The following is a 127,322-nucleotide window of genomic DNA, read 5'->3' as shown; positions in this document are numbered from 1 at the left end:
ACCCAGTGTTTTCTGCTGCCTGCAGCGAGAAACTATAGCAAAATTAGGCCATTTGTATTGGTATTCAGGCAAATAAATTAGTTACGTATGTTCTCTCTAATCTAATTGTGCAATGACTAATTCAGTTAGATACTGTATATGGATTCACAAAGAGTTGCCAATGAAACACAGCAGAACAGCTACCCTGTCTCTCCTAAAATTTCTCCAGTCTTCCCCCAACCCCTACATCTCAACTGTATTTGGACCCTGATTGTGCAGAACCACACGCAAACTCCACCTTACCCCCTAAGAAGAAATCACATTAATTGAACAGGATGGCTCAGAGCAGAGAGTTAATCCCGGGTACAGACTTTGCAGCCTCAAGTCCACAGACTTGAGGGGCTCTTGTCCCACCAAGGCTTCCATGAATATAAGAAATAAAAGCAAAAGTAAAAGCTGTGACGTATAAAATGTTGACTGTGGAAAATTTATCCCATTTAGTGCTTGGTAGTGAAAACATCTTGATGATGGCTATCACAGAAAATGGTCTGAAAAAATGACTGTTTTCTCTGAATCCTACATCAAGAGCAGTAAAACGATCATCAGAAGTTATCTCTTTTAACTATATATTATCACTGTAGGCTGTGGCACAGTGTGTAGGCAGCTGTCTCACTGTAGGAAGAACTACCAAGGCTGAGGTATAATTGAACAGTTGACAAGCAATTTCTAGGATTGTATCTGGGGATTGTATGCCCAGAAGAGAAGCATCTCTGGCTTTGTCGTTTAAAAATAACCCAAGTGAGCTGTACCAGAGGAAAGCATCACTGGTCCCATCACCGTAATCTGTTTCCTACATGGCCACAGTGGTTTATAAAAGGTAATCACGATGCAAACAAGCTCATGGGAAAAAAAAGATTTAAAAAATGTCATAGCATGTGAAGATGTATTGCTATGAACTTTCATGCAGCCGGTGGATGCCCCAAGCCCGGGGCATCATGTTTCTGCTGCCACAGGGGATGACATTTTGAGTCAAGAGAGAACTTGGTGTTGAACACCAGCATGGGTGTCAGGATGGATTTGCAGGGGTTTCTCCGCTGATCTGCACACCTGGCTGCTGGGAGCCGGGTTGGAGACTGCCAGTTTGTTGTTGGGAGGCCATGGGAGAGATGCCTGGCAGCAACTCGGTCAGTCCCCTTGTTAGTAAAACTGGGCATTGAACACAGGGGGAAGACACAATGCAGCTCCTTGTATCGTATTTAAAGAGTGTCATTAGAAATAGGGAGGGTTGGTAACCGAAACATATGCAAGGGCAGAATTATTAGGCTAAAACTCATTAGCAACGTGGATTGCTCTTAATGACTCTCTTGATTTTTCTCTAACAAAATAAGAAACAGACAAAAATTAGCACAGTATACAATTATTTAGTGCCGCCTCCTGGCATTTTCTTCCCATCCTTTCCGTGAGTGCTGTAAACAAAACCAGCTTGATGAAAAGGGTTCCCACCGCAGAGCCAGGCTAATGTTTCCCAGTGCTGGCCATCTTCTCTGAAAGGGGCCACTGTGTCCCACAAGCTCTTTCAGCCATCGCAGAAGAAAGGGCTGCTTGGTGCAGTTCATTTCCCTCTCCCGGGCCGACCAGCCTCCTCTTCCTCCTCTCCTCCCCTGGGTCACGGCACGAGGATTCTGGTGCCAAGCCGCAGAGCCGTGGCGGAAGAAGCATCTCCTGAGCTGCCTTCTCTCCCTCAGCAAGTCCGCCAGCCACACAAAAGGCTATTGAACTGGGAAGGCTTCTGCATTCGGGCGGCATGGGGTTTTGTTTATTGGCCTGTCACCCACAACAATAGGGAAAAGGGTTTTTCCTGTGATTTTTTTTTTCCCCCCCCTTTTTCTTTTTTTCTCTAAAAGGATGTCATCAACCGTGATGCATGCCCTGGTAGGGGCATCAGGATGGTAGCACTTTCTAGATGCAGTGAGGGGAGAGAATAGGGGAATGAGCCCTTCTGGTTCGGGTACAAGCAGCAGGAAAGGAGCATAAGCCGCCTTTTTTTTTAACCACCTTATATTTGCACACTTGTGTTAAGGCATTTCTGTGGACATCTACAGAAGTCAAAAGCTGGATTTTGAAACTGCAGGGGAAGAAGATGGGATTCCTCAGGAATTACCTGGAGTTAGATGCACGTGTTCCCGTGCTCGTCTTCCTTGGTGTAGTGCATTTACACTCTCCATCATTAAAACTTATTTAATAGTCCATGCTGTTAAGGATTGTTAAAGGATGGCCCATACATTCCTGTTATTAGCTGCATGCTCTGTGTCTCTGGCTCCTCTGGATGCAGGAGCCTGCTCCCCTGGGCAGCAGGGAACAGAGTTTGGCCAGCAATCCTGCACCCTCATTTTCCAGCCGTGATGCTGCTCTATTTGGGGAGGTTGTCACCTTCTCTGCTTCCTTCTTTTCCTTCTTGACACGGATCTGCTCCCAAAAAAAACCCCACCATCACTTCGGTCTGCACTCGGATACTACCGGAGCTCCTCTGCTCACATTGTGGAGCTCAGTTTCTGACTGCTGCTTCCCATGTTCAGTATTTCAGCGTGGTTTCTTCAGAAGACCTTACCAGCTTTGCAAGCTGTTAGCTTACCATTTTAAGTGAGGTTTTGCCCAGCCCCACCAAGGTAATTCCCCATCTCAAGCACAGCAGGCCTTTCACTGATGACAGGTGTGGCCACTGAAGGTATCATCTCCTCCAGCAGCTATCAAACATTCTCTGAAACAAGCAAGGGGTCAACACTTGACATTTTTAAGTAATTTACTGGACTGGGGCCATGGTGCTTAGCAGGACCAAAGCAGCTTTCCTCCTCTGCCGGCAGGGAGATAGAGACCTCTCCTGCCTTTCTGCCCAAGGAGCACCAAAAAGAAAACCCTGTGTGTCAGATTTACAGTGTAGCGGGGGGAAGACAGTGAGAACAGGGAACTTTATTCCTTCTCTGATCTTTCTGAGAAATACTGACCTTGTTATTACTGATAAAAAATTAATTAGGGAGTAAGCTTTAGACAAAAGCTTTTGTCTAAAAAGAAAAGTAATTTTAACTTTTTTTGCTTCCTTATAGCATAGTTTTCCCCCCTCCTGCTCTTTTTAGGAGGATAAATACCCATTGCTGTGTATTTACTCAAGATCTCACTACAAGCCCTCCTTCAAGAAAATGCTGAATTATCTGCTTAACTTTCTGCTCATGAGCTGCTCCCGGGCTTAAATGCTGTTTCCTTTGTGCTTAAAGCCTAGTATGTGCTTAACCCCACTGAACTGGGCCAGGCTTCAGACCATGCTGGGCTGAGTGCCACATGCTTCATTTTCGTACTGGAATTAAATGCTGGGTGTGTGTTGGTGTGGGTCTTTGCAGGGTAACTGGGGCACTGGATGTAGAACAGCCGGGATGGTGCAGGAGTACGTGCAAAACGGGGTGTTTGCTGTCATAGCTGATTCCCATTCCTGACAAAATAAGCTAAACCTGACAGAGCAGGGCGGTCCCCCAAGTTGTGTCGCATCCCACTGCTGAGAGGGTTGACATGGCCGTTCCTTCTGCTGAGGAAAGAAACACAACGTCCTCTTAACTTTCCACAAAACCCAAGTGAAAGCAAAATCCCTGATTTTGTGTGCAAGTTACCAGCCCTCCATGCCTTCGCTCCAACGTTATTCCTGGTGTGTAACAAATGCATCCCTTCTGCTGCGTCACAGCATGCTCCTGAGCGCAGCTCTGTGGCAGAGAGGGGCAGTGGACCTGAAGACTTCAGCTAGCTGCCGAGTGGCTGCAGGAGCCTTTTTTTGGTCCCCCCACTCCCTCGCTGCATCCTCTCCCTTCCCGCCAGCTGGTGTGTCGGTGGGGGCTGCCCCTGGTCCAGTGAGTGCCGGGGTGAACCCAGCTCTGGAGCATTTCCCTGAAAAAAATACAGCAGCCTCGGGCTGCAGCGGGGCTCCTCATCTTGCTGTTGGACGTTACCGCAGTTCGGGCATCAAATTAGCTGGTCGGGTCGGGGTTGCAGGTCCGTGCTGGACTCCGTGGGTGGAAGAGCTGCATGTCACGCTGCAGGATGACGTGGGAGGTGTTTATGATGTTTCAGGCAGTTCTCACCCTCCTCCCCCTTTCGTCTGTGCCGCCGCTGCCCACATGCGCTCATGGGAAGAAGGAGACTGGCAGGAAGCTTGAGATGGCGACAGCTCCCTGCCTGCTGGTGTCCAAGGGCTGTGGCCTCGAAGGCCACCTCTGAGACACCAACATGTCTCCATCCCCACCAGTGTGAAAATGGAAAGAAAGGGTCTGGTGGCAGCAGCATGGCTCTTGGTGGCCTCCAGGCAGTCGGTGAGAGGTGATATTTCCATGCGATGGCAAGGACTTCTTCAGGACATTGCTTTTTAACTGGTTTCTTGGCATCCTTTTGAGGAGTGATGCACTTGGTCACCACAGAGCAAGCCCAGAAGCAGAAGAACGGCCAGAGGAATGGTAGGGAAAAAATGCAAGATGGCTTTCTTCTGTGTTTTGGGTCTGTTTGAGCCTTTAATAGCACTGATGGCCACTGGTGTGGAGCATAGTGGGGAATGTTGGGCCATGGAGCTCCCTCTTGAGCAGGAGGCTGGGGAACCAGATCAATGAATCTCCTGGAAATGCCCTGAGCCTCAGTGAGCATTTGCTACTGGTGGCTTTCACGGCTCTGAAGCATGTTGGACACAGGCTTCATCACAACCAGCTTCATCTCATGGTTTTGTCCAATTGAATTGTGGTACCTGGTATAGAGAAAAACCGATGGATTTGGGCTTCACTGCAAAGTATATAGGCATTCCTTCTTTGAGTCAAATCTTTTACTTTAAAAAATATGGGGTTTTTTTCTTTCTTTCTGGGTCACTGCCTGCTGAACTGAAATTAGGGCTGATTAGTCTCTTGGGTTTGGTTTTTTTTTAACGTACTAAGAAAGCCCTTTTACTAGTAGTATTGGGCCACAGGGAGCTGCTAAAGCATCACACATTCCTGGGTGTGGACCCTCCGGCAAAGCGAGATCAGCAGTCCCAGCATCGTCAGTGGGAATTTAATTGCAGAGACATTTTGGAGCCCTTGTTCCTGATATGTATCCCAGCGGTGCATCCCAAATAAACTGATTGCTGCATCCAGAAACATCTCTCCCTTTTCTTTTTTTTACTTCTTTCTCCCTGCCCCCATCTTTCCAGACAGGACAGTGACTGGTTTTGATTTGTGGGGCAACTCGGTAGCCCCCCTTGAGTGAGTAGATCTTCACCCATTCTGCCACGACTGAGTTGGTCTCTTCTGCTTACAGGGCGGTGTTGAGCTTTTAGACTTTATTGCAGGTCTGAGACTCTCATGTTTCTCCTTTTCTTCTTCTTTGCCAGCCCTTTGCTTGGCTCCTGGGATTTTCCAGGCAAGTGCTTGGGTGGTACACCTGGCACACAGGAACAGTGGGAAATACTCCAGAGGCTGAGATTTTTGGTACTACATCCGAGGCATGTGTTTTACACAGGATGTGTCGGGTGGCTTGTGTGTTGAAAAGCTCGGCTCTGGCTGTTTGTGTGTGGAGAAGCAAGGACAGGGGGTCCCGTCGGGTCGTCTTCTTGCCACTTTGCAAGAAACAGCTAGTGAGGGATGGGACATATCTTCTTCAGGCCTTCCCAAGGATAAATACCTAGATAGATGCTGCTGCAAGTCTTGTGTTTGGGATGGGACAGAAGGTGTAACGTGACTGGTCTCTAAGAAGTCCATGTTTTGTGAAGCTTAGTCTGTTTTCCCCCATTGTGCAAATGTAATTTCAATACAAATAGTATCCTTTGCTCTTACGTTGAACTCTTCTTGAGGTTATCAGATGAGGTATTCTTGTTCACAGCAGTTGACTTGTGTTGCTCATGGGATCACGTGCTTCATTGCTTTTGCCCTGGAGACTTGTGTTTTTGCAACAAATCTATAGGGTTGTGTCCATCAAGGTGTATCTTTACATAAAATAGTTTTGTAAATCAGTTTATGGGACTTCCCGTGGAATTCCATATAGGGGATGAAAGTTACGAAAGAAAGGGAAGGATCTCCTATCTTGGTGTCATGCAAACCTTCCAGAAATGGTTGGAGGAGTTGTGCAAACTCCGTTCCCTGTTTTTAAGGTTTCTACCCAGCTCTGAACTTAAATCTCCTGAGTTTAGAGAACTTATATGTATTGTTAGTAAATGCTCCCTTGGTTTATGTTATTCCTGTCTTCCAGTAGTCATTTATAAACTATCATCTGGCTTTTTTCCTTACAGGGTCGTGATTATTGTTCAGAAGAGGAGGATGTCACATAGTGCCAATTCTGCCACTTGCACCAGGAATACTACTGTGTAAATAGATTACAACCCAGTTGAGACATTTTGGAAGTCTTCTAGAGAGAACAGCACTACATAACAGAAGAAGATCATTTCCGCATTATATGCTCCATTCAGTTACAGTGTTTCTTAATGAACAGATGAGGAATATTGCTAAGAACTCATAAGGAACTGTTTTTGTTGCTGCTAGTTAAAACTTGTTGCAACTTCTCACTTTTTTTCTGTGTCCAGATACGCAGCAAATCCTTAAAGTTAATCCAAAAGACGTTGTTGATTTTATTGAGGCTTCTGGCCTGTTTTCTATCAGATGAGGTAGTGTTATACAAAGCTTCCATAAGTGAACATTCAAACATCTAAGAAACACCCTTAAGCTGTCTGTCAGTCTGCGTTCAGGCCGGAGTGCTTATTAATGCTGGTGATTTCAAGCTTTGGAGATGGGATGTTTTTGCCATGGCAGGCCTTGTTTCTCTGCTGAGAAGAAGCTGAGAAACTATTATCCATTAAAAGCATGTTATCACTGAAATACTGGAAGTGATGCAGGAGCAGGAATTTGTATTTTAAGAGGAAAAAGTTTCATTTAATAGGTATCTTAATCAAGGACTAAGCTTGCAGTATTGGCTTTGCTGAGCACGAATGGGAGTGTGATCACAATCATTTTGAATCTCTTTTTTTCTAAGAAAATAAACATTTTACTGTTTTTATGTATTCTTGTCTTTTACCATTCCTACAACACAATGTTTTCAGAGTCCAGGGACAAGGCTCGTTGGTGAGTCTGTAGAGCTAATCTCTTGGAGCAGCTTTGTGCCAACTGGGGGTATCTGTTGCATGTCCTGTAGAGTTTATTTTTCCATATTAAATGGAGAGGATGTTACCTTCTCAAAAGCAGATGTAATATTTTTAACAAATGCTGTCATGAGTTTAAAAAAAAAAAAAAAAACCTTAAGGAAAAAAAAAATACACCATTTGTATTTATTATTTTAAAGGAGATTGTTACCTGTGCTGATACTTGTTCCTGCTTTGACACCATATGAGGGCCAGGTTTGCACTGCATCCCATAGAGAAACTTTGTCAGGACATGGGTTTCTGTACTATATTCATTTCATTGCTCTGACGTGTGTGATGTATGTGGAATAGACTATGAGATTGCATTAATAGCATCTTCTGCTGAGTGGGGCACTCAGCCCAAAGCCCTTTAACGTTGGCCATTTTTCACTGGACCTTCTGAAAATCAAATCCCTTTAAAGGGTTTCAAGTCCCTCAAAAATCACCTGTGACTTCTGAAAATCTCTAATATATTAAGGAATTTCTTAACTAAAGAGATTTCTTCCAATGTTCTCCTCAAGGAGGGTTGGACAGTCCACGCCAGAAGATTTTGTTCCCTAGCAGTGCTGTGCCACACCTAGAATATGTCACAAAAAAAGCAACTTCCTCATGCTCCCTTCCCTGCACTGGGTTTTCTTTCAGCATTTGTGTGGTGGATGGGGCAGTGGGGTAGGGAGGACCCATCAGGGTGAGACCCTGTTACCGTTGTTGTGAGTTACCCGGTTGGACTTATTCATGCAGGACTGGATGGGAGCACCGCCAGCAAGAGCAGTTTCCAAGCACCACTTGTGAGGCTGCAGCATCAAGCTGTCTTCTTAAGGTAGAAACTGTTTCTGAACGCTGCAAACTCAGTCCCCTGGTCCCCTGTCAACCTCAGTTCAAGTCGAGTGGTTGCTGTATCACAGGATTGGGACAACGCGAGTGCTACCTAGCTGCAATAGCTTGCCATATAAAAACTCAGTGACAAAGTCCTTTCTGGCAAGTTTCACTACGTGCATCTTTATCCTGTTGATGGTCAAAAATTGCCAGCAAATTCTGATTTTCCTAAATCCTTGCTGCATTTTGGCAGCTGCTTTGAACACGCGGCTGCCCTGAGCATCCCAGCCTCCCTGGAGATGAGGTTTCACTGCCTTACTCCCATCACATCATCCTTCTTAGGGCTGTTGGCATCTCTTAGTGCTACAGAGCCATTTGATCTGTTATGACTTCTTCAAGGCAATAGCTGTTCTCTTGCGTATGATTTTTTTCTGTAATTTTTACCAGCTCTCGAGCAGGTAGCCATGCTAAGGAGAGACAAGAGACTGTGCATTTCAATTATTTAAACACTTTACTAATTAAAGAGTCCTGGGGCTTGATCCCACAAATCTTTCTCTCAAAAGCACTTTATAAAGCTTCGACAAGTAGTACAACAGTGATGGCATTGGGTCCACCCTTTTGAAACATGGTTCATTCTCTCGATAATGAACATTTCATGTATAAAGTTCCCCATACAAACCCTGTGTTACAGACACATCGTGGTCTTTCAGTACACCAGCCTGCTTTTACATGGAGTTTCCTTCAGCCACCTGTTAGTTTTAGTATTTTTTTTTTCTTTTTTCCTTGCTGGTGATGATGGCACCAGAGCCATGGGCTTTGGTGGAAGCTTTGTGGGAGAGGAAAAGCAATTCTCATCTTCATCTGTGTGCGTAATGTGACCAGCAGCAAGTGCTTTAGTCTTCTGTATAAATTACAACCTCACCGATGGGCCTTTAGATGACAGTATTTGTCACTGAATTGTCATTGAATGCCCGGGTAGACTGTCCTGCTGCTGGTTGTGGAGGCATGAGGATGGGCAGGAGGTTTGGAGGATGTCAGTAACTGGTTTTGGAGTTGACGTGCTCCAGGACTGCCCCAGGCTCCTGGTGGGCTTGGGGCGAGGGTGCCTATTCACATCCAGTCAGCAAATCGTTGGCCACGGCACGTCTTGCAACCGTCACGCTGCACCAGGCAGAACCCAGGAGCTTCTTGCTGGTTTTCAGCTGACTGAGATTCTTGGGCAGGCTGGAGACTTGCTCGTAAGCTGTTTGGGATATGGAAAAGCAAAGATCAGCACTGGGTACTTATTAAAGGAGACATGCTTACAGAAACAAAACTTAAACAGAACAGAAACCTTTTTCTAATCTTCAATGTCTGAAATGGTTTCTAAGATGGTTTCTAAGATGGTTTCTAAGCACTTCAGGCTTTGGGTTGGTGTCCTTCTCTCTGTGCCTAAGCCACTAAGAGCTGTCTGCTTTGCTTGTTGAACCATCTCCTCGAGCCTTGAGCAGCAACTTGCTGCAAAACCATGTCCAGAGTAAGTGCAGGGGCCTGCTTGCAGCTATATAACATAGGGGAAAGGGACGGGAACAACCGAACCTCCATGTAAGAAATTGCACATGCCACAAGCAGACCCATGAGGTTGCTCAGATGAACGTTGCTTTTTAACCTACTTTATTTCTTCCACCTTTGCAAAATCCTAGCAAATTTTGTTGAAAGTCTAAATATACGTGGTGGCTGGGGATCTATAATAATATAAGCAGATTACTGTAGCTTAAAATGCATCTCTCTTTGAAGGCCATACCTCCACATTACTTTATTTTGCTCAAATATATTCAGTGGAGTGGAAAAGAGGACAGTGAGAAGGAAAACTGTTTATATCTGATCTGCTCTGCTTACTTGTAAATGGGTTTTTCAAGGCTTCTTTTAGAAGAAATACCAAGAAAATTATTTGCGGACAAACTTCTTTAGGAGGCTGACGCACTATTTAATAAGCTCTGAGTCATATTCTGAGATCTTGGAGAAAATTGTGGTGAAAGGGTTTTGCAATCAGCCATTCTTCCCTTGATGTTCTTTTCCCTTCCTTTAAAGCCCATCAAGCTGTGATGGTTTTCCTCCTCGGAGCCTGCCCCAAGTGTTAGCCCCAGGCAACAGTGAGGAGGGGAACGGGAACCAGAAGAGTTGCCCATCCCCAGATCCAGCCTTGCACCATGGCCGGTGCATACCAAAGCCTCCTGAATACCCAACCCAAGGGGCACGTGTCCCTCCAAGGGCTGCCTGGATGGATGTTCCATCCCAGGCAGGCAAGAAGCCAGCGTGCCAGAGCTGCATCATCGCTGTCCTTCACCTAACGAGCGGGTCTTCCTGGGGGCTGCTGAGATTGAACATCGATGCTCTTGGGGCAATTTGGCACAGTTTGATGCAGTGCTTGTAGGGTGGGTTTGACCGGGAGAGTGACAGCTGGGGTAAAAAAAAAGCTGTTTATTGACTGTCTATCTGACACTAATTTTTGTCTCCCTCACTAGTAACCAGGGATAGGGACACATTTTTTGCATTCAGTCTAGTTTTGTGAGGTTTTGGCAATGTCTCCTTCAGTTACTGTCTGTCTCCATATTGTATGTATTGCAACGCATATGCTTTGACCTAAAAAGATGATGCCTTTATTTTGTTTTAATTATTGCGAGTTTCTCTTCACCTGTGCCCCCTCCCAAACCCTTCCACCCTCCATACAGCATCCAGCTCACCAAGGGGGCAGGTCCGCTCGTGGCAGGCAGGAGGAGGCTTTACCCTCCTACCTGAAGCGGTTGTGTGTGTTAGGATGCTTTTCTAATGTGCTCGAGTTGCGACCGCTCTGGTCCAAGAAGGAGCCAGCTATTCTGCGTGCTGCTCTGGATTTACTCTGTTTTGAAGGTTGGTGTTTGGTATCTGGCTTTTTCAGGGGCGAGGTGAAATCCTGCTCTTGGATACCCACACCAGCCGTTGATGCCAAGGCATTGTATTGCCTCAACATCATCACCCTGTAACTAAGAGCAGCATTTCATCCAAAGTGTGTCTCGAGTCACAGCACCTAAATTAGGCTAAAGAAACCCGAAACCATATTAGTACTTTTTTCACCTGTGAAGGCTGTGGATCATTTCACATCATTCAGATGCTGGCACTTGTACTTTTTTCCCTCGGGAGCCCTGGCAGGAGATGTTCTGGGCCAGGTTTCTGCATGCAAAATGAGGGATCAGGAGTGGTTTCTCTCCAGCGCCAGGACTTTGAGGAAATCATTGAAGGACTTGAGCAAAGCCTCAGCCCATCCTGTTTGGGGAAGAATAGGCAATGCTCCCTTGCAGGAGCAAGGTTTGCATGGTTGGATGGACTTGCTGAGCTACTGCAGGATTTTCCATGATGTCCACATAAATTAAGCTCTGTAGGAAACACTATAGAGTGTAGACTGACAAACTCTGGGCTTCTCTAAAATTTTGCAGAGATTCCCATGAATTGGGCGGGGTGTTAGAAGCTCGCTGGGCTTCAGCTGGTGTGGCTGGTGATTTTTAGGACATTGTCTTGGACTCACTGGGCATGTTCAGCAAATGCCCTTGCCTCTGATTATTCCTCCAAATCACTATTAGACTTTTTAAAAACATACCTGGACTAACTGGAGCAGGAGCCACTTTGACACACACACACACACACACACCATGAAAGACTCGTGCCTGCAAGTGGTTTATTTGCCTGGTGCTGTTGGGAGGCACATAGACGTTATGGTATCACAGGGGATGAGCAGCCTGGAAACTCTACAGGCAGACGGAAAGGATGGACATGCAGACATATATAACAGAGAAACCAATCTGCAGACCTTGACCAGAACGGCCTTGAAGAGGATCATCAAAGCAGCCGGTTAATTATCTGACTACTAATACTGCTGTTTCCTGGCTGTCATGAACCTTTCTCTGATAGTGGACTTCAGCACCAAAGCTATACCATCCAAAACTTAACATTAATTTCTTCCTTTGCCTTCAGTCAGAGGTGTTTGGTTGCTTGTTTTTTTTATTAAGTCTCCCTGCAGGGACCTAGAAGATCCAGCTTTGCATTGTCCCTTGCCATGAGTCTTTTGTGACCATGGACGGGCCACACAGAACCCAGGTTGACTTCCTGCACCTACCCATGCCTTTGTGCACAGCAGGAGTAGCAGTGCTTTCCAAATCCTGGCCGCACAAGTGAAATCTTCAGCCCACGACCACCCTCATCATGTCATCCCCATGCGCACTTGGGCGGGCTCTGGCCTCTGCAGCTCGTGGAGTTGTGCATGGTGCTGCCACAAGACACAGGGGTGTAAGAGAAAGGAGGCAGCAATCGGCAATGTTGTGTAATTCTTTTGCAGCGTGCTTTTTAATTGCTGTAAGAGAGCCCAGCTGATGACTGGCACTGCCCACAAAGCACAACACTTACTTTAAAATCTGAATTATGAGACAAGAGTGAATGGGTAGATGAAGCACCAGAGAGACATGTTTAAGCTCCAGAGACATTGCTGTTGTCATATGAAAATTAGACTGAAGACAAATACTCAGTTCTCAACTATTTCAGTTTTGTCAAGTCTATAGAACAATAATTACCTGTCACTTCGATTTTGGAGTTAGCGATGACTCAACGCCGGATTGGCTTGGCTGACATGCCAGACTTTCAGGATAGGAGAGGCTTCCAGCTGGGTAATGTCTGCATCCGCCCAGGAACAAATTTAATATGAGCTTTAAAAAAAAAAGGGGTTGATTTCCAGCTGCTGTTGGCATTTCTGTGCCACCAACAGCTTTTATTAGCATTGCTGCTTCACAGGTAACAGCCCATGATGTCATGTAGTCTTCACATCCAACATGCACATTTTATACTCATGTTTTACAATGTATCTTGCCAAATTGGCCATTTCCCCTTTTTTTTTCTAAACTAAGAGCAAATTTGAGCTCTGATGGCCCCTTGGGTGCCTTCACATCCCCAGCGTGGAGGTAACCTCCTTCACCTCCATGTCACATCAGCCTGTGAGGAGCAGCAGTGGAGCGCATCACCCATTCTCTGCCACCCGCTGTCACCAGTGAAAAGCACCAGGCTCTACAGAGCCACATACCCAGCATAATCAGCTCTGTAAGCTTAAATTTTCTAACACAAAAAACATTAAACAACATTTTCCAAAGCCGACACCATTCTATAAAACTGGGTGAATGCAGGCGTGTGTCCAGCAAGCCCCTCCTGTGGCAAGCAGGATGGAGGCAGCAGGGCTTTTGGCCCCTGCTCTGGGTCCTGCTGCCACTGAGAAACTCTCCTTTATTGAGCTGAAATGTTTCCCTGTGTAGTTTCATTCTGGAGATTTTTTGAGGAAGCGGAGACAAGGAATGCAGGGATAGTTTTGGAGAAGCACGTTATTTGCTTTACTATTGGGGAGGAAACCTTGACATCAAACAGCGAAAAAGCTGGTGAAAGAAAAAAATTCATATGAAAGTTATTGTGCTGTTGCGGATATACTGTTTGGCAAAGGGAAACAAATCCCAGCTCAGGGGACCTGTGAAATGTGAACGTTGGTAGAATTCCAAAGAGTTCATGTCTTTGACATCCAGGTGAATGCTCTCTTTGAGCTTGAAGACAGCACAGTCATCACCATCATCATCTTCTTTGTCATCATCATCAACATGTTTGGGACTGTGAACCTGCTTTATAAATGCCAACTATAACACCATCCTCGCAGACACTTAGTCCCTGCGCCCATGGCAGCATCTCAGCAGTGTCATGAACACCAACAGAACAGTTTAGGGGAAAAGTGTCATTTTTTCTTAAAGGTTTGCCCACATTACTGCAGCTGACACTATTTGAGTGCAGCAGTTTTGTGTGGCAGCAGGGCCAGGATGGTGCGGAGGACCCCGCTGATGACTTCTGTCCTAATTACTGAGAAGCTGGTTGAATGCAGCAGCCAGCCCTGGGGCAGGGTGAGCTCCGGGCTTGAGTCTGTACCTTTATCCAACAGTTCCTGCCTACCGCTGGTTTATCCACCGGCTGTCATGCAGCAAAAGGAGAAGCAAGTAATTTCTTCCCTCTCAGAACGACTCACTTCCTCCCTGCTGCTCTGCCATGATGGTTTCTGTTTAAAGCAGGAGACCTGAGCTTTTATTTCAAGCTTTGTTAATAGTGGTAGCCTCGCCTTAATGGGTCGGTTAGCAGGGGGCATCGCCCTGAGTGGGTGTTTTAGCCCAGCGAGCGGTGCAGGGCTGGAGTGTGGCACCCTGCACACCCAGAGCTGGAGCAATGACCACCCTCCATTGCCTCAGACTTTCTCCCTGTGCCCCCCAAGCCTTCAAGGTGTGAGTTGAACAGAAAATGTGTTCCCACTGTATAGAAATACATATATATAAAATTTTGAGACAAAAAGTTCTTGAGTGCGATTGCTGCGAGAAACTAGAAAGCTACGTGTGGGAACTGAGTGATATTCTCGGGTTTTTGGCATTCTACTTTTGTGTCTATTAATAATCCCCCGGAGTGAGTCATATGGAGATGCATTTATTCACTGAGTTGGAGAGAGCTGCTACCCAAAATAGCAGCTATGTAATTTTTTATGATGCTGTAATGCCAGTGTGGTGAAGACTGACATCATTTAACAGCGATGCTCTCTGCCTGGCAATCAGATAACCCGTGTCAAGCCCAAAAATAAATGTGGAAAGCCATGTGCTTGGTTACGTAAAACAGCCATGAGCGCCGGCCTGTGTTGGAAATGCCTTTTGCCCTTTCCTGCATATCTTTTTCCCTTTTTTTTTTTTTTTTTCCCCCCTTACACCTTTCTAAGCCTTCTTTGCCAATTTTCTTGAATTGGAGTGTGAGGAGCATTGGGCCAGAGGAAGGACAGCTTTTGCTGTGGAGGGGAGGAACACGCACATCTCCAACGATCGACTTTTACTCTATTACCACCCTGCCGCCCACAAGGAGAAGAGAGAATCCTAAAATGCATCAAATTCAGTACGACCAGCTCTGAATTGCTCATCATTCCGTCTCACCCACCTTGCCACTCCACTGGCTCTGTGTGTCCCTGCACAAACCTCTGAGCACCCCCCCTCGGGTGGGGCTCATGCCCCAAACCCAGCGACCACTTCCCAGCCTGGTGCTCACAGCCCGAAGTGCTGCGAAGGTGGTGGCAGCAGCTGGCGAAGGGCACGAAGACAGAGAAATGCTCGGGTAGGGCTTCGGGTTTTTTTAAGAATGAAACTGGCTTTCTGTATTTCTTCCCATTCTCTGCCCTGCACTGCTGCCATCAGGTCTGTCCCGGTGTCGCAGCCGGAGGGGCGCCTCGGCCGGCCCGGGGTGGTCCCGCTGCTTCCCGAAAGAACGCGCAGTGCCACCGAGTCCTGCACCTGCTTTTTTTTGCACAGTTTTGGCTTAAATACCTCTGCAATCGGGCCAGCCCTGGTGTCACAGTGCCATCGCACTGTGCCCTCCACCAAAGGATTAATAAAGCTGAATTCGCTTGCACTGGGGTTTAACAGCTTGGGTGAAGTTTCCCAGGCAAACAGTGTTTTATAGGGACCATTGCAGCTGGAAATATTTATTAACGGTACCTTTTTATGTAGCACTTGGGAAGAAAATGGGACTTCTGCCACCAGCAGCTTTGAGCTGACGTGAATGATGGGATGAGCAGCAGCTGAGGCTGAATTTCTGTCAGAGCCACTGAAGCCCTCCAGCTTTGAGTGACTAACTAGAAAGTGGAGATGTGACAATTGAGTAACAGCCCATCAATACAACTACTGGCATAAAGTAACTCTTAAAGATAATTTTAATAAGGAGGTGTGATGTACTGGTGCCGCTATGCCTCCCTTACCCTTCACGCATCTGTGCAATGAGTGTCCCTGGGGAGCAGGAGTACTGGGAACATATTCAGACCTGGAAAGAAACTAAATATGCCTGATTTTTCATCATAAAAGAAATATAAAGAGGGGCAGGGATGGGGATGCACCCTAGCTGTTAATTTTGCATAATATTTTTGCTTTTTCAGAGGCCATTTGCGATGGGCGACTCCTTGTTATTCCAAACAGTATCTGGGCGTTGCAGCTGGCAGGGTGATGAGCATGGAAAGATAAAACCAGAGCCTCTAAGGACTGCGGGAGGGTATCACTAATAGAAAATACTGATTCCTCTAAGAGAGGGTTTTTTTTTTCTTTGTTTTTTTTTTTTTTTTCCATGAAATTAATACAGATTGCTCAGGGTTTGCTGCAAGATCTCACCAGTTACCCCAGTAGAGACAACTTTGCTGCTGTTCATAGTTCTGCTCCAACCTCCTGTCTACCATCTGTGAGGCCCCAGCAGCAGGGAGGGCAACTCCCGCACCAAGTCTCAGGCTCTGGTTTCTCATGGTGAGCGTGGTGCCTGCTGGAGGGGACCAGTGTTTTGCAGAATTGATGCTCCTGTTAAGCAACCACAACCCTCTGCCCACATGGGCAGCACCATGGATGACCCACAGCCACAGGCTGGGTGCAGGATGCTTGCAGAGGACGATGCTTGCAACACCTCTGCCTGCTTTTTTTTTGGGTGTTAGTTCAATGATTCTTAACGGGCAGGTGGGGAAGAACATGAGAAAGCCAAGGAGGTAGGGATGGGGCAGCCCTGCAGGAAAGGCAGAGCAGACAGGAGGCCACAAAGATTCTGAAGAAAGGTGGGAAAATGCAAAGGGACACAGCCACAAACGGCTGCTCCATCACCCTGGAGATGTCAGTCCTGAAAGGTTTGGTCTAAACCCCTCTGCCCCGTCCCCTGCTTAGCCCTCACCTGTGGTCATCTGCTCCAAGAAGACAGACACCACAGAGAAGCACAACACATCTCAGTGTATTTGTCTGCTTGTACCAGCGCTCCCTGTTCCTCTTTCCGTCTGCAACCCTTCGCATGTTTCCCTGGGGTAATCTTTTTTATTATCTCTCTCTTTTCTGCAAAAACACAGGTTTGTGCTGGACTCCTGAGAACAGTTCTGGTTGCCCATCTCTGAGTCACGTTGCCGTGCACCCTCTGACCTGCTTGTCTGCCCAGCCCCAGTGAAACATGGAGCCCGCAGGTATGGCGGCGGCTGCCAGGGCAACTGCGGGGTCAATAGACAGTAGACATCTATTGGAGGAACAGTGTTATATACTCCACAGAGCAAAATGCTTTTTCGGTATCCCAGCTTCAAGACCCTCCCAGGGACAAGGAAGGCAGAAGGTACCTTTGCTCCAAAGTGTTCCAGTCCCTGAAGTCCTGATTGTCCTGCAACAGTAGGTTGAAGAGATTTAGCACTTCATGGGCAAGGCTGGTAATGGCTTCTACTTAATGAATATCATAAACACTGCTGAACACTTGAATAAGGAGTTAAATTTAAGGCTCCTGCATATTTTATTTTCTTAATCCAGAGTCCCATGGAGGAAAAGCTCATAGGAGCAGAGGTGTCAGAGAACAGCTGATAATAGATGAAGGATGATGACATGTTTCCTCTGAGACTTAGCTCATCAGGCCTAAGAGACAGCTGTTTGTTTGGGGGTTTTTTCGATTCTAATGAAAATGAACAGTAGACTTCTGAAAATGAACTTTTGAGGATCTGTATTCTCACTGCAGGAATGGATTTTAAAAAATAAAAATAAATGCCCAAGTCATAATATAATAGAGGTTGAAATCGTCCAATTAGATGAGGTTGCCGAGAGCCTTTCCAGTCCGCTTTCAGTTTTATACTGCAAAGCTGTTCTTCTGGTACACATCTCTGAGGCTGGCCACCCTCACAGGGAACAGTTACCCCTTATTTCAGAAGTTCCTCCATTGCAACGTGTCTGTTGCTTTCCCCCGGGGCTGTGCACCTCTGCCCCCTCGGGCAGTGCGGCTGCTCACCCACTGCGCCCCTGCCTGCACGGGCTCCTGCAAAGCTGCGGCCCTGCCCTGCGGCACCCGGCAGGCGGCTGCCTCCTCCCAGGCGCCGGACTCCCCGCGGTGCCCACCGGGACTCTCCTGCCCCCGGGCAGCAGCGCTGCCTGCCCGGGCACCGGCCGCGTCCCCGGGCTGGCGGCGGGGAACGCGCGGCGCCCGCCCGGCCCCGCGGCTGCTCAGAGACAGGGGGCGGGACCGGCGCCACCGCCGACGGCCCCGCTAAAAATCAAGGCGAACCGAGCCGGCAGCGCCGCTCACAAAGTGTCAGTCTAGCACAGCTCGACCAGAATATTTACATTTTATTAAATCTTTACAATCAGCAATTATAATCAAGTACACAATTATGTACACGGATTATATACATTTTAGCCCAGACTTTTACATCACAGTACATAGTTTGCCCTTAGAAATATTGTATACACTTACCACCGGACAGTAAACCCCAACAACAGTGTTACAGCACCCGTTATTAGACATCTTTCATACGAAAATATACGGCTGTAAATTGGGCTGGCTAGAAAAAAATAATCTTATAAAATCTGAACATACAATATTTCATTCACAGAATGGTTTTTTTCCCCTATATTCTGACCGATGCCTTTTGCATAAGATGTCCCATTTTCAACCTCTCAACATACACTTACTCATGCCTACCGCTATGCTTTCGGGTACGCTGGCAGGAGGAGGAGAACCAAAGCTGGGCTCATTTTGAAACTTCATTAAGAAACAACAAATGTAAACAATTAAGAAGATTCCTCTAAGATCAAATGAGAAATTAACTGGCTGATCTGAATTACAATGGCATGGAATAAGTGCTAGATCCAGCTGTGATTCCTGAATTCTTCAGTGTTCAACACCGTACAAATAAATGTATAACACTATATAAAGAAAGAGGCGATCACTGATTAGTGATGTACAAGCAATATTCCACACGGAGGGAGCAGACTAGAAGTTTTGGAAGAACACTTACTCCCCTCTCCAAAAGGTTTTGTTTTTTTGATGAATACATTCTTTTTGCTTTTTAAGATGACAGTGACAGAAAACTGAATTATTTCCAGAATGACATGAAAAGGTTAAACAAAAGCCTATTTCCTCATAAAGAAACTAAATGAAAGTGAAAATAAACTGACTAAACCTGCCCCCCCCCCCCGCCCCCCAGTTTAGTCCTCTTTCCCAAAAGGTGAACCTTACCTGATTCAGTTCTGTAAACAAGGCTATGGCTCTCATGATGGTTTCAAAGGTAAAGTAGAACAAATTGAAACAAACAAACAAAACAAACAACTCAAAAGGAAGGAGGCAACAGTTATCTGAGGTAGGCCACCGCCAAAATGATGCTTCAAATCCATATGGAGTTCTGGGATCACTCGAAATCCCTTAAAAGGAGAGCTAATGTCTGCTGCTTCAGCAATCGATGTGGAAAAAGCAGTTAAATAAAAATGAGCTGTCATGGCAAGGAAAGTTAATATTTTAATAAAATTTTACATCTACACCTGATTTTTCTGCAAGTAAATGAACAGAAAACCTTTAGTTGCTGTACTGACAGTCTTAACATAATGACCAGAGGGCCTCTATAGCTATAAAAATAATCCTGTTTCCACCAAAAGAGCTAACAAGATGATGTAGTCCATGTTGAAGAGCACAGGAATAAAAATGCTCCTTTTGTGGCACTAAGCACTGACAGATGAAAGGAATTATCAGAGGGAAAACTTTCGACCTGCACCGGATGGTTTTGATCCTGCAGCTGACTGCACTTGGCCATGTCGCTTCGAGCCCGGGCGCTACCAGGGGAGCGCAGCATCTCTCGGGTGCGGGCTGGGCTCCAGGTAATGAAGGACACTTACAAGGCTCCCATGATCAAACGCCTTACATGAAGAAACTCACGTAACAAAAAACATAAAATATAAAAAAACCCTCTCAGCTGAAAAAACGCAGCTGCTTCAAGCCCTACTCATTCAGCCAAATCTCCATACAGTTATTTGTGCAAAGGAATTATAACTACATTTAAAAGCTGATCTGTTTACAAGGACACTTATTCACTATTCTGCTACCGCTTCAGTTCCTCCTCGAAATCACCTCCTACCCTAGTGATTTGAAGTTATCATTCAGTTTATGGATAATATTCTGATTGACTGTCATGCTCTCAAAAGGTGCCTGTGCATTTTGATACTCTTGAAAGCAAGTGTCAGTAAGTATACATGTACACAACATTTGCCTGGGATTGCTCCATTCATACTGTACAGGAGTATACATAAATAAATACAGTATGGCTGTACTAATTAACAGTTGCATATTCAGCACACATAATTTCACCAGCTAAATGAAAGGTGCAATTCCGATTGGGGCTTTTTTTTTTTTTCCTCCTTCTTCTTTCCATCGTAAAGACAAATATAAACCTTCACTTTTAGCCTGGTGCAGCATATAGGCAGTGTTAATTTACTCTTTAATATAAAACAATTCTTTGAACCACAATTCACTAAAAGCAGTTTATATAAATCAAGTTAATTAGTTTTTGGCAGTTTCTTTGGACACAGTCAAAACATCTCTCAGTTGCTTAAACATCCCCCTTCTTACTTAAATTACATTTTTTCATAATAGGGATAACAAACTGGGACTCCCACTTACCTGTACCAAACTCCTGAAGCCCACAGTAACATACCAGTCATCCTCGCAGTTCACGCCACTGTACTTTGAACTACAGACCCAACAGCCAAAATTGTTGCACTTCACTACTGGCACTGGCCTCACTGCCTTACGTATCGCACGTATAGAAGTCGCGTATAAAAAGAATGACAACAAAGTCAAGCTGTTAGAAGTCAAACTCTTAGAAAAAAGGAAGGTTTTTGTTATAGCTGATCTAGTTCTGTTTAGTGTCCTTTCAGAGAACATTGCCAGTCTAAATTCCGTATCTCAGGGCAGATCGAGTTTTTCAACCTGGAGGGCCAAAAGAAGTAACTGTAACTCGGCACCTGCCTTGTCCGCTTCACCTCAAGCTCAAGCGGAGCGGTCACACACACTGCGAACCTTTACCTGGTGGACCTCAAGGCTGCCTCGGTTTCCCTGACGGAACCTGCTTACCAAGCACACATTGCCTTTGGTTTACACAGTTTCTCTAGTTGAAAGCGGAGCAGAAGGGAAAGCTCGCACGTCACCATGGTCGTTCTTCACCGTAACAGATGGAAGGAGTGATGAGCAACGCTACTATGTCTCAGAATGATATGTCAGGACAAAAACCAAATTGCTGCTAGCTGTGTCTTAAAGCCACAACAACTGGTAAGAATTTCACCTGCTGCTATCAATGAAGGCTTTCAACCCGGCAGAGCTGAGTGAAACCGCCCCTTCCCTCCAGAACAGTGGCTGACCTACTGCCTTTGAGAGTTCTCGTCGATAGCCGTCATGCGGTATGTTAACCCCACTACGTTCAACTTCTGCTTTCCAGACACCGAGGGAGGCTGACCTCTCAGAGCCTGGAACGCAGAAGTCGGGCTTGTTCCCTGAATGAGCCTCCTGGGTTACAGCACCATGCAGTGGAGCCAGACAAACGCTTCAATTGCACGTTCCCATTTTTAAACAGGAAAAATTAAAACAATACAAAGAGTGCGTGCTGGATTTCTACGGTGTTTTCCAGGTGAAACCTGGCTGCTCATCACAATACTGAATATGTTTTCTAGGTCTCAGATATCAGGGCCTCACTTCTACCCAAAGAGTTCTCCGTTTGTTTACTAACAAATAAGTTATTATTACAAGTCATAGCTCATCTTTTTCCATCATTTCAAATGCTTCTATATCTTCATTCCAGTCTGCTAATATGGATTCCATAGGTTGGACTTTATTATCCCAGTTAATTCTGGAATTTGACTCTGTCTCGGTCTTTTGTTCCTGAGGCTGGTTATCCCCTTGTGTGCACGCCGGCTCTGGAGCACTAGCCTCCTCAGTTCCAGGGACATAGGAATCCTGATTTGAAATGGAAACGCTGTCACTGTCTGCGTGAGCAGGAGACAAAGAATCGGGGTCAGTTACATCAGAGCTTTCTCCTTCCTCGGGCTCTTCACTGACCGCACCAACATCCTGAGATGCTGAAGTAGCTTCTTCCGAATTCTGTTTATGTGAATCGTTTTCAGATAATTTCTGGTCCATATTCTCCATTTCCAAGTCTTTGAGAGGGGAGAGAAAAAATGTTTTTAAAAAACCCCAAACTAGGAAGGCAGCATTTTATTATGTATTTCAAAAGCAAGGTCCACTTCCCTTGGCCTTATTTCCTCAAGGAAGTGCAGACTTGCCACTTATACGAAAATTTAATGTTAAGGAACATATTTTACAGATGGAGGGAAGGGAAGACATTTAAACACATTTTAAATGAGGGCAAATAATACAGTGAGACTAGTTTTGGTTTCTTCAAACTCAAATAGTGCCTTCTGGGTCAGTGCTAGTTATCGTCCTTCAGTCTTAAGCAAATACCCACTGCATGCACCGAACTTTAATACTTGATTTTAAAGCACTCCTGGATCCACCAGGATGCCACTTCTAAGCAAGCGGGGGACAGAGTTTCGTAAGTTTACTGAACTGTGAATTAAGCGGAGTCAAAGCCAAAACCTCCCTCATCACATCCCCACTCAAAGCAACTAACATACTTATCTCAAGTAGCGATTTGGCTTTTAACTTTACAAGCGCTGTTCGATTTAACCAAGCAGATGCCTTTGGCGTTTGATGTTAATACCTAGTATACAGGACACCGATATTTCAAGACTTCTAGGGAGTTTAACTGCATACACCATCTTTAACATGGGATACTTACTGCTATCAATAATGTAGTTTGGAATCATTTTACCTTTAAAGATTGTTGCTGGGATTCCAAACGGAAGCACGAGGAGGGGGGGGAAGAAGCAGATACACATTACAAATTCTCAAATGTTTTTTTGTATTTAGTACTTTGTTAGAGCAGCTTAACCATAAACAGGAGGAATCTGTAAGCAGCTACGAAGAAACAACACTTGGCACATCACCTTTGCAAATGTGCAGAAAATAAATGCTGTCACTGGTTTGCTGAGATACTTGTTCTTACAGGCTCTGCTTGGACAAAGCAGTGCTACGAGGAAGGCTTACACAAAAGGAAAACCTAGCCATATGCAAACATTGTAATTGGGAGTGTACTAGCTTGCAATTTTCCTGTATTATACAAGAAACACTGCAAAACACCCGAGGGCAGCAGCCTTATTTCGCATGATAACCACTTCTCCTCAGATAAGCAAAACAGTTGTAACAGTTGTGTCTTTCCTTTTGGGTACCAAGAACGTCACTGGGGAGCTTGGTAAGAGAGAGGCATTTACAATGTGGGGCACTGAAAACACTTATGCTATTCCTGACACCACTTCAAAGCAGATTATGACAAAAAGGGTTCAAAAGGAATCCAAAAGGCTGTATTTCCTCAGTAGTCAAACTGACATTTAACTTATGAACAGCATTTCTGGATGTTAATGTTAACTTGGGGGTGGGGGGAGCAGATAATGGCACATCTCAGATAATGGATTTCTTATGAAAAGAACTAATACCAATGTCAAACAGAAAACCAGAGCTACCAAATAATGTGTTTGCCTTTGGGTAGCAACAGAAATCACTACTGTACATTTCACATTGTGCCACGGCACAGACGGAAGCTGAATTTGTATAAATAACCCCTAACCTTACCTCTGTCTTTGGCTTTATCGGAAAGGAGCACCTCCACAGCCTCATACTCCCGGATTGCATCCAGTATAATGTTTCCTTCCTTGTTGAAGAGGAAGAGCATGGGAATTGTGATATCATCTGTATTCTTTCCATCACCAGCCATTTGGAAGAGAGGAGCTGTGTCACTACTGCTTCCCTCATTGTCATCTAGCCAGATGCACACAAAAGGAAAAGCAAGCAAACCTCCCGTTAGATAAACAGACTACAACTCTGAACTTCGCAGACTTTTTGAGCAGCTTTCTACTGCCCAGTCAGTTAAGAGGATACAGGCAGAAAATATAAGTTGGTTGCAAAAAGCAAAAACCCAGCACGCGTACTTGTTTTCCTTAACATTTTTCATTCGTATCTCGAGTCTTCCTCAGCAGTCAGTAGATAGCACTACTGCAACACTCAGTGATCCTTCAAGTCACAACTTTTAATCTGCAAAACCAGTGACAATCACCCATCCCAATTTGCTGAGTTACACTTTCTGCATAGAACCAGAAAAAAACAAAATGTTTCTTCATCTTCTGAAAGCATAATTTCAGCGTTGGATTACTGTCATCTCAGAGTTTTAACAGCTTCTTGTCAGCTCTCCAGCATCTTCAAATCTGTAAAATGCAGGTTACATCTACACAAATTTAAGATTTTAAGAACTTAAAATTTTATTTACCAATAACAATGCCTCCTATTGCTCCAGCTTTTTGAATGTTTCGTGCCTTTTCAGCAAACATACACTGGCCTCTTTGCATCAGAGCAATTTTCTCTTTCACTGCCTCAGGATTAGTGATCTCTGAGCATCCATTATATGGCTTAATGGTTGCAACAAATCCTCTCGTCTGTTTGGAAAAGCAAAAAACAAAAGAAAGAATTAGAGCACTAGGTTCAAGTTTGCAAAAGATTCCCAGGCATTTTCATTTCTTCAGTTAACGTAATTAGTTTAGTGTTGCCTTCTGTCAGTGCAGGCAATCTTTTCCCTGAAGCTCGAGTTCTAAGAAGAAAATAATGGCTGAGTGAAAACCTAGTTCTCACATTCAGTGTATTTTGTCTATACCTGTGAACTGTTGTTTCTAGAAAATTTTCTTCTGTAAACTGCTACTCTGGAACTCCTCTTTGGGGCTGCATCTTGCCCAATGGAAGCCATTGGGTTTTCCTACTGCTTCCAATGGGGACCAGTGCCCCTGTGATATTTTCTTCTTCCATTTAGATACAAACTTTTATAAAAGTTTGCATAAGAACAGCTTACTCTAACTCTAAAAGGGCTTCTGCAAATTCACAGCTGACATGGTAGGAAAATCCTCCCTTAAAGTAACATATCTTAAGATACACACTGCAGATTATATAAATTTGTTTCAAAAATCATACTATGTATGCATTTTAAATCCTGACTGATGACTCAGGAGCAGAGCACAGGCCACAGACCGATAAGCCACTCATCTGAAAGACTGTCACTGCTGTCATTCTGTCATGGCTGGGTCCTGTCATTTTAACCACTGTAACTAGCCGATCACCCTCTAGCTGGCCATCCCGAAATAGTACCAGTACTGTAAAATTTAGGCTTATGCAATAAGAAAAGTAACAGAAACCTAGGAACAGATCACATACACATCTTGCATACCCCTGCTTTGTGTTTGGATAAGTCCATCCCAAATTGTGCTGGTCCAGCAGTCAAGACCACCCTGCCAAAGAACGGATGGGAAACAATTTGAACAGCACGAGGAGGTAGCTGTTGCTCTTTCTGCTGCTGACTGGAGAGTTCAATCATCTCCTGCATGAACCGTAAGCCATCTTCAGCATCAAGTGAACTTGCTGCCTGAGTGGTAAAGAAACAATAAACAGTTATTTCTTCAAAGTTTGAGAAAATTGAAAAAAACTGAAGTTACATTTGCTTGGACCACTGCTACAAAGATTTTAAAATACAGAGTGGATGTTCACTGGCACTCATTCGTCATTTCAAATTAGGAAGTTAACATTTTAATGCCTCCACCACCAAGAAGACTGAAGAATACAAACACACAGCCCTCCTAACAAATGGAAATATCTCACACTGAAAAGCTAGTATTCTCAGATAAGATGCTGTTGGCTACATCACTTTGACACGAACAGCCTCCATTTAATTTAATGGAGTTAAAAGTGTTGCTGAGACAAAATATTAACAAGCAGCCTGCTAAATAGTTGCGCATCCAGCTCACGTGCCTCCTTCCACAGTCTAGCTGTCCCTCCTGAACGTCTAAGTGTCAAATATCATTGCTAGTAGGATTTTACTGAAAGTTTTCAAAAAAAAACTACTGTCAGGTCTTACCTGCACTGCATGCTGTACTAACTGTACTCTTCCATCTTTCAGATGAATCAAACTGACCCCCATCTTCTTCAGTATCTCCAAGTGTTCTGGATTACTGGCCATGAAATCTCTGGCTCTCAATGGTGGTTTCGGTCCACTTCCCAAACTCTCTTCTCTGCCAAAAGATATTAAGAGATCAAAGCTTTAAAACCCAGATTATTCTTGAAACGTAACTCTCACATTATTCCTACCACCACAAGATTAGAATTCTTTGGAATGAAGTTGAGTACAAGCTTCACTATAATGCAACTTCTCAGTCAAACAATCTTTTTTAAAAGTTGTCAATATTATCAATTTTGTAGTGCAAAAAGGCACACACGATGTTGTTAACAAAACTACCATGTGCTATCTCTCTTTTCTAAATAGTCTCCATTATAGAAAGACTGACTAAACCCATTTTTCCTCATACAGTTGCTACTCAGTTTTCCTCATGAAGTACAAATATCAAAGAGGTGGTCAGAAGGATAAATGTCCTCAGCTTTAACAGACTGTCCTAAATTCTTCAAAATAGGTGAAGTTATGTATGGTAGAATGATTTGCTTACTATAAAGAGTTGCAGAACTGTTCAAGAGACTACAGAAATTAATTTTACAAATCAGCAAGACATACTTCTTGTAATACCAGGGCTACAATTCCCACTTGGAGTATGTGGCTCATTAAGCTCCTTTTGCTTTGAAAGACTCGCTAATTCCTGCTGGAAATGAACTAAGCGTTGCTGACTATGCCAAAGAAAACATAACTGATTTTTCCCGTAGCTAGGCTATCCATTCCAACAGGACTACAAACTCAAGCAGAGCAAGCTCCAGTACACCTTGTATTTCTCCTTCCAGGCATAACAGACCCTATTCCATTCACTTCTACACTAACAAAAGACAGAAAATATTCATCTTACACTCTTGAAATACCCCTAGGACAGCTCTTATCCACCACATTTTTCAAAGGCTCACGAATACTTTGAGCAAACATAGGGTCATTTGGGAAGAGGATCTGGGTGTTCGGACAGGTCCAGTCAAAGTTGCTGTCATCCAGCTCTGTGTATTCTGTAGTCTGAAATGAAAGATACAGATCACCTGTTAAAAATGCAGGCTACATTATTATACGAAGAAAATAGCCCTACCCTTAAATAATCTGCGTACTCAGGCCATACAGCAGCTGAGTGCAATAAATGTCCTACAACCACACAGATTCCAGGAATGAAGAATACATCACTCTTCTGTGCAACACCTTGTAATAACAAAGGGTAACCAGTGCACTACAATCCTTTCGAGGGATAAATAAATACACCACCAGTTCTATCTTGTTGTAAGATATCATTGTATCTTAACAAACTTTATCCACAGTTTCTATACATTTTTTTGCAGAAACAGCTAATCCTCTACTGGCAAACAGTATTTCTCAAGCCCACTCATGACATAGCTAGTGCCCCTGTGCTGGACAACTAAAGGAAGTAGTTATGATTTCATTTGATATTGCCTTTATGCTGCTGGACCAGCTGTAGGTCTTAGGTCATTCTTGCTTTTTATTACTAAGAATGTCACATCTGTTCATACAAACAAAAGATTTTCCTTCTCAGGAGCCGTACAGACTTGGAAGTCTCAATGGGCAAGGCTGAATCTATATATAATTCAAACAATCGCTATTTTCAGAAAAGATGACAGAGTTAACATTTGCAGAAATCACTGCTTGGTAACATGTGAAACCACATGGAACACGTACAGTGATTTGGAGCCATATTTAGCCTGTTCTTAGTTTTGCAAATAGCTGGTTGGGTAACTGGCAAGTTAATGTTCTCACCTATAAAAATTACTGTAGTATTTATCTACTTGCAAAAAAAACCCCAACCTGTTTGCAACATATTAGCTAATTACAAATCAAGTATTTAAGGTTCCCTAAAAAACAAGGCCTAAAAGACTATCAGTTTACTGGAATGAACACTTTAAAGTACCTATGCTCTCATAGTGACGAACAGTAGTCACACTACTTAAGAAATAAGGTCTTGCAAACACTATTGCAAGCATGAGCGCAGTAGGATGTGACCTTTCCTGTTTATGAGAATAAATACAAACAGGACATTGGGCCGATACTACCATCTCACAGACATTTTGGCTCACTAGCACTGTGTTTATATTAAAAATAATTGACACATTCCAATTTTTCCCCATCACAAATTCCATAAAAGAGTAACACACTCTTCTTCAGAGCCTTTTAGCCATTTAACGTATTTTGTTAACACCATTTTCAACCGATCTTTCTTACTTTATTATACACGTTAGCAGCTTTGACTTAGAGAGCTTAAGAAAACAGTATCTGAAATTTACTCTATCCTCTTTATTAGCCTTTTATAAACATTTGTGGTTCTCCGGAGAAGTACATAGGTTAGGCCAGCACCCCCCACAGTATTAGCTGTGGGAATCCTGTCTGTCTCAACTTCTCACATTTGGAATGGAAGTTACATAAAATCTCCCTTCAGACCCTTCAGAGAACTTCTCACATAGTTTAAAAAGTAATCTCTGTTTCCAAAACTCAAAGACAAAAGATGATAAACACTCAAGTAAAGAACGTTTCAGAGAGGGTGCAGGATCTCCACCATCAAGGAACATGAAAAACCAACCCCATGATCCACTAAATGTATTACAAATGTTAGATATAAAAAGTAATTAAATTTTTTTCACTGTCTAATGCAAGAGTCCATAAAATGGTGCTTTCTACTCAATTATAAGATTTCTCTGGGACACATGGCTTGACACACAACATGAGCATTTTCCTCTGATCCAGGCATTATTGTAAAAGGTAATTTACATCCCTGATGCCCGAGACACCTCTCTCTCCACTTTCTCATGTATTTCTTTTACTTGACAGTGGTATTATTGCCTTAAAGATAAATTATGTCACATTATTGAGCATAAAAACAAACAGAAAAAAAAAGACAACTATTTGTGATGCTGCATGGCACAGTCGTATTGGCACAGGTTATTTCAGAAGGTTAATTTATAAACTCTTAAGTGTTCTCACATTTACACAATAGATGCCTATTGCATGGACTAAATCAATTAAATATACCAAAAGCTATAGCTGTATCTTGTCAGACTAACTTTGTAGCAGTCTCAAAAAACCTTTCAAAATTTGCCAAGGTTTCACGTAGTAAATTAAACAACACAAAGTTAAGCACGTTGTTGCAAATGTTTTAGAAAAAATAATAGAAAATAAAGATGAAGATAAAAAGTGTGTTATTTTCAAATTTATACAGAGATGGGGAATAATTTTCTTTTTAAATACTGTTATCGTCCGCAGCTTTTTTCTCAAGATTCAGTGGTGCAGAATTCAGTCATGGAAATATTATTTACACTCATGTGACTGGCACTGTTTGTATGATGAAACAGTTTGTATGAAACGAAGCATTATAACTAGTGTACTTCTTCAAACTAGGATTTTGCCTGATTTTTCTTTCTTTTCCTCTCATAAAAGAAAGGAACGGCTTCAAACCACCATTAAATCTGATTTAGATCTGAGCAGTTACTTACGCTATTTTTTTTAGAGATGGTTTGGTTTGTAGTGGAAAGCCAAAGTGGTAATAGATGAGCTTCTGTAGTGAAGATGTAATCTTCAATGTCAAAAATCATGTCTTCCTTATCAGCAAACAGCAGGTAAAGATATTTAAACATCTCAGCCAGAAAGAAAGAGTCCATTCTGTGGAAGGAAGTGGATGTTGTTTAGGAAGATTTCCTTTTTTCTAGAACTTCCATAAAACAAATACTCATACTGCTCCTTCTCTGAAGACTTCATGACTTTTACTGTTGAACTTAATTCCGTTAGCATTCCTTCCATTTGGAAGAAACTATGTTTGGAGGGAAATGATTCAGCATATGTTCAGTACAAAACAGCATTATAGAAAAAAATAAACCTCTCTATTAACTTCTAAGTAGAAGTGTATTTTGTTTGAAAGTAATTAATCTATTGCTCTGAGACAAGTGATTTATTATTAAACTAAAAATATTCTTACCTAGCAAACCAAAACTATTGCAATAGTTGATAGACCATGACAAACAGGTAATTTAAGACTTGGTTATCAAACTGAAAACAGACAGCTACTCAAAAGTCAATTAATTCAAGTATATAAACATGGTAATTAGGCTTTTTTTCCTATCACCTTTTTATGGAAAAAAATAATTGCAAGAACTTTTACCTGTCTTCATGACTTCCTGTACGAACATCCTTCATTGCAGCAAACCCACAAGGTACTCTTGCATACTTGTTCAAGTTTTCAATGAGTGTTTTTCCTACTTCTAGATAGTAAGGGTCCCCAGTAGCCTATAAAATAAAACCAAACAAAACCCAAAACCAAACATATAGGTACACTTAGACTTACTGTATAATTAACAGCTTTCATTTTCCTAATGCTAACTTATTGATTCCATACCTTCTCAGACATCAGTATAATTTATTAATAGTGCTAAACAGTCATAAGATAGACTTCTGAGATACTACTGCATTACCTTTTATGGATGTACAGATAAGCACGTGGAAATACAGAAACACAAGACGTTCAGGCACTGCTCTTCTCTGCAAGGTACAAATGGCTTTTGCTCTTAGTCTCTAAGATCTCTTTATCAGAACTCAACAACACCTAAATATCTTTAAAAATATGGGCCTTTGTCACTTAATAGTTTTCTTTCTAATTCTGGGCACGTAAAACAAAATTCCTAGAACAATTTTTGATAACCAGTTCTTTCACCTTATTTACATACAGAACTGGCTCCAGTAGATAAAAATAAGCTGGAGATAAGCTACTCATTCTAGATTGAAATAAAACATCAACAAAATCCTAGGTGCTAGACCAAGTGACCAAAAGTCAGAGGAATGAAACTGATCTTACCTTATACAAGAAATAAGTGCTTTCAGCAAATTCAGGCCTTAAAGGATGCTGAGCCCAGTGAACTCTAAAGTCTGTTGTGAATGCCTGAGGACAAAAAAGACAAAAATAAATGCAAGAATGAAAATCAAATACAAGTTTATTTTGAATCCTATGTTAACTCTACTACAACAGCTGAAGGACACACAACAGTGGAAGACTGAAGGCCCAATATCAATCTCAGGAGGCTACAAGAACCTCTATCCAATTAGTACTTTTGAGGCCAAAACCTAAACCAGTACTCCAGTCCGCTTAGTATGAGTGAGATTTAAGCTTGTGTTAGTGCAAGAGCCCGGACACCACTCAGCCTCTTGACAAGTGTTCAGCAAGTGGAGTTCTGGCAAGAGGTGCCAGATGAGAACTTGTGCTCCAGACCCAGGAGGCAGTACGCAGCCTCCAGGGGCTCTGGTCAGCCCAAGCACACAACTGCCGCTGCAATCCAGCCAAAGCAGCCTGTTGGAGGGCCGCTACATAGAGACCACCCGAGCTTTCACAAACACCATTTTTGCAAACATACCTACCACCTGACGCTTCCAGTGCATTAAACTGTCATTTCAGGTTGACAGGTGGTAAGCAGCTGTTTCTAACATATGAAATATCACAGACTAAAAGCCAGTTATCTACAAATTTCCTACTCTGTGTATTCACTCTTAATATGCACTGGCAAAAGCCACTTCTGTCATGGCTTACATTCACTACTAGTTCATACTAGGGTTTAAAGTATGTCTTTGCTAAAGGGGATGGCATATTGGCTTAAATGCAACTAATTGATCTTTCAAAGTTTCCTTCATAAGTACAAAGCACTGACAAAACAACCCAAAAAAACCCTGAAGGAGCCAAATCATTTAACTTTAAAAGCACTCAAAAATATCATTCCATATCCACATTAGGTGAATGCAATGTAAATTAAAATGTTCTCTAACAGAAATAAACTTACAGCAAAGTCAAAATTAAAACTGGAGTCGGAAGCTTTCCCTTATATTCTGGGTCATCACAGAATAAAAAAACCCCATACTTCAGCAGGTAAACAAGCTCTTCTGTGCAGCATTAACTTGCTCAAAGACTGCACTTGCTATATATACAGGTAAGTTTGTGTACCTACTTCAAGGACATTATGCAAAATTTCAGAACATTATCTCAGAACAATTCAGTCTTTAGTTTCCCCTTTTGGGTTAAAAAGATGACTGTGATTACAGCATTAATGCGATTACATACTAAGCAGCTACTACTACATGTGCTTATACAAGTTTTGCACACTGCAATGAGTCAAGGTCAATTTTGAAAGGCTGAAATATAAAATCTAAGCAATTATTAATAGCAGCACCTTCCTATTTTTGTGTTAATTACAGCCTAATTGAAGGAAAAATATTTCATATCCAAAACACAGTTGTCATACATACAGAACTGCAAATCACGTAAGAATGCTGTGGAAATGAGCCTTTGGTTTTATTTACAGATATACCTAGTATTTTTTCAAACATGTACCTGAGACTGCTCAAACTGAGGTAAGACTCAGTTTACATGGTCAAAAAATTACTACCTTACCTCTGGAAGAAAGTTATGCTTTTTTATAACCTGATACAGCATCTCATGAGTTTCAATAGCAGGTCTAATATCTCCCTTCAACACCTAAAATTAAATAATAAAATTAACATTAATTCACCATGCATAGGAATAGTATTTAAAGCTAGGCACACTCACTGTGTTCATGTAAAGCTACAGACCAATTTCTACACTTCCAGAAGATGAATATTGTAAATATCAACCCCTTTCAGTGTAAGCCATAGATATTCCACAAGAGGTTTTTACGCAAATTAGTGAGCTTATTAAGACGACTGCCTACGTAGAAAAAAGATCTCTATCACTGACAGAGAACGGTTGTGCAATTGCGGTTTAGTTTATCTTAAAGACGTAAATGGCACACAAATTACAAACTGGTCACTAGACTACGCACATGAACTTGCATCATAGCATTGAAGTGACAGGACAATTAAGTACAGAAATCCTCATTCAGCATTTCTGCAAATCAAATTACTAAGCTTAACTTGTGAATTATACATTCAGTCTAATCGTTTACTTAATATTAAAATCATCTGCACATAGGTTTTAAACGTTACCTGCAATCCAGGGAAGAAAGCTAGCAAAGAATCCATCCAGGTTCTAGCATTTAGCATTGGTTTATGAATATGAACATCAAGAAGCAGAGGTGGTTGGCTAATGTATCTCATTATGGCATCGTAGTGCTGACAAACATCAGAAAAATCATGAGTTTATATTATCAATACATTTTACGAAACAGATCTAGATCACCAGACTACAGCATTTCATTTGAACGGAAGAACCAGCACTACACTCCCAATCATTATTACATTTGGCAATGCACAGTAGTTTCTAGTTTTGCAAACTAAGAAGTGTAGTAAATACTGAAAAGCTCCACAGTATTACACATGCAATAATACACACCACATTTTCCAAGTAATACACATACACAAAAGTGTACTTGTCAGCTATGTAATAAACAAGTAACTATCACAGTTAAGGCACATTTGTTTTGGCTGAGTCTTTACGGACACGTTAAACAAAGCTGAAATTGCTTTCTCCGAACAACAGAATCCTAAAGCAAATGCATCTCAGGAGAAGGGGAAAAGGGAGTATAAAAAAAAACCCAACAAAGCAGTTGGAAAGGAGAAGAACTTTAAAACCCACTATCTCTCTTGTTAACTTGCTGACTTCCAATCCTATACTGCCCAAGATAACTGCCCTTCTTGTTTTCTGAAGCACAGAAGGTACAATCACAAGCACAGGAGTCAAATCAACAGGAAACAGCTAATAGACATAACTGAGACAATACAATATAATTATGTTGGCTGCAGGTTAGCAATATGAAATAATCATTACACTTAAAGTGTTGCAACAGGCCTTTAGCTACTGCATTATTCCAATTTTAATATTGCTTATTATATAAAATTATGCTATATGATATAAAATCATTTTATAATATAAAATATTTTCATTGGCTATTGTTATTTTCAAAATAAATAAAACTTTTATGAAAGAATAATGATGGTGACAAAGCTGCTTAATAACCTCATGAATTTAGTAATCTAAGTGTGTTTTTCAGCTTGTAAGTATACTTAGATGTACACTGGGCCTTAGGATCTGCAAGTGCAACGCAAGATCCAGACTTTGATTTTCAGATCTTTTTTGTTGCTCCAGGACAGAAAGAAATTGTACCATGGCTTGTAATGAGAGGCCCTTACACTGTTTTATAGAAACATTTGGAGTATTACATGCTTCAAGGCGATCTTGAAATACAGCTTCTCCCGTACTAGAAACGGAAAAAGATCCAAAGATTCTGATTTTCATCGGATGGGATTAAAACAGCTGCTCAGGTGACAGTTCACTCAAGATTAGCAAAAACTCGTAGTAAAATGAGCTGGCACTAGGCACATCAGAAGTCACAGAAATTCCACTGAAGATCTCTTCATAGGCTTCTGAGGCTAACAGCTGGCTGACAATACCATTAGTCTCAAATTCGTCTTCCAGAAGGTACAAACCTGAGCAAGGTGTTAACTTACCGTGTTAAATCTTTCCAGGAAGCTGTCATCTCCCAACAAGACATAGGCTTTTAATAAATATTCATAATATGAATCTATTCCTGCTCCAACTCCACTATCTAGAAACAGCAGAAAATGAAAAGGTGGTTTTACTTTAAGTAGCTATATGGATATTTTCCCATGGTTTCATTTTAATTTTAAAGGCTCTTTCAGGAGAGGGAAAAGCCTCCTATCACTAGAATTAAGGCACTGATGGATGCAGACACACAATACTGTATGTCTATGATAAAGGCTTTGCAGTATCAGTGCACATAATAATATGAACAGACATGCATTGAAGGCAATTGTTTCACTTTGCTCATATGAAAATATTTCTACTGGCCGCCATAAACAACCACGGTCCTACTTATATTTTTCTTATGTATTTATTTATAGTAGAATCTCTGAAAATTTATCCCAAGGCATTCCCCTCTCAGTGTTAAAGTGGGCCAGAGAACACTTTCTTTGCAACGAATAAAACTAGTTTCTCTACCAAACACACTTTCAGAGCAAACCCAGGCTTCGTTGTAGCAGTTTCCTCCTGCACTGAAATTATGTAACTCCATTTGCTTATCCCATTAATATTTCTAAAAAGTCAAATAACTGTGGTTGGGGGTGGGGGGCGCGGGGCAGGGCAGGGGCACATCAAGATTCTTTTTCTTGCCCAAAACCACTTCCAGTTACTGATCCCGAGTCAGAACACCACACACCTTTGCGGACCCAGTCTCCGGTATGAATATTAATAGTAACACCCACTAAATTGCTGCTGCGCTGTCTCTTTTCCCAAATAAAATCAAGTGCTTTCCGTGCATATTCCTGCAACAACAAAAAATACTTATTAAAGTAAACTAGAGAAACACAGATACTAAGGACTGTTATTCTTCAGTCTATTGAAATCAAGATGTTAGGAAGTAACAGGATGTTTCATATCTAACAATTATAAAACTCAGTATTACAACACTGAAATAGTACGATATTCAGTCCACATTTTAATAGTTATTCCAATGCTGATTAGAAAGAATAGTGCTTGACTACACAACTATTTGCCAATATACTGTATGGTCTTGGCAAGTCAAATGTCCTTCTGCAGGGGTTTCCTACTCCAAAACTGCATTCTGATCCACCTACCCAAAAAACTATGCAAGCATTATCCCTTAGCTACTCTTCAGTATATTTGTCTTGTTTACTTCCATATTACTGTAACTACGTTCAAACAAAACTATTCCCTGTGGTTTGTTTTGTTTGGGGTTTTTTTAAAAAAAAAAAAAAAAAAAATTAACGCTTAGAAAAAAGCCCACAAACACAACAAATCTGAATACACGCGAACTTTTTGTGCAGAACAGCTAAGATATGCACACATTTCACGAACTCAAAATTGTTTTTCCAAAATTACAGAAATGTAGCAGAACAGTAACGAATACTTAATCCAAAAAATAAGATATCATGGAAAGCAAACCTCAAATATAGATGTTCCTGTGAATCGGCTTAAAGCTGCAAACTCAAGGATCAAGGTACCTGCACAAGCCGTACAGGTATCCGTTTCTGTTCCTGTTCGTGCTTCTGGATGTCTTACACCAAATTTTAAGTTAACCTAGAGAAAAATAAAGATTATCAACTATATTTTTATGCTTTTTCTAAAGGCAACAAAGAAAGATCACGCTGCCCCCTTCAGTTTTGCTCTGCTTTACCACATACTGTCAACTAAAACATACACATAAAGTTATCCAGAAGTACCCAAAATACTCAACCCTTCAAAACAAGGACCAGCCCAAATACCTATTACCTGGTTCATTGGAATTTGGATAAAAGAATACCGCCCTGAAAATCTAGCAATGTATTTACCAGCAAACGAGGAACTCTGAACACAAGTGCTCACGGAAATTAAGCTTTGTAAATATCTTGCTACTCCTGGCTCCAGAGAATACCTGCTAGATGGACCTGCTTTTGTTGTGGGCACAACATAACTTTCTGCAGAGGGCCCTCTCAACAGAAGTTTGTCAAACCCTGAGCAGTGTGAATTAAACATTTTCACTAGAAAAATGCTGATTTACTGAGCCTAAATTTTTAATTTATGGGGAAGTTTCAAATCAAAGCTACATCTCACAAACTCAATAGATGATACGCATGGGAAGTAGTTTTCTGTCATGCAAAGGTATGCACCATGCTTTGTTTGAATACAATGAAAGTTTTTACAGTGACTATTTTTAGATTACAGCTACCTTTGCCTTCTTAAAAATGAGGATGTAGACCATGAAGATTAATCAGTTTATGCTAAATGCACAAGCAAGCGCTTGCAAGTTGCTCTTTGACTGTTTTAGTGAGAAATATGTACCAAAACAAAAACTACTCTCCTCAGCTACTTGGTGGCGCCTATAGTGGCAGGGAGAAAAAAAAAAAAAAGAAAAAAAAAAAGGCACCAGACAGTGATTAGACAAGATTTCTGCTGTTATTATTTACTCACAACAATGTATATTAGGATTTTTAGAGCTGGAAATGCAGGTATTCAGAAAGCCTAAAACTGTATTTTAAAATACTAGGTAGCATGTATGACAAATGAGCAATTTATCAGCTTTTGATTTTCTGTACACTTAATAGACAAGTGATTTTATAAACAGATACAAAAACAAAACAACCAAAATTTTGCTTACGGAAGTAATCCTGAATTGCAGAAACCAGAGAACTTACTCTTGGATACGGGAGACCACTAGTGGTGTTAAAAGCAGGTAAAAGCTTGTAGCCTAGTTCCTTTGCCATGTGCAGAAGTTCACCATTGTACCACTGCATATATTCACCTTTTTCTTTCAGCATAATTGCCACTGAATGCCCACCTAGGAGACCTCTAAACACAAGAAAAATTATCCACATCTCAAAAGGTATATTCATCTGAACAGTAATGCAAAAATGTCTACAATTTAGATGACTATGTACATAACTGTGCTATATTCACACTGCCCTAATTTTCAGAAATGCTGAGCAGATGCAACTCCCAATTATAATCAAGGTTAACTGCCAGTATTTTGGAAGTAATTCTTATTGTTTAGGACTCAGACGTAAACTGTAAAGGAACCATTAATTCATCAATATAGTTGGTCAAGAATAACAACCAACACCTCTAAAACTGCATGTAACAGCTTGAAACTAACCTGCTCTGATGCTGCATTTAGCAGCAAGTTGGACCACAGACACCCAGAGGTCCCTTCCAACTTGAGATAATCTAAGTATCAAAATGTTCTACCCATTAAATTGGTGAGACTGTTTCCATTACAAAAAACCACTGCTACCTCAGCACGTGCAATTTTTTTTAATCAAGAAAAAAAGCTATGCCTGCAGCAGTTACATGGGGGTCAACTTGATTCAGTGTCACTGCATCAATTCCTGCCTAGCATTTTAAAACCTTTCTTAGGGCAAGTGTCAAGCTACACTAACTGACAAAGGCACAACTGTTTTAGACGAGGTGAAATAGCACAGAAACATATGCCTTAAGGACATTCAGCTAAAAAACACATTTTAAGAGTTTTGAAAACATAGAAGTTACTCACCCAAGGACTCTTATATTGGTTTCAAAGACAGATACAACTATGTCGTTATCTAAATTAACATCCTTTATTACTTTTTTTACAGCCTCTTCAAACTCTTTGGTTTTATTTAACACCTGGAATACAAATGTAACCAGGTGTTTAGGTTCCAACATAGCTAGTACAGTCACACTCAGGTGCAGAAGAACAAGTGCAATGAATTAAAAAGGAGAACATTTAACATGTCTTAGATTGATATTCTGGTCCTGCAGGGGCATACTCTGATACAGCGCAGTTAGACACTAGTATTATTGTTTTTCTCATGAGATCCACAAAAGAGAATAAAAGCTGTGTGCAAACAATAAAATCACCAAGAATGTACTTAAACTATTACCAAGTATTTATTTGTTTGTTCCTTCCCCTACTCCCTTACCATAACTGTAGTGCAATAGGACTCAGTAGGCTGCAGGTTGTGCTGGCAAAGTGAGCAAAGACTGGCCTGCTCCAATTCCTCCAATTTCCCAGAAGCCTCCTAACCACGGACTCAGGAGCCACATCCTAAGTTTGGTGAATCATCCTAGCAGTCTTCCTCCTCCCAACTGTTTTTTCCCCTGTGCCTGAAGACAGCTCAGGCATTTCCTACAGATTTTCTTTCAGACCGACTTTCCTTTAGTTCAATTGACCTTTAAGAATCTTTGTGACTTATCCAATTTGTTATCATAAGTGCATTTAAATTCCACAAGTGTTAATCCTGATCTAAGACAAGAAAACAATAAATAACCACAATAATCCATCTGAGTGTCCGGTAGAGACTGGGATTTCCAGGCTCCACCTTTTCAACATTGAGGACCTGATTACAAAAGAGCCAATGGTCATCTCGCCACACATCATAAAAAGGGAACGGCTGTCAGAGAAAGAGCACTCTCTGATCCACACACCAAATCTGTGCGGTAAGAGTTTTCAAAACCTTTTAGATTTACCTGTAGATGTGTATGGCCAAAAATTCCTGATTTCGAAACTCTATCTTATGATAACAAAACATGTCAAAGGGATTGAAATCTAATGAAAAGTAGTTTATTAATGATTGGAATCTTTTAATAAGAGATGGAACGTAAGTTTGGGAACATTTCCTGGCAACTATGTCACGGGTTGCATTTTTTTAAACATATATTTAAGTGCATGCAAATTCATTGATGAAACACGTACATACAATTTAAAAACATAAATAATTCAGTAGGTATTAAGAGGTTTTCACCTATAAGTCAGCACGTTGCTTTAGACTATAAGGGGAAGCAAACTCACATACTTTTTTGTTAAGTTACAGCCCAAGAAAAGCAAGATAAGAAAGCATCAGTGAAATGTGAAGGAACCGTTCAAGTTTTCTTTTTGCACCAAACTCCAACCACCACCATTGCAGCACCTGGAAGTTCTCACAAGCAACTGCCACTTCAAACAGATAGCCAGAGATCAAAGGTGAAGAAAAATCAGAATTTTTAATGTATAATTTAAAAAAATGGAAATCTAAAAATAAGTCTAAGCATCAGAAGACAATCTTTCTGTTTTATCAGAGTTTATTAATGGATTAAACTTACCACAAGAGTGTCCAAGGTATCAATCAAGGTCAGTGAAAATCTATGAAACAAAATTTAAAACAGATTTACTAGAGACCTGTATGTGTAGAAAATAAATCATTTTTAATTGTAACCAATACTGTGGAAGAAACTAAAACTGCTAAAAAATCAGTTGTATACAATATGTTTAATATCAAAACACCCTACTAAGTTTCCTCTTCTTGTTAGCAACCAGAATAGGAACTGACTGAAACAAGCTATGATTATAAAGATAACTTTATTTACTGCAAAGCTTTCAAGCTTCTTGTAAGCATATTGTTTATTTCTAGTCTCCAATCAAATCTACTAAGAAACCCAGGAGAATGGTTCAAAGTCTTTTTCCATCCTCTTTTTTTCTTTCTTTTTCAAAAAACAGAGAACATTGCATTAAATGCAATAATAAAAAGAAGAAAAGGAAGATCAAAAGTCATTTGAAGCTAAATTTGTCCTACCAGAAACTGTTCCAATTACCTGCTTCAGAAGAGCTGCAATTTCTGACAATCAAATTCAGCATTAAAATTAGTGGTGAAAGACTAAAGAAAACACTGTTATTTTGTTACGAAACTCCCAAGTCAGATATAATGGAACAGGAAAAGGTACAATAAAGGGCAGTAAGGGGTGGCTTAAGGTACGTAGCAGCTTCTGTACTAGGAACAAGTGAACAGAGCAGTGCTCTTCAGCCTGCAAAAGCAAAAGCTTAAGCATCCTTACATGAAGATTTTAGAACTTCACATGGCATGAAGAAAGTAAATCAGAACCTGCTATTCTCTGTTTCTTACAGTACGTTTCACGCGGTGCACTCCAGCGCTAGCAAGTGGCAGGCTTAAAATAAAGAACTATTTATTCCGCAAGAAGAGAACATCAAGTCAGATCCTGTTTGAAACAGGAATATCACAATAAGGCTTGTCCTGTTCACATTCTTCTCTAGGCCCGTTCTAGTGTATACCGAGCTGAGTGGACCTTTAGCCTGCCTCAATAAAATTGTTCTTATGTTAAGAAACACATCCCATGCATAGACCAGAATTCACAGAATATGATGGCATTAAAATGGAAAACTTTGAAAACAGCTATAACTGCCTATTGAAGAACAAGCATCAGAAATGTAAACAAGTGCCCAGTGTTTGAGATCCTGTAGATAACACACAACTATGCATGGAGTGCAATTAAAATTCTAATTAAGTGGTCACGTATTATCATTTTCTTTAATTTGTGAAGATACGAGAGCATTCAGTGATTGTCATTCTACAAGAGAAAGAGATTAACTAGTGGCTATGCACAACTGTATAAGAACTACACAACCTTTTCTGTACAAAACCGGAGGAGATTATGCATTGCACAGCTATAGAGGAGGCCGGTGTACACATAACACTTCTTAGTCCTCTAGGAAACCAGAACTGACCTAGCTGTCTCACCCTGTCATTTTCTGATTACAAAGGCTTGTAGAGAACATGACTGATGAGCCAGCTGGCAAGAAAAATGATTATGTAAGAAATGTGATAAATAATAATATAGCTAATTATTAGGAACAGAAAAAAGCATGTACACAGATAAATAATAAATAAATACACTATTCAATGCAGCTAAGGGGCTGAAAGGCATTTTTACTCAAATGATAGCATGTTACTACGTAAAACAAGGTCATTAAAAAGAATGCATGTCCAGGATTAAAAATACATTTTCTTGACACTTCTTTCTCATCAGTCGCATCTCTCAATACCTCCAAGGCAGCAGGCTTATACAGGAATCTCTAGACTAAGGAACTTTTGTACATAACAAAAATAACCAAAAATACATGCTCAGTATCATAGAGCAAATTAGAAGTAGTATTTAAGACAAAGACTTCAGCTTTGATTAACTCTATTCTGCTGAGGGACACTAAGCAGTGACACCAATAAAAAAAAAAAGCATCAGGTACTTGTTATTAAGTATTTGCTCTAAAAACATATACTGCACACATACAGAAAACAAAGGAATCAATTACAAACACATTTAGAGTAATTTAACATGGAGAAAACCAGTCCTTAAATCTACATTTTGCTGGCCAAAGAATCAGTACTTTGTATTATAAGCTATCTTAAAAGAAAAAATAGGAAGAATTTCCATGTCTGAAATACTATTTTGTACTTTGGCAGTATAGTCCTCAGGCTACCACACACATGATAATCATTTGACTAATTATGTTTTCAGAGAGCTTTCTGTTAAAGAAAAAAAGCATTTTAGATATCAGTCATAAGGCCCGCATAATGGATACCAGTTTGGTGTTCTGCGCAGCTGATAATTAACACTTACAACCTCTTCTAAGCAGGCAAATTTACTAATACCATGAACGTCAGCTCACTTTTGGAAGGCTTTCCTATGGAAAATCCTTGGAGAACAATTAAAAGGAACTCCTATCTTTGGATCTCGCTCACTGATCAATTCTTTTTCTGGTTAAGGTACAATTTCACATCAGTTAATATCATGGGAGGAAATAATAAAAGTAAGCATTTCTCACAAATATAAGTTTCTGGACATGTCAACTGAACAAACAAGTTTTATGGGCTGCAAATTGTACTTAGATTCCTAGATGTTTACATGAGATAGTAACCATTTCAATGTCACTAACTTTCCCAAGGCATCATCCACATCCCCTCGACTTGGTTCCTGACCCCGTACTCGTCCACGACAAGTTAAAGGCATGAGTTCATCGGCTGGATACGCATGCTCCTGTAGGGAAACAAAACAAGGGAATCAGTTACAACTGTTACAGCCATTTCAACACTTCAGACCTGCTAAAAGGAAGCAAAATTACGCTGTACTTCAGAAAAACTGCATGACAATCTCTGAGGTGGGAAGGGACCTCTAAAGGTTACCTTGTCCAAACCCTCTAGTCAAGCAGGGTCACCTAGACCCAGTTGCCCAGTACTGTCCAGACAACTTTTGAGTATCTCCAAGGAAGGAGACTCCACAACCACTTTGGGCAACCTGTGCCATTACTCAGTCACCTTCACAGTAAAAGCGTGTTCCCTGATGTTCAGGGGGTACTTCCCGTGTTCTAGTTTGTGCCCTTTGCCTCTGGTCCTGTCACTGGGCACCACAGAAAAGCTTGGCTCTGTCTTCTTTACAGCCTTCTTTCAGCCATTTATATACATTCATAAGAAGCCCCTGAGCCTTCTCTTCTCCAGGCTGAACAGCCCCAGTTCTCTCAGCCTTTCCCCATAGTAAAGATGCTCCAGTCTCTTCATCATCTTTACAGCCCTTCATTGGCCTCTGTTCAGTACGTCTGTGTCTCTCTCGTACTGGGGAGGCCAGAACTGAACACAGTACTCCAGGTGTGACCTCACAAGTGCTGAGTAGAAGGGAAGGATCACCTCCCTCAAACTGCTTGCAATGTGTTGCCTAATGCAGCCCAGGATACCATCAGCGACCTTTGCTGCAAGGGCACATTGCTGGCTCATGGTCAACTTGGTGTCCATCAGAACCCTCAGCTCCTTTTCTTCTGAGCTCATTTCCAGCTGGATGGCTGGAAATGATTAAACTCTGAACAGAGCAACAGGACCTCTTTCTCTCTAACCTCCCAGCAAAGTCTGAAACTACTAACGGCACATAAAAAACCCCCTCAAACCATCAACTGACTTGAATAGTTAATTGTGTGCTTTCTGCAACAAGGTGCACATGACACTTCCTACAATGTTTCTTAGGCAGAAGTTACCACCTCAAAGATGAGTTTAAAACCTAAAACTAATACGAGAATTATCAACTGGCTGGTATTTCATGGAAAAATTAGTGGGAACTGCACTTTAAAGTCACTTTGGAAACATTTCCAAATGAACATAAGTGACTCAGGGTCACAATCACTGCCAGATAAGAGAACTCACTCAGATGGTAAAATAATACAGTGGTATATCACTACACAAGGTATAACAAGCTTTTTTTGTGAATGTTATCTTTTATCAAGACTGAGCCTTTTACAAATACAACTTTTTTCTTTCTTTCCCCCTGCCCCCCCCAAAAGATATTGCTAGAGTCTTTTTGGAAAAGCAACAGTTACTTTCTGCCTAAGTCAAGCACACTGAAAAAAATGCCTGCTCCTATGCGCTCCCAAGTCAACGCAAGATTTGTAGATTTGAACTACCACCAAAATAGGATATCAAATGGAATAGACACAAATAAGAAATTCATCATTGTGCAATAGCAAAGGCTAACTGAAAAATTTTCAGAGTGGCCACTGACATTAATAAACATGAATCTTAAATCTATCTAATTTCAATAAACATGCATGAAATTGCCTCTCCATTACAAGCCAAATACAAGTGATTCAGGGCAAAGCTTCTCTCTTTTGACTTCATCAGGAAATCAGTTGCTGTACTGTACTCTTCAATTTTACTTTTAGTGGAGAACTAACATGTGGCAGGATAAAAAAGTTAATTACTGCACTGCAACTGCAAGTAAACACATTCGAAGTCTTTCTAAATATATGGTACAAAAATAATCTATATTCAAACATGAAAGACTGGAAAAGGAGGAACATTATTCTATAAATAAACAGCTCTTACAGCAACTTCTTTTGAAACTGATGGTTTGTTTCCCTGTCTAGCACCCTCCCAAGTGTTTTTGGTCTTTGCACAACACTGTCCTCCTCAAGTTCAACTACAAAAGCCAGAATCTAGATCATTTTAATACAGCTCAGATGTTTCTGACTATCTGTGCGAAGTACTCAGAAAAACAGATTAAAGTAATACATGACAAAAGCAACGTCAAAACTAAGATCTCCGGCTTAAAATACGGAAAAAAAAGGTGATAAATATTCTGGAGAAAATGGACTTTGTGTCTTATAAAATCGTAAGGAACTAGAGCATTTTGAAAAATAAAAGTTCACTTATTGTCTGTCTAGAGCAGGAAAGGCTACTGGGTCAAGTGATTTCCTAACTTGTAACTTCTCCCCTTTCAAGTAACCTCAAAGGAAGGTAGCAAGATCCATTAAACATGGCACAAATGTTACAAAAAACATATTTCTGGAAAATACTATACAAATGGATGTGGTGGTTTGGCCCTGGCCAGATGCCCACCAAAGCCACTCTATCACTCCCCCTCCTCAACTGGACAGGGGAAAGGAAAAAAAAAACCACAACAGGCGGCTTGTGGGGTCGAGATAAGGACAGGGAGATCACTCAACATTTACCATCACAGGCAAAACAGACTCAACTACAGGAAAATGCAATTTATTACCAATTAACTCAGAGAGGAGTAATAGGAAATAAAACCAAATCTTAAAACACCTTCCCCCCACCCCTCCCTTCTTTCCCAGGCTTAACTCTGATCCCGATTTCTCTCCCTCCTCCTCCCCAGTGGTGCAGGGAGGGAACAGTGAATGGGGGTTGTGGTCAGTTCATCACAGTGTTGTTCCTGCTGCTCCTTCCTCCTCAGGGAAGGACTCCTCACACGATTCCCCTGCTCCAATGTGGGGTCCCCCTCATGGGAGAAAGTCCTCCATGACTTCTCCAGCGTGAGTCTTCCCACGGGTTCAGTTCTTCATGAACTGCTCCAGCATGGGTCTCCCTCACAAGTGCAGTCCTTCAGGAACCGACTGCTCCAGTGTGGGTCCCCCTCACGGGGTCACTAGCAGCAAACCTGCTCCAGCTTGGGCTTCTCTCTCTCCACGGGCCACAGGTCCTGCCAGGAGCCTGCTCCGGTGCAGACTTCCCACGGGTTCACAGCTTCCTTCAGGTATCCACCTACTCCGGTGTGGGGGCCCTCCACGGGGTGTAGGCAGTCATCTGCTCCACCGCCCATGGGCTGCAGGGGGACAGCCTGCCTCACCATGGTCTTCACCACAGGCTGCAGGGGAACCGCTACTTCGATGCCTGGAGCATCTCCTCCCCTCCTTCTTCACTCACCTTGGTGTCTGCAGGATGTTTCTCTCACATATTCTCACTCCTCTCACTCGCTGCAATTACTGCTGCGCAACAATTTTTTCACTCTCTTAAATACGTTATCACAGAGGCGAAAAACACTGTCGCTGATTGGCTCGGCCTTGGCCAGCGGCAGGTCCGTCTTAAAGCCGGCTGGCATTGGCTATATCTGACACAGGGGAAACTTCTAGCAACTTCGTACAGAAGCCACCCCTGTAACCCCCCCCATCAAAACCTTGCCATGCAGACCCATTACAATGGAGCTCTGGAATTTCTACACATTCTGACCTAATTGATGATCATATCGCCTAATGTCAGGACTGTAAATTCAGGGCAACGCACTATGGGAATAATGAATAAAGATGCATTGCTACTAGTGCTGTAAACCAAGAATTACCTTCTGGCCTGAAGCGACTGGCACTTTCACATATTCTTTCTCAGTCAAGAAGAAAAAGATCCTGATTATTACAAATATTGATGAAGGACTGACAAAAAACAGCAGCTTTTTATTCAAAGCTCCTGTTAACAAATGAAAAAAAAAAGAGACAAGGGAGTTCCCCCCTTGCATGCAAACATGAATTTTCAGTCTTTTAAACACGTAACTCTAAAATGCTTATTAATAGAAACAGAAAATCAAAACTCTTCAGCTGGCTGTTTCAAAAGTGGCTTCAAAAATACTTCCTAATCTTTTCCTCAACTTAAAACAAATAAGTCATGTTCTCTGTTTGTTTAGTGCTCCAGCATACGTGGCAAGTAAGTATCCTTTTGGCTTCAGAGTTTCCAGGACAGCTTAAGTCATTCTTCTCTTTCATCCAGAATTTTCTTGCTTCAGATGTAGCAAGACACCTACCAGTTTCCAATTTATCACACAATGAACAGTAGAAGCACAGATCCTTTTTACTGGCGTAGAACATTTTAACCTATTTTGCCAAATACATAGCAGTTTTTACTTCAGAATGACATGGGAAACCCAAGCCAAGCGTTTTTCATAGAACCGGTCCCAGGTAACTAGTTACAAATTACCACCAAAAAGCCTGATGTTTATTAAACTGCTACGGTGTCAAAAGCAAGAGCTGATGTTAAAAATGATACTCACTTTGAAAATACTCTTGCTTGCCTTTCTATTGATTCTAGATTTCTGTTACTCTCATGTACTGTATAAACTTAGTCCACTGTATGGACTAGATGATCTTTAAGGTCCCTTCCAACCCAAACCATTCTATGCAAGTTGTAACTCACAGCTTTTAAGCTAGTAGTACATATTAAAGCGTTAAACCATAATGCAGAAGCTGGGACATGTGGCAAGATATTGTCAAGAGACAACGGTTTGTCCTGCAGGAACTGGTGCAACTTAAAAGAGAGGGGTTTCTGCAACAGCCACGAAGAATGTACAACAAGACTGTTACATGAAGTCACTAAGAATGTACCTTTTATATTTATCTTACACTTACAGTTTCTCCTCAGAAGTGTATTACTTATAGTATATTTGAAAGTAATTATTACTTGAGGAAAGTCAGTCCACTCTAATTCTTTACTCATAAAGCTAACATATTTCAAAGCTCATTACAGTGCAGAATGGCTCACATATCTCAAACATGAAGATGCCTGCACAGAAAATCACAAGTCATACTAAAAGAAGCCATAGCGAGCGTGGCTCACTGTCATATGACACTCACACAACTCAGAAGAGGCTATAATGTGTAGCTACGACACCAGATCCCCTTCTTGTTCTGCAAACAGTGTTTGCTTGTAAAAGAGCTACCAAACTGCATCTAACATGTCCTACCACAGAAGAAATGTCATATGTAATTTTTACCTACAAAATAAGTAAGATCAATTTGTATTCGCCAGAATCTGACTAGACAGCCCTTCTCGAGCTTCCTTTTCCTAGTATTTTTAGGAGTTTGGCATTTCAAACCAAATACTTTACCAAAGATGAAAGCTGTTCATAGCTCGATGTGAGATAAACTGGTTTGAGAAAGATCAGGCAGAGATTAACAGAGTCATTGCTAGCAATTCATAGCTACCATTCTGAAAGCAATCATAACCCTCCCCACATCTTTCTCCCTGAAAGTAACATTTGTTCATTTCTTTTTAAAGGCTATACAGGTGCTCTTACTTATTTTAGCTTTGTTTTCATCCCTACCTCCCTACTATTTCTCTAGAATGTTGTGTACTGTAGGTTGCCTTTTCTCCCAGCTCAGCAAAAACAACTCCGGAAAAATTAAACAAACAAGTGTTTTACTTACCATATAATTGCTATATGCATGATCAAACATTTCAAGCACTTGGTTTCTAAAAAGAAAAAAGAAAAAGCATTAGTGGTCTGCCTCACAATGGCCTTTAACACACCATCTTAGAACAGCAAGATGTATTATACTAGTATCTGAATATCACTAACAGGTCCTGTACTAACATACTCTACTCAAGTAAAGGAAATACAGAATAATCTTTCCTGATTTGTCTACTTTCATTCATTGCAGAACAGAAAGACTATTTCTTCACCAAACTATTAACTATTCACCAAATTAACTATTAAGACCTCTTTCAACCTCCTGTGCTTCACCTTAATTAGCTGTAGATGTCACCAACACCTTAAAGCTAGAGACAGGACACATTCCATGCTCAGCAAAAAACGACAATTAGAATTATGTTCTGCTTATAATCATCAATACTAAAACAAATCGACACAGCAGAAATGCCTGTCCATGATTCAGAAAAGGACCATAAGTTATGAGGTAACTCTCTTCTTTGCATTACAAGACTCGGCAAGCAAATACTAAAGAAAAGCTTTGTAGATACATTTATTTTATATGTTTGAAAAGCAGTCAAGGTGAGAAATGCTACTATATAAAAAAGCACTGGATTTTTTGAACCAGCACTACTTCCAGTCATTTCTAACTGTTTTACTGAGGAGCCCTGCAAGGCAAAAGTGCATGCTCATTTCTAAGCTACCATCAACATAAATCACAATCTCTGCTGATAAGACTGATAAGAGAGAAAGAACATCACAATTATATTCTAAATATCTGATTTAGTTCAATGACTTGGAAATCCACGAAGTAGTTTTAACTCATCAAATGCATTAAGTCATCAAAAGAGCAGAAGACAATGCTTTTTTCAGGTACTTCACAGACTACATCCAGTCTGCAGTTCTGGGATCCACTGCAGCAGACAAAACCCCAGGGGTTGGCCCACTATTTGCCATGTCCAGATGAACTAAGCATACAATCCTGTTCAGTGATGCAGCATACAGAAAGCTTCTTAAAACTCTTCCCTATATGCAACCTACATTTACAGGGCATTTTCTCTAAGAATTTTTGTGACTGACATGATCTTCTCATTAAAGACACAGATTACCTGCTGTTATTCAGAAATTACCTGCCTCGATGCCCCCAAATACAAACCACAGCAAGACACTAGTTGTGTATGCCTGGGGCATCAGATGATACAGCGAGTGCAAGTTATGAATACAAAAATATTAAAGCCAATTGGTGAATGAAATTTAAACTCCTTATGTAGTCATATGAAAAAAACATACAAAACACTATCCACACAAAGTACCCTGAGAACCCAAGACGGAAAACCCCAGTAACGGTAAACATCATCAGAGTTAAATATCAACTTACATCTCACAATTAATAACCATGAGAGTATCCAGAGTGTTTCCCCAGCAGACTTTTTCCATCATTATTCTGTGCAATTGACCAGTAGATGGGAAGAGGATGATGATGATGAAACCGCACCCATAATATACTAAGATCATGATTTGCTTGATTACATATTTGTCTAAAAAAATCCTACTCCACGCAGTGCAATACATTGCCACCCATACTTTAATCTTTGTCTTTCAACTAAAAACTATACTAAAAGAGAATCAGCTTCATACATGTACAGGCATGGGAGACCGAAGTAGTTTACCTTATATACAGGAACTAGGCAAGAACACATGTACACATGTACCTTTTTTATGACTCCCAAAGTCACACGCTCCAGAGCCATAGCCGTAATTAGACCAACTGGCTACGGATTCAGATTTACCTTTGAACACTTTTATCCATAATTACATGCAACCACTGGCTGCAGTCTTCAAGACTGGGTTTCCCAAGTGTATGGCAGAAGGGCTTGGCCCCGCATGCAGCATAGGCGATAGAGGGCTGCCTGCCGCACACGGCCGTGGCACTCTGACCCGAAATACCAGCCTGGCTCTGTCATACACACCTCAAACGTTGATGGGAGACTGACACCACGCATCTCGTAGAGTCTTCGGGGGGGGGGCGCGGGGGGTGGAAGAGAGGGACAGGAGAGCTTCCCGGAGCTCTGCCGGCCGATGGGCACACCCGCACCCGTCAAGACCAACCCAGGCCCCGGGGGTAGCGCAGATCCCCCTGCCCCAGCACGGCAAGGGCCCGGTAAGCGGCAAAGGGACGCAAGCGCACCGCAAGGCCACTGCGGACGGTGGGCTCGGCCCAGGCCCCGCCGGCCTCCGCGCCTGCCGCATAGGGTTCCGGCGGGTCCGAGGGCGAACCGGCACCACCGTCGTTCCTACCCCAACTCCCGGCCCGGCCCGCCGCGGCGGCGCTCACCCCAATCGGCGCTTCTCCTCCTTGCTCATGGCCCCGGCGCCCGGGGCGGCCGCCAACACGGAGGAGGCGGAGAGCAGGCCAAGGGCCAGGAGCTTCCACGGCCTCCTCCAGCGGGGCCCCCGGTCGCCGCCGCCGCCGCCCCCTTGGCAGCCCGCAGCTCCGCTCATGGCCGCGGCCGCCTGCCCGCTGCCGCTAGGCCCGGCTCCGGCCCATCTCGCCCGCTGCCCGCCCCTCGCGGCGCGGCGGCCGCGGCTCCCAGCGCCGACGCGCAGGCGGAAGGGACCGGCCCTCCGCTTTCCTGTGGCGTAGCCAAGGAAACCACCTCGCTCCGCCACTTCCGGGTCCTCCCGCACGCGCCGCCCCGCCGGGCCAATAGGAACGGGACAGGAACGTCGCGAGGCGGGAGAGCGCGCAGGCCACGTGACGGCAGCAGCACGCCGGGCTAGAGGGCGACGTGGACAAAAGGAGGGGCAGGAAGGGCGGGGGAAGAGCGGCGCGCAGGCGCAGTGCCGCCGGACTACAACTTCCGGCAGGCACCGTGGGCTCGGCCGGGCGTTCGCCTGCCGGGATCTGTAGTTCGCGTCCCTGAGGCGAGGGGCCGCGGCCCGCCGCTGCCGGGGGAGGGCTCCAGCAGCGAAGCGAGCCCGGCAGGCAGCCCTGGGCTGGGGCGGGCGCAGGGCGACGCCTTCAGGCACCCTCCGGCAGCCGCTCGAAGTGCGTTTTATTTTTAGTACAGAACCTCCCGATTAAATTATCGCACGCGCAGGCAAAACCAACCTCCCGGCGACAGAAGGGAAGAGCTGCTTTTATTTTCATGACAAGCGTTTTTACACCGTTGTAAGCCAGAGACAATGTGTTTCACGTCCTGCCTGCCCACGCGGTCACCCCCACCGGCCCCAACCGCGGGAACAGCCCCGGCCCGCGCCCGCTGGGCACCGCAGCGCCCTGAACCCTCAACCCGCAGGCGGTGAACGGTGATTCACGGCTGTTCCTACTTCGCCAGCAAAATAACTCATTCCAATACGTGTAGGAAATTCCAGGAAAGCCATAAAAATTACTGAATGAGTGAATTAATTGTAATTTTTCATCGGTGGTCCAATGTAGCCGTGCAGATTGCTGACCTCTACCCAAGTCTGGTTAAAGACAAGAAAAATGCTACTCTCCATCCATTTGCAGGTATCTGAACACGTCCACAAAGGCAAAAAAACAGTTCCCTGGCCATGAGGGACTTCAATTTAAATTGCAGAACAAGGCGATGTACAGGCTAAATCTTCCCGTTCTTTCCCATCTTACTTGCGAAAAACAAATATGCTGAACATCCATATTCAATAACTCGGTTCCTTAATATTACAGGAAAATATTACCCAGATCTAAGCCTGCTATAGAAATAACTAAAAAATTACTATGATGGGAATGTTTATGCTAAATACTTTCTGTACACATGTATCTAATCCATGTTGGCCGTAAACAGCTTTTGCAGGAGACCGCAGCCTTTTTTGCAGAAAGTCACTGTCTTGCTAGTCCTCCTTCATACAAACCACTGTATTTAAAAAATGACATGTCTGCTAATTTTAGCATGGCTGAAAGAGACTGCTGCTGCTTAACTGTAAAGCACATGTTATAAATTTGAAGTCACTTAACGTTCCGTACCAATTAGAAATAGCTAATGATTTGTAAAAACAAAGTAGCTGACAATGAAATAACTAATGATTTGTTAAGAAAATGGCTGACAGTGGTTTGTGTGTTTGCAAATTAGTATTTTTGTATGAAATATAAGGGGGAAATGAGTAAAAGTACTTTTGCAAGGAAAACATCTGTGACCTTAATTTTTCTAGACCACAGTATGGCTTCTGGAATAAATAGGAGTTGCATGTATTTTACAATGGTGACGTTGCAGCTGGTCCAGTTACTCAACAACATTCCTTACTTATGCAGTAATATTTGCCTGTTCCTCTAGTGTCAATTCTCTGTTAGTATTATAGTATACTTTGATAGCATTAAATAATAGACTTAGCACAGTTTGTTGAAGTTAAATGCTAAGAAGTATTATGCTCTCGGGACTTTGTTATTTCTTCCCATGTCTTTATGGGCGTAAATCCTGCAGTCCTGACTGTATTTATCATTAATTTTTGCTGTCCTGTACTGTATTATATTTATTCAGAAACAGTCTGAAACACAAGGGTGAATTTTTAAGGTGCCTTAAACTGACCTCTACTGAGGTCTTGAACTCTAAAGCCCAATTTATTAAAATACTGGTTTTCATTTCCAAGCTTTTCTGTGCACAGTCTGTAAACTCTGCATGCAAATAATGCATATAAGCAACTTTGTGCATAAATCATGCACAAAGGATGCACATAGGATGAAAAGTAACAGGTCTCGTTTTAATAGATGCTTTTGAAATGTGATTCTGCAATCCAAAATCTAAGCACATGTGAATAACCTTTGCTTTTTGCTTCAGTTAACACCTGTATTAGAAATTTTATACAATGATTATGATTATTCACAATTGCAATTTATTACATAATTTCCGCACCTAAAAGGCCTACAGAACTGGGTAACTCGGTAAGAATGGGGATAGCAGGACTGTCGATAGTCTCTATTAGATAGCTGTAAGTGAATATATTTTATGGTGGGAAGTAAAACAGAAAGATGCTGCCTGGTTATAGTTATTGTAAACATTCTCATCTTTCCCTTCCATAAAACAAAACAAAATAAAATAGCCGTAAAGTGCTCTGGAAGGCTAAATAACCCAGAAGTGCAGAGTGGGACTGAGAAACCTGCTCCCATATTTTCCCCATTTTAAATATAGCAATAAGAGAAAAAAAAAAAATCAGAACATTTGCTTGTCTTTAATATTTGTCAAAACTGTGAAGTAATTAAGGAATCAGTTTGCAGAGTTTGCATAAGGTGTGGCTTTTGAGTAACCGACTAAATTAACTATTTGGTTCTGTTTAACTACTAAAAGTTTTCTTTATTTCCTGTAAACTGCATGCAAATACTAAAAGCATCCTCGAATAGCAATGTATGTACCAACCACCTAAGAATCATAGCAGTATTTGTCAAATCCATGCATTTAAAAAGTCATGAGCTATTCCCCTGCTAAAACACCTAAGAACAGTTAAGTTGTTAAGCTAACTTTATAGTTGGGAGTGAGTTGCTATTGAAGCACTCAGTGGTCACATTTTCAGACTTTTTCTATAACCATAAAAGGTAGAAAATTTTAAGTCAAAGATGACATTCCCCAGCAGTAACCTGGTTTTAAACAGTGAGGGCTTTAACCAAAAAGAAACTTCATCACCCATCACCTAGGAAGGCATCTGTGCTAGAACTGCCAGAACTGGTAATACCACAACAAAGCCCATTTCCTCTAGCCCGAACCCAAGTAAGTATTCACAACTAAACAGGGATTACTGGAGTAAATAAATCCTGCAGGGCTGGGCTGAAAAATGCTTCTTACTCTTCAGAGCTTTGCTGTGCATAACTATCTTCTATGTTTTCTTCTGTGAAAGTATCTTTTACTTCTGTGCTTTTTATTTCTGCGTGTGAAGATGATTCATCTTCCGGCTTCCCTTCACTCTCACCAGCCTCTCTCTCTCCTGTGACATCTACGGCACTAGCCTCACCTGGCTCTGGCACCAAACAAACTGGCATGTCTAGCAGTCCTGTTTTGGGGTTTTCTGTATCCAAAATGAGCACTTGTGTTGTGTCTGCATTTTCAGTAGGATTATGAAAAAAGCTCTCAGTCCCTACCTCCACCGGGATGGCATGGCTATTCCCTGCTCCTCCTTCCTCCCCATCTAACCTTTTGCCTTCAGACACATTTTCAGTGTGTTCCTCTGCCTGCAACCTATCACTTTTGCAGCTTCCCACACCTGTGTACCAAATGCTTTGCTTGATCTCCACCTCTGCCTTTGCCTCCTGAGGCGTATCTGAGCTTTCCACCAGCCATTCTGCCTGTGCCATATTGCGGAGCCCCTCGGACACATTCTCTAAATTCGTACCATCTGTCCCCAAACTAGATGAAGATGGTCGGTCCTCCTTGAACTCTGTGCCTTCTGCTGCATCTTTATTCATCACCGTCTGGCTCACTTGAATTTCTGCTGCAGCCGTTTTGCTCAACTCGTTGTTCCCGTCATTGTGCTCCTGCAATTTTAACATCTCACCTTCACAAATCTCCTTTATGTTCTCAGCTGGAGTACCTGCTGGTATCTCAACCGTTACCATCAGCAAACTCCTTATCTCATTCACATCATCAGGTGATTTACAACTCTTTTCTTCTGACTTGCTTTCTTTTTCAGGATTATCCCCAAACCCTTCCTTCCCTGTGTTTTCATCCTGGGAGGTAACCCTTGTCTCAGCACTCGCTCCCTGGTCATTGCTTTCTTTTTCACTATCCTCTTCAAACCCTGTTCCTACCGTATTTTCACTCTGAGGTATTTCTTCTGTAATTTCTTTTTCTACCTTGATTTTCTTTTCAGCATTCCCTAAAATATCTGCTTCTACTACATTATCATGTGGGGAAGTCAGCTTTATCTCAGCAACTTCTTCCTGTGCTTTGCTCTCTTTTTCAGTGCCACCAACAAATGCAGCATCCGTTGACGTTTGACTCTCAGAGGTTACCTTTTCCTCCACTGCCCCTTCAGGTACCTTAAGTTCTTTTTCAGGGCTGGCTCCAAAATCTTTCACTGCACTTTCAGTCCCAGGAGCTACTTTTTCCTCCACAGCTTCTTGAGTCTTAAGCTCTTTTTCAGTGTTCACTACACACTCTGCTGTCACCATGCCTTCACTCTCTGAAGAACTTTTTTCATCCGTAACACCTTGTTTTGTAAGGGTAGCTGAAAGTGACTCCTGTTTTTCACCAATGTCTCTAATGACCACTTCTTCACTTTCACTTGCCTGATCACCAGCCATATTAACAGAAGTGACTGCCTCTTTGTCTGATGACTTTCTATCATCGGCATCCTTCTCCCAAGAAATTTTTTCTGTCACAATGAGCGTTTCATCACTTTGAGTTTCAGTGTCTGATGTCTCGGCTCGGGCGGAGGCAGGCTTCTTTGCAGGAGTGGTTTGTGCTGATCCTGAAGGGGTCTTGAGGTCCGTTAAGCTGGACACACTTTCACAGGGCAAATTCAAGTTATCTTCAAAGAGGTTGTGCTTCTTCATAATGGCAGCTTCTTTTATCACTAAATAAAACAGAAAGATCAAACTGTTTTGGAAAGACTGACAGAGGTGCCTTGAAGAAGGTGCGCTGTTTTTGCGAGTTTCTAATGTCACACATTTTGATATTACAGACAACAGTAATTTTCACTTTCAACTTGCTTTTTCCGTTTACATTTCTTGGGGGTGGGGGGTGTTTATCTGTTCTGAATAATGGAACGTCAATATTGATCTACCAATTGCTGTAATAGAAAACTACCAGAGGACCCACAATGCACAAAGGTAATGTTTCAATGCAGAAGTATTTACACTGAATATATGAATAAAAGTGTTCTTGTTACATTAATTAGTATACTGATATTTTTGAACAGGAGTGCTAAGGAGGAACTATTAAAATTTACTGTGCTATATAGACGCTTGTCTTTGATCTAGGTTCTAGACATACAGACAGATCCAGAGAGATACAAGTATTTTATACATCTGTATATGCTATTAAAAACAGTTTAGTTTTCTGACACAAAAGCAGAGAGATGTGCAGGGAGTACTGCACTGGCATCAGTGATGTACTGGAAACTGCATCCAGTGGTACATTTCATTTGGGGAAATTAATTTTTGCTGCCATTAGATATCACCAAATCTTTGCAAATAAGAGCGTATTTCACTCCTTGGCCCAGGGAATCAAGATAAAATGAAGTTGGCATAATTACATTTTGTTAGAAATAGGCTTGTGCCAAGCTTTCACTTTGAGTTTCCCAGGTTTAGTAAAGCTGACCCATAATTCAGGCTTTAGTGCTTGCCGCTCATCTTTAGGGAGCTAAATGAAAATACTGTAGCATTGTACACACCAGTCTTCAGGAAAGTGGGACCTGGGTCTGAAACAGCCAAGTTAGGGGTCTGGGAGCTCTGAAGCAAGATCTCACCAGCCAACAGCCGAAATGTTATTACTGTTACCTCAAAAATGTTCTCACCTTTCAGGGTTTCTTCAAGCAATGTCTGATATAAAATCTCTTCATACACATTCTCTACTTGGATCACACTAGTGTAGTCAGCAAAAATGAACTGCTCGTATTTCTGCAGCTCCTGTGCAGACAGAGAAGAAAGAAACAAATAAATAAAAATGAGAGATTCTGAGAGTCCTACTTCAACAGAGCAGGTCTTGCAATGCTCCTTGCTGACTCTTGAGGTCAACTGTTTCAACTATGACTAAATGAACTATGTATGTTCACAATTTATTATGCACTTATCAAACAGTATTCTTGCACTACAGTTCCATTTAAAAGCGCTATAGATCACTGTTGTCTGCACAATTCTGGAATAAATAGCTGGTGAGCAAATGCCGCACTCACTGTTTGTCCAAGGAGGCAAATCCACAGTGAGCACGGGAAATACAGGGTTTGGTTTTGTTTTCCTAATAGGTGTGTAACATTTTTAGCTTACTCATTTATACGCAATAGGCTGTCTAGACAATAATGGAGTCATTATCACTAAACAGCTGCTTGTTGGTCTATAAAAAATAAATAAAGTGACCTCTGCCCACTTCTAGAAGAGGCGACCACATACAAACATCAGGAAGTTTCCAAGTAAAAGGTCAAGACTTTACTGGGCATGTCAGTTGTGCCCCACATTTGCTTCTAGAGCTGGCTGCTCATTTCTGCAGAGGCACAAATGCAAAAGGCTTGTGGGAAATTAAACAGAAAGGGCTTGTGGGAAGTTTGCACCACCACTGCTTCCTCCGTCCTGTATGAGAGAGACATGATGTGGGCCTTCCCCATCTCCACATATATTCAAGGTGATGAAATGCTTGCCCCTGTGCATAGACACCATGTCTTGAAGGCACTGCTGACACTCTGCAAGAGATTATTATTCTGGGGGTAGTAAAGAAAGTAGAGTGACATACAGAAGAGGGTGATTTTCAATATATTTTTGAAAGTTGTATGTTTTAATAATCAAAGATTCGCAAGCATAACTTGGTAAAACACTTGATTTTAAACTTGTTTTTGAAACTGAAACAAGCTGGAGAGCATCAGCAAGAGCAGCATGCTGTGGGTGAGAGCTTACAGCCTCCGGGAACATCAAGGGAAACAAAAGTGCAGAGAGGCAGGGATGGCTTAGGGCAGTCATCTTTCAGCAGGTAGAGTGAAACGCAAGAGGATATGCATGGGCTTCAAGAAGGGTACAGACTATTTATTTTGAGCCAAGGTGAACAGCATTCCAGTTGGTCCCTGATGTAGGCACACTGATAGCACCTCCTTGAAACTCTGGTAGCCGCATTTGTGGAGTACTAACCTACCCGTACGATTAAGGGCAACGGAGATCGTCTCTGTATGTATGTTTCCTGATTGTCGATGCAATCACTTCCATTTAAGATCACTGAAAGCAAGCACATGGCCTGTCTGCTTGCTGCTCCTGCTGCCCAGGCAGGCATTTGGCTTTGAAGGAGGTCATCAGCAGAGGCTGTGTACAGTCACAGCCGTGCCTCAGAGTGCTGCTGGAAAGTGCCCTGGCCCACGGGCTGAATTTCAGCCTGCAGTAGGGCTGCTGAATGCAAAGACAAGCCATAACCTACAATTATAACTGTCAAGAAGAGTCCAGTTTGAGGGGACTTCAGATCTCTAGGGAAGAAATGAAACAGGGATGGGCAAAGGCCTGCAACTATCTTTGAGAAGGCAAGCTGTATATACAGTTTCCCTGTTTCCTGAAATCGTCCTTATGTTCCACATCTACCCAATCCACGAACTGGCAAATCTAAGCATCATTTGGCTGAGCAGGCAGCCAATCCGCACAACTCTCTGAGAGAAAACAGCTTTACAGAGTTGAGGATTTACTGCCGAAGTGTTAATCCTTCCATGCCTTTTATTACTGTTTTTTTTTTTTTTAATCACAGAAACCTACTGGTTTGCACGTTGAAGCCAGTGTCTTTTGCATTGTGGGCAAAGTAATCTGTACCAGCGCTTCTTGAAATATCTTCTTCCGGATAGTGCTGCTGTCATAATCATATTGCTGTCAAAACAGACAAAAAGAGAAACAAACCCAAATGTGTTTGGGGTTATTAATCACTCATAGGAGGAACTGATTCTTGTTGTCCTGTAACTGGTGATGGGTGAATCCCAAAGGATACCACATCACGGGTGCACTCAGGGGTTTGAACTCCCATGCAGGTTATTCCAGCTTTTATAAAACTATGCTAAAATCTGGTTTTCTGGGATCTCCCTTCCTTCAATTTTATAGTTAGGCTAGAAACAGCCCCCTAATTGCTCTCTCCAGGTATTTCAGCATTGCCTCTTCCAAGACTAATGAATTCTAGGGGCAGCTAATAAAAAATTATTTACCCAGATCCATAGCATCATATCCAGCTGATTTAATTGCAGCTAAAGGAACTGCACATGTAAATACTTTTACAGGTGTCTGCTCAGAACTAGGTTTTACCCCCAAAATGAGCAGCTTTGCTAAGTGCCACGAAGTCTGTATTTCCAGCTGGATGGTAAGAGGTATCTTCTTTCAAATACTGAGATAAATTCACATAAAATACATTCTCAGTTTCTGAAAAGGCAGAACCCAAGGTCTTCCTGTGCAAATGCTGCTATATTACATTTACCTTCAGTACTCTCAGCTTGACTTTTTCAATGGTTGTTGCAACTTTCGCTGAGTCTGCCTGGTGACTTGGAGAGAACAACTGCTCAAAAGTATAAACTGCATTTTCCATCAGCTAAAAACAGTAATTGAAAAAATCTGTTAAAGACCAGTAACACAAAATTCCTACATACATAAAGAAGCATGATAAATGTAACTGTTAACTTAAATTGTGGTTTTGAGAAGGTGAAATGGAGAAAGAGGCGTACAATCAGTAAATATTTCAAGTACTTTAAATTATTGTGGAAGGAGAAAAAAAGCCGTGTTTAGTTTAGATTACAACACTCAGTTTTGGAATGGAAAACTAAGAAGAACATTACCTAATGCAAGAGAATAAGAAATTGAAAAAACCTCAACTTCTATCCTGAGTTTACAGGCAGGTCAATATTAGGAAGTCTGCTAAAGTACCTAAACAGTTACAGCAGCAAACTTACTCAGAACAGATTAATTTATATTGTCCAAAAATCTTCTTCTGTATTTCAGCTCTCTGAAGGCTAACGTGCCCAGAAATGTTGCAAAAAATAAAGAAAACTAAGCTTTGGTATCATTATTGTACTATCATAGCTTTCTTGTATAGCTTTAATCTCATGTCACCATCCAAAATGATGGTGACAAAAAGTAGAATTGATAATCTACATAAAAAGGTCACAGACAAAACTCATTATCCCTAATAAGAAGACTCCCATTGACTCCTACCAGATTCTAATGGTCTTATTCATTAATACTGCAGATAATTTTTTTAAAAGAGTAATTCATCAGTAGCTTTCCTTATAATACAAATAATTATCAGCAAAAATCACACAGTGCAGTAATTTCTCACAGAATCATATTAGGCTGGCATTTGCTATATTTTCAGGTTATCCAGAGATCCATTAAAAATATTAAACCCCCTACTCTGAAAAGATATTTCAGAAAAACAGTTCCGCAAGCAGTAATTATGCCTACTTAATGAGGTTTCTGCCTTTTTTAGCTAAGTGTTTCCATTCCGATTTTAATATATTCTTATGAAGAAGTACAGGGACATCCACAGGGAGGCTGTCCACAGGGCCTAGTCCTTCTTTGCATCACATGGGACCATCCCAGCCATATACTATAGAGGACTTCCTGTAGTTTGTAAATGAATATGTACATACTTATAGATAAGCCATGCTTTTAATTCCTCCTTGGCTAGTAATATTTTCATGAATGAAAATATGCAGTGACAAAAGTTGAAGGCCGATTTTTATAACTGACTTTGCAGATAACATAGGATAAACAGAAATGGAGAAGATGGAGGTTTACTCAATTTGTGCGTGCATCACAAGGCTGTATAGTAAATGCTCATGCACTGCAAGACCTTGGATACAAGAAAAAGACAGGATCAGCGTGGAGTTAAATCTGAGGCTAACAAAAAGATGAACTACTCAATTTTTATTTCAATTTTTATTTAAAGCAAATCATAAATTGGCATAGTTCTGGTCAAGTCACTAAAGCTGCTTTATTCATGCCAGTTGAGCACTTGGCCACTAGAGGATGCCAAGCACCCAAGCCAAGGAATTCTGCTCCAGCCTCCACCCGAGTTAAGAGTTAAACCAAATGCTTTCTTTATGTTAAGACTACTCAAGTATAAACATGTCTGACCTTACTTATTAATAAAATAAATGCCCATGGACACAAAGTGAAGCTACTTACTATTTTTATGAGAGAAATACTAGTCTTTTAAAGAGAGAGAAGCAGTAACAGCATTTTTTAGAACAACTTGTGCTTTAAGTTAACTTATTTACTGTAAATTTTGACTCATGTTCTGTTCAGAAAAAAGCACCACTTGGTTTGTACGGGATCTGTTCTCTCTCTACTTCTTTGTCTTGACTCATGGTCTTCACTTACTGGAAGACTTTTATTTGGCAGCATTTTGGAATGGTATCCCCTGAAAGACCCAGATACGAAATCAGAATTTTATTTCTGAATAATTCCTTGGCTGCTGGTCATGGCTGTTTAGGAAAACCCTATCCCAGCACTGTGCTAGAGACTCACTTTCCATATTCATAACTCCCACTCCGTAGAACTGGACCAGCTCCATTTCACAAGATTACCGACTAGATTATTTAGTTTCTCAGCTACAGATTACAGTCACAGGATCCAACATAGAGCTACAAGGCCAAATCTGCCTTGTGATCTCGCAATCAAAAGAAGTTTACTGGCCAGCTCTTAACAGATTTCTGGCCAGGCATCCAGAAGAAATAAAAGCAAAGCAAAATTATAGCCTATACCAATACACACTAGAAGGGAAAAAGAGGTGGAGTTAATTTTTCATTTGAAATGTTGTAGTCACTTCAAGCATTCCCATGAGAAGTAAAGTTGGTTAAAGCACCTACATACAGCTACATCCTGAGACATCATCTGTGTCCAAGTAATTGCCAGTTTCTAATATAAATTGCCTTACTTTATATTAATGAGAAAATAAACTACCAACAAGGAGACATTCCATTTTGGTAAGACCCCTCCCAAAAAATCAACTCTCGAGAATGGAAATCAGGTAGATTTTAGCCACCCCATTGGTTACAAGCAAAGTTTTCTCAGGTGCTGAGACACTGAGAATTCAGAACATGAAAATTCAGGAGAAGAGATGATCCATCCAAAGATTTGTGTGCCTTGCTAAGACTCAAACACAAGCAACCTCACAAACATAAATGTCAAACAGCTTCTAGCTGTGATTTTATAAGGTTTTGTTATCTGTAATTTGATTGAGAGATATTCTGGGACTCTTGCACAGCTGTTTATCAAGATTACTTTGAAGCAGATTAGAAGGACAAACCTAACCTGTTCTCCCAGAAGGAAAAACTGGATCTTACAGTACCTCTTGCATGAAGTTCTGTGTCCTCTGAATCACAAAATCAATGTGATAGACCTTGAAGCGACTCTTGAGGTCTTGAAGGAGCTCTTGGAGGAGGTTCACTTTCAGATAGCAGGGCTCCATTTTCACAGAGTTGAATGGTAAGTTTGTAAGCTGATCCACATTCTGCATTCCAGTGGAGGAAGAACAGGTTTAAAGAGAAAGCAACCAGAAGCAATTTTTTAATAGAGAATGTTACAGTGGCCCTAAGACAAATTCTGGTATCTACACTCTAGTTGCACAAATACCGTAAGACTTTCTAAATGACAAAACTGAGCACTAACATACTACAACCTGGGAAAGCAAATAGTGCTGTGAGCCAAGTTCTAGCTAGAAGGTCCTTGTGCTAATGTAAAAGGCTCCAAATACATTTTTGTCTTACCTCCTTTAGCTTTGTGATATCATTGGTCTTCTGGAAGTCCTGGATGATTTCATTAACTTCTTTATCAAAAAGTGAGCGGACTTCAGTGAATCCAGAACTCACTGGACCCATGAGCTCCTCTAATATGGATGTGAGAAATGGCTGGATATTTTCTGCGCAGCATTTCTGGGCAGGCTCAGAAACAGTGGCTGGAGTGTCAGACAATACAACGGTTGCATTTAGGCTACTAAGAGATATAGTGAAAAAAGTAATCGGAACTGATTTACTTTACATGAATTAAACTACTCCATATTTTTGCCTGGAGTCGCACCTCTGCAAAGATTATGAAGGTGATGAAGGAGAGTTTATAGCTTTATGAGTGACAATGAAACATCTTTTCCCATGCCCCACCTAACCAAATGCTAGCAGCTTGGGGGCAATGTTAGAGCAGAGGAAAGGACAGCTCTAAGTATTGATACGTACTGGGAGGTTTGCACAGAGCATGGCCACGGTGACTCTATAAGGAGGCTCCGAACTTGGTACACTACAGTTCACTGAAAGCATCTTAGTCTGGTATGTGAGAATATCAATAGAACATCCTGAGTTTTATCAAAACAGTTCCTAAATTATCAGCTATTTATTTATTTGCTAGCTTAAGCAACATCATCTAATGTTTTGCCTGTTTTTTACACTCATTTTTATATTCATAGCAAAATTACAGTTACTTCACATTAGTTTAAAATCACCTAAGAAGACCTTTGGTTTAAGTATTCTTTGGTAGCCTATGAATTTGTCACATTTGTCACAGAACCTGCTTTTGTGGCACATTCCTAGACATCCGGTCAAAACCACTACACTTTTAATTATGCTCATGTGACCTATATCTTCATTACAGGAGGCTGTCCACATGAAAATGAAAGCAGAATTAGCAACTCTAATCAGGATACTCAAAACCTGTCAGGTCTAGCTCCAACTTGAGAAGACCCGGTATTTTCACAAACACAGCAGCCAAAGGTATCAGTTCCCATTAAAGGCAGCAGAGGCTCAAAGCATTTGTTTTCTGAAATCAGTGTCTCCAGTTAGATTTTTTAAAATGTACAAGGATTTCAAAACAATGATATCTGGCAATTGGAGCAACACAATGGGAAACATTAAAAAATTGTTTCAAAACACAGCTGTACCTCCACTAACCTTTGATTTTTCCAGCTAAGAAGTTCTTGGAGTTCAGAATCTGATCCATGTCTGAACGAATGGTTCCTTCAAGAGTTTTTGCAAAATCTCTGCATTCTTCTTTCAAGGTACTTAATCCTTCTGACACCTGCTGCTGGACTAAGCCATAAGTTTCTTCTACGATCTAAATCCAAATTAAATTGAGAAGTGTAGATCAGAATCAGCACAAACAGACATCTGCTATGAGAAACAACTACACTGCAAATATCAGTACTTACACCAAACCAGGCTCGCTTCCTGTCATTCCTCTTTCCTTTCATTTTTGGCAGCATCATCGTCTGAAGGTTAGGCAGGAGTTCCTCCATCACAAGGTTGCTCAGGATCTATATGGTCAGAAGATTAAAATTACAAGTTCACACACTGTTCTTCATCTGAAAACTGAGCACTTGCATCGCAGAATAATGTACAAACACAGGCAACCTCAAACATACAATGGCTTAGCTACCCCAGGCTGCCAGGAGGATGGGATTTAAAATTTTAGGTATGCCTGAAGGAAGCATTTCATCTGAAGCATTTTTCACTGAAAGACTTTGAGAGGCCATACAACAATTGACAACAGATGAACTAAGATGCTGAACTAAGATGTTCATTAAAATTTACTGCATGCTATTATGAAACTGGCACATGCAAATCAATGGAACTAAAATGATTGATATCAACTGAGCAACCAGATCAAAAACATTTTAAAAGTTGGTTTGCTGACTGCTGCTTCCCCAAACTGACCTTGTTCTGGGACACTCACACTCTCCCAGAGGACATATCACTGAGGATAAATTGTTCTAGAGAGTCATCAGACAAAGGATGCTTTTAATAGGAAGATAATTGGCCAAACCAAGAAATATGTGACTGTACCAATGTGGATCTCTAGCACTCTTTCAGGTGACCAACTTCACAAGAAAAGAAGGAAATCCCAGGAAAAACAGGATGTAGGACAGAAATGTGGGTAATCTGTGAATCAAATAATTCTACTCTATCTGATTTTTTTTTCAAAAAAATGTAACATGATCCAATATTCATTACCTCCAGCCTAATTCTGAGGCAAAAAGGATAAAATAAATAGCTGTTGGAGTTTGTGAAAAACTTTTCAAGCAATTACTTTTGTCAGTAAAAGACAGCTATATTGGTCTAAACCCAGTAAAACTTTCACACTGTAGAATTCATATACGTTGAAGTCTCCTCCCAACACTCCAGATTCTTGAACAAAAAATACATAATGTATAACCTAAGAAGATAATCTGTAACAAAGGTGCACCACAGCAGAAAGGTAGTGGGAAGAAAAGTGTCAAAGGGACTTCTACACATCAAGCATTCATGACAGAATGTAGGAAACTGAGGAAAAGGTCTCATTGCCCCAGTTTTTATTATTTCTGTAAGTATATTGTTGGTCTATCATTGCTGTATATTTCTAAATTGACACAGTACTTTTCTCCCTCAAGAACATTTTCACTTTGAAACAGAGTTCAGTGGTCACAGAAGAGATGCATTACCCCCTCTGATCCCAGCATCTAACTGGTACTTCAGTCTTGCAGATGGTTCCAATTAGAAAGAAAAGACATCAGACTGGGAATACAGATGATATCAGTTTGGGGGAGTGGTCAGTATGCTGGCAAGCAAAGCTGCTATTCAGAGGGACCTAGATGGGCTGAACAAATGGGTGGACAAAAAACTCATGAAGTTCAGTGAAAGCAAATGCATGGTCCAACATCTGGGGTGGAACAATCCCACGCACCAGTATAAGCTGGCAAGAACTGTCTGGAAAGCAGTTTTGCAGAAAAGGACTTGGGCATCCTGGTGGACAAGAAATTCAGCATTGGTCTGCAAGGTGTCCTCACAGCAAAGGGCAACAGCAGGTCGAGGGAGAAGAATGTTCCCCTTTATTCAGTGCCTGTCAGACTGCAACTGGAGCAGTGTCCAGTTTTGGGCTGCAAAGTCTCACAAAGTATGTAGTCCTCTTTCCTCCCCAGTGGGACTCGAACAGAGGTTTTGCTAACTGATGCAGTTTTGAACCCTGCTCTTTTCCTTGCTTCGATAACAGCCCAGCACCGTCCTCATTCAAGGATCACTGCCCTGATGCACCCAGCTGCTGGCTGAGCCAATACAGAATGCAAAAAACACGATTCAACTTTACATTTTCATCATGCCAGTGCTTTTTCATTTGTGCCATTTCATTTGTGCCAGTGCTTCCTGACATTCAACCTCACGTATTACAGCTGCCTGAGTGCGTTTAAGGCATGCACCACAAACATGATAGGGAAATGGCAGGAATTTAGACAGTAAAAGTAAGAAAGGGCTCTGACTGCATGCCACATAGTGTAAAACAGAGTACTTCCTGGGCATAGGCCAGCCCCTACAGAAATATAACATACAATACCCTACTTTTTAATATAACTCTAAAATACCTGTAATGTGCAATACCCTATTATTTTTGTTTCATATAACTTAAGTATCACTCAAATTCAGCTACACTGACTCAAATACCTGTCAAAACCAGTTGGCTAATTCAGGTCCTAAACTAATGAGTCACTTAAAAAAGTGACAAATAACCCAAACTGAAGCACCACAAAACAAATAATAAATGTGACAATGGATCAAACATATCCTGAAGAATCTGAGCTCTCTGGAAACATTTTTAGGAATGCTGGATTGGCTTTATGTTTCTACACTGAAAGGTACACTGCAGGCATTTGGGGTTTTTTAATCCCTTATTCAGCTATCCTTGATTTACCAGTATGTTATTTCTACTACATGTATATTCAAGTAGTACTGATCAAGGGAGTTACGCTAGTATAAAACTGGTGCGTTGTAGTGCTCTCACTATGTGGCTGTATTTTAGCTCCTAACAAGCATTGTCAAAAATTTCTTGGTTTTAATCCTGTATTTCAGCACTTAACTTACAGAAATACCATCTACAATTGAATTTAGCCTCTGTTAGTAATGAAATCTTAAAAATTAAAAAGAAAACAAAACCATGAAAAGGAACTTTTATGACACAAAAAAATTTAGTAGGTCTTCAGCTAAGTGACTGAGTACTTGTTAATATTACAACCATGTTGCAGTACCTAGGCAGAACTGCGTGAGCTAATGCTGTGGAGACTCTGTCATTGCAAATGAATGTCAGGGAATATATTTATTGGCATTCTGCAGAGATTTTCAAACAACAAATTGTAGCTTGCTTGTTCCAAACCATTCACTTAGCTTGGATGTTTGCCTAAAATAATTATTATACTTGGTCAAAGCAGGCATAATAACACACTATACTTACAGAATGAATTATTACTAAGAAGATAATAGCGTAACTAGTCTGGATGTCTTCTGATTACAGTTCTCTTGAGGTATATGGGTTATGAGTAAGTAGTTGGCAAGCAACAGGAAAAACAAAACATAAAGTGAAACTAGCACCATAGGACCCAGACCCTGAGCTTAGCACCTTATTTCTGAAGAACTGAAGTACACAAATTGTTGGTGTTTAAGTGTGACTGTTACTATGCAAGACACAGATGTCTGGCACAATAAGTAGGTCTACTAGTTTATCGGCTCAGAACTAAAAGCTTCATTCCCAAAGAACGGGGAAAAGCAAAATGAAGAGATTCTTCAAAATTTATGTTTAGCTGCTATTCTGTTCATCGTAAGCCTGATCTCCTATGATGGCATCTGGAGGCATTAGAAGACAATAAACAGGAAACTCTTTTGTTTAGTAACAAAGGTAACAGGAACAGAAGAAAAAATATCTCTTACCTGCAAAATAGCTGTCATGAAAGACAGAAAAACAGAGCACAGCCCAGCGCAACTGACAGCGAGTATCTGCTGCATACAAACTGTGGGTTCTGAGTTTGGTGTGTATTGCTTTTGGTCTCACTGATTTAACAAAACTATAAACAGTGGCAAATGTGGTAGCAAGATGTTAGCAAGTGCCTTGTTTTAGACACAGCGTTTATTCACCAGTTGACCCCATGGCATAAAATTAAAGTAGATGTATCAGGTTTTTGTGGAAATGTGGCCATCCCTACATTCCAGCACAACACAACTTTAGTTCACAGCACATTTTCTTTCACTTTCTAGCAAAAAACTCGAAATGGATTTTATTATAAAAGAATTATCACTTAACATATCAGTAAGAAGTATCTTGAAATCTTGGGTATTTCTACCAACTAGATTTTCTTTTTAAAAATGCCATTTTTTTCCCAAGAGGCTTTACAGCCTTCGCTATCCTCAGAGCTGCCATATCCAAAGCCAAAAAAAAAAAAATCATGATGATATTCTTTTACCTCTTTTTCATTGCCAGTTATCATTTCCCATGTCCCATAGTGGCCTTTCTCCTGCCGGAAGAATTGAATGGCTTCTAAGAACGCCTCAACTTCATACGTGGTCTGCTTGAGAAAATCTAAAGAGAACAAAAAAGGATTTACCCATAAATAACCTTTAAAAAACAACCATCCTTTTTTGATCCATTTTCCTGTTCCACGTGCATCTAGCTGTAATATTTTTAAATCAATTACTAAACCTGAAGACCTTGGCCTTTCATTAAGATTTAGAAGCATGATGTTGAACTATAACATTGCATAGATGAGCTATCACAAGCCATCCCATCTAAGCAGATAAGTTAAACCAACACCAGCAAATGTTAATACAGAGCACATGATAAGTTTTACAGCAGCAAGCCTTGTCTGTGGTAGACTTTGATAAGGCAGTCACTAACATATGAAAGCTCATCCCTTGCCTTTATATCTATGAGCAGTGTAAGATGGTATGTGGGAAGACTTTGACAGAACGTACCACAGCCAAGAGTTGGGAGATTCTGCTTCTTTAATTTAAGATAAGAATTAGGAATTTAAGATAATGATAGTCATCTGATTGTGGCATGTTGCACACCCTTGATACATTGCTAAACCCTGAGTTAACACTTCCCAATAATCTCTTATTTCCTTTGTTTTATTAAGGAACTGATTATCAAGATGATTTTTCATGGACATACAATAAAACAGACCTGGACAAAGCAAGCACCATGCTCATACCAATTAAGCACAAAAACTTCTGACAAAATCATGCTGCTTTCCCTAAATATTTCAGGAATGTTTAACCACAGCTCTGGAGTATCTGGTTATCATCCACAGCTACTGCTGCTATATGGTAGCTCTTCCCAAGAACAACGTGGTAGCCTGGGGACACTGTTGTACAAATGAGACCACAGCACAAAAAAACCTGAGAAGTGGCTGAGCTAGTTTGCTCTTAGAAACTCCAGACAACCAGTCGTGCAACAGAAATTACATTTGCTCCTTCCAAGCCACTGAAGGCTTTCAAGAGAGTTGCAGCCAACACTTTCCTTCACATGAGAGCGCACAAAAGCACAGCTAATTAAGACTGCAACAGCAGTTACACAGCAGAACTAGTTTGTCATGATTTGGTGAGAAACAGTCCCTTCTGCCTCAGAACGTGGAAAAGGTCCTTAGAGCACTCAGGCTGCTTAACAAACCTGAGTAAGAAAAACCACCACTGAAATACTTCAGGAATTCAAGTGCTGTGTCTTTGCTATGAAACAGAGCTTCAGGATTATTGTTAGAATTATTCGTAAGGCAAAAACAAAGCCACAATGGTTTATTGTCCCCTCTTCAAGGTTATCCACTTGCAGCCTTGATCAGCTGAAGTCCTGCTGTGCAGGTATTAGGGAAGAAGGGAGGGAAGAAGAAAGTTAATTCTCTCAAAGGTAAGTATGCTGCTTTAAAAGATACTGATATGTATAAACAATTGTTATGTGAAGAGTCTGAGAATAAGTTCTCAAGCCTTGCCTGTCAAGCAAAACACTTTTGACTTGTTCATGAAACTTTTAAAGAGAGAAGCTTAATAGGAGGCTTGCATACATGCCAAGGGCAATACATGGATTATACAAGTTATGGTAAACACGAAGGATTAACACTACAGTAATGCCTGAAATGTCTCCTCCATGCGCTTTACACAAAAATGAAAGCTACAGAAGCCTACAATTAATTTAATCAATGCCTCACTATGACTGCTGCTTGAAAACAGCACTGTATAGATTTTATCTATTGGTGGGCAATGAGGTTTCAGATCTGCTAAGAGCCCAAATGTCAGAATTTGCCCTTTCAGAGTTTCCCCTAAGCATAATAATTACTTCATGAAGGTATATTATACATACTGAGGTGCACCGAACTCTCTCTCGGTGCCACTCTATAGATACCATCCCTATTTTGCAGATATTTGGAGGTCCAGAGAGATCACACAATTTCTTCAAGCTGCTACCTCTATGATTTACAGCATTTTTAATAGCAAGCCACAAACCAGGATGCTAAACTATCAGTAAAAGAGTTTAAGTCAGGCTGTTCACTGCCAAGAGAACATCATCTGACAGCAGCTTTAATGAAAGAATGGAATATTCCACCTGAGAAACTGGTGGTGTTGCACCTGAAAGCTTTTGTCCTCCCAAAATTAAACTCTGAGTATTTTGATGAGAAGAGGGCTGGGCTTGGCTGGAGGAAGGGAAAACTACAGTTCCTGCAGCCATCTGATCATGACTCACGTGTTTTCTTTCTTCGCAGCTGTGCTCCCTCCTAACCAAAAGGGACAACAGACCATCCAAAGGGCTTGATCTTGGACCTGCTGAGATGATGATGATGCACCAGTGCTGACAAGAGTCTGCCCTCTAAGATCATCAAGTTTTAACTCCAAGATCAAGGGACTATTTTCTCTCTGTTCTGATTGGCCCCAACCCCATAGAGAAGTGGGAAGAAGGTGCTAAAAATCCAGAAGTGATTCATTTGAATAGTTCATGGGAAAAGTATCAAGCTGTAAGTACCATAAAATCCCAATCACACATTCTTTCCTATGCCAGTAAACACAGGAGAAAAACACAATTATAGCAGTCTTACTACAAACCCAGCTCAAAGTAGAAAGGAAGCTTTATCCTTCAAGGCTACTACAATTGCTTAATTTAAGCAATTTCATTCTCACTTCCCATAGGAGGAAAAGATTGCATCAGCAATAAGGCACTGAACAACTAGATCCATCCAGTGTTGGGCTGTGCAGAAGCTGTTGGTGAGGCATACAAGACAGAGGCACATTCATGGGATATAGCTCAAGAAAAGGGAATTGTGCCCAAGCTGAAAGGAGCTGTGGTGCACATCCTCCAAGATTTCAGCAGGGAAGAGCCAGGGCTTCTGTAAATCAGATCTAGCAGTTTATGAAAAGGCTAGAGAACTGCAACTGGCTTGGCAACCAGCACCGTTATGCCAGAGCAAAGCAAGAAAAACAATGAATAAGCTGTTGGGGTAGCCCTGTTTGCGTGCAAGAGCGAGGATGGTGCGTGGGAGATGGAAGCAGATGCTGCAGCTGCAAACAGGGCAGGTGGTAAACCCCAGTGGTATCAGGAACTATTGTTCATCAGCAGAAAGGACAACGTGTGCTTCACTCTCCTGAACGCCCTCACAGGGGCTTCCCCTTCAACAAAACTGGATGGCACCTACCTATAATGAGTGATGCATCTGTCCCTGCTGTTTGTAGAAAGTAGTATGTTAGGGGAGCTTGGTGGTGTGGTGGTTGTAGGTCATCCTTATCCAACTCCCATACAAAGCCATAAAGTTTACTGAATGTCCTCCAGCAAAAGGCCAGTGAGGCATTACAGGTACCCAGACTGAGGCTATGTGCTTAATCCAAACAGGTCTGCACTTGGAAAATTACCCAAGCAGCTTCTCCAGCTGCTAATGAATATAATATCATCTTATTTGTGGAGAGCAAAACAAAATTCTGTTTGTTCTGTTTAATTTTAAAATAAGAAAACCCACCTAGAGACTCTATCTTTACATATCCAAGTGTGGAGCCTAATTTTAATGACAGATATTGCTAACCACAGATTCCTTTTATAAACGTAACAGAATAACTGCTCTAAAGCTCCTTTTTAAAAGATGGAAGGACATCTGGAAACACCATTACTTTATAAATCTCCCCAAATTTGCACATCTCATAAAGGCACGGCTGAGTTTGTTCAGTACTGCAGCAAGCTGCCTGGAGGAATGAGCTTCCTTGCAGCATATAAACAGCCTAAATCCCTCTTTTAAAAAAAAAAATATGTCAAATCCTAACTCATCAAAATGATACACAGAGGACCAGGCTACTTGACACCCACCGAGTGCACTTACACCTGGTGCATAATGTTAACTTAGAGGTTCCTGTTCCTAATTCCAGCTGTATCCAATGTTGCAGCTGCTGTGGGACTTGCAGTCTCCCAACAAGGTGCTCCAGGCTATGAGCTGTTGCTCCTTCTCTGTCACTTGGCAGATGGATGTTTGGTCATACAGGCGAGAAATGAGGAAATCTTCAGTCCCAAGTTCCTACGTGCTCTCCCACCCACGGCAGGACAGCTGCACCTTTGAAGATGGACACGTTGCTAGCACACGGTTTAAAAGCCCCTCAGGAGAGGTTATCTGAACAATTTTTCTGACTCACTAACACTTCTTCTCAAGACAGCAGTGGAATTTAATTGCCCTGGTGAATTTGGTCTTGTCCGTAGCCATAGATTGACCAGTCTTACGTCAGTCAAAACACTGAAGACCTCCATGCAAAAACTTCTATAAATACGTCTCATTACAAGAAAGGATGAGTGCCGAAGACCTCACTGCCTCTAGCTAAAATGGTGGTTTTTCAGCAAATCCAGACAATATGAAATCTGTATTCAAACATTCCAGTTCAAATTTTGTATCTGTATGTACTGCAGACTGCTGCATTGGGTCTCTTGCTGTGCTTTGTAGCAGAAAGCTCAAAACCAGTTGATGTTTAATTGCTTATGTGTTGTTTTTTCTTAGTTACAATCAAAGGAAGATGCCTCTTCAACATTACATATCCTAACCTGCCATGCTAGCTGTTAAAAAGTATTTCAATATCCACTTTAAACTCTGTGCTCCTCTGAACAATAATTGTCATTAATGAAGCTATTCAAACTCATTATTGCAGCATGAAAGAGGCTAAAATGGTCATCAGACAACAGGAACGCCAGTAGGCATTTGAAGACAGACAACGTATCATTGAAGCCCTTAACAAATGCAATGGCAACAAGTCGAGTCTTCGTATAACTAGCAGCAAGCTCATTTCTGTATCACTTGTGCAACCGCATGGAAAAGTCTGTGTTTGGGAAGAACAGGGAAATGTTTCTCCAGCTCCCAATGGGACTTCAGTCAGATGCGATAACCAGACAGCAAGAATTTTCCACCTCCCAGAACTGATGGGGTGGTTTGCTCTACTGAGACACCAGTGGTTCACAGTTCCCTTCTGCGTCTTGGCTAATTCTGCAAAATGAGACTCGCTGATTTTTGGATGCAGCAGCAGCATTAGCATGTTAAACTGTTCAGAGAGCCAAGGAACTGCAGTCAGGATGTTTTATGAAGTGTAAAGACTGAGTATGTCATTCTTCAAAACAAACTGAGTGCCTCTATTGCAATCCAGTATATGTCCTTCTCTCATATGGGTTTTTCTTACAATAAATTTATTACTTTTATTGTTAATAATAGTGAAGGGGTATATTGACTGTGGACGAAGTGCTTTACCAAAGCAAGCTAAACCACTGAGAGTAATCTAAGCTTTTTGGCTGACATTTCACAAAAGGCTGAGGCCCAAAGACATAGATGAACAAGTGTTAAAACAGAATCCAGAAGTCTGAGCTCACAGAGCACAAGTTTTAATTAAAGAAATGCTGATTCTGATATAACGCCCATCATGTGACTACCAAAACTTGGAATTAATCCACCCCAGCTTCATCTGTTTCCTGCAGCACTCACATCTACATATATGTTCCTGGAGAGTTGCCTACAGTTTGGTGAAATATTCTGCATTGAGTGAATATTATTTTCCATATGGTCCCTGTATTCTTCCTGCAGGTAACTATAATTGATGATATTAAAGCAATCTGGCATCCAATGATGGCTGTATTTATACGAGATGATCATGTAAAGGCCCATAGGTAGGAAGACAGCCTTGCCTGGCTCCTGCTTACCATCCTCAATAACTGCAGCTTTGGTCAAATGTCTCTTCCTAACCAAAGTCGCTAACAACCTGATATACTTTTTAGTTCCCTCCTACAAGACAGCAGGGCCCATGAATACCTCCTCAAATCTTCAGAAACCACAGACTTTGATTAAAGAGTGGGGAAGGTGGAAGGACAGTCACTGGAAGGAAACAAAGTTGATCGAGGAGTCGAGTTAGGTGGCCTTTCACTGATGAGGGGAATCTCACTTACTATAATTTTTGGATTATGATAAATTAGTAGAAACTGCATTTAATTTTATATGATCTCACAGTAATATATCCTTGCTTCCTCATCTATTTGCAGGAAAGATGGCTGAGGTGAAGGCAGTGCCAAAACATTGTAGTTTTTTCTTCTGATCACCTTACATAGCATTTTCCTAGGACAAGTAAAGTCTCTGTACAGGTATCAGTGAAGGGTCTTCCTTCTTGTGATGCTACAAATAGACTGTAGGAGGTGGATAAAGCTGAAAAATATTTGGAATTTTAAGTGTCTTATCTTTGGTTTTAGCAGTCTCAAAAGACGGTGCTTCCACCACCTACTGTTTCCACTGGATACTGCTACCCTCAACAGAATAGATTTCATGCTAAGAAATGCAAATTACATTTTTCCCAATTTTCTTATCCTTCCAAGTCATCCCCCTCTCACTTTAGCATCTCTTTCTTTCAAGTATACTTAGATTGTTGTTTTTTCCTTTGCTTTCCATTATACATGTTCTTTAATTTAAAAAAAAAAATCAATTTCTAAAAGCTGGTAAAAAAGAAAATACACAACCCCAAAGCAGAGGGAGGCTGCTGAAAGAAAAGCCTGTCATTTTAAAAAAACTGTAGTGCCTTAACCAGCTAAATACATAGGACATTTCCATCTCCTGATATGGCACTTCAAAGAAAGCTATTGCACGCTGCTAGCCACCAAAGGATTTCAGGTGAAGGCAGCTGGAGAACACCAGGGAATAAGACATGTTCCTGCAGTTAAGAAGTCATTCTGCCAACCTCCCAACACCACAATTAGAGGGTGCCTATCAAATAAAAATAAATAAGCATGACTATTTCCCTTTCTAAGAGTGATCTTTGTAGCACAGCTTTCCTGCAATAGCATATTTTTCCTAGCATTTCTGGTAATACTTGCCTCGGATTTATTCGCTGCGGGGAGGGACTGCGGTGATTATTTTCTGTTGCTCATACAGTTTCTGTTTAATGATGAGCAACTTTATACTGTGGGGTGTATGAGTAATATCATCACACAGAGGATTATGGACAGGACACAGAGAATGGCTAAGAGAGGGCAAGACCATCTGATCATCATGTTATCATATGGCAAAAAGTGACCACCTGATTTGCGAGCACATTTTAAGAGCTATTGCTTGTAAGATATTACAGAGAGTTGGTAAGAAAGGCCATGGCCATCAGCTCCAAAAAATAAGGTTCTCACAACTTCTATGTGCAAAAACTAAGCAAATGGTCCCAGCCCAAAGGGGATGGCAGGCAAGAAAATGAGAGTAAATCCATCTGCTTGAACCTAGGGAGATGAGGAGAGCTCAGCAACGGGACCTCAGGACAAGATAGTTTGCCTAGGGCTTGTAACACCGCTACAGCACTTCTGGAAATGATCCTCTGAATAAAAGGACACACCATTTACTTTTACAAAATGGATTCCTGTTACATTATTATCCAAACTGAGTACAAAGTGAAGTATAATGTCCTGGGTCTTAGAAGCAGCAGCCTCACAGCTCTGATGTTTTCCTGAGAGCAATGTACTATCATATTATTCATAGATCATGCGGTATGAAGCTGCTAACCACTAACAGAAGCTAGATGAGGTCATTTCCAAACAGGATACAACCCTGCAATAGTACGCTGTATTTATAGCAAATAAAGTTTTGCAGCACAAGTTCCCTCCATGACCGTCAAACCAACACTCAGCGGGTTTAACTATTTGTTTTGCAGCACGCAATGCCTGTATTAAAACTGTTCAAAGCAGCACGAGACAGATTAGAAGGAACTTCCCTCTGATGGGACCAGAAGCTTTACATTTCATAGCCTAAAACATGAGCGACCTGTATAATCACACACAAAGAATCATAGTATCATTTATCTCTGACAACTTCCAAGCACTTTCCAAACCAGCTACTGTATTTCTGGTGCCAGTGAGCATTTTTCTGCTGCTGAACTTTGAAGCTAGAGCCTGAATACAACCTTACACCTGCACAAATTAGTATCCTCATGGCTCCTAAAATAGGCTCGGGTGGTAGGCACAAGACAGTGGCTCTTCTGCACCATCCCACGCTTGGTAATACATAAGAAAAGGAGAATAAGCGCAAAGCGTGGAGGTGAGAAAGGTAGGAAGACTGTAATCGCAATTAGGATTTTAGCACATTAATCACCTCGGTGTTTCAGAATGACTGTAACTCCTACAGACCAAAAAACCTAACTACAGTATAGGCAAGCAGCCTTACTGGAAAAGCAAAAGCCATGCTAACTGAAAGAACTGATGTTGTAGAGCAAAAAACATCCCAGAAAGAGGAAAAAGTATCTTATTTTAAGCAAAATATTCTAAACTAAAAAAAAATTTCTAAACATGTCCTAAAACATTTCATGAGTTTCATAGCACCTCACAAGCCTCATCAAAGATATTTATAGCAAAATAGTTTTGACTGTTATGATAGCGTTAATATTTGTATGGAAATCGACACATCAGTTTTGAAAAGTCCATTTGGTCCTCAGATATCCATCTGGTGAAAGACCAGCCACGGTCTCAGCCACTCATGTGGATCACAGGAAATCTGATCTTATTAACCATAAAGTGATTTAATTAACCAAAGTGCAGCAACTGTAGTGAGAGAAGCCAAGCCACAAGTCTCAAGTTTGAGTCAGACAGGCAAAAGGCCTGTTAAAAAAAGCAATTTCCTCCTCAGTTCTACTTTAATTGGTCCTTCTGCACATCACCTGAAAAAAGGCAACAAGAAAATCCTTCTCTTCAGCTGCCTTCTCTGGAGAAGAAAAGCCACCCTGTTTGCAACATGAAGACTCAGAAATCTTTCCAAAGTCCTATTTGGACTTCTGACAGCTGCTTTGCTCTGTATATGGAGATATGTATCCTTCAGCTTAATATTTTAATGTCAACTTCTCAACATTTATCAATGCTTCAGTAATTATTCTGAATTACAGTCCAAGAGTTGGTAAGTCCTACAGATACTATATATATGTAACATATAAAAGCTAGAAATAATTATGAGAAAAACACCTGCCAGCTAAACTTAAGAATTGAAAAAGGAAATGTAGACACAGCTAATGGCAACCTTAAAAGCCAGAGATAGAGAAAAAAACATCTGGAGCCATCCTAGTTGTCCTGATGTATCCGAGCTATAACAGAATTCCCTGCATGACCTTAAAAGTAGATTTTGAATTTCTCACTTGCCTAATGTATTTCTTTATTGTACTTCTTTAATGTCTTTATTTTTTTGTTGTTATTTATGGTGAAATTGGAGATGACAGGATATGGTTCTGAAAGTCCCTTAGCTTCCCGTGTCATGAGAGTGATTATCAAGATAAGGATGTGAAATCAAACCAGATGAAAGAAAATAAAATCATGAAGCGAAACTCCGCATCTCCCAGAATTAGGTAGTTGTATTTTCCTTCTCATCATGCACACTTCCCTCTATCCTAGCACCAAGTGGCTGGGCTTCTTCACTTTTAACAGCAAATACTAAGTGAAACACAATATCTGATAACCTCATATAGAAATGAGAAGACCTCCTAAAATAACAAAAAAATAAATAAGCATTCAGAAGAAACTTCAGTCTTATTTTCAGGGTGTACAAACATATAGGATTAAAAACTGGAGAATGGGAAATACTAGAGCACTATGACTATTTTAAGCATTTCCCTTATTATTGCCATCCTGGGACTGACAGCACCTAACACCTGGGGATTAGGTGGCCATTTCAGCAGCAAATTTCCCCCAGAATTTGAGGTGTGAAGTTCTCACCATTTCAAAAACGGAGATGGAGAGGGAACCACAGTAAGTCCACGCTGTGGATGAAAGTGGAGGAATCATGGAGATAAAGGCAAACCAATGAATCACATACTACAGCCCATATCTAAACTGGGATTAGCACTTTAGGAAACAAGGAAAAAATGAAGCCATTTCCTTCCATACTCCACTTAAACTCAAGCACAGATTATCCAAAAAGCTGAGAAGTTTTTAAAACTAAGCATTACATAAAATCCTACACTGATGAAGGTCTGACTTCCAGATGCTTGAGAAGAACAGGGCCCCTGGAAGTAACAGTGAACAATCAGCAGGTCATCCCTATCAACCTAAGAAAAACTCAATTGAGGCAAAACCTAGGGAGTGAAAGTTAAAAAATAATATTATGGGCAGAAAATTCTCCTTGCTGCCTCTGATACGAAAGTGGTATCAGGATATATATTTTCTGTCACATGCTGTTATTGTCCTGAATTAATTATGAATCATCAAAACTGAAACAAATATAGTAATACATTTTATATTGTGATGTAATGTAGGATCTTTAGATATAAAAAACCGAATTCTAAAAAATACTAATTATTTACTAAAGCCAATAAGGCCACATTTAGTACACTGTAAATGCATCCCAGCTAAGATCAAATCAGAAAGCAAGAGTTCTCCAGTAACCCTTGAAACCGCATTTTTTACAACAGCTATCTTTTGTCTTGACACATTTGTCATTTGAAACATTTATTTTTCAGTTTTACTAAACCAGTGAAGACTACATAATCACCCTGGGAAAATACTGCAAATGTCCTATGGCATAAGGAACAGACTAGCAAAGCGAACATTGAAAATTTGTGTCAACCCTATACCCAGAGAACTGTATGTTCTTCTCTGTATGTGGCATTACCTTTATCAAGAGACATCACTAGGTCATATTACTCTACATCACCATATTTTACTATTGACTGCTCTGTTGCCTTGTTGTTGTTCTGCAAAGAACATTTTTTGGCTCACCCGTGCTATATATCTAGAGACCTCCCATCAACATTATCTTTCTATATGTACATTTATGTCATTTAACTAATTTAACTCACCCTTTCATTTATCATATTCATTGATCAAAGCCAAAAGGCTTTGAAATCAGCAAATATGCCCGTTAAAATGTTTTATAGCCTACGCCTAGCTAATAAATTCAATGAGAAATTAATTGTGGCATTTCAGAGCTGCACACAATGTTCTTTAATGCAGCCCACTGAAGTCCTTAACTACAAAGCTGTGGATAAAGAATGGACAGTTTGGAGGGAAGGAAGCTTTTTGATGGAGTTTTTGAGATACTGGACAAGATTAGATAGTAGCACCTCTGTACTGAGTATGCAAATTTACAGTCATCTTTTTTTTTCCTGGGAGCAGTTACACAGTTAGTTTTTACAGGAGAAGCGTCATACACTGAATGCTGAAAAGCAATTTTGAAATATATTTGACTCAAACTCAGCCAGGAAAGGGACTCAAATGAAAGCATGGTTTATGTTGGAGTTGCCAAATCTGGTAGCCCATTAGCTGCAGCTCTCGTTACATCCTTCTGCATCTGCCCCGACTGATAGCAGGTCCAGACCTATGTTGCCCCCAGCAGTAACTCTCAGATCCTTGTGTCTCTTCAGTAGCTGGCTTGGATCTATGGTCTCTCCAGTACTGGTCCCAGTCCTAAGGTGTCTCTGGTCACTGGCTCCCACACCTTCTGTCCCACTTGCCAGACAGTCCATATTGAAGTTTGCTAGTGAGTGAAGCCTATGTGCACACATGGCTGGTAGAAGCTAGTTAGGAAAGCACTCTGGTCTCACCAGATGATGCCCCTGCACCTATGGGCCCCTGTGCTCTGTGGTCCCTTCTCCAATTGCTGGCACTGGGACCTCCCACACACATCTCTCCTGATGCTGGCACCTCAAACCTGTGGAGTCTCCGTGACCCCATGGCTCCTTCTCTATTCTCTATTTGCTGGCACTTAGGACCCCAACAGACACACTGGAGAGCACCCTCACCCTGGAAAATAGTTAGAAGTGGACTTTAGTGAGAAGACAGGACAGATCATGGTGACGAAGCACGGGACAAGTATACTGATGAGCCTCCTGTTTACACCCAGCTGACTCCATTCATCCCCTTTTTCCCTGTTTTATCCCACACTGGTTCCTCCTCAACCCACTTTGATTCCTCCCTTTTCCTGCTTTTGGTCCTTCCCATAAATATCCCACAATGAATCTCACATATGCCAACAGTACCCTGGAAAACATCCCATAATATGATTTACACAATCTCCAAACGCTCTTCCCTTCCATCCCATAACGAGTCCCACACCTGCTCACACAACAACAGCCCTGCAGACTGCGAGGTGGTTGGGGAGAGCTGCTGGAGCCACCCTACATGGTGGGCTTCACATCAGGACTGTGAGCTAAGCTCCCTCCTCTGAGTGCTGGGGCAGCGGCGTCGGGGTCCCCTCTGCACCCATCAGTTTGTCAGGGTTCCTCTGCTGCTCCCTGGGCACTTGTGTTCTCATTAATTAGCCCTTAATCACATGACCTCACAGGCCAAAACACAAAAAGCATTTGATCCCCTCCCCAAATCCTGAGGCATCACAAAAGTCAACTTGCAAAGCAGGAGCTGCGCAAATGAATTGCTGAACTGGGATGATTTCTGTAAGCAGATTAATCAGTCAATCAACTTTCAGAGTAAGGGTAATTCAGAGAATCTCAGCATATATGTCCGGTTGTGCTAGAATATTTTTAAAGCCATGACCAGTCAGGTCCTGACTGGCTTAGGCTCATTTTAAAGGTTTTACATATGCTTTATTTGAACTGTACTCAAGAAGGGTGCAAAAGATCTACATATTCCATAGATAATGAAGGATATCCTTGTCCCCTCAAACTGCAAACCCTCACCAATTATTATAAAGGACAAACACAGTAGGAAAACTGGGGCAGGGCGGGGGGAATCCATGCATCTTTACAAGCGGAGATCACTAAATACAAATGCTTTTGTAATTATCCTCCTGACCATGAGTTCTGACCAGAAAACCCAGAAACACAGGCTGGACCAGTTGTTTGTAATAGAGGGACTCTAAAGAGAACAAATAGCTGAATGCCAGGGCGGCTCCCATCACAAGACCGCATGCTGATTCACTCCAGTTCTCTGTTCAGCAAGAGACCATATTTAATTCTGCTTCCTGGGAGAAAACAAGACTTCAACTGAATAATCCTCCAAGTTTTTGGCTAAAGCCCAGCGCGATACATTCCTTTCCAGTAGTGGCAGATTATAGAAAAGACAGAAAGGCAAATTCTGATCAGACATTACATCTGTCTTTCTCCTGCCCTTGCCAAATCTGCCCTGGCAAAAGTTAACTCGGCACTTTTTAGAAGAGGTGGGGCAAGTGCTGCCTTGGCTGGTGCTCCTTATCCCACTAAATTATATTCCACAATCGAATTCAAAGGATTTTTCACATTTCTTCTCTCTTTTCAATTTTTTTTTAAATAAAAAAGCACAGCCAATTTTTATATCATGAGCCTTATTACCCTTTGTATTGCTGCATGTGCCTGTAACTTTGCTGGATTGTTCAGATACCTGTTTTTTGTAGGCAGAATTGTTTGCAAATAAGGCTTTAAAAAGTATTAATAAAGTAACATCTTTCAGTCATGTGAGAATGAATATAAATCAACATGAAGTCCTTGGAAAAAAACCCTGAAGAAGTTCACTGCAAGGGCAGAGTTAAGGTTACCAGGGTGCTCATCAGTGATCATTTTTGCGCTTGCAGCACCTAGGTTTCTAGATAGTATAACTCCAACAAATCCAGAAAATATGGGCTCCCGTTTCCCTAGCTGTAAAAACTTGTTCACTTTTACCAGTGTAACAGTAGGTCTTAATCCAGACTGTCTTTATCTACTAATCAGAAATAATGTGACAGAAAGGATAAGCCTTGATGAAGGCACTCTAGTGTCACTAAGCATCTTCTGTCAGACAAGAATTTGACCACAGGAAAACCTAAGAGGGATAAATCCTGGAACAGATGCATAAATGAGCAATAGTTGAGCTGTATGAAATATAATAAAACACAGACTCGCAGGCACTGGAGATGGAAAAGACTTATTAGATCATCTGCTCCCAGCTTCTGCCAATTCAGAATTGCCCCCTAGAGTGATGTGCTGAACTTTAAGAAAAAAAAAGGCTGCCAAAAGCTTTGTCAAGCCTGTTACACTTGATCCAGAAGAAAGAAATGAAAAACCCCAAACCTAATGAACAGGCTTCAAGTCATGGGGGACTGACAGAGCCAGGAAAACTTGATTGTATCTCCATCTCCTTACCAAACCTTGGTGAGGAGCAAAGGGGTGGCTTTCCAAAGTTGAGAGCACTTTCATACTGTATGACCGCCGCAGCTAAAACCAGGCTAATCAGTACTGAAGATCACAGAGGCAGGCTTTGCCCTCAGGCATGCTACGGGAATTTGAGTTCCTCCAGCAGCTCTATAGAGAATATTTATTGAGACTCAAGCTATTTGAAAGTGCCAAGTGAAGGCATGTTCCTTCTAGACTGATGCCTCTAACCTATGTTAATCTAGCCATGAAATAGTCTTTATAGTCCCTGTGACAGGGTATTTGCCTGCCAGGGCATTTTAACCCTCAGCCTCTCCACACCTACACAGATTTGAATTGGAGCTGCTTCCTCTGGTTTGTATGAGGCTGCCAGAGGTAGAGGGCATGCTGTGTCTCACCACATTCAGCATGGCTTGGAAATGAGCTGGAGAGGGGGACCACTGAGTGTCAGGGGAGTGTACACCAGCTCACTAACATCAGGACTGAGAATCCTGCGTGTCCTGTGAAGAAAGCACCTGCCACCAACCACCACTGAGCACCATACAAATAACTGCACATCTTAGGAAACTCCCTAGAACTACAGTAATGTGTGTTTTCATCATGGGAGTGGAGTCCTAAAGGAGATCACAAATGCCTTTGGTAGTGGAGACAAGGGAAAGGAGATGGCAGCTGAGAAGGATCTGGGAAGGACAGTGTGAGACAGCTGTCTGAGGGTAATGGGGTGAAGCTGATGACCAAGAGACAAAAGTGACAGCTAAAAAAAATACACTGGGAGCCACTTCTGTAAGTAGAAGCGACTGTTCACACCCTGCATCTCAATTAATTTGTCTACAAGCACAGGCTTCAGGCCCAAGTAGCTGAGATTGCTGGAGAAGTTCCTGAGTGTTCCCATCTCCCACCAAGGACAGCAGGAGCAGATGAGACTCTAAAGCCACACTAAAAGCATTGAAGAGCTGGGACGCCAGTGGGGAAACCAGGTCAGCTTGATGGAAAAAAAGAAAAGTCATCTGAAAAACAGGAAAGCATTTCTTTTTCTGAAGGGTCCAACTCATAAATGGTCTTTCAGTTTCATGGGAGCAAGGTTGCTCCTAGCAATTCACAAGTTTGGGGGTTTTTAAGGTTTTCTAGTCTAACATACCCAGAAAGTGAGATTTAAAATTTATCCTTGTTCAAACAATCAATTCCCTGTCTTACACACCATCCATGTTCCTGCTACAAAGCTTAAACATGGCTGGGGCTGAACTGCCACCTAAACACCTGCAGAAAAGATGAAATATTTGACCATTGGTGATACATGTATAACATTACTGAAATGTACTGGGAGACTACATTCCTTCCACCTTGTACAAACTTGGTCTACTACACCTACAATGCATTGTTCAAGCTTGCAAGCACAGGTGAGAGTGTGCCATGCCATATTTAAAAAACATCTCATGATTTTGTGCCATGATACTGGATTTAGATGAGCTGACAGAAAGGGGAATGTCACTTTCAAAGCAATTCTAACATTTTCTACCCAAGCTTACTACACTGCAGCTCAAATCCCACCTACCTTTGCTCCCAGCAGAGCAAGAAGGGGTATGTTAATGCATTCCTCCAGGTACTGAAAGCCAAGCATCTTTCGTAAGTGACTTGCATTTTTCTACAGCTTTTTTACTATAATAGCTATCTAAATCTTCACCGGGGCGAACGACGTACAGGAAGAGGCCCTTTCTGCACTCACCGTGGTTTGAGTGTCTCACACAGTCCTCCAGCATGGCACTGAACTGCCTCTGAGCTTCTGGCTCCGGGAAGCAGTAGTAGCTGTGCCGGGCAAAGGGCTGCCACAGGTAAACCGGGAACTCCCTTGGCAGCTGAACGAAGGCTTGAGAGACTTCCTTCTCACTTGACCCTACATGAAAAACACATCTCCATTTGAAATCTGCAGGTTTCATGGGGAGTTTGGCTCTTTTCCTCTGCTATGACAGAGAGAACAGACCTTTGCTAGCAGGGAATCATGAGACATGAAAAAATCAAGTCTCCTTCTTGATCCAAGTGATTTGGCATGGAGGGCAGGGGGACACAGCTAGCATGGGCAAACTCAGCAGGCACCAACCACGTCTACATTATACCATAGCAACTTGATGTCCTCTTGTTGTGTATTCAAGGTAGCCATAAACTACACAGTTTTGGTAAAATTTCAAAGAAACTATTTCATTGGATTGTATCTGCTAGGCAAAATGTTTTCATGGCAAATAAGTAAGTTAGTGGGCAGCTCTGGTCTCTTCCCCATAGAGACCATATAGGAGCACATGGTCTTCCATATAGGAACTGCATTAAACCGTGTAGGAACAACCGTGCCTCCAGGGTTTCCAAATACAACTGCAAGGCAGCCTTACAAACTGTCACTTCAAGCCCTTGAAGGTGAAGCGAAGAAAGCATTAAGTATCTCCAGTTTCCACCTGCCCTGAGTCACTGTGCACCAGGAATGCTATACAACACAGTTTACAGATGATCAAACCCAATCTTGTCTCAGTGCCATGCATTGAGAGCCCAGCCACAAGAGGTTCATCTCAGAGGGTCTTCAGCCTTGCACAGAAGGGAAGAAGGGCCTTAAAAGACTAACTGAGCGACTCTTTGTGAAGGGAAAGCCATGGGAAGCCCACAAGTGGCCTTGGGCTGCTCCACATCGCTCAACCCAAACTCCTGCAGAGCTGTGGTGACACACAGAGGACATCTCCAGGCACCGCTGCCCCATACTACCCTCTGACCACCCTACACCTTGGCAAAGGGATGTAAGGGGAATATCTCACAACAGCCATAAGTTAAAAAAAATCCTTGTCTACACGTTGCCTTTATCCCTTTCCTTATGTGGCATCCCATTTTCCAAATCTGACTCTGCAACACAAGATCTGCTCCCTTAAAGACTGAATTTTCTCCATCTTTGTGGAGTGGGGGCAGGCAGGACCACAGCAGTTCCTGTCCCAGAAACAACAAACTCAGCAGCAGCAACCTTCCTGCCCTCTCTGTGGGACTTATTATCAACTGTGAGTCAACACAGGCAGCTGGCATCTAAAAATGGAAACAAATAAACCAGGAATATTAACAAAGCCTGGGAACAATGGTGGTGTGGTTCCTGCCCTGCTTCTGCACAGCTTCCAGTGGCTTTGTGCTGGGATGCTGGAAAAAAATGGGAGCCAGCATTTCTCTGAACATTAGCTTATAGCATCTTCTGTGTGCGTCCACTTTGGAGCCGTGCTTTGACTTAGGAAAAGGCCTGCATGCATCTTCTGTTGCCCCATTTTAAAGTCTAGCCTGAAAACCTGCCCAGAAGAGGTCTGCATAAGGAACAAAGCCTGAGGTTTGGCAGCTCAGCTTTGAGCAGGGCTTACCAACAGGATCTGGAAAATGTTTATCAGACAGCAAATTGTAATCTTCTTCTGAAGTCAGTACTTTTCCTCCTGCAGGAAGAACATGATATTTAGGGCTGGCTCCTTTTTGGTAGGCCTGGAAAATCAAGAGAGAGGGAGTCAAACGAGATTTAAGGAAAGGAGAAACATAAACTCTGACAAAGCTAATGCACAGGGATATTCCCCAAAGGGATTTTTTTTTTGTCAGACTCAATTTTGGATATATTCCCTAGATGTATCAAATCTAAAACCTGGCTAAATGTAAAAAAACATATTTAAAAATACCCTCTCAGTGCTTACCAGCCACAGTGAAGAGTTAGGGACAAAACAGGAGGTAAAAGGATGGGATTTTCTTGTAAGCCCTATTTGTTTGTCAGCCAGGACTAGTTTGACTATGGCAGCTGCCAAAGAAAAAGCTTCACTGTAGTCAACTTGAAGCCACCCAAAACCTGCTTCTTAAAATCCAACTGGGGAAGCACAGGGACGTATTGCAATGACATACAGATAAGAAGCATTCTGTGGTAGGCAAAGGAAAGTTCAAAGTGCTGCTAAAATGATTTGCTAGTTTTTGCAAACGTATATGGCCAATGCAAGGCGCTTAGTTGTACTTTCAACCATCCCCGTGGAGCTTCCAGCCCACTCTGCAAGGCTGGAGCTGCCTCACCAAGGACAACTTTTCATCTAGTATTGCTAAAAGAAAGGTAGCAGCAGCTACAGTTTATTTGGGAGTGTAGAAGAATGTAAGAGGAAGAAGCATTTACCTCTTTAGTCTCAAAGCAATCCACAGTGTAGTCATTTTTGATAACAACGTATCTGTCCTTCCACTTCTTCAGATCCTCCGCAAAATGCATCAGCTCTGCTTCATATAAGACTGTCCCAGCTTCCAATGGGGGCTACAATGACAATTTTCGAGATTTTAAATGATTCTGGATTACTGACCATTTTGAAGCTTTTATTTCTACATTTCCATCAGGCTCCTACGAGGGCTTTTGAGTCTTCAAATGCAATTTGGAGTCATAAATAACTTTCTGATTCGGGCAGATACTACATAAACAAATTCTTGTCACCTGAGGTGAGAAGGCAGCAGAAGAGCTCTGCCTTCCAACAATACTTCCAGATTTCTGAGACAGAAACATTCTTATTTACATTTTAGTTGGCATGCTGAATGCAAGATGATTTGTAGTTCATAATCTCCCATTTTCCACTATGTACTAAAAACATTTCATTGATGCAGCAAAGGGTTTTATCATAAAATAGTATATTATTTCCCATTTCTTTGTAATGCTTTTGCACCTGTGCTCTTGTAACTGATATGCCTCTTTCCGAAAGACACCTCTCTTCTATTATCCCACCTTTTGCATCCCACTTTGTTGCTTTACCCTACTCATGTCAAGAGCATTTCCAGTGCCCATTTCCTGTAATTTCCAATGTGGCCAAAAAATTTAGATTTGTATCTTCTTGATATTGAAGGCTGGTTTTCTGCATTTCCCTCTAATAAAAAGACTTTTGTCTCTCTTTTTGTCTCCCCTCCTCTAATAAAAAACAGCTCTCCATAGCTCACTTCACAGAGGGGATTATTGCCATCTTCTTTATGGAACCCTGTAGCCATGGCTGAAAGAGTTAATTAAGTTTCCTACATAAATTTGTGGCCTGAATGTATGATCTCTGTCCCAAGATTTTTGCAAAACCTTGCAATCAGCACAAAGCAACTAGCTTTGTCCAAATGTCCAACTCTACCTTTACTTTGAGGGTGGCAGAGCACTGGAACAGGCTGCCCAGGGAGGTTGTGGAGTCTCCTTCCCTGGAGATATTCAAAACCCACCTGGACGCCACCCTGTGCAACCCACTCTAGGTGAACCTGCTTTAGCAGGGGGGTTGAACTAGATGATCTCCAGAGGTCCCGTCCAACCCCTACCATTCTGTGGTTCTGTGAAATGCATGCTTTGTACCAGAAACTCATGTCATGGTTCTTATGCTTCGACAAGACAACAACGCAAGATCAAAACAAAGATGAATTTTCAAAAATAGCTTTAAACCTGCACCCAAACGCAACTTTTCCACCTAAAACCTAGCTGAACCAAATCCAACATCTGCACTTGCAAATCTGTTGTGTACGCTTGGGTTATATATAAGAAAGTACACATGTAAAATGTCCTAGATACACATTTATTATGTATTCAACTATCCAATACAAGAAGCTGAAAGAGCAATTCTGTACTGTGCTTGTATATATAGAAACATTTAAATAACTTTAAAAATACTTTGGGTTTGATTTTTAGAAGCTTTGCATATCTGTACCGTGTATTAACTTTACTTGAGAGCATTCAATACTGGGAAAAACAAGAAAACTGAGCCTAGTCAGTGACTGATAGACTTCCAGCTCATGTTTTTTATATATTACAAGTACTAAATGTGTGATTTAAATAGTTAACACATTAATCATTTCATGCAGGAGAGCAAAGCTGTACGGCAGCTTGAGGACGGGGAAGGGCTTACGTGCCCTCCTACCTTGGTTTTCAGGAACCGGGACTGGGAATCCCGGTGCTGCTCCAGCTCATCCTGCACATGCTTGCAGAAAGCCACCGCATACTGGCGTCTGTAGTGCGGGCTGAAGTTTTTGATGACAGCCTCTGTTTTTCCTGAAGCAGAAATAGAAATTTAATCATTTTTAATATATGTGGGTACAGGAACTGTAATGCAGAACCAAGGCAGTTATGACCAGTGACCCAAAACATTGCCAGAGTGTACAAGAAGTCACTTGCTGCACAACGGATCAGGAAACCCTCAGAGATTCATTCAGCTGTTGTGGTAACCAAGCACAGAGGGAATTCATACAGGAAAACTTTGGGTTTTGAATGTTGTTTTTCCTTCTAAGACTGGGCAAAACACACCCCAAATTCATTTATCTCAAAAAAGATGCTATCTGCCTCTCTCTGGGACACAGAGCTGTGGGTGTTCAAGAGCTGATAAGGTTTTTAAAAGAAACATCTAGACAAGTGATATTGACTAGCATTTAGGCATATTAGCCAATTGTATCACACAGCAAGGTTTTAAAGCTGACTCAAAGCTCCTACAAAGGATGTTTTCTAGGCTTGGGCACTGCAGTCTCTTCTTTGTTTTAATGTAAACAGATACTCAAGTCACGCTGCAATAAACACTAATCTTGTATTGTCTTGCTATGATCAAGATCTCAGTAGCAATAATAGCAATAAACACACTGACAGTCTCATTTCTGAGAAACTTAGAGCAATTTACAAGTAATTAACTATTAACCCTATCAAAGAGATAATAATGCTTTACAGACAGAAGTGCAATTAAAAGTTAAAGCCATGTGCATATATGTGACTCAAAGAGTCTGCAGCAATGCAGAAACCAAAACCTGGACTATGATCTAGATAGCATCCTGACAGTCCTGGATTCTGGAGAAATCCCTTTCTTCCTTGTATTAAGGAGGCCCATGACAAAGAGTTTTTTCGAAGCATACAACAGAGAAATGCAATTTCACACCTCAAGCAGTTTTGACGCTTTAAACATTTTATTTTGTTCTGCTTGGGGAAAAAAATATAAAATTTTCTGTATAAGGCAAAAAAATTGAAGTTCTCGAACTGAGATTTCTTGAAGCCTTTATACACATGGACTCCTAAACCAGGACTGGCATTCAGCACTCCTGAAGGGCCAAACTGGGGAACCAGCAAGAAGCACTGTGACCTTGAGTCCTGGAAGAGCTGAACCACCTGCATCCTATAATATGTTCCCAGATTGACAAACTCCTCCCAGCCGCCCACCAGCACTACCACCAAAAGCGATTCACCAAAAGGTAGTTTTCATGATGTTTCTGTATTTTACACAACGGGCTGTGAGTCTGCAGCAGCTATGATGAAATCAGAGAGAGGTCTTGACAGATTTGCTGTTTCAAGCACATAAGCATAGTCCTTCTAAAGTAACATTGCAAAACTTCCTGGATTACTACTGACTTTATTGCCATTTCTCAACAAAAAATAGGGTTTAAATGTCAGTGCAGTTCCCAGAATGTTCATGCCTGTTTTCATCTCATATAATTTTCAATACGGTTAAAGAAAGAGAAAAGCTGTGGAACATTATGAGAGTAAGCACATGGGATTTTACAGGAGAAAGTGGATGGGATGCTCTAGTGTAGGAGATGCTATGGTCCAGGACTTATCACTTCTGGCTATCTTATTTCTATTTAAAATATCCAAATATGTGTGGGTGAGACTGCCATGGAAAAATAGCTAGTTTGCTAAGGAGTTTGCAGAGATGGGCAATGGCGAAAGATTTTATAAGGTGCTTACTTCAGGTCCAGCTCCAACCTGCTCCTAATGTGGGACACTACCAGGCTGTTAGAGGTACCTTCATCAATTTGGATAGCCATAGTATTTAATTACTCCATAAGTTCCTGATAATTACATTTACATAACTGTAGCTACATGCATGTGCATGCAAAAGGAAAAAGCTCCTCTGCTTCTGCAATTTTATTTTCAGTTTGATGCACAGAATTTGACACATCCCTCAAGTTTAGGGACAATATTGACACCACCTTTCATTCCAGCTACTCCCGTGTAACCAGCTCAGAGGTGAGCTGGAGCCTCCTCCTTCTTAAGCACAAAGAGGATCACTGCCTTCAACTAAACTGAAAGCGCCTTTTGCCCCATTCCTGCCCCTTTCCAATCACACAGCACCACTGGCTTACAAACCTGCTGCCCCTTCGAGCCCTGCCTGGGTGCACGGAGGAGATGGCTTGGCCGACTGCCGCGTTCACAGAGTCGTTACACAAAACTGGAGGGATGTCAGGAGGCCGGGTTAAGTTTTCAAGTATGTAAGTTTTTCACAGATTTACTTGTGGGAAAGCATCAGGTGACAATCTGTATTACAACTCACCAGTTTTAAGAGACCAAATTTTCTGAGACCTTCCCGTTATAGGATGTGCTTGTGTATAACAGCAGGATACCAGTGCTGGTGAAGCAGAAAATCCTTGCCCATCTGACAGCCTTTTAAAAACTAGCCTGCTTTGGGCGAGGCATAAACTTATTCTTCAAATAAGGACAAAGCTTTTCCAAAACCTTCTTTATGGCATTTTTTTTCTTCTGCTCCCAGCCAGCAGTAGGATGTTGTTGGCCCCAGCCCTGGTGGAGTTTCCTGCTCAGGGTTTACCCCTAGTTTCCACTGCAGCTTTTTCTTTTTCAGCTTGCAGTGGCCTCTTAATCTGTCACAGAGGGCTCTGGGACACTGGACTTCACTTGACTGCTGCCTGCATCCTGCAGTAAAAATTTGTAGAGGAAGTGGGACAAAGAACAAAATTCTGGTGTTGCAAAAAAATGCTCGACAATCGCAGGAAATACCTGTAATTTTGGCGAAGTCTTTCAATTACGGCTAAACCGGCTCAGAAGTGTGATTCTTCACTGTCAACATCTTAGATCAGCTTGAAGTACAATGACCAAAGAGAAAGGAACTATGCAATTCATAATATGTATAAGTGAGAAATATGACATCAATGTAATTTTTATGTGCAGACTGTATTTACAAATCAATCAAAACATGAATCGAGGAGCAAATGTTTCAGGCTCTTTATTCCAGTCTTTGCACTTCTTGTTGCAAAGGATCTCCACATTAAAAATACTAACCCCTATTAAAATTAGAAGAAAAGGTTTTTTGATGAGACTGTGAGTGGTACCACACGAGGACCTGGCCTTGCACCGCTCCACTCAACAGGAATTGCAACACTACCTGTGGGTGGGAAGAGAAGCGGACAACTCCTTGATCCATTGTTCATCGATAGATCTTTAAACTCTTCTGGTTTACAGAAGATAAAAATATGCTATCTGAAAATAAACATGATGGAAATAGTCATGAGTAATAGAAACTCTTCCCATGAAATGATAACATGGGGCAATTGGAGATAAAATACTCCAAGGCAGTTGAAAAATTAGTTCCCCTAATTCTTTTCCAAATTTAGCGTGGCTTGCTTAGTCAGAGCTGTTTATGTGGAGCAAGGCCAACTTTCCCACTTGGTTGGTCTGGCAACAGCACAGTTCCAGTCCATATAAATATAAACGTGATCTGAAAACCAGCAGCTAAGATGTTTATCCTAGGAGAACACGTAGTTTGTTCATCTCCAGTAGAAGCCTGCCTGTGACCAAAATTACCAACAGAAAAAGACAACAGTGATGAAGGTAGAAGGATTTCTGTCAAATTAATGTGGAAAGGGTTCGTTCCCCCTTTGCTGAGGGTTTAGATCCTGCTCCAGAATAAACTTTGCTAGTGCTTTATGATGCACCTCCTGCTGAACAACCCTTGCACAAGTTATGATACCTCTTTTAAGACTGAAAACAGATGTCATTGCTCTGAGAAACAAGAAACCAGTTGCCCCATTGGAAATCAGGAAACTTGTTTCTTCTTGCTTCTCCACTGCCTTTCACCTTCTTAACTGTGCATCACTCATGCGGGACACTCGTACATAACTTCAAGTCATCAGACCCACAGCATATATACCCAACTTTTTATTTTGGGTTCCATTGCTTTTATTGAAATAAACTGACACACACTTTAAAAAATAAGGGCACTCTTCAGCAAATTCTCCCACAAACTTCTGCTGGTCTAGCCACTGGCTTTCAGCCTGGTGGCACTGCCATGCACAGCCTGGCTAGCTCACCCTGCCACTCTTCTCCAGTCTCAACAATGTGTTGCCCAGTGGCCAGTATGGAGGCAAGTCAGGAAAATTCAGAAAAAAAGGTCAGAAAACAATAACTTCTTGGTTGTCATACAAAAGAGGGGTTGCTTACACTCCCCGGATTTCAGACATTTGGAAGTTAGGAAGAGAAAGAGGTAAGGACTTGCCATAAAAGTGGTTATTTCACTTAAATATTGGTGTTTGGTAGCAAGATGACCATGACCCTTCCTCTTCATAGCACAACTGCTTGCGCTCAGCACCTTTTGAATGGGGTTTTCAAAAAACACCATGATCCGTGATACAAATCTCTTTGGAGGTCTGGGGGATTTATCTTCTTAAACCATTTAAGCCCATTGGAAAATACACTTTGCGCCCCAAGGGACATGAACTGTAAAAAAATTAGATGATTTGCTGTATCAAAGCAAACCCTAGACAAAATAAAACCTAAAAGAAACAATAAGTATTGTGTATGCTGAATGCCAGTACACTCAGCACTTCAAACAAGTGTGAAATGTTGAGACAGAACAGGAACAAACTACTTTGTCCTTGTATTTGTTCCACACGGCCAAAAGCAAAGCCATCAGAAGTATATATAAAAATATCAGTTGATCATACCCACATGGTGTTTCACCAGCCAGGAGTGCAACCTACAACTGGGGACATGCTTTTAAATGATAAACTATAAACTATACTGCATGCCGTAACGTTATTCAGCAAATTCAGTACTGAGCTTCAAAATTACTAGAGCTTTAAAATGATGACTATCCATACATCCATCCAGCTAGCTAGCTGGTTATTCAGATATATAAACTTATTCTCATAGCTCATCAAGGTAGCAGCAAAATGAGTTAACAAAATAATTTCAGTGTTCAGCTCATGGGTTGACTTCATCCCAAGTCCAAGATAAACACAACCTTTGATTGCTATAAACATCTAAAATGCTCTACTTGAGCCCTGTGAATTGGCAAAATTGGATGTCAGTACAGCAGCTCTGAAATGGGTTGGATGCTCATCATGAAAAGAGATAAGCAACCTCTGCTGCTTCTGTTGCGATACTGTGCATAAGAGCTGCTCTTCCTGAATTCACCTGTTCATTTCAAATATCATTATTCCTTATTAAATGCACCTGGTAAACAGCAGATCTTTGGCATATCCTCTCTAACAGCGCCCACCACCTTCCAGTGCTCTGGGACACATAGTAGTGCAGCAGGAATTACCAGCTATTCCCTCTTTCCTACGGTCTTCTTTCTTGTGCAGTACTTACGGTACCACCCAGAAACTGTTTAAACCCAAGTGCTCCCAGGCTTTATCCTACACAGCCAATATAAAATACTCTTGTTTTTTGTTGAAAGCACAGATCAATTCAATCTTTATTTATAGAAACAATACTTTGATTATTTGTGAGTCATGACTTAATATCTGTTACAAAAAAAAAGGGATGACGGACACAAATCCCACATTCTGATTTGGCTGAATCACCTCTCCGTAGGTTTGTTTGCACTCGCTCAGCCAAATCAAGAAGCTCTCTGATGGAGCTGCCCCTCTTCCCCATGCACACATGCTGAAAAGCATGGTTTGCACCTAATAAAATATTGGAACCAATTGTTTACTCTCAGCTGTGTTTTGTATTACTGGAGACTTTATTAAGAACTTGTAATGCTGTAACTACATTGGCATGCACACACACACAAATTATCCATCTGCAATGTAGACACTGAATTACACTGGTAAAATTCCAGTTAGTCACCCAAAAGTCAACACATAAGAGAGGATAATACCCATTACACCTTGGATCATCCTCTTCGTAAATCTCAGCATATAAGCACATCTTGGGTGCCTAGCTCATCTTCTCTATGGGACGAGTGGGAAAGTTGATGCTGTCTTGCAAAAAAATCAGAATTCTTAGCAAGTTTGCCAGCTCACACCGTGGGTGTGAAATTCATGCTCCACCAGAAGTGAAGCTTCTCTCAGGGCAAGCTAAACAAACATGTTTGTAAGTTCATGTAAACTTGATCCACAGCAAAGGAGGAGCCAAGAATAATAGGCTGTGTTCCAGCCTTGCAGAACTCCCTTTCTACAATTTTACTCAAGTACTTAGCTCTTCCTCAAGTGCTCCACTAAATGAGGCTAAATTTTATACTGAGCTGCACAATTATCCCATAGATTTCAATAGGTTTATATACATATATATATATATATATATTGGCGCATTCTCAGGCAACTTCATGAGCATCTTGTATTCCAGAGGGAGTAGACAGACCTGAGTAAGACAGACCTCATACACTCTAAAAAAAAAAAAAAAGGCTTGTTTTCTTAAGAGTAGCTTGTGATTTAACTATAGATCCTGCTATTTTAAATTAATTCTGAATACTGTCTCATTGTTTAAAAATGCAGAGCAAAATAGAGTACTAATCCTGCTTAAATAGGACTGTCTCTTGGGTCAAACTCAGAGACTTATTCCTACAGCCAGGTTTCCTTTCCCCTTTCCCCTTCCCTCCCAGACGGGGACCAAGAAAATTCTTCTCAGGAAATGCAGAGACAGGACTATCACACTTTGATCTATGGTTAACCATCATTATCCTAACAGCACACCTTCCATACCTCCCCAAGCATCTGCTACAACCTGAAACTCTCTGGAGGCTCTCTCAACTGCAATCACATTATTTCCATGCTGCATCTTTCACAAGAAGCAGGCAATTCCTTCTGACGGCACTATATGTTGCCAGGGTACTTTATTTGAGACCAGCTGCTGTTAAGATGGAAATGCCCAGGGAAACATATTTTAGCATCAATCTGCGATTGCAAAGCAACAGGTTGGGGTTGTGCCCACTTGAAATGGAGAAGCAGCCTCCATCAGGTGCATCTACTCCTCCAGCATGTGCACTTCATGGACACATGCCAGCACTGGGACACACAACTCTCCTCAGCTTCTTCACACCTTCTCCCATACATGTGTCATCTCTCATGCTGGGGAAAACGATGGACAACTTCTCCAGCTGGAGACAGGTCCTGCACAAGCAGCTCCACCAGCATTGCAGAGGGGAGAGGCAGTAAACATCAGGAAGCCATTGGCAGTGTTATCACCCTCCTAAACACGTAGGCCCGGAGCAGGGCATGCAGAAAACAACAGCAAGGCTTTGAATTTTAACCTTAAAATGCCTGAACTGCAACTGGTGAGATCAGGCACTCTATCAAACAGCAAGAGCCACCGTCCACCAGCTCTGCAATGCTCCTGTTGATGAATCACTATTTAAGGGAGAAACGAGTTGCCTTTGCACTTCTGTCAGATTAAAAAAATCCTAATAATCACAAATTACATAAAGGCCAAAGCTTGTGGTTAATCAAGCAGAAACAAGCCCAATGCAAGCCAAGGGTTTGATTAACAATGTGTCAGATAAGCTTATCCCTAAGGTTGCTGAAATTTATCCTTTATTGGTAATGGGGATAGAGGCAGCAACACTCTGTCTACAAACAATTACTCATGGTCAAATTCACAAAGAATAAGGTCTGACAATCCTTTATTTCTCAGCTTATTTCACAGCACCAGAAGAACTAGGGATTTAATAAAATAAATTAATCCGGTCTAGTTCCTGCAGGCCACAAAAAGCTAAACTATGGTCTGTATTAAGTTAACTTGGTGAAGGTCAATGGTTTTGAAGTTCTGGGCTTTATTTCAACTCCCTGAGCCACAAGCTGAGCCACTAATGGGGAAACAGACACTAAGCATGCCTTGAGCAGCTTTCTCCAATCCGGATCTCAGCATCACGTTACACATCACAGTAGATCACGCAAGAATGTTTCTTGGGAACATTTAAACAGCTATCCAAAAACGTAAGCCAATGCCGCATCACCCTTTAAATCAGGATGATGTATCCCCCTTTCTGTCCCTTTCAGGTGACAGGCAACGCAGCCAGTTACTTCACTGCCCAATCATCCACAAGATAAAATAATGAAAACCATTCTCATGATAGAGATACAGATAACAGAAATAACTATCTTTGTTACCCTAGTTGAAGGTTTATCTCAATATATATACGTATTTATACAGACACACACACCTGCACAAGATTAATTCTGTGCAATGCCTGGAGTGTGCTCACACAGATCCAGGAGATATTTTTACTAATTTATTTTTTCTTAATTATTTTGCCAAAATTATGCCATACTAGACAGCTCTATTACAAAATTACTCAAAGGTGTATATGATATTGGACATGGTTATGAGTACACACACGTCTTTCCACGTGGGGCCTCGTTTATGCTGAGGTTACCTTATATTAAAGTTCCCTTTATTCCCTTTACATTACAACCCCTTTCACCACCAGTCTAGTGTAAGACAACACAGATGGACTTCTCAGAATACCAGGTTTCCCATGAAGACATCACTTTTTAAGCACTGTAGCAGAAGGCCATTATACCATGGTAATATTTTATTCCATCTGTCTTCAACAAACACACAAACACCACAAAATGGAAAAGGGCTATGCGTGGATAGTGAGAATAAAAGGTACCATCGGGTCCCCCTTCCTTGCAATTTTTCTCATCAAATCGTAAGGCATTTGATTATCTTTTGGCTACCATATACACTGAAAACGAGTAAACATCACGATTTGCAAGTGACAGTATTTCAGGTAGCCTTTTTTCAGGAAAAAAAGAGGTTAAAAAAAAACCTCATCTCTGAACAAAATTAAACAGAGGTCTCAAAGTATGGGTGTTTATTTTAGTGGCTTTCCAAGACCAGAGCCCCATCTCTTCATTTTATTGCAGGAAATAATTTCAGCCTTAGAACTCCTCCTTGCCCTTTTCAACCCCATAAGATCAACTGGCTAAATACACAGATTTTAACCCAAACAAATAGCATCATTTAGATTTTTGAAGCACTGATCTATAGCCCAAGGCTATACACGTGCCATTGGTACACCAGTTGAGACCATTTTCCAATTTCATCTGGTTTTCTTAGCTTGTGCCAACACCGCCTTGCCTTGGCCCTCTGCGGGGCTGCAGCCGTGGAAGGACATTTGGAGAGGCGCTGCGAGGAATGCATGCATCTTCTCCCTGGGATGGGTACATTAGAGGAGCAGACTTGGAGATGGGCTCCTTCCCATTTCCAGCTTACAAGCTTGCAAAAGCTCTTTGCTGTTGCAATCTCTCAGATAACCTCCTCTTGTGGTCTTTTGACACATTGCTTCCTTGGTAAATAGGTGTTTTTAAAATTGGATCTCTGCTACAGCATCCCAGGAAGTTTATTTAAGTCAAAACCACAGTGATACTTATGCTGCAAACTGTTATGCAGAGAGGGAAAAATAACAGATGTGTATGTCACACAGGAAAGGAGACAGAAGTATTTACCCCTATTAGACGTAGCTCACAACATAGGTCTTTAGATGGACAAATAGACAACTCTTTTTAAAAAAAAAAGGCTCAATTTTATTGCTTTCCCTCCTTTTTTAAAAAGGACAAACAAACTAAAATATATATGTATAATTAAGCCTCTAATAAAATGTTATATTACAGGAAGAAGAATATGTAAACTGCAGTTCACATCTCAAGGAATTTTTTTACCCCACGTCCCACTTTACATTAAGGTTGCACAACAAAAAGGGGAAAATATTTATTTTGTAATGCATTTTTAGTCATTTGCTAGACAGTCTCATTAATTTCATGCTATATTACTGCAAGATGAATACAAGGAAATTTAACTGTTGTCACAGCAAAACATTATTGGGGAGAGCGTGGGAGGACTCACTTCATAAAACCTAGAAGTTTGAATGCAACATCATTTCAAAATCTCTTTAATATATCACATATTTTGTTGTTACAAAGCATGGTGATACAATGGGATCACTTTCTGACATCACGTGGACTGTTGGCCATAAAGATGCTACAGTAGAAATTGTTCAGGGCTGACATAACCTACAAGACAAAAATGTTGTTTCAGAGCACTACACCATAGGGTGCTATGTCATGATTCCAGCAGACAGTCTGCGTGCTTGCCCTGGTAAAGACAGAATTGCTCACTATGACTTTGAGTAACCTGTTTTGCACATGTATTAAACATACCAAAAAAATATTTCCATCATATCATCCATCCATATGTACACCCAGCAGCTCCAGAACTTGCTACCAGCGTGGACTAGTGGTTGTAAGCTGGGAAAATGAATCAGTAGACGAATGTTTCTTAGTTCTGGCATTTCTAAATTGTTTTTCCTAATACATGGTTAATCTTTCTACGCCTTAGCTAAGCCAAACCAGACAAATTCTTCCTGATGATAGTCTGTTCTCAGGTTCAGAAAAGTAAGATAATAACCTTAAACACATTTGCAAAATCTTTAGAAATAAATGGATTAAAGAATGATTGCATTCACACTTTGCAAGAAATACTTCCAAGCATTAAAGGGTCTATATTCATCTAACTAAGTCTCTCCTTTTACAAACAGTTCTCTACTTCTCCATGGATGATAACATCTCCCAGCCAGCAAAACCACACTGCTCACTGAATTTTTAATTCTGCAGAAGAGACAGGAGGAAGTGTTGGCACCTCATCCTGTGGGGAAGGAGGTTTCTTCCTATGGCTGCAAAAAAGCATCAATTAAGGTTAAGGTTTTAGAAAACAAGTGTATAATTATTGAATTAATCTGCTCACCAAACCCATGTAAATGTGTCTTTTTCTGTGAATATTACAGATGGGGAAGGGAAACCACAGTTCTGCGATGCAACAGACAAGCTTTAGAATTCAAGTTAGGTGAGAAACACCAAGAGTGGCACAAGGGCATTAGCTGCCTGGATCCAGGGTTCTTCAAAACTATGGAAATGTCTGGTTTGACACGAAGGGAGGAAGACACACTGACGCTCAACTGTAAACGGAGACCTCAACCGAGTCTCTTCTCACCCCTCAAAACAATCTTGGTCTGAATAAGTACACCTGGTTTTCTCTCTCTCACTTTACTCGGACATTACTATAGCAGCTGCTACTGCCCAAAAGACCCAGTTTGGGTTGGGAAGCAGCCCCTTGCTTTCTTCCAGCTGTGAAATGGGTGCAAAGGAAACAGAATTAGGTGCAACGGAGAGAAGGAGGTCTTCCCTTCCCTCACAAAACCAATGCGACTGCTCCAAAAGCCCCTGCTAAATTTAGTCCAGGGACAATCCACAGGCGGAAGCAGAGGAAATGAGGCAAAAGGACATGAAAAGAAAATAAAGGGGAAGAAGCAAATGGAAGACAGGAGATGGCCTTCTGGCTGCCTGGGGCTTCTCAACATGAGAGACCTGGCCTCCTTTTCCCTTTTTTCTCCCACTGAAAGTTGAGCAAGGCTGTAATCAAGATCCCAGTATTTCCAAAGCACTATAAAAGAAGGAAACAAAGTGATCCACACATTTTTGATGGGTTTTTTGCAAAGCTAAATGGACCCATTAAACTTAATTAATCATTCCTTACTTGGCAGAGTTTATGCCTTTGATTATTCCAGATTAAAGTTGGGACCCGAGCAATAAACATATACCTTCTGCTAGCAAATTCAGAATTAATTCTGGAAATTTTATCCTGAAAAGAGGTCAAGTAAAAATCAAAACAATCCCTAAGTTTCTGCAACTGCAGCAGTATCAAAGACGAAGGACTGCCTTCACATTCACCAGATCTGCTCTTCCTACAACCAGCCAGTGCCAGCAATCCAGATCACCAGAGGTAGAAGAAATACTCCCAGGTCACAAGGTCGTAGGTTAGGGAAATTAAAGGGAAAAAAGCAAAAAGAACTGTGTTGAGAAAGAATTTGATGTAAATATAACAGAGGACACAAACAAAGCAAGACCTTTATCTTACAGTCACTCCTGCACCAATGCTGGGGTTTACGGTATAATTAATCTTTGTCCCAGCAAACTGTTGAAAAGTATTTACTTTTTCAGACTTATTTCTAGCCATAATTCAGAGAACCACCAGAGCCCCACTGAGCATTTGACTGTGACTCCAAGACAGGCACAGCTACAGTGTCACTTGCTGTGACAGGAAGGTGGTGGCACACAACTCCGCAGGTGGAGTCCTAAATTCGTCTTGTTTCCTCTGTGGAGCTGGCTTCACTCAAGCCCGCTTATATATGGTGGAATCAAGCTCAGAGGGCTTACGGTCCAGCCACTTGACAGTCTGCCAAATGTTGTACATTATTCTTCTTCCGCTTGGATGAATTTCAGTTCCTCAAGCATTCATGAAAGCATCACTGAGAAGACAATAGGGCTAGCACTGCTGTTTGTTTTTTCCATTTCTAAGAAGACTTCCTGGGAAGAAGCACCAGTCAGCTATTGTCTCTCTCACTATATGTGTGTTTGAGTCTCCTTGGCCATTCGGCTCTTCTGCCTCAGTGTTTCAGTCCTCCTTCCTTTTTGAAAAAAAAAAAAAGGTAAGTCACCTCATTTCCTTTCCATTTATCTTTCACGTTCAGAAGGGCTGTGACAACATGACACAACTAGAAAGGAAAAAAACAAATCAAAACCAACTTCTTCCAGCACCGTGTTTGCACAGTAGGACCACATGAGCTTCTGGGCTCCGAAAAACAGCTGTGCTGGTTATTATTAAGAAGAAGAAATTTGTTCCCAAGAACTTATTTGGAAATGGTTCAGTGAGAGTTCTCCTGCTGGTTTGCAGTAATCCTTGAGGTCTTCAGCAGGACCTCCGTGGATAGACATGCCAAAATTACTTGCCCATACATCATGACTTGCGGCAATACATAACCAGAACATGTTCAAGACCTGCTTTTCTATCTATGGTGGCAATTCCTCAATTAGTGCATTAACAGTTTGCTTTCATCGCTCTCACCTCTATACAATCAACTATTGAGCTCCAGTTTTGTAAGTCTCAGTTCTTCTATCATGGGTCTCCTTAAAATTCTCCCCATCAACCCAATCTGAGCTCCTATCAACATGGATGCTGATCCTTCCTGTCTTTTTGGAGAAGAATATGGTCCTCTGTTTTATTTGTCCATATCAAAACTTAAATTCTTCATCTTTCTGTGTTTTGTAAAATGTTTTATTTAGGCGACTAACTAAAAACAACCCTAAGAATGCAACATGCAAGGGCTGATAAGAATAAAAAAAAATACCTCTTGTGTGATAAGAGTTTTATCTGGCAAATTTATGTATATCAGATTACATTGTCATTTTCTGAATGCAGAAGTAATCATTAGTAATTCTACTGTAAACATATTTAGCTCCTATCTACTCAACTGCATTTTAAGCACACTATCACAGCTCATTTCACTGGGGAGGCAGGCAGCCACCAGTCTCATGTACAGACTCACAACTGGGGAGAAGGATGCTAAAAGCACTCCTCTGTGGCAAAAGGGGTGACTAAATGTTTATGTTAGTGCAGGTCTTCATAAAAAAAAAGAGCACATTTTGGGTAATAATAAACAATTATTATTATTATTATTATGTGGTGGTGGTTTGAAATTTCAAAATTATACAATGTGTTTTGCTTTGTGTCTTTCCCTAAACTCCTCAGTTAAGTGATTGCAGAAGATAAAGGAGAGCCTATGAGACGGCCTAGTTTTTGCTGCAGCCTCTGCAGGGCTGCTCTGCAAAAATTTGCCATGAGCCCATGTAAGTGTCCGATATCCACAAACTGCCTCTTAACAGAGTAACACTCATTTTGAATCTCATCCAAATCTGAATCCCTCCAAAGGCTGCCTGCCTTTACTGACTATAACTAAATTTCAAGCCATGTTTGCATTCTTCAATGGTGGCTTAAAGTCAGTCTGTGGCTATCTGAGAAGCAAATGCAGTGAAAGCCACATAAATCCATTTTCTGTCTTCATTTGTGCTGATGGGATTCACCAGCCTGATGGAGTGCAGGATGAGCACTGAATTTCTACGAAATGTTTTCCCACCTAACAGCATCCAGCATGGCTTCAAAACACCCCCAAGAGCTCTTGAATCCACAAAAACATTTCAGAGACTTTTCTATCCCTTACGATTACTCCTAAAGACCTCTAATATAAGTGAAATCTTCTCTTGCGATGAGATGCCACTCGAGCTGCACGCTACTCATGCAGCAGCAAAACTTCTTTGTATCCTAGGATGCTACTTCTTCACTATTTACCCTTTCAAGCATTGCTGAGCAATTATTTCACCAATAGTTTCACCATGGGTTTTGCATAAACCCAGCAGCTTCATACAAACAGGCAGGCTCCTGGTTAACTAAAAAGCAGATCAGTGAAAAGGATGACAGAATAAGAACAGGCCAGGAACTCTGGAAAACTGTATTCACAAAAAATGCCAATATGATTCATGGATTCTTTATGATTTCCAATGCAAAACCACAGACAATAGGAGAGACAACGTTGAAAAACTGCATCTTATGGTGTCCGCTTTACACCGAGCTTGACTAGCAAAGATGTGACAAACCTTTGAAAATGAACCAGTCAGGTTGAACCTTCTGGCTCCAAAAGTTGAGTTTAAATGGAGTCATGACTTTTTCTTTGCATGTATCAGAAATTCAGAGGTCAGGACAACAAAACAAGGCCTCAGACTTAACACACTGGTTTCCAATTTTGCTTGCAGGCATGTCCCTCTGAGGGACATGTGCCTTAGCTAACAGCCACAAAAGCCATAGTCGAGGAGATTACAGTCTTCTTACAACCTCTTTTGAATCAGTAATGAGGTCAGGTCCTTGTATTGTAATTATTTCACTTCTAGAAGTACCTCTCTCACTAAGAGGATAGTATACATGGTTGAAGATTCAAAGGCATTTCTGAAAATTATTTTTGCTGCCACTGCTGTGAGTCAACTTCTCATGTTTCCAGAACTGCTGGATAACAACCACCAGCGCCAGGTGGATGATCAGCACCTCAGAAGCCAAACTGAAAGTATAAATGCCCACTGAAGTTCTAAAAATCACATTTTTTGCTTGGATGTATTAAAAATATCCGCTTAATGTGCTTCAGAAGAACCTTCTGAAAGAAAAAAATGAAAGCATAGGATCTTATCTGATTCAAGAACTAGTACAGAGCAATGTGAAGAAAGCTGGAGAAGATAATGTAGCCCTGGCTTCAAGATTGAACAGATACCCTAACATGCTTTTTAAACTCTTAATTTCCTAGGGTTCCTCTAACTTGTAAAGTACTGTATCTTGGAACTGAAAGAAAACAATATTATAGTAAAGAAACACATTAGATAGAAAAGTAAAACTGCTTCTCTAAGCAGCACACGTATTTTTTTAAGTTACTTAAATAAAAAAAAAAAAAGTCTTTTAAATGCATTAGAACTACACTTTTTGCAAAACTGCTCTGGAAAACTCGTTTTTTAAACATACACTCTTCTTTGCTTGTCTACTGTATATAAATTGCACGTCTTCTGGTTAACATATTATTCAGTCTGGAATAATTACACATCAGAGAGCAGCCTAAAAAGCTAATCTTTAAACTCTACAGGTCTAAAAAAAGATCCCAAGGCATGTTTTATGAATACAGAATGGCGTCAGCTGACAAATATATGGCACAGTCCATATTATTGTGGTTGCAACCAAGAACCACATGAATCAACGTTATGAGCTTGGTTTTGCATTATTCAAGATGACAGGACTTCTGAAGAAAAGCAAGAGCATGTTCTATAATCGTGAGAATCCACTATGAAGATAAAAGAAAATTAGCCCCACAACATGGTAAAGAAAATACAGAATACAAGCAATATTGCATTTTATCAGCAGTGTGCACTTCACTGGAAGACTACATAATATTGTAAAAATCAAACAGCTGCTACAAGAAGCAACAATGAATAGAAACACTTGGATTTACAACTAAAACTAACAGGGACAGAATTGACAAAGAAATATTTTCAGTTACCATAACCATATTGTTTTAGACTTACATCACACAAAAGCTATTTCAACAGGAAAACCTGTCTTAGCCAACAGCTGGAAAACTCATAGCTTTATTCTGGAAGGAAAGCGGACTTATTACTTTTTACAGATGTCTCCATTCCCATCATCCAAAAGAAGTTGAAACTATGAATAGAGAGATGGGCCCCATCTGAAATATGGCTTTCACATCCTCCCACGGCTGCGCATGCTCACATCTCTGGCACCTATTCAGCCTATGCTACTATATGTAATGGTCACAGAAACTCAATCTGACATTTTGTATAGCATCTTCAAATTCAGCTTTAAATTTATGTTTGGTTCAGTCTCTCAGAAAATCGTGCATCGCTTCCAACAGCAGAACTCCGGATGCCTCAGCTGTCAGAGAGGTTGGATTTTATTTTTAAAATTACTCTTTTGCTGACAGTAACAATAAAACCTCAGCAAGTGTTCACCTACACCATTCAGCCCCACACCCTGTGAGACCTGGCTGTAAGAGCACCCTCCAAGGCAAGTGTGATTTCGGTTTGTATTCACCAAGTAACACCTGCCAGTGCCAACTGTTACAGAAAGAGTACAGCAACTTTTCAGTTGACCACACTTTCTACTGCCTAAATATTTAAGGCACACTAAGGAAAAACTGTGTGGCAAGATTAATAACTAACAAACCACAAGCTCGTGCTCAAAATTACCACATAGTATTTTATAATCTTATCAACACATTGGGTTTGTATGTTTGTTTACATTGGTAACTCCCTTGTATCTCAGTGTGGTATCAGCTTTAGACATCCCCATTCCGGTACGAGATGTGTTGAGCAGCTTCATGTTTTTTCCACGCATAAGGGAAGTTGGTGATAAATTCAGATGGGGTCCTTCCTTCCTCATTCACTTCAAACCCAACTTCTTCCTACAACAAATCCTAGTGCTGCTTCTCACTGCGCTGCTTCAGTTTATGATTTGTCACCATCACTTGGCTACAGCTCCCAAATCATTATCACGAACACATCAAGCCCTTAATGCCCAGTCTCCAAAGTCTTCTACAGAAGTTTGTTTTGTTGCAGATCTCGGGTGCATTTCACAGTAAATATCGCCTCAATTTTGTTACAGGCACTCTTCCTCCCCACTACTTCCCTTGGGTTTGGTAGGACATCGTTTGAAATCAGCTTGCTGCGGGGCTCTCCTGCTGTCAGCTAAAATACACTTGAAACTCAGGAACAGGAGGAAGGAATTGAAGTTGTGGTAGTGAACACTGAACAAGGGGACCTTTCTTCTACAGCTTCTGAGGAAACTCCATAATGAGGACAATTGGACTGGCAAAGGAACTGCTGTGCTAGTGAAATACCCACAGTCCCTCCAGCAGCACAGCAATTACGTACCATCAAACCAAGAACACACTGCAGCCATTTCCTAAAGAAAGCATCTGCCACATAACTAAAATACTTGTCTCTAAAGGAAGGAGAGAAACGGGAGCCAAATCCTAATACTGGACTTAAAAATGCAGCATAGCCAATGTTGCAGACTGGTAAAGTATCACACATCTAGAAGGTTAAATTAGGATTCAAGTTTTCAAGATGTCTTGATTTTAGCACCCAGAGAGAGAGGTACTCAAATCCCACATCAGTCCACACAAGCACCGATATCCTTCCCCATTCCTTCAGCCTGTTTTTGATCAACAGGCTGATGCAAGCAGCTATTGACATCATTTTCTACTCAGCAAATTATTTGCTTCTGTAGTTCAAAAAGTTTTTTGAACTTCCTAGAGATCCATTTCTTCTATTAAATACATCGCAATGGCTGAATCAAGACTTTGGCATGGGCTACAAGTACCTTTCACATACAGGTCGGACTCAAAGCTCATGGAAACTGGGAGCAATGCTTGTCCTGTGGCCTTTCATTAGTCTGCTCAAGATCTCTCTCCAAATCATAACGTTTGATTTGCCCCACAAGCTGAATAAACAGACAAGGAGGCTAACATAGCTTGCCATCCTGCTTTGGATAGAAAATTTCAGATTTTTGAGGTGAACATATGATTTATTATGCTCCATATCCAAAGGGATATATGTCCCTCCTTCACAGAGCGCACACTTGGATTAATCGTGTTGATTTCCCTAGATTCAAATCTTCCTGTGCAGCACATACAGGTTTGCTTCACAGGATTTCTGATTGTTTACCTTTTTTCAAACCAAGAGATGCTGAAACAACCATTGGCTCCAGTCTATCAAGCCTCCCATGCAAGGTATAGGAAGCTACAGCAGGTAGGTATGCACCCACCTACCCCTCATTTTGGTACATTATGGTACTGAGCAATGCCTCCAAGGTCTGATCCATGAAATGCCACAGGCTGGTTTGGTTTTTATAAAGCATGACTCCCCATGAACAATCCAGCAGCTGTGTTACTTTACATCAGGTTTCTCTAACAGTTTACAGCTTTGTTTTAGTGTGTCACCCTTTCCTCCATACACAAGCTATCTGCTAATTCAAACCTGCAGAGGAGATGGACACGTCTTCACCATGCTTGCTGACATTTGCTACCTTCCTTTCGTTTTTTTTCGCAACATTTGGTTTTGGAATAATTTTTTCAACATCACTTTGTCTCAGTCTAAGCCCTTCCTTCTTCATTAAAAATATGGCAGCATAACAGACCTGCGCTCTTACCACAGTCTCATTACATGATCATTTTGCCTTCTGCAAATAAGGACCATAAGAGGGGTAAAGGAAACGGACTCCCTGTACCCTGGCCATAGCTGGAAAGCCTATTGAAAATTATCAAGCTTGGTAAAAACACTGATAAATAACTAAATAACCATGATTATATTTTAAAAGCACATGAAAATCAAGAACTCATGTCTCCTCTGCATCTTTAATTCATACAGTCCTCTTTTCCATGTGCCACTTCTAAAGGGTGGTGGGACACTGGAACAGGTTGCCCCCAAAAGTTGTGGCTGCTCCCCCCTTGGAAGTGTTCAAGGCCAGGTTGGATGGGGCTTTGAGCAGCCTCACAGGTATCCCTGCCCATGGCAGTGGGGTTGGAACTAGGTGATCTTTAAGGTCTCTCCCAACCCAACCCATTCTATGACTCTATGATCTTTTCTCCTCCAAAAGCACCATAAACCCCACCATCAAATTAGATCAGCTGACAATCTGCATGATTTTTGGGCTCCTCCTTGCAGATGCATCAAAAGCAACTCCAACATCTGGATGCTTCCCTCCAGCCACACTCACAAACTATCATTAACCTCAAACACTCCTTCTGTCAGTAGTTTTGCTGCTGCTTCCTGGGCCCAGAGCAAAGGCTGATGGAGCACAAGCAGAAGTCGTTAAAGCTACTTTTCTTTACAATCACATCTAAAAATACCATCTTTTCTTTATAACTTCGTATGGTACCTGCCCCATTCATTGCGGAGCTCTGAAAGTTTGTGGCACGGTGAGCTGGAAATAGCAAGAACTTGATCTACATTTAATGCAGGTAAATAGGCCCCCAAAGAACCAGATCTTATCTCTGCTACAAAATGTAAAGCTGAACAAAAAGGATGTCACTTATGGGAGAAGCTCCCAGATGGCTCCTGCTGCCTTCTTCTTCTGACTTACACAAGTACTGAGTGCCCACAGTCACACCTGAGCACAGCTGGAGCCCAGCTGGAAATCTGGGGAGAGCATTAAAATGGCCAGTTCCCTGAAAAATTAAGCACTGAGTTTGCCAAGCCCCAAATTAATAGCCCTAACTCCTCATGCATGAAGGAAAATACCGCAACCTATCGTAGTATCTCAGCGGGTAGATCAGCTGATTGACACCTGCACGGCACTTTGTAGCTTGGCAGGTGTACAGGAAATCTCAGAAGGCGAAAAAAACGAAAGAAACAACAGATCTGAGGCTTCCTACTGAATGAAGCGAATAGAAAAATATATCAAAGAGCTGCCTTTGCATCCTGGTCTCCTTTGCACCAGCGGTGAGTTCAGGGCTTCAGATCCACAGACCTTTTCAGCTAACACAGAAAGCTTATACAGTAGAGAATTGTGTCCATTTTTTGGCACTGCCTTTGTCTACAGGGGTGAACAGCTGCCGGTAGCTGTGCATTGTGCAGCTATTTGCTAGACTACACAGATGGCAAATGTGGAAAAAAGTTTTAGCAGGTAAACACTGGCAGTGGCTAGAAACCCTTCCCACTTGCCTTTGGTTTCCCTTATTCCAGCTCTACAGCCCCCAACCCCTTCCCTCCTCTTGCAGGATACACCTGAGCTGCTCAACAGAACATCCAAAGAGAAGAACACCACATTTTCTTTACCTTAATTCTCAAAAAAAAAAAAAAAAAAAAAGCAAAACACCTCATCCATTTGAGCTGCAGTTTTCTCAAAAAGGCAATTTGAGGCAGACAGCATGGAAACTTCAGTCTGAACAGCTGAAGACTGGCGAAGTTTCATTTGCAACTGAAAACAGTGGAAAGCATCTGGCAGACTAAATTACAGACAATGATATTACTCCACAGAATAAGAGAAAAAAAGCCTTTTTTACCTTTGCGCAGACCCTGCAGTTAAGTCTTTGCCTGGGGATGATGAAAACTTGCCTTTCCTCTAGTGTGACCACTACAGTATGTGGAATATCAAGTGAAAATACACAAGGATCCTCTGTATCACACTCAATAAAAGCAAGTCAGTCTTTAGACAACGTTCACCTACGATATTTAACGTCCCCAACGCTGCTTCAAGAATCGGGTCTTCAGTTATCAACATCACAACAAAGCTCTGCAGAGAATCGCAGCACAAACAGCAACTGTAGTTTCATGCAGAGGAAGGAAAATATCACGTAAAGCTTTAAAAATTGCTTCCTGAGATTACAAATGAGAGGGGCTGAAGAGGACTGCTAGCTAAAAGGACAAAGATGAGTGAGCTAGACACTGAGTGGCAGGATGGGGGTGGCATCTTTCGTAAATTTGAAGCAATGATGCCCGTGTATCTCTGAAATGAGTAAGGAAAAGCTCCTTGGCAGGCAGCAAGTTTCCAGATACAGCACACAAGGGCAATATTTCTTAGCTGGGATCCCAGGCACACAGAACTAAAAACCAGTAGTTAATCCAGGAAGGCATTACTCCAGTGAATGAGCCATCACAGGCAGCAAGCAGGGGATCTTTAGAAACGGTATGCATGGACAGAGCTTGCTTGACCGGGGAACGTAAACCTTCATGGGAAATCCCAGATGTTTTTACAATATAAAGAAGCTGTAGACATTTTTTCGTAAGGTTGGCTGTGCAGGTATTTAGTGATCACGAGTGCTTAAAGGTCCAGCTGGTCCCTAGCACGTATCATAGCTGTTAACGCTGCCTGGCTGGGACACATCAGCACAGTGCAGCTGGAACTGTTGCAGAGGCCTGAGGCTGCACTGAGGATTGCCACAGCCTGCTTCTCGTAGTCCTGGCACTCCCTGGTCCCATGCCTTCATTTCTCTGGACCTTTGCTTTAGCTTTTTGTGTTTTGCCTGAAGAGTAAACAATCAGGAACAAGGATTGCCTTATGCTCTTTGTACCACGGACACCCTTTGTAAGGGCCAACATGTCCCCCACACAACAACTAATGTGCGATTCAGGTGTAGATGACCTTTTCTGCAAGCTGCCCGTTGCAATGTACGAGAGCCTCGGTCAAAATGTGTATTGACATTAGAAGCACAACACAGAATGAACCTGGAAAAAACAGCAGCATTTTTGGGGAGCTATGAACCGATTGTCTTACACCAATGATCTTCTTACAAGTCCACTATCACTTGAAAAGGCATCACCGCTGTTGGTGCTGTCAGCAGAGGGTCCAAAAACAGTTTAGGCACTGATGTGGGTGGCTTTTCTCAGCCTGGCCAGAAACCATAACGGGGAGGATGCATCACATTCACTGTTTAAGCAATGACATGTAATAAAACCAACCTGAAGATCAGCTGACATGCTCACTTTGCATAAATCTCAAATGCAGAATTTATTCTGAAGGACAGATCATGGCTTGCTCCTGGGAAGATAGATAAAGCAGGTAGCAAGCCAGAAACCTCTGCTGCTGTTTTCCACCCTGGAGTTAATGCTTTGCTGCACCCCACCACTGTAGCTATGCCAGCCCATCGAGCAGCACAGTGCCAGGTGTGGCTTGAGGCAGTCCCAAAGGAGTGCACACTGCTCCGACCTAAGGGTTGGCACAGCACCCTCTGAGATCCTGGAGCATGACCATGCACCTGCAACAGCCAGCAGCAAACTTCTACCAACCACCACGGTCACACTGTGACAGCTGACGTGGTGCCTCCCCCTATTGACACGGGCCTCGCCACACGTTCAGCAGAAAACTACCTGAGAGACACTTGTCTGGTCTGGCACGGAACAGGGATTGCATGCAAACACTGAACATGTCATTCACAACAAAAGCCTCTGTAGCATCTGCACACTCCTGAGGGCAAGGCAGAAGAACAGGCTTAGAATCAAGATCACACAAACAACATCAAAAAGTTATTTCTGATACCTATTTTTGGATTAGAAAATTTATTTAGAAAACAAATTAGCTACTCTATTCCTTATTTCACTTATTTCCTAGAAGAATCTCAATCATATAAAAATAATCTACATATTTTTGAAAACTATATTGCTTTTAACTTTTTAATCATCTAACTAGAACATAAGAGTCAGCCTCGCTTTTGTTTTCTCCTTCCTGATACTGCCAGCTAAGACAACTACCTAGTTTTAAAAAAAAGATGCAATAACTAAATAACAACTTCAGTAGCACTACAATGGCCTAATATGTAGGCTTAAAGCTTTAATGCTATCCAAAGTGTAAGAACAACTGTCTATGTCTGAGGTATTAACTAATATCTTATCACAGACGCACGAAGATTAAAGGCTTATGATTTCACAAATTAACACTTAAATACCTAGAGAAACTAATTCACACAATTCTTAGGTTATGCATCTCAAGTTAAGCATTAGTACAGAATCAGCTCCAAATTTTTTTATATGTAAGACTAATAAAAAATACAGGATAAAGTTTTTAGAAAACCCAAACAAGCAAGTCCTTTCTTCACACAAGTTTGAGCCATTTCTACAGTCTTGCTTTCATGTAAGACTTGTCCTTGTTTCATCACTATGCCTTAACTGCAGAAGCAACTAAAATGCTTAGATGCATGTTCAAAAACTTGAAGCCACTTTTAATTGTTCTTTAAGTGTGAAGAGAACAGCATGTTCACTATATGCAAAGCAAAAAGCTGTAGAAAGAAATGCTGCTGTACTTTAAAAGCAGCCATGACCATAATGCTTACGAATATCATCCTTCCTGATCTAGACACTGGCTTTTCAGCTACTACTGCCCATAGGCATCAACAACAAAGCTGCTTTAATCATTTCAGAGCTTGCTTTTTCTCCCTTTAATATCAATAAAATTTCTATCAGATGCAAAGATTGTCTTACAATTAGTGGCCAAGCTGCACTAATTAAAGAACCTCCAATCTCAAGATTTTGGAAAATATCAAGTATAAAAGAGCAGCAGACTCCATACTTAGACTGTGCCACTCAATTACAGGTTTTGGGGGCAAAGGTGAGCTTATTTCTCACTTTTTCTATTGAGAAGATCTTTCCGTTGATACTTGTGTTTAATTCAACATTGTACAGTTTCTTACATAAAGATAGCAGAAAAGCACGAAAAATGCCACATGCCTTCCCCTACCACCCAGCGATTTCCTTCACTCATATTACCTGAAAAAGACCTTTTTTCCCAGAAAGAAACCATCTTTCAGTTTTCAAACTCAGGCTCTGTAGCAAGTGTTATGTAGCACATTATCTTTAAGGTTAGTTCTTGTGCAAGCAATACAGTTTACTTTGGTGTAAGGGAGCTTGAGACGATCCTGCTGAACAAGCAAGGAGCCTAACCTGGCTTCCCAGATGCTTTGGCAGAAGGAGGAGCTGTGCCACAAAATGGATAACTGAGATTTTTGGGTTTATGAAAACCTCAAACCATTTAAGGAAGGTAAATGGGGTGTAATCAGAGACAATCCTTGTATTGACAAACTGAAGAACAAAATCTTACCTCCTGCTTTGATTAGAGAAATTCCTGACCATGTCCGTTACAAGATAACATGACTGTAAACTTCCAAAATTGCTCACAGTACTTTTGAAAAAAGTTAATTAGCTGAGCAATGGAAACTGACTAGAGAAGGTATCTCCTGCCTTAATCTCCCAAAGCTGAAATCTGGAAGTTACCAAGTACAGTAAATTCTGTTCAAGTTTGGTGGCAAATATCTTTCCCATCAATCACTTCCCTGGACACCTTTTGCTTGCATTCAGTCTAAAGCTAAGACAAAATGACTGGCCCCTTGAATTAAAGGCTATAAGAACCAAAGAGAAGCTGCCTCTCCTTTCCAACACAGACAGGCACCATTTATTAAAACTATGAGATGAAAATCCGCCACTGACTCCAACAGCAACAACCTCTCTGAGTACAAAAACTTCTGAGAAAGCAAGTAAAGCCAAACGGATTTTCCTTCAAAATCTCACTTCTTAAGGTCGTCAGGAACTTGAAAACTTAGCAAGGTGCATGAAATGAAGAATAGAATCTCATATCCATATTGAAATTTGAATTTCCTATGCATTTTACTTCATTTTTTCATTCCATGGGTATTTATGCCTGTTTGGATTGGTCTAGCTAGTACTTGCTAAGTGCTACCCTGCAATCATGAATTCTGGATTCAACACACATTTGTAAAAGAAAATATTACTCTCCCTCTCCCTTAGATTTTGGGCATCACAGAAAAAGTCATATCAGCTTTTACAATAACCCTGAGAACATGAAAATGAAAAGCACCCTCTAAGAGCTACAAAGCTCTTACCAGCTAAGATGCTGGTAAATCCAGAGAGACATCACACTCCTGCTCTATATGATGCTACAGCCATGCTCACCTGCGGGAAATGAAAGAAAAGGATTTCAAAAACATGGCAGGACAGAGCTTGTAACAGGCTGAGAGAAAAGGCAGTAAGAGCAGCCAAATTTTTTACAAAACTGTTATACTTGCAGTCATAAACCAAATTAAAACCAGAAGGACTGCACGACAGTTTAAAGCAGAAAATCCTACATCCAGTCTGAGTGCCTGTCCAAAAAAGGCCAACTTTTCCACAATTAATTCCAAGTTATTCTTCCATCCTCCAGCATCCATGCTCATGGCTATGTGCACGCCGGCTGGCTGCTGGTGAGAATTTCACTCCAGAGCTGTATGAGGCACTTGAGTTATCTCCCTCCGAGTCAGTGGGACTTACCTCGATACAACCAATGGTTCAGGCAGTCCCCTGTAAAGCTAGTGACCTATTTCCTTATCTCGTGTTCTAAGTAAAGGGTAAACCAGGCTCCTCTTCAGTCTCTAAAACCTGACAGAATAGAAGAGTTTATCTGCTATTTCTAAGTATGCTGCATCTTGTAGGAACACATCTAAAATGTTTTATCCTTGTTCAAAAAAAAACCCCATCTTAATTAGTACCATACTGAAATTCATAGGCAAAATAAATGACTAGAAAGAAATTTCTTACAGACATTAAATAATAGCTTTCACTGTCAACTGAAAAGAAGAACGGCTGGAAGGACTGCTTGGAAAAAAGTCCTGAACAATGAGGAAACCCACAGGGTGAATCCCTGGGTGCTGCGTGGTCACAGCAACATTGCTGCATCCCTCGGCCAGGCTGTCCCATCTGCCCCAGTGAGGAAAGAGATGGAAAAGAAAGGAGGGAAGGAAGAAAGAAAAATTGCATTTAAACAAACAAATCAAAAGCAAATTACTACAAAGCCTCATCCTCTGGACAGCTTTATATTTATAGAAATGGGCAGATTGGATATGATCAAGGAGGCTGAGCATCTTTAATAAAAAAACAGCCTTCAGAGAAGTTCAATTTTTTTGTATGCTAAACTCTTTTGAAGATGTACCTGTTGAAATTACTGGTGTTGGGTGCTTGAAATCTCTCCACCCCTCCAAATTTAAAAAATTTTGGTCCCAGCAGACCACATGTGACAGAGCAGAGCTTGGTCCCCTACTGCTGCTGCTGAGATTGCAGAAATGGAAAATCATTAAGATCCCCTCTCAGGGCCATTTCCTCCTTCTCCCCACTGTGAGATCTGCTTGCTTGCTTGTTTCTTGTCTAATATTAGAGATCCAAAGCAAAAATTTTCTATCAGCAATCTTGAAACCTCCAGCACAATCTCTCAAGGCATACTGCTACGTTGTTTTAACAGGCACTTTCATCTTTTTCCCCAATGTCATGATTGCACCCTGAGTCCATAACTCCCCACTACCGCCCTATACTGCTCCCTGTTGGGTGTACACTCATTAAATATCATTAGACAAATCATGCAACAAACACCTCCCATCACAAGTTTAGCCCATGCCTCATCAAACTGAAAGCATGAATTTTTTTAATAAACTCTTTTCACATGACCAACTCCCAGTCTTCTAATTATTACTGCCACTTTAAACTCCATCTATTTCACTCACATCCTGAGTAATTCCCATGTAGTCCTACCAAAACCCTACAAAGGATTATCTCTGCCACAAGTCTTTCCTTCTTTTTTAAGGGCTCAGTCCAAAACCTAGAGGAATTATTACAAAAATGTCTTTTAATTTCAAGGGGCTTTAAATCATTTGACTGTTTATAATGTGTATTTAAAGCATCTTAAGGATCTTAAATGGAAAAAATATTTTTCCATAGGTATGGTTAGAAAAATAGGCTTATGCTACATAGAACAGAAGACACCCTTGAAACTGCTATGGTTTCAAGACCAGTAATGCTGCAGGGCATGTCATCTGGCTTCCTGCCCCACTACTCCTTGCTGGCACTACATGGCTTCCTACTCTTCACTAAATATCCTCCACTCACCTTCTCCCAGCAGACACAAGCCATCCCCAGTGCTCACAGGAGTCCCTGCTGAGTCATTTTTCCATTATTTTACTGTGACATTAATCTCCTTCAGGTAGGAGTAAATTGTTTCACAAAACACTGCCATCCCCAAATAAGTCTTTAGGCAGCTTGTGAAGTACTGTCCCTGATTCAAACTTCACAAGGATGATCCCTGCCCTTGCAATTTCAAACACAGCCTCACATGTATCATACTGTGAAGACCACTTGAAAAATTATACATTGGCGTCATATATTCTCTCCTTAGGCACTTTTTGCTGCAGGAAATGGACATTACCAGGTCAATAACTAAATTAGCTGACTTTCAGGTATGGCTCAAGATATTGTCCCATGTACAAGTATACACAGCTCTCGATGATTTGCAATTTGGCTAGTTGAACACTACCACTTCTTCCTTAAGAGCACAGAAGCTGAAGTAGATTTTGGTGGAAATAACAGCCTTTGCAGTAACCGAGACACCGCATAGGAAGCCTTCATGATTTTCTCTGGGATTTACTTCTCCGACTGGTCTGACGAGGCTCGTGCTCATTCACTTGTGGGGAACCGCACAGAGCAAAGCATCTCCCAGGCTCTATCTGGGGGTGCCCAGCCTGAGGGCCATGTTCTTGCTAGTTTATATAGACACCTACACACATGTTTTTACATATTTTTTTTACATAATTTTACATATCACATAGTTTTTGCCCGTGTTTTGTTCTCCTCCCATCTCTCAAACAATGTGAGCAAACAGACTTTCGGAACTTAGAAAACCTGTATATTTGTATAAATGTTGATGAAGAAACCGTATCAGTTTATTGTTGAAAACTCCAGCCATCCCTTTAGCCCTCAGTTCCTCATTCCCATTCATTATATTGTGTTTTAGCTTAAATGTTATCTAAATAAACTACAAGACTTTACAATGCAGGGACACAGCTTCAGACAAATTAAATTATCATTACGGCACCAAGAAATTAAATTACACCATCATGACAACAACCGTACAGCAGTCCTGCTACACATTCAAGCAGGCATGTTTAATTCTGCCCTATGCAATTCTGGCTAACCTTGCCCTTGCAGGGACCAGCCCAGCATGCTGCAGAGCTGACATGCCACCCAAATAATTTTCTCTGCTGCAGGTTGAGGTTAGTGTGGCAGGAACTGACTCGAAGGATGCCAGTGTTCAACCACAGCAAACTTCTGCTGCAAAGGTAAGGAGATGGGAGCACGAGCCACCCATGAAGCTACGCTACGGGAGATGCAAAAATCTAGTGCTGAAACCAGGACATATAGATTGCAACTATAAATTTGTTTACTGAAACGCTGGTTGGGAGGGAGCACTAAAGATGACCTAGACCAAACTCTCACTTGAAGTAATACTCAGGATTTCCTGTCTTGAGTCTACTGATATTTGGGGGAATATGAGTGAGCATCCCAAAATGCACAGTTTGGAGAGTGTTGCTGGCTGCAGTCTCTCATTAAGAGGTGCAAGGCAGCATCCTTGAGCTTGCTGTCTCATGACCTCCCTCACCAGTGCCGTCCCATTCAAGCACTATGGATTGCCAGTTCTACTGACAAGAAGCAGGTATCTTCTTTCCATTTTTACTGAGGATCCCCCCGCATCACCTTTAGTGGAAAAAAAAAAAAGCTCCCAGCCCCCCAGTAAAACCCATCTAACCTTTACAGAGCCAGCCAAAAAATGTGCTGCTTATTCAATCTACAGAATCAGCGATTCAGCCCGCTTCCTCTTCAAATGAGAGCTCACCACAGCACTCTCTCTGGAAATATATCAGACCAAGATGTATAAGACAGATAAGCAAGTCCTGAATCTTGCAGACTCCAGCCTCAACAGAAGCAGTAGGTTTGGTGAGCTGACTGGACTGCACTCTATTTTGATTGAAGATGCTCCTCCTGATTCCTTTTCCTTCTTGAAAGTACTAATTTATGGGCAGCCTCTGTACAAAGTGCCTCGTTAATTATTTTTCAAAACAAGAGTTTAGAGTGGGGGATCCTCACTTACAGCAAGAACAGCAGACTTGAGCCAGGGGATAAGCACAATGTTTTAATTCCTTTTTTCGCAATGATTTTGCTTTCTCACTTGCCTCTGCAAAGATGTGATAGGCAAACCAGAGATGTGTCTGAAGAGCTTTCAGCAAAGCAAAGGCACCCTCCCTTTCAGCTACAGGGAAGTCTCAGATTCATACACCAAGTTCAGTTTCACATGTGTCCAAACAGATACGGATTTCCCGGCTTTCCAGCATGAGCTCCCCATTCGAATTCTAGATGATGTCCAGGGCAAAGACCTGCATGATTTCCTCTTGCACAGCTACGATGAAGCTAATAAGCTCCCTGAATCTCCTACTTTTTTTTTTTTTTTTGCAGTCGTTAGACATCAGCCTTTTCAGGGACTCACAACTGCCCTCACTCAGGGACCAGAAAACTCGAAATGCTGAACTGTGGAAATGCAATTTTGGCTGCAGCATGGGGATAAGTGTAAAGAAAAAAAGAAACCACAGGAATTGTACCTCATGGCTCTGACGGGACTTGAAACCACCTTCAGTGGGGCAGGAGAAAATTACAATACTGAGGGGACATTGTAGCAAAATCTCCGCATGTGAGGCCACAAGCTTTGCTGATTGCTTTTTAGGGTGAAAGCCTGTTAATATTTGGATGTCTTTCCCACTATGGGAATCTCTTGAAAAATCCACTGTGATTTCAGAAGACTTCTAACAGAAGAGTGGTTCCACATTTGCAGTCCCTCTAGACCAGAAAAAAATCCCAAAGCAACAGAACAAAAGGACAAGCTCAGCTGTGGGCACCACCCAGGAATCACCCTACAGTCTGAACCACCAGCACTGAGTTTGATCTCCCAGTCCACAGCAGGGAGGACTCTTGCAGGCTTCAGATGCACAATATATAATACACTGGAATAGGGCTTCGTTTTCACACGCAAATTTTTATTTTGCTTGTAAATCTCCAGCCTTAAAATTTGCTTTGTAAATACTTTACCTTCTACCTCACAGATTAGGAACATAGGTAGACAGGCAAGAGCAAGGTGTATTTCATTTTTTAACTACTTAAATAACAAAAATACCCCCCAAAATACAGAATTATGCTATTTTCCTTCATAGTTTAATCAGAATATGCATAAATTTAAAGCAAATTTTTTTTGGTTTCTCTCTCCTAACATTTTAATGGGATAAAAAAAATCTTGCACGAGTCTCAATAGTTTACCTAAACACCCACCTAGCAGTTTTCCCACTGCCTTCAATGGGCTTTGCATGACAGCGGGCCATATGGTCTTGATCCGATCTACCTTGGTAAAATCTGATGCCCTAAAAGTTTCGTCTGCCGGTGCTGGGGAACTGGGACCTTACTGTGACACGGACAGTTTCAGGTCGCATCTCTCCACATTCTTCGAAGTTTTTACTGCCTACTCTTCGGCATACTGTAACTCACTCAAGGGAAATTTTTAAAGCACTGCCGTTTAAGAAACGCCTTCTCGAAACCCTATCGGACACCGTCCCTCCCTGAACCGGCCCAGCTATGTGCCCAAACCGCGCTGATCCCACCGGCCCCCGAGCTCTGCCCGGTGCCCGGGGCTCCCGGCTAGCTGCTGCACCGCGCCCGGCCCCGGCTCCGCTCGGGACCCCGCCGCGCCGCGGGGTCTCAGGATTTCCTCCCCTCGCCCCCCGGGTGCTTTTCGGCGAGCTTTCCCACCAGCCCGCACGACTGCGGATGCGGCGCCCTCACAAGAAGTCTCGGGAGGGGAGGCAGACAGCCGCTTCGCCTGCCCCTCGCAGAGCCCTACCTCGGATGTAGGTGCACTTGCTCTCGTCCAGCAGGCTGGAGGCGGAGCCGCCCATGCTGCCGGCGGCGCGGGGCAGCTGTGCGGGGCGCTGCCGGGGAGCGCGGCCACACACCGCCGCCACACACCGCCACCGCCGCCGCCGCCGCCGCCCAGCCCGGCCCGGCCCGGCCCTGCCCTGCCCAACGTGGCCCCGCCCCACCCGGCCCGGCCCCGCGCTCCGCGCTCCGCGCCCGCTTCCTCTCGCAGGCGCCGCCTCTCGCCCGCCGCTGCCAAAAGGAGGTCGGACCCTGCTCCCCGCCCACTCTCTCTCTGCCTCTCCCACTCACCCTCCCTCCAGCTGCCCCTCTGCCCTGCCCGGGAGCGGACCCTGGGGCTGCCCCTCCCAGTCTCGCAAATTTAGGAGCAGAAGGCGGCAGGAGGCTCCAGCAGAAGCTGCAGAGGCAATGGAGAAACGTCCATCTGCGAGTCAAGTGGGGTGTGCCCCTAAGTGCGCGTCCCCATCTGTTTTCTTTGGCCCATCAAAGGCACAGCACTGGTGTTTCCTCTTGCCCGCGCGTAATCCCCATCTCAAAATCTGCATCCCCTTGGAGACACGCTTAGACCCTTTGAGGTTTATATGGAGACTATTTTAAGGCCATGGATTGCATATGTAGTAGGTGTCATGGGACTGAAGTCCATTAGAAATATTCTCCAACATTTTTCAAGAAGAACCACCTGAAACGTCCTTCAGATAGCACGCTTTCTTCTACAAGGCATGCTGAGACACCATGGCATTCATATGGCTCAGCCTTCAGGGTTATATCTTCCCACTCCAGTGAGACTCTTACTGGGAATCCTGGTGGCCCATATGGGATACTATTCAATATATGATTCCAGGATAAACAACAGACCCACACAAGCAGGCACTAAAATGCATATCACTTCAGTAAAAATTGTCCAGTGATCAAAGCAACTTCCTAAAACATGCAAGAGCACCAATTTGCACTCAATAGAGCAGTGTAAGATAGTATGGAACAGCTATCCAAAATTCCTTGCCTCTGAATAGTAATTTCAGTGAGGCTTTATACCATATGTGACTTTCTAAGGTATTTTTGTCTGTTTTGATGTTTTTATAATGCTAATTCAGCTGACCAGGGACGGGCAGCATGCCGCATGCTATTGTGCCTCATGTATTTAGTACGGAGTTGGTGACTTGCAATGAATATGGATTGTGGTGACATGTTGGAGATTCACAGTGATTGGAAGTTATGCATTTTAGACTTAAATACTTTTCATTCAGCTTCTACACATCTGTCACTTGCTATGAAATCACTTAACATTGCTGTTTTGCTTATGCATACTGCGCAGTAGATATGCTTAATACTTTGCCACTCTGTTGATCACAGGATGGTTAAAAATTTTTGAGTTGTATCTTAAAACTTTTTAAACCAACGCTAAACTTGATCAGATTTGAAATATTGAAGATCATATGTAACATTAAGTTCAGTATTCTGTTAAACAGCCTCTTCCTTCAAGAAAGCTGATTGAAGACAATTTCAGTATCACTTCACACTCTCTGGGCTCATGCTAGTTGTACCAAAGTGTAACAGAGCAATTGTTTAACTGCCCTGAGGAGACCAGGTTCATCCAGAGCATCACTAAAACAGCATTTCACAAGTCTATAGTTGTCTCAGCTGAGAATATAATACTAAATCAACGGCACTTGTAGAGGTCAAATGGGATTGAGTGCACCCTCAGCAAGTTCACCGACGACACCAAGCTGTGTGGTGTGGCCAACAGGCTGGAGGGAAGGGATGCCATCCAGAGGGACCTTGACAGGCTGGAGAGGTGGGCCCATGCAAACCTCATGAAGTTCAACAAGGCCAAGTGCAAGGTCCTGCACCTGGGTCAGGGCAAGCCCCAGTATCAATACGGACTGGGCAAGGAGTGGGTTGAGAGCAGCCCCATGGAAAAGGACTTGGGGGTGCTGGGAGATGAAAAACTGAATATGAGCCAGCAATATGCGCTTGCCAATTGCATCCTGGGCTGCATCAAGAGAAGTGTGGCCAACAGATTGAGGGAGGTGATTCTCCCCCGCTACTCTGCTCTGGTGAGACCCCCCCCTGCAGTACTGTGTCCAGCTCTAGAGCCATCAGTACAAGAAAGACATGGAGCTGCTCAAGCAGGTCCAGGGGAGGGCCACGGAGATGATTGGGGGCTGGAGCACCTCCCCTGTGAGGACAGGCTGAGAGAGTTGGGGTTGATCAGCCTGGAGAAGAGAAGGCTCCGGGGAGACCTTCTAGCGGCCTTCCAGTACCTGAGGGGGGCCTACAGGAAAGATGGGGAGGGACTTTTTACCAGAGACTGTAGTGATAGGACAAGGGGTAACAGTTTCAAACTGAAAGAAGGTGGATTTAGATTAGATATTGGGAAGAAATTCTTGACTGTGAGGGTGGTGAGACACTGGCACATGTTGCCCAGAGAAGCTGTGGCTGCCCCCTCCCTGGCAGTGTTCAAGGCTGAGTTGGATGGGGCTTTGAGCAACCTGGTCTAGTGGAAGGTGGCCCCGCCATGGCAGGGTGCAGACAGATATCTACTCCGCCATGGACCTCCATGGGCTGCAGGGGGGCAGCCTGCCTCACCATGGTCTTCACCACAGGTCGCAGGGGAATCACTGCTCTGGCGCCTGTAGCACCTCCTCCCTCTCCTCCTTCACTCACCTTGGTGTCTGCGGAGTTGTTCTTCTTACGTATTCTCACTCCTCTCTCTGGCTGCGATTGCTGCCAAGCAGTAACTTTTTCCCTTTCTTAAGTACGATACCACAGAGGCGCTATCACTGTCCTCCTGTAGAGGACCCCACGTAGGAACAGGTGGGAAGCCTATGCTGGAGCAGGCTTATGCCAGGACCTGTGGACTCATAGAGACAGAGGATCCCACGCTGAAGCAGGTTTGCTGGAAGGACTTGTGACCCCGTGGGGGACCCATACTGGAGCAGTCTGTTCCTGAAGAACTGCGCCCTGTAGAGGAACCCACGCTGGAGCAGTTTATGAAGAACTGTAGCCCCATGGGAAATACTCAAGCTGCAGAAGTTCATGGAGAACTGTCTCCTGGGGGAGGGACCCAACGCTGGAGCAGGAGAGGAGTGTGAGGAGTCCTCCCACTGAGGAGGAAGGAGGACCAGAGGCAACATGTGATGAACTGATCACAACCCCCATTCCCCATCCACCTGCACCACTCTGGGGGAGGAGGTAGAGAAAATCGGGACTAAAGTTAAGCCCAGGAAGAAGGGAGGGGTGGGGGAAAGGTGTTTTTAAGATTTGGTTTTATCCATCATTGTCATTCTCTGATTTGATTGGTAATAAACTAAATTAATTTCCCCAAGTCTGTTTTGCCTGTGACAGTAACTGGTGAGTGATCTCCCTGTCGTTGTCTCAACCCATGAGCCTTTCACTGTATTTTCTCTCCCCTGTCCAGCTGAGGAGAGGGAGTGATAGGGTGGCTTTGGTGGGCACCTGGTGTCCAGAGAGAGTCAACCCACTACATGGATAAATAATAATTATCTATTGCTAGCATAAACTGTTAATTATTATTGTCTGAAAGCCAAAATCAGGTTGCAGAAGGTAGTACCAAGAAGACACATCAGAAGATAAAAGCAGCCCTTTTCTCGGGACAGGCTGTTAGTTGAAATATATTCTGAATCCCTTCCAAGTAACACAGAAAAATGTTATTCTTATGAGTTATTTTCTAAAGGTTAGAAGGAGGTCTTAAAATCTAGCTGCAGGAGATACTCTAAGAGAATCACAAATGTTCTCGCTGGAGAGCCAAAAATAATATTTTGATAAAATAGCCTTTAAAAAAGAGTTGGTTGTGCTTTAGCTTCTATCCTAATTCTGAGAGACCAGCAAGAAGCACTGAAAACCCACAAACAGAAGAGTGGATTTTAATAGATTCTTAATAACAGAATCATGGAACAGCCTAGGTTGGAAAGGACCTCAAAAGATTGACTGCTCCAACCTTTCATGCGATAGGGAGCCCAGATGAGACTATCTAGCACCTTGTGCAATTGTATCTTGAGAAACTCCAGCAATGGGAGATTCTACCACATCCCTGGGGAGGCTGTCCCAGTGAATGATGGTTCTTACTATAAAAAAATTTCTTTCTTATTTCAAAACGAAATGAAAAACCATGATGTGGAGACATTATATGAAGTGCTAGTGTGTTCTAAGGAAGCAATAAAAATGGTGTTTATGGTCATTATTTAAAGAAAGAAATCAGATAAAACCCTTTATCTTTGTAGCTTCAGAAAGTATGGATGAGAGTCTGCACTACTCATGAAGGAGGAAAAGCAAGGCAAAGGTATATTTCAATAGCAGACGGTATCTTGGTGGTAAAATTATGTAATTTGTATCCCTCTCTTTCACTAGTTCTGTAAAAGAACAGGGTTTAAAAGGTGGTGCAGGTTAAAATGTAAGCAGGCCGCTGAGTGCACAACTTAATGCAGGAGGAGGCTTTGCTGGCTGCCTTCCTCACTTCTTGTTTTCTTCACAATTATGTTTGCTTGCCAAACAACATATAAACAACATTCGTTTGAATACTCAGTGAATACCAATGCTCATAAAATAACAAATTAAAATAATGTTCATCATTTTACCCTGCTTCATTGCAAATCATTCATAAATGTCAATTTAGTCCACTGAATTGAATCTGATTTGTAATCTGAGGGATTTTTGAAACTTTTCAGCAATGAAACGGTCTCATAATGCGTTAATGGTGACACTTCAGAGTTCAGTCATTCTCCACTCGCATTTAGTAAATATATATATACCTAGCCCGTGGCGAGGCTCAGTTAGACATTAGCATTGCTACAAATCTAGAATTTCCATTGTTGGTATCCAAATAGCATGCATGTTGTTCCTCAAAAATAAATACTTTTTAGTGGAAAGGTAGAAAACTTGGGGTAAAAACGCTTTTCTTAGCTGTCAAAGAGCGAGGTGGGGTCATGAAAGCTACGCTGTAAATGATGGCTAGAAGCTTTTCTTTCTTTTGACAACTGAGATTCTTGAGTGGGAAGATTTAAGCAGCTGGGCTTTAAAGACACTAGGTAAACAAAATAACGCTGCTTACATAGAACTGCTTCTCAAAAATTAGGAGGATATCACACTGTTAATGGTACACACTTGAGAGAAGGTATGTTCTTTTTGATTGTCATTGGAGGTCGACAGGCTGGAGGGAAGGGATGCCATCCAGAGGGACCTTGACAGGCTTGAGAGATGGGTCCAGGCCAACCTCATGAAGCTCAATAAGGCCAATTGCACCTGGGTTGGGGCAATCCCCAGTATCAGTACAGGCTGGGTGATGAGGGGATTGAGAGCAGTCCTGAGGACTTGGGCATGCTAGCGGATGATAGGATGAACATGAGCCAACAGTGTGCGCTTGCAGCCCAGAAACCCAACCATAGCCTAGGCTGCATCAAAAGATGTGTGGCCAGCAGGTCGAGGGAGGTGATTCTCCCCCTCTACTCTACTCTCGTGAGACCCCACCTGCAGTGCTGCGTCCAGCTCTGGAGTTTCCAACACAAGAACGACATGGAGCTGTTGGAGAGAGGCCAGAGGAGGGCTACCAAGACAGTCAGAGGGTTGGAACACCTTTCCTATGAGGACAGGCTGAGAGAGTTGGGCTTGTTCAGCCTGGAAAAGAGAAGGCTCCAGGGAGACCTTCTAGCAGCCTTCCAGTACCTAAAGGGGGCCTACAAGAAGGCTGGGGAGGGACTTTTTACAAGGGCCTGCAGTGATAGGATGAGAGGTGACAGTTGGAAGCTGGGAGAGGGAAGGATTAGACCAGATACAAGGAAGTTCTTCACCCTGAGGGTGGTGAGATGCTGCACAGGTTGCCGAAGGAAGTGGTGGATGCTCCATCCCTGGAAGTGTTCAGGTTGGATGGAGCCTTCACAGAATCACAGACTGAGAAACCTGGTCTAGTGGGAGGTGTCCCTGCCATGGCAGGGGGAGTTGGAACTAGATGATCTTTGAGGTCCCTTCCAATCCAAACCATCCTATGATTCTATGATCCTATGATTCTATGGTTCTTTTCTTTTCCATCTGTAAAGGCCCTTCAGTGTGTTTTAAGTTTCCAGTTCACGTGGAGTACATACAAAAACTTGCAGATGTATTCTGAGGAAGTTACAGTCTTTATAATAAAATACACAAGCTCTTAGTACTTAAGGCATATTACCAACTTGCATGTCAAGGCTGCTTTTTAAAAGCAGATTCTAAAATTAATTTATTACAAGTAAACAGATTCTATCAAGTATAGCTCTAGATAGTGGCTATAGAGAAGGAAAAGCACTCTGCATACCGTGAGTACTTAAGTAGTAAAATCCTCTGAAACAAGTAACTTCACAAGAACAAGGAAATTCAGCTGACCTTAACTTTGAAATAATTTATCTTCAATAATTTATCTGCAGGAGTGCTGTTAGCCCTGTCATCTGCCCTGTCGGGAACCTAATGACAACACTGGTTTAAGCTTGTTCTTTTGACTTCAGCCTTGTGACTCTTTGAAGCCCGAGTCTGCTTTTGGAAGGGGCAATGCTGGATATAGAAGAACACAGGAGTAAAGAGGTGCAGCAAACCAAATACAAGTGAGAATTGGTAAGGAAGAAACTAATTTTTAGGACAAGACGTGGGACTAAGGGCATTTGGGAACGGAATGAAGACTCCGAATAGGGATGTGAAATTCAGAATTTTTAAGATGTGATTCTTGATTTTATTTCCTATAAATTAAGGAATCCTAGAGCTGAGAATCACCTCCAGCTGTTGCATACTCCATTTGCATGTCCCAGTGGCCAAGTACTTACAGGGGGTATATATGTAAATTAAAATAAATGGTATGTGTTGAACTTTCTTGTTTACTAAATACACAAATCATATTTGGTAAATTCAAACAGCATTTCTCTCTTTGCTTAGTCACTAGATTATGAAATCTGTTAAACAACACAGCTAGAGGTGATCACTTCTGCTCAGCTGCCATTAGAGTCTCTATTTTAATTAGTTAGGACATTCATGTCAAAGCAGCTAACATACAGGCCTTTGCAAATTAATTGTTGAAGCAAGCTTCTTCATTGTCAAACAAGACGCATTGATTTGTTCCCTCAGTTTGAAATAGAGGTGGCAGTATTAAAGGCTTTCAGCTCAGGTAACAGAAGAAGGCTCAATGCATCCCACTGTCTTTGAATAGACTAGTGCAGCAAGACATCAACAGCTAGAAATTAGACCTATCATTTTTTCTTCTTAATTAAGTAAATTATAGTATGAGTCTACTTAGAGGAGTAAGAAATTCTGTTTCCATTTGGTTAACAAAGATATGACCAAAACTTTCTTCCCAAGTGAAGCTGATGTCCATCTGTTATTAACCACACTTCAACAGTACAGTGGGCATATGCCACAGAAGCTGAGTGATCCTGCAGACATCATTAACGAAGGAGAGGACTAAATCCCCACGACATCTGGATTTGCTTCTTCTGGGAACAGATGATTTTGGTTGCTTTTTATTCTGAGTATATTCATTAAGACTAAGCATGGGGTTTAAACACAGCCTTCCTGTTCCAAGTCTCCATTTTCCATGGAGAAGCTTCTCATCGGGAGCCTATCCAAGAAGGCATATGTAGTGATTGAAATGGGATTTGCTAAACCATCTTGCACGCTGGATGGGCTGCAAAAGTTTAAAAGGAGATACACAAAGGAACTCTGAATATTTTGGAATTTTGATAATTTTTTTCCCTCTCAGAAGTGATTGTCTTGTCTGCTTCATTTTCTTTCTAGATAATTTTATAAAAACCTTACAACTTCTAGGTCTTTAACTTACAGTAAATCCTGCCGCTTCACTGTCAAGCTATTCCAATTCACCGTTTACAGTAAACGGATCCCAAAATGTTTACAAGTTTTTCTGTTCATTAAGTTTAGATGCTCAGAGCATAAGTCCATCCATCCAAGCCTAGCTTGTGACATGGGTAAGCCACACAGTGATAAGCCTTTACAACAAAGGACACAATGTACTAATCATGTCAGCAGGGAGGTACCCACTGATCCTTGTAATCCTGTTAGTCTCATGCTCCTCTCCAGCTCATCTGCAGTTACACAAGAATTCGCCCAGACAAGAGAAAGACATCACCTACTCAACGGCACCAACACATCCAAGGGGCAGTTCCCACATTCCAGTACGTGCTGCCTCATGGTATGTTTGTTAATGGCTTAGGTTCCACCACAGTAATGCCGACTGGTATATAAATTGCAACAAGCATCTTACAGTGAAGCAGGAAGCAAGAATCTTACCAATTAATTATTACCAAGACTTATTTGGGTATTAATATCTGGACACAGAGTTTTTCATTGTCCTTTAGGAAAGCAAATGTAATTAACTGCTGTATTACTTACCTCTGCACTGATTTTCTCATTCTTACTGTGTTGCTCTCCTAGTTGTTAATGAGGTTAACAAATAATCTGGGTTTTTTTTAGCTTGTTACCTGGCTTGGGTTCTCTCTAGCTAGCATCTTTACAGCAGTTGCTGTATCTTGTGAAACTTGTATATATATCTGTCTATAAAAAAATGGGTTGCATTAACTTTGCTTTTTATACATTCTTCTATGTTAACTAACGCTAAAAAAGAATTTAAAAAAAATGAGAAAAGTAAACTCCTGCATTATTGTTGTGCAACTCAGATACACATGTCAAGTGCCTGGCCAAGCTAGCAGTGTCTGTTACATCCCTTAAAATGCTTAACACTAATCTGTATAACACCAAACACCAAGCAGTGCAAAATACAGTCTCAATCTGAAGAAATTAGAAAGTATTAAATATCTCCTTTTACTCTAAATTGAGCATTTTTATATAATAGCAATCTACTTAGAATTTATAAGCTCTATCAGATCACTAGTAAGTCTGTTTTTTTAAAGGAATTTAAATGTCAATGTTTGCTAGGCTTTTATAGGAAAGCATAATACTCATTAAAAAAATTGGTTGCTTTCATGTACACATCCATCATTGCAAGCCCAGCTGTTTCACTCTACTGTATTGAACATACTGGCATATTTAATGCATTAAAGCAGCCCTCTGCAGAAAAAAAAAATCATTTTATTACTTTTTTTGATGATGTTGAGCAGAAA

At 41.7% G+C, this 127,322-nt stretch overlaps 2 protein-coding genes across 3 annotated transcripts; both read right to left on the bottom strand.

The window, feature by feature from the left end:
• Positions 1-18,980: 18,980 nt before the first annotated feature.
• Positions 18,981-50,148, bottom strand: EDEM3 (ER degradation enhancing alpha-mannosidase like protein 3). Of its 2 annotated transcripts, XM_086463409.1 has the most exons (21): positions 49,982-50,148; positions 47,645-47,690; positions 42,110-42,210; positions 39,487-39,526; positions 37,919-38,031; positions 37,065-37,218; positions 35,836-35,970; positions 35,090-35,195; positions 34,362-34,459; positions 32,901-33,026; positions 32,329-32,412; positions 30,748-30,831; positions 30,058-30,182; positions 29,396-29,561; positions 26,767-26,921; positions 25,836-25,989; positions 25,152-25,346; positions 24,207-24,372; positions 23,516-23,701; positions 22,626-22,673; positions 18,981-21,984 (listed from the first exon to the last, which is right to left on the bottom strand). In XM_086463409.1, the coding sequence occupies exons 1-21, from the start codon at positions 50,146-50,148 to the stop codon at positions 21,578-21,580; spliced, it is 2,856 nt and encodes a 951-aa protein (XP_086319535.1). In that variant the 3' UTR covers positions 18,981-21,577. The 2 variants fall into 2 exon arrangements, with proteins under 2 accessions (XP_086319535.1, XP_086319536.1); XM_086463410.1 differs by lacking the exon at positions 22,626-22,673.
• Positions 50,149-53,199: 3,051 nt separating this feature from the next.
• On the bottom strand, positions 53,200-118,241 carry NIBAN1 (niban apoptosis regulator 1). Its single transcript, XM_086463038.1, has 14 exons — positions 118,187-118,241; positions 87,483-87,613; positions 85,736-85,867; positions 84,957-85,071; positions 83,309-83,476; positions 67,497-67,612; positions 63,450-63,554; positions 63,193-63,355; positions 62,023-62,210; positions 61,605-61,766; positions 58,734-58,844; positions 58,031-58,138; positions 56,107-56,218; positions 53,200-55,164 (listed from the first exon to the last, which is right to left on the bottom strand). Exons 1-14 carry the CDS (start codon positions 118,239-118,241, stop codon positions 53,435-53,437), a joined length of 3,396 nt encoding a protein of 1,131 aa, XP_086319164.1. The 3' UTR covers positions 53,200-53,434.
• Positions 118,242-127,322: the final 9,081 nt, after the last annotated feature.

Source organism: Leptosomus discolor, chromosome 3 (assembly GCF_034619465.1).
Source record: "Leptosomus discolor isolate bLepDis1 chromosome 3, bLepDis1.hap2, whole genome shotgun sequence".
Classification (NCBI taxonomy): Eukaryota; Metazoa; Chordata; class Aves; order Leptosomiformes; family Leptosomidae; genus Leptosomus; species Leptosomus discolor.
Note: the sequence above shows the minus strand (reverse complement) of the source record. Positions and strands in the feature narration are given on the sequence as shown.

Coding starts and splice junctions, on each gene's coding strand:
- EDEM3 (XM_086463409.1), bottom strand. CDS start 50,148: ATGAGCGGAGCTGCGGGCTGCCAAGGGGGCGGCGGCGGCGGCGACCGG. Junction 32,413..32,900: donor CTTTCTTCCCTGGATTGCAG/GTAACGTTTAAA, acceptor ATTTAATTTTAG/GTGTTGAAGGGAGATATTAG. Junction 23,702..24,206: donor AATAGGAGGCATTGTTATTG/GTAAATAAAATT, acceptor GCATCTGGCTAG/ATGACAATGAGGGAAGCAGT.
- NIBAN1 (XM_086463038.1), bottom strand. CDS start 118,241: ATGGGCGGCTCCGCCTCCAGCCTGCTGGACGAGAGCAAGTGCACCTAC. Junction 61,767..62,022: donor ATATCACAAAGCTAAAGGAG/GTAAGACAAAAA, acceptor ACTGGAATGCAG/AATGTGGATCAGCTTACAAA. Junction 55,165..56,106: donor GCTTGAAGAAACCCTGAAAG/GTGAGAACATTT, acceptor TGTTTTATTTAG/TGATAAAAGAAGCTGCCATT.